The sequence below is a fragment of the Nelumbo lutea genome, chromosome 1 (assembly GCF_056320005.1).
Source record: "Nelumbo lutea isolate HS-2025 chromosome 1, American lotus-T2T, whole genome shotgun sequence".
Lineage (NCBI taxonomy): Eukaryota > Viridiplantae > Streptophyta > Magnoliopsida > Proteales > Nelumbonaceae > Nelumbo > Nelumbo lutea.
The window spans coordinates 89569609-89713787 of NC_142684.1; the positions used below are offsets into that span (position 1 = coordinate 89569609).

The window sequence follows — 144179 nt, forward strand, 5'->3', positions numbered from 1 at the left end:
AAAGAACTTGACCCTTCGCAAGAATCAACAGGATGACCTATGAATATAGCTCCAATCAATCTTTTCCCCAAAAGGCTGGTATCAAGATCAAATCTTGATTACTCCTGTAGAGAGTAGGAGGTTGAACTACTGGAGGTGGCGGCTGCAGGAAGGAGGCAGCAAGAGAGTATTCGTAGAATGCAGAATTCTCTCTTATTGTGATTTCAGCTCTGAAGACAAGAGTTTTGGGTTGCGTGTCTAAAGGTCGCCGCCCCCTCCTCCTTTTATAACCTTAAATGGATCAACTCCAAATCCCATTAGGAGTTGGTGATCCAAATCATATTTGGATTAGAAGTCCCTTTAAGTGATAAGGGATAACCCTTATCTTATCTGCAGATCAGATCAGCCATCTCCAAATCTAATTAGGAGGCTTCCATATCTAAATCTCATTTAAATCTTGGACTCTCTAAGTGGATAGGGTCTAGGCCCAATCCTATCAGCTCATCCATCTCAGAATCCGCCCCCTTTTAATTGACTGATCAAATCAGCCCTGTTCGAAATGGGCTTAAGGCCCATTTAAGGTTATGTACTCACTTAGCCTTCCAAACTGCTGCCCAGTTGGGCTTCCTTATATGGCATGGGACCCAAACATTGATCTACACATCAGCCACATGGATTCAGCCTAATCTTTGTTACATGGCCTGGCCAAATACACTGTTATGGACAGTGCATCCCCGAAACCCATCTTATGGGCTCTATGGGCCCAACACTTACCCTAAGTGGACCTTGAGTCAAGCCACCTTGTAACACCCAGGGACTGTGGGTAGATGCAAGATTAGCCCCCATCAGGTATTATCCTCAATGGTCTTACACTTAACCTCTCAGCCCATAATGATCACACACTACCCGACAAGAGAGGACCTCTCCCTCGGCTACAAGGAACAGTGTCGCACTCTCTGCTTATATGGATCTCGGGAATTAAAACGTTTTACAAATCATTTCGAAACCATACTATATATACTTTTATATCTCATATAAAATATATTTTGCAAAACAAATCTCAATGATTGAAATCAGTTGTCGGTAGTCTTGGTTTCCATCAATGAGAGTGCATCCCCGATCATTACCTTTGTCCGACAAAGGGGCTGGTCTTGTCACTATGATCACCCACTCAGATGAATTCTCAGACTGTCCCAACATACCCAGGTTTTGACCCCTGCTAAGGATCCCAGTGATTAGTATATCAAAGACAACCCAATCCGACACCTAGTGCAGTATCATAATCGAGTCTAGGGGTCGACTGTAACTTTCCAGTTTTGCCCATCAATCTCCAAGGTACAGGGAGATACTGGAAATCTGGTCCAATTCAAATATTCAATTAATCCTACACTGTATGTGCCTAGGGTCTCACCCTGGCAGCTGAGACAGGCCACCCCAACCAACTTGGTAGCACCACAGTGTCAGCCTTGTTAGGATAGGTCTCCCCAGACCAACCCACTGGTTGTGAACATTCTAAACTAACACGAGTCTCATTAAGTGTCCAGTTTAAGGGTATTAAATAGAAACATACCAAGGGAACATGAATCAAATATGCACTTTTATTTATTTACAATAAACTCATAAAGTACATCATCTTGATTGAAGCTAAGGGCATACAAAACTGTCTAACAGCTCCCACTTGCACTTAGGTCCAATCAGGTACAAGCCAGAGTTTCATGCTTTCCACGTGTTTCTCAAACACTTTTTGTGATAGTGGCTTCGTCAATGGGTCTGCTACATTTTCCGCTGACGCTGCCTTCTAAATCAGAATGTCCCCTCTACCAACAATCTCCTGGAGTACATGGTACTTCCTCTCGGTGTGCTTCGACTTCGAATGGGTTCATGGCTCCTTAGCCTGAGCAATGGCTCTATTGTTGTTACACAATAATGAGATGGGTGATGTGTTGGATGGAACTACTCCCACCTCGTGAACAAGCTTTTTATTCCACACGGCTTCTTTGGCAGCGTCACTTTTGTCCTTCGAAGGTACTTAAGTATGTTTTTCATAGTAATCCAGTGCTCCTGCCCTGGGTTGGCCTGAAATCTGCTTACTACACTTACTGCCTGAGCAATGTCATGATTAATGCACAGCATGGCGTACATGATGCTTCCTACGGTAGAGGCATAGGGAACATCTTTCATGCCATTAATCTCCTTAGAAGTCTTGGGAGACATTTTCTTGGAGAGAGTGACTCTGTGCCTGAAAGGAACATTTCCTTTCTTAGAGTTTTCTATGTTGTATCTTTTGATTATTTTGTCAATGTAGGCAGATTGGGATAATCCTATTATCCACTTCGGTCTATCTCTATAGAGTCGAAGACCCAGTATATAGGAGGCTTCTCCAAGATCTTTCATGGAGAATTGTTGTGAAAGCCATACTTTCACCGTAGTTAACATTCTTACATCATTCCCAATGAGTAGAATGTCATCTACATACAGAATCAAAGAGGTAACCTTATCTCCACTGTACTTCCTGTAGACACAGGGTTCATCCGGATTCTGCTCGAAGTCAAACGATTTGACAGCAGAGTCAAAATGAATATTCCATCTTCTAAAATTTTGCTTTAGTCCATAAATGGATCTATTAAGTTTACATACCATGTTTTCCTGACCTGCAGCAATGAAGCCTTGCGGCTGTTGCATATAGATATCTTCAGTAAGATCTCCATTCAGGAATGCAGTTTTGACATCCATCTGCCAAATTTCATAATCATGGTGTGCTGCTACAACTAGCAGGATCCTAATGGATTTAGGCATGGCCACAGGCGAAAAGGTTTCTTCATAATCGATGCCCTCTTTCTGAGTGTACCATTTCGCCACTAGACGAGCTTTAAAGGTCTCAACCCTACCATCGGGGCCCTTCTTACTCTTGTAAATCCATTTACAACCGATTGCTTTTACTCCGGAGGGTAGATCTACTAGAGTCCAGACTCCATTGGTCTCCATTGAGTCCATCTCTGCTCTCATGGCCTCCACTCACTTCTGGGAATCTATGTCCAACATAGCTTATGCGTAAGTCACAAGATCCTCCTCACTAGTCAAGGTTTCCACCAGGTAACTATCCTGGTCATAACCATAACGGATTTGTGGCTTGGATTCCCGAGTGGATCTTCTAGGTTGGTCACTACCTGGAACTTGCGGGACATCTCCCACTGCTCCTGAGCTCTTCTCATCAAGAACAACTTTCTGACGATGGGTGTCCAAGATGAAATCGGTTTCTAAGAATTGTGCATTTCGACTGCAGAACACTTTCTGCTCACTTGGGTCATAGAATAGGTAACCTACAGTGCCTTTTGGGTAGCTTACAAATAGACAATGGCTACTCTTGGATTCCAACTTGTTTGCACTCGTTCTTTTAACATGTGCTGGGCAACCCCAAATCTTCAAGTGTCTGACACTTGGTTTCTTTCCGGTCCAAAGTTCATATAGAGTATTCAGAACCGATTTGGTTGGAACCCGATTCAGCACGTAAATCGCAATCTCTAATGCGTAACCCCAAAAGGATGTGGGTAACTCTGAGCGATCGGACCATATCCAATAAGATCCTATTCCTCATCTCTAAAACACCGTTAAATTGTGGTGTAGCAGGAGGAGCTAATTGTGATACTATCCCATTGTCCTTTAAGTAGTCCCTGAATTTGTCAGAGAGATACTCGCCATCTCGATTTGATCAAAGGGCTTTAATTTCTCTCCTTAACTGTTTCTCGACTTTTTGTCTAAACTCTTTGAACTTTTCAATGGATTCAGACTTGTGTCTCATTAGGTACACGTAACCATATCGTGAAAAATCATCTGTGAAGGTGATGAAATACACGTGTTGTTTCCGTGTCCTAACACTCAAGGGACCACATACATCAATATGTATTAGGTCAAGTGTGCCTGTACATCTTTCAGGCTTACCGTTAAATGACTGTTTCGTCATCTTGCCTTGTAGGCAAGGCTTACAGGTGGAAAGATTTTCTATAGTTAAAAAATCTAAATGACCATCATTTACCAACATTGTGATTCGGTCAACACCAATGTAGCCAAATCGGTAATGCCACAGACACGTGGGATTAACTGTATACAGGCTCTCTTCTTGGAGATTTTAGCCGATATAGTTTCGGTTATGTTAGTTTCTAGAGAATGATGCAGAACATAGAGACCGTTCTCCAGTTCCCCGTATGCGATGAATATGTTATTTCTTTTAATAGTAATCATATTACTAAAGAAGACAGAATAACCATCTGCATACAGTTTTGAGATAGAAATCAAAATTCTCCTTAAATTTTGTACATAAAGACAATCTTTCAGTACAACTGTTCATTCTCTAAACAGTAATTCCACGGTTCCTATGGTCGTGGCTGCAACAGTTGTAGTAGTCCCCAAATAGAGTGTGACTTCTCCTTCACTTAGCCTTCTGCTTACCTTGAACCCTTGCAGTGAGTTACACACATGAGTTGAAGCCTCGGAGTCAATACACCAAAACGTAGAGCTACCAACAGATTGGTTTCTATAACACAAGTTTCGAAATTACCTTTCTTGGATTCTAGGCAGGCAGGCAGGACAGTTCATTTTCCAGTGGCTGGTCTTCTTGCAGAAGTGACAGGCATCCAATGCTTTGTCTTTCTTCTACTTCTTACCCTTAGTAGCTTTCTTCTGAGGCTTCTTTGCCTTCATGTTTCTCTTGCCTGTCTTGCTAGTTTCAACAAGCATAGCTACAGGCTCATCCTTTCTAATCAGTTCTTCGGCTCTTTGCAACATATTGCTGAGTTTGCAAGTTGACATTCAGCTTGTTTATATTATAGTTCATAATGAACGAATTAAAGGAATGAGGCAAAGAATTAAGGATAGGATTTATCTGGGTTGCAAGGTCCAGCCCGGATCCAAGAGCCTCTAGTTTGTTGATGTATCCCATCATCCAAAGATAATGGTCGTGAACTTGTTGGCCCTTAGTCATTTGTGCGGTCATGAATTGTTTGAAGACCTTTTGTCGAGTAGAACGATTATGCTCTTCATACATTGTCCTGAGACTGTCCAATATGTCACTGGCTAGTTCAATCCGATCGAACTGCCTTTGTATTGGGTTGTCCAAGGAGGCAATGATGTAACACAAGGCAAGGGAGTTTTTCTCCTCCCATTCCTGATAGTCTCTCCTTCGGGCCTCAGAAGCCCTATCGCCTGGATGCTATGGGGCAGGATTCTTTGCCACTTTGTCTAGCTTTTCAGAAGCTAGGATCAGCATAAGGTTCCTGTACCAGTCGGCATAATTTGGGCCCTTAAGCTTGTTGTCGTCAAGAAGCTTTGCAAATGATCTGTTTGTCATTTTCTGATAAAAGAGCAAACATCAGTCCACAACTTAATTTGATTCATGTTCATTACATAGATATGGATTTTAATCAATGATCCATTTCCATTTATTCATCTCTGAGATTTCCCTCCTTTCTCAGTGACGGAGACTATGGGTTGTCTCTGGAAATGTGGAAAATCACATAGGGTGCATGGAGCCAATTGTTTCAGCTGCATAACCCCACCACCTTTCTGTGAAGGATCATATCCCCTCATCATATGAGTTTTCCCTTTGGCATTTGTTAGACAAGGTTCAGAGCCATTTTTAGGTAAACCTTTCTGTCTAGTGAGTGCTTATCCATCATTTTCATGAACGCCAAAGTACCATGAGAGAGTTCCCATTTTATGCTTGAAGCCCCTCCCACTTCGGTCTATGATGCCCCTATCATCTTATGAAACACTCAAACAAGCCCAACAGCAAATGCTAGGCTGAGATAGGTCCTCTATGTACACGGTTCTCATGGTGATGTCGCTAGTGCTGGCTAACTTGGACAAGGCGTCGGCCTCAGCGTTCTCCGACCTAGGGATCTGTTTGATGAAGTGTGACTGGAAGTCGAGCAGGGCCTCTCTAACTTTGGTCAAGTAGGCAATCATGGTTGGCTCGCGAGCTTCATACTTGCCGGTGACCTAGTTAACCACGAGCTGGGAGTCACTGCAGATAACATCTATGTGAAGGATCCAGGGCTCCTCATCCCAGCTCGCGGTTAGTCGAGCTAGGAGAGATGCCACACTAGCTACTACCTCACGGGATTCGTACTCGACCGGCCTGGGAGCTTCAGGCTCAACCGAGTTGGGACCCTTGTGCTCTACCGGCCTGGGGACTTCGGAGCGGAATGTGCATTCGGCCATGAAATCTGCTAAGGCTTGGGCCTTAATGGCAGTTTGTGGCTTGTACTAGAGGTCATACTCGCTGAGCTCAATGACCCACTTCTTCAACCGACCAGAGACCTCGAGCTTAAGCAATACTTGCCTCAGAGGTTTGTCGGTGAGGATGATAACAGTATGAGCTTGGAAATAGGGCGAAGCTTCTGAGCTGCGATTATCAGTGCGTGTGCTAGCTTTTCCATCTTTGGGTATCTCGTTTCTACTCCCTGCAATACTTTGCCAACATAATAGATGGGTCATTGGACCCGATCTACTTCTTTTATTAGTATCGAACTGACCAATTCGTTGCTCACTGAGAGGTACAGTTCTAAGACATCGCCCTCCTCGGGCCAGGTTAAGGTCGGCACACAAGTGAGGTATTTCTTGAGCTCATCGAACGTAAGCTGGCAGTCTTGGGTCCATTCGAACCCTTTGCTCTTAATTGTCTTAAAGAACGATAGACAGCGGTCCGCCGATTTAGACATGAAGCAGCTCAGGGCGGCTATGCGGCCATTCAACCTCTGAACCTCCTTCAACTTCCGGGGTGGTCTCATATCTAAAATGGCCTTAATCTTATCCGGGTTGGCTTCGATGCCGCGCCGGTTAATGATGTATCCTAGGAACTTGCCCGAGGTCACACCAAACACACACTTGTTTGGGTTCAGTCTCATATTAAACTTAGGCAGAATTTCAAAAACATAATGCAAATCTTGTATTAATTCATGTGTGAATTGAGTTTTGACAACCATGTCGTCTACATAGCATTCTAATTTTCTACCGATTAATGGCGCAAACAATTTATTCACAAGCATTTGAAAGGTTGCCCCTGCGTTTTTCAACCCGAAGGACATAACCTTGTAATAGTATAGGCCGAATTCCATGATGAAGGCAGTCTTTTCTTCATCCACCGGGTCAATCTTGATTTGGTTATAGCCCGAATAGGCATCCAAGAAATTTAGCAACCCATGCCCTAAGGTCACGTCCACCAAGCGGTCGATTATGGGGAACGGGAAGCAGTCTTTTGGGCAAGCCCGGTTCAGGTCGGTGAAGTCGACGCACATGCGCCACTTGCCGGACGCACATGTGCCACTTGCCGTTGGCCTTCTTTACCAGGACGGGGTTGGTTACCCAACTCGGGTAGTGGACTTCTCTTATGAAGTCAGCCGCGAGGAGCTTTTCGACCTCCTCGTCGACCGCTTTCTACCGCTCCAGGATCTTGAACCGGTTCTCTAGTATCAGGGTTTCAAACTTCTACTGCTAAGGTGATGTAGACCTGGTGAGCTGGGGTCCTCTCGACCTGTCCGCCCGCGGCGAGACCGGGGTAGCCGGTCTCTCTCGTCTACCGCAGAGGGAGGCCTGGTTTTTTGGGAGGTTTTGGGGGGCCTCTCCTTGGCCAGCGGGGCGCTCGTCTTGGCGGCGAGACTTAGCTTGCTGTGAGGCTGGGTGCCGAGGCGGGAATTGCGGCTGAAGTTGAGGTTGAGGCAATTGGGGGAACTGTTGCTGATACTGATACTGAGAGACCTGGTGCAGTACGTGTTGTTGATAGAGCTGAAATTGCTGAAACTAATGCATTTGAGCCTGCATGGCCTGTACGCACTGCATCAAGTCCTCCAGTTGGTTTGGGCTGGCCGCTGGGGGCACAACCAAAGGTTCGGTGAAAGTCGCTCCGACTGTAGCTGGGAGCAAGGCGATGACAGGTGCCACTATGAGAGGCGCATTCAAGCTGGGGATTTCATCCGCTGAGAGGGGGACAGTGAATTGTCCAATATAGACAGTAGGAAGTTGGGGTTGTTCCCTGGAGTTATCCATTTCCGTGCTTCGTCTGACGTTGCTAGAGGAAGCCACGAGTGTTGGATTTTTTCAAGGAATAAAAGAACTGTGAGAGTTTAGAGAGAAAGGCCTTTTGAAGCGTTTCCCACAGATGGCGCCAAATGATGTAGTGCAATCTAGTCACTCCTAGCTGGCACTCATGTGGCTCCTAGAAGACACCTGAGATGGAGAAGAATAAGAAGAATCCTTTGGGGGCTACCTGGCGGGGACACTCCGTTACTTAAGTCAATACTCGGTAGAAGCAAGGAAAAGACGAGAGGCTAAGAGTGTAGATAGCGCGTTACCACTATGTTCAAGAGGTCAGAGATTCAAGAAGAAGTTTATCTTCTGCCCTGAGGGCTTTTATAGGGACACTCACATTAGGTCGGGCATAACCGCCACTGGGCTCCTGCCACAGCCATTACCTGCCAGGGTTGCGCAGGTGGCCGTTGTGGCGTACGCCTCGCCCGGGTGAGTGATACGTTTCCAAAGTGGCAGGCACACCTTTGCCTGCTGGGAGACATGGACGTAGACTGTCAAAAGGACTGGGACTACACCGTTAGTAGAGGATATGGTGAAGTCTGACCGGTACATTCTGTCAGTCGAAAGCTTCCTGAAGAGCGCTAGTGCGGCTCGTTTGTGAGCTATTTTGTGGCGAGCTTGAAACACTCCAGGATTACCCTTAATGGATATGGTCCTTGGAATGACTCGTTTGCTAGGGAGCTCGGGTGAGCTAATAACTTTAGCTCGCGAGCTACAATTGCCTCAAAGTATCTCTTTAAAGATAGCACGGGGAGCCCGGAGTTCATGTCGTGGTGGACTCCTCCCCTTGTGAGCTGTAACGTAGTGGACTACTTCATGGGCCCGTCACTTGGTCGCACTGGGATTCAACGTTGGGTTGTTGCTCATGCTAAGTCAGCATCTACGTGTCACCTTTTCATAGGTTGGGTCAAATCATCCTTCATCAAACACTATCCCTACTATTTTTGACAATTGACTAATACTTCCCTTAGCGCTAGTGTCCATTAACAAAAAAGAAAAAAAAAGAACAGACTATTTTATCTTTTATGATTCTTTAAATTTTTAAAATAAGATAGGGAAAAAAGTAAAAAAAAAAATTCATTCATCAAACCCTGTTAGAGCCTAGAGCATTGAGCGTTGAATCTACTAGAGCCTGGATTGGAGTGGTGGAGGTCTTGCACTCCGGATGCTCCATGCTTTGGTCAATAAGGTTGATGAACTAGAGACAACTTGCATTAAAATAGGTAGTGTTGTGGGGTGACCCACCCTAGCCCATTTGAGGCTAGGAGGCCCAGGCCATGAGTGCTAGATCCAGGAATGAGATCTGCTACAGCAAGGGTTACCCTGCTGCCCTCATACGGATCCAATTGCGGAGCATTCACATGATACTTCCAAGCTTGCTATACATTTCTGTACGGCTCCCATCTTAGACGTTCATCTCCACCTACCTCCAGGTAGCTCAAGTATAAATAGGGGTGCCCCCCTCCACGGAAAGGTATGGAATCAGAGCTAATCTGATACAATCTGCATTTGGATCTGGAACTGATCTCAAAAATTATATTCTGGTTCCCCTCTTCGTACCTCGTGCTAACTTGACCATCGGAGGCTTTATGCCTTTCTTAAAATCTTAATCTATCTTCACCATTCCCCTAATCCTTCAAAAACTTTTGTCTTTCCTCCTTAACTCTCTCTCTCTCTCTCTCTCTCTCTCTCTCTCTCTCTCTCTTTTGCTTTCTCCATTCTTCGGGTGTTTCCCCTTCTAAGCCCTCTTATGGATACCAAGTATGCATTCCTCCTCTTTTCTTTTTTCTTTTTTTTTTTTAATAAATCAATTAGAAAATTATCTGTACTCGTAAAAGGGATTTGATTTTGGATTCTTACCCAATCGGAGATTATTTGGATTCTCCTAACAGTTATCATCATTAGGGCACGTGGCAAGGCAAAATCGTCTTATACATGAAAATGAAAACAATTTCCTTCCCCTTCCATTTTTCACCTACGTGCATGGTTCAAAGTATCATGCATATTGTATCATATCTTTTAAAAATGATACGGTCTAAAATCGCTGTTTATAGGGTTTCGGACCCCACAATTTTTTTAATAATAAAAATCAGTCTATAAGCTTCCCAAAAAACCAAAAATTGAGAAAAAAGTTAAAAAAAAAAGCATTTTTGCGATTTCTAAGTACGGAACGATACAGCCAAAATGAGTATCATATTGATACTTTGAACCTTGCCTACATGAATAGAAAACTTCTCAAAATAAGTTCCTTCCTCTTTTATTCTTCTCTACTTCCATTTTCAAAACGGCCTTCTTCCCTTCCAAATCCCACAAAGAAGGTCTAGACCTCCAATCACCGAGAACATAAGAAAGTGTTCTCCATCTTTGTCTCCAATCTCTATTTTATTGACGATAGTAAAATTTATGGACCTCAACAATTTTGTTTTAAACCTATAGGTATATTGTTTCATTTTCTTTTTTTTTAAGAAATCACAAAGCGGATCACTACAATTCTTCTATATTTAAATCTCACATCTAGTGCATGTAGTTTTTTTGTGTTTTTTTGTGTCCAAGTCGAGTCCAGATCTCCTGCCCACACAAACTTTGTCCACGTCTACCTACATAATATCGCAGCCACACATGGAGAACATCTCAACTTCCTACATAGTATTATGCTGGGGGAGATATTCCCAATTCACGGGGGTAGTGTGTTGTGGGTAGACGTGGACAGAGTTCTCATGGGCAGGTGATCCAGAGTCATTTGAGTCACCATGCATTGACAGCTCTTTGTACTTTAAAGAAACTAGCCAGTTAAGCAAGCTCAGAAGTATAAGCCAGTTACATCTATTTTTTTCCTTACTTATTGAACCATACTCTTGTCCTCAATTTGGAAAGAGAATAAACACACATTGTTCAACCTGTTGTTTACCAAAATTAGGGGCAACAAATGTGTGGATTGGGTGTGGGTTGAGTACCAACCGACTCATATTGACCCTCTAACCCATTTGCCACCCATGTCTGTGGGTCAAAGTGGATTGTCATTAGGGGTGATCATTTCTTCAAAGTGGGTTATGACTAGGGGTGATCATTTCAGCCCAGCCCGGCCTCGGCCCAGGCCCGACCCGACCCGCATATATTTAAACTTACACATTTTACGTACAATGTATACATATGTATATATGTTATTTTACATTATATTATATATTTTATATATAAATATTATAACATGACATGTATAATTTATATTATATGTAATATTTTATATTATATAATGTATAAAATAAGTTTATATGCATGTTATGTCATTTAATATATAGATATGTAATGTTTTATATATGAGTGACATTGGCCCAGAATCAGGCCCAACCCATATAGACTTGGACTAGGACTTATGTTTCAAGCCCAAAACCCCGGGCCGGGCCGGGCCCAGGCCTAAGATATAGTCCTTATCATAAGTACAAAGCCCAGTCCATGATCACCCCTAGTTGTGACCCTAACCCACCCTAGCCGACCCATTTGACCATCTAGTTTAAAGTAGTTTTTTTTTCTCTATTTTAATTGCATAAAAACATAGAATAAACGAATATAAAATGTTTTAATTTTTTTAAATAAAAAATAAAAACATAGAAAATGGTAAATAATATATATTTCATGTAAAACACTAGAAATTACAAAAAAAAATATAGGAAATTATAAAAAAATCAGAAAATATAAAAATTTACAAAAAAATGTAAATACACACATATATATTTCAACAAAAAGTATATGAAAAAGATAAAAAATCAAAAATATTTTCAAACATAAAATACATAAAAACACAGAAAAAATGATAAAGATTAGAAATTGCAAAAAAAAAATACAAGTAAATTGGAAAAGACAAAAACTCAGAAAAATAGAAAATTTGAATAAAAACAAACTGCAGAATACATAAAATGATAGAACATTCAAAAATCTATATATTATAGCAAAAAATAAAAGAAATGCAGAAAAGCAAGAAAATGATAAATTTTTCAAAAAAAAATTGCAAAGATCAGAAACTACAAAAAATTCATATTATAAAAAAGTCAAAAGTTTTTCATGGCATTTTGTCATTGGATAATATTCATATTAGATTGCGCCAATGTAAAAAAAAATCAATTTTTTTCATGTAACATGAATATTTTACATTGTTTCCACTTTGGTAATTGATTTTTTTATCATAATACCCAGAAACAATGACAATATCAGGTTGAAACACAGTGTATTACTCCAAAAGTCGGGCTCCAAGAATCGAATATTCAATTTAGAGGTCTGAGTGAGGAAGAGAGTGTCGGTGTGTTTGCTAATTCAAATCGGAGATTTGAGTGGTAAAGAAAGAGGGCGGTGGTGGTGGTGCGGCGACCAACTTCAACATCTGAGATAGAGAGAGGGGTGGTGCCTGGTGTGGCATCTACCTTTCATAGACCTGAGAAGTCGATGCAGCAGCCATCTTCAAGATCTGAGAGAGTGTGAGGGTGCGATGTCCACCTTCCATAGATCTAAGAAATCAGTGCGGCAATCGACATTAATCGAAGATTTGGGCGAATAGACCTAAGAAATCGGTGCGACAATTGGCTTTAATCAAAGATCTAGGCGAGAGAAGTAGAGAAGGGTGATCGACAACATGTGAGAGAGAGAGAGAGAGAGAGAGAGAGAGAGTGGTAGTCAGCTTCACATAGAGATCTAGGCGAGAGAGAGGTAGGGGCCAAGGAGGGGCGACTGGCGACATGAGAGAGGAAGAGGGGTGACTGGCAACGATGACATGGAAGAGAAAGAGAGGGAGAGGGAGGATTTCAAGATAACAAATCCAACCCAAGAGAGGGCCAATGGGTAACCCTTGACCCAATCGATCCTAACCCTTATGGGTCATTTGACCCATCTTGACCCACTATTCAAATGGGTGGGTTTGGGTGGGTTATCAGGTGGGTGGGTCAAGTGGGTTAGGGTCAAAATTGCCGGTCCTAATCAAAATGGTCAAACCACTCGAACCGTCACATGGCCATGATTCTAGGTCTGGTTTAACTAAAACCTAGGATTACTTAAAAATCATTGACTTGGTAAAAAAATTCAGCCCAAGTGATTGAATCATTGATCCATTCAATCTACTCACTAGGTCAGAGGTTGCACATTCAATTTAGGTGCACACTTTGAGGCCATAACTTTGTGCTCAAATGTCTAATTGAACTGACTTTTTTTTTTATATTTTGGGTGACTTCTCGATATCTATGCACCCCAAGGCGCTCTCATTATTTTTGCCAAAAAACCTTTCATTACCCTCAAATTGCAATTTTTAGCATTTGTTACAAATAAAAATATTAAAAAATATATAAATTAATTCTGAAATCATACATATATTTCATGTAAATTACAATTATACTTCGGCATGGATTTTTAAAACATTGCAAATACATCGAATGGCGTTTTTCAAAAATTAATAAGAAAAAAAAAGGAAGTGCCATAATTTTAATGATTTTTCCAATATTGCACAACATCAATTATATTATTCCATGTATACCAATCAAAACATTCATTTCATGATTATAAAAAAAAAAATGATATAACCGTATAACTCGTATTAACTGCTCAGTCATGGCCTCGTGCATGCATGCTGCTGAGCAAGAACCAAGAAGCAGTTAAAGATTCCTCAAATCACTAAACTATGTTTGGAAATACAGAGGAATTAATGAAAATCATCAATAAAGAAAAAAACATACCATAACATATTTCCATTTATTATTTTTATTCTCTTATAATTTTCATTGCAATCATCATCGTCCCCTCCTCGAAGAACTACCTCTTTTTAGGTGATCGTTCTCCTTGACTTGTTTACAGCCTAGGGACTAGGGTGTTGCTACTGCTGCAACAACTAGTACAACTACATTCTACATTCATCGGTTAAAGTGGCAAGCACAATAAGCTTCATTGACGCTTTGATTTCTCTTTTTCTCTAATTACCTAAACTATGGAGGTCATCTTTTTTTTTTATGTAAATAGTCATCCTTCTTTGATCCTGAGGTGTTCTTCACCCTCGTTCTGTTCTGACAAAAAAAAAAAAAAAGTCAAAACCGTTTAATGGTTCCAACAGTTCAATTGCCTGGGTCAGTGGTTTGCTGACTAAATCAACGTTTTTTTTTGCAAATATTTGGTTTTGGGGAAAAATGGAACCTGTCATCTGATTGGTTCAAGATTTTTCTGCAGTCCGGTCATCTGGTTTGGTTCAATTTTGAAAACCATGTCTAACACGGATATAACTCTCTTATTTTAGGCTTTCAAGCATCAAATTTCTTACTTGAAGGTAGGGCCTATTAGTTTGCTCTGAACTCTGACATCTGAAAGTTCATTTGCTATGAACTCTAAATGCAAAGAATGTTATTCTAAACTCTGAATTAAGAATTCTGAATTCTGAAAATCGTCAAATGCCCATTTTAACCTTATATCTGAGAATTTTTTGTTTTTATGTAATTCAATAAAAAATAATATTAAAAATTAGTATAATGATTAATAACTATTGTTAATTAATACAATTAATTATTAATTAAAATATTAGTTAATAATTAATTAACAAATCATAATTATTATTTGTTAATTAATAAGTCATTAATAAATTTTTGTAATTCATTAATAATTTAGTTATTATTATCTAGTAATAAATTATTATTATTAATTTTAATTTTTATTTTGTTTTATTATTTTCTATTATTTTTATAATGTATATATATATATATATTTATTATTTATATTTATAATATAATATATATAATTTTATATTGCTATAATATATCATATTAATTACCAAATTTTTAATGATTTTTAGTATTTTATTTGTTTTTCTATTATATGTTTTTCTATCATATGTATACATATATAACATATCGTATATATATATATATATATATATATATATATGTATGTATGTATACCACTTTTTTAATAATTTCTAATTATTTGTTTGTATTTTTTGACATACAATCTACATATACCAAATTTTTAACATTTTAATTGTTTAAAATTAATTATTATTTCTTACAATAAAATCTAATTTTATATATATACATGTCTATTACGATTTACACATATAATTTTTTGCTAATCAATAATGTAATAGAATTTGCACAAACTACAATTATTTGAACCAATCAGAATTTATCAACTGTAAACAACAATAAATTCAACCCAATCATAATAATATTAAAAATAATGAAACTAATGTAACTTGAGTGCACAAATAAAACAAAATATATTTTTCAGTTCTAATGTCAATACAACCTTTAATTTAATTATCCATTTGCTTATTTTTTCTATTGTTTGTCATATTACTATTTTTTAATATTTTTTGTTATTATATTTATTTTTTCTCATTATATTTTTACTTGAATATATATTATATTATACTTTATACTAATAATTTTCTATTATTTGATATATACACACTTTATTATTATTTTCTATTTTTAAATATTTTTTATTGTTTTATTTTGTTTTATTATTTTCTGTTATTTTTACAATATATATTTATATAAATATATATTTTTATATTTATATTTATAATATATTATATTACCAATTTTTTCAATGATTTTTAGTTTTTTATCTGTTTTATATTATATGTATTTTATTTATATATTTATATTATAGTATTTTTCATAATAACAATTTTGTATTATTTTTATTTTTTGTATATATATATATATATTTTTTTTATTTATATATTTATAAATACCACTTTTAAATTTTTTTTATTATTTGTTGTTGTCTTTTACAATACAATCTACATATACCAAATTTTTATTATTTTAATTGTTTTTTACTTTTTCTAATTTTCTATTTTTTATTTTCTATATATTTATATATATTATAGTATTTTTAATAATAATTTTGTATTAATTTGTACATTTTTTAATATGTTTTTATTTGCTGTTATTTTTTACAATTTATTATTATGCATATATTTACAATATTTTTCTATAATCTACATATATATACTATTTCAATTGTTTTTTATTATTTTCGTTTTTTACTTTTTTTCTCTTTTTATTATAGTATAATAAATCTCGGTCCAACCTGAGTGGACCAAACAACCATATTGAGAGGTCATCTTCAACCTCTTGACGTGAAAAAACATAGATGAACCTCTCTACAATGAAAAAACAGAGATACAACAACGACAAGTTTCGGTGACCGGACAACCGACAACTCATACACGACACCGATACATAGATCCAGCTATGTTTATTGTCTTGACCGGAAATTACAACTCCGATACTGATCTGGCTGGTTGTTGGAGACAAATAGTGTGAGAAGAGAAAAACTGACGTGCCTCTTCAAAATCACTCCAACAAGTAACCGGATGGTGATTAATGGCCAAGATATCCTTCGGCGGCAGCCTCCAACCTCTCCCCTGATGTAGTAGCAGCGTCTTCGTCTATGGTCAATCAGCACGGACAACACTGAACAAGCTTCCTATAATGGTAAAATCGTCCAACGTTCCTCTACTTTTAACGTTTAAAAAGGGTAAAATCGTCCAACGGTCACTGACCTTCCGGACCGTACCCAATATTTAATGCTCTGTCATATTCAGCAATAAGTGCTACCAAACAGTCAAAAAATCGTTGAACGCATACAATGACCAATAAGAGATCAGCGTTCAACGATATTGAATGTGCCCATAGTATGCTTCTAGGGAATATGGATCTAGACGTTAAGTATGAGACATTAGGTATAGGCTTGACAAAACATTTTGATTTTCCTTTCCTCCTTTTTTTGGTCAAGCTGTGGCTGGATCCACTAATTTGAAATTTTGAAGAATAAGGGTAAAACAAGTTTTTTTTTTTTTTTTTTTGTATAACTTCAATAAAGGGAGGTTTTTGTCGAATTTGGAAAGAGAGGAGAGGTAACTATCTTTCATACCAGAGGTGTAAATCGAGTTGTGTTGGCACACCTGTGGTCCACTTGGGCCATGCTTCCCTCCCTTGTGATAAGTTGGGGGTCGGCCTAAGCTTGTGCGGGCCCGTGTCGTGTTGTGTTAGGCCATGGGCATGGGCTGAGTGGGCTGCAGGTTGTGATAGGTTGGGCTACAAGTCGGGCCTAGGCATAAGCCGAACCAAACCAGATTTTTTTGTTTTTTTTTTGACATTTTGATTTTTTTGTTAAGTAAAACTAAAATACTTAACTTTCCTTTGGGATTAAATTGAAAAAAATAAAAATTTTAACTAAGAAATGAAAAAATACTTAACAAAATACAAAATAGACAATAAATTAAAAAAATAGGAATTTTATTTCATTTAAATTTGAAACTTGAATAATACAATGGTCAAAAAACACTTAACAAAATGGAATAAAATATAAAAATATATAATACAATTATAAATTGAAAATAAAAAATTACATTGTTGAAAAAATAGCAAATAATTTAAATAAAATTAAATAACAAAATTTACAATAATTTTAAAAAATACCACAAAACTATTGAGTATACAAAAAAATGTTGTCTTCATCATTTTTCTTTAAGTTCCACCTCCATACGAACCATCTCCATCTTGATTTTGATCATATGCGTTAGGTGAATCATCAGGTGTAGTGTCATGCCCACCTCTGTCTTGTAATTTATCCTCATCATCCATCCAATCATTGAAGCATATGCACATATCCAAATTTTCATCATTCATGCAACTTCTCTTGTCATTCAGCACCCTAGTGCATTCACTAAAACAAGACTCCAATGGAATTGTAGACACTAGAGAGGTTAGTAGATCACGTGCCATGGCAACAATGACTAGACAATTTTTTCATGTCCACTCCACCATCCTAAAATATCAAAATTATTCATTCATTCCGAGTCGAAAGAATCACTTAAACTATAAATAATTTGCTTATAAATAAAAATTAAGTTTAGTAAATAAACTTGTTGATGAAGTGGCAACAGATTTCTGCCTCCTACTTATTAAAGACCAAACTATATCTTTTCCACTATTGGAACTAGTTGTTCCAAAAGTGGAAGTTGCAAATGTACAAGTTTTAGATTTTTTATGCCCTACCATTTGAAATTCATATAAGCTATACATTTCAAATAATAAATTATTAATTTTTTCTTTTTGATTTCTAACTTCAATATTCATATTTTCACAATATATTTAAAGTAGAACATTTAAACCATCTTTCCTAATCATAAGATCTAATATTATAGCTAAACAATAAAGAGGAGAAATATTTCCCAATATTTTTTAAATTTATTCTCCACTATTTCAAAAATTCTTGTAAATTGTGGATTTTTTTCTATATTTTGCAAAATATTCACTAATCATGAATAATTGATTAACTAAATGACAACTAGTTGGGTAAAAAACACTCAAAAATTCATTAGTTACATCAAAAAATTGTGTAAAAAATCTCTTGTACAAATTGTCATTTCCCAAGCTTCCTCAAATATAATATCTTATGGCATTTTTGAATTATAAAAACCAATAAGAATTTGTATGCAGGGAATACAACTTCCTAACATAAAATAAGGAGAATCACATCTATGTTGAACATCTAACATAAAATGTTTATATTTAAAACCATAATTATGACATAAATATTTAAATTCTTATTTTCTTGCTCCAAAACTTTTAATATATAATACAAGTTCTAATTTTAGAAATATGATGAGAAATAATATTTAAAGCATCTTAAATACATAAATTTAAAATGTGGCATGCACATCTAATATGAAATAATTTATCATTTAAATATGGTTTCAATTGATATTTTAAAATATTTATTGTTGAATCATTATTATTGGCATTATCAAAAGTAATAGAAATAAGTTTATTGTCAATTCCATAAGCATGTAAAGTATTTAAAATACTTGCAGCAATAGCTAGGCCAGTATGTGGCTATTCAAGCCTAGTAAAACTTAAAAATTATTTTTTGTAAAAGCTAATTTTCATCAATAAAATGACCGATAACACAAATAAAACTTATATTAAATTTAGAGGTCCAAATATCAAAAGCAGTTGCAACTCTATAATTAAAATCTGATAAAATATAAATGAAAATTGTTTATATCAATAAAAAATTTTCAAAACATTACTCTAATAGTTTTTTTAGAAATTTTTTAAATTGAGATTTACATAATTATGTAAAAATTTTTAAGTTTACAATCCTCGGCAAATAAAAATGGTTGTTCAGCATGTACAATATACTTTGCTAACTCTTGCCTCATTTTTTCTTGTTAATATTTAAAAGTACCAAAAACCCCCCTCCCAATTTGTGTGTGGGGTTTTTCTTTCCCTTCTTCTTCTTCTTGTTTCTCATGGGTGAGCAAATGTCTAGCCAAACAGCCAATACCACCCTTGCTACAATAGCTAAAGTTACTCCTATAATAGCCAAGTAGCTAGTACCACTCTTAAATAATTTTCAAACCGGGGTAGTTAATTTAGTTCCCTTCTTTTTCCTACCCCCAACAACAGTACTAAGGGTGGGAACTCTAGAAATTTCAATAGCATCCATATCAATGCTAACTTTATCATGTTGCGGCTGAACATTGTCAGCATTGAACATGTTGGAGAATTGGTTTCAAGAGGATCCAATCATTTTTTTAATTCTAAAGAAATAAAAACTGATGTAATTGCATTCACCTGGATTATTGATTTAGAATGTCAACTTAATTTCAACGATCGAAGCTTTCAAGCCTCCCAAATTGCTAACTTGAGATACTTGATAAAGCCTTTTTCTTGTTGAAACTTGACAATCGGAGAGTAAAGAGAAAGAGAGTATTGAGAGTATGAAAGTGTATGAAAGCCTGATAGAGCATAAGAAGAAAATTGTTGAATTAGTGTGATGAGAATGGTGGGGAAAATAGGGTTATTTATAGGAATTGTAAATAATTCAATTGCCCAAAATATCCTAAAAACTAGTCATTTTTTAATTATTGAGTAGTCATTGTAAAGTCATTTATCACTTTACCAAAAAATGCCCCCACTAGATCCTTAGGCGGTTTGCACTCAGCTTGTTGTAGGCCTACGACCCATGTCGCATGTTAGGTCGTGCCAGTACGTGGGCCGCGTAGGGGTGCACATGGATAGGATCATGATCCGATCCTATTTGGTCGAATTCGGATCACCCCCCTTTTGAGTCTTCGGATCATATCGGATTTGGATCACCCCCTATCTTATCCAAGAATATCTGATCTGATGCATATTATATATTTACAAATACATATATATATATATGTTATCTATTTGTTTATAAATATATTTTTATAAATTTGTTCTATATTTATTTTTTTATAAAAACATGTATATATATGAAGAAAATTATTAAAAAATATTTATATATTTTTATTTTTACTATATTTAAATTAGTATATTTTATTTTTTTGTTTTAATATTTTATTAATTTTTCAAGAACAAGTTGGATTGGATCAAATTCAAAGATCCGACTTACCGATAGGATTTGAATTCAAATCAAGTCCTATCAAATCCGATTGAATCTTTGGATCCGATATGAATAGTGTCGGATTGGATTTGAATATACCCTGATGAAGCAATTAGTATATATGGTCAATCAAAACTTACCTCTTGTGCTTTCTTTTTTTAATGCTTTCTCTAAATAATCCAATTCAATAAAAAAACAATTGCATATTATGATAGGGTGGTGTAGGAGTGGCAATTGAGCAAGTTGGGTTGGGTTTGGTTTGGGTTGAGCTTCAACTCAACCCATCTAACCCGCCAACCCATTAATGACCCAATTATATAAATGGGTTGGGTTCAACCCAAACCCGCTTTAACCCAATCCAACCCACCCAAACCCATTAATCTTATATTTATGGATTGAAAAAACAAACTAACTCTCTCTTAACAAATAAGTTGGTCATAGCTTGGTGGTAATTGTAGTTACTATTTACATAAGTGGTGAAGGTTCAAATCACATTACATGCATGTAATTTTTACACAAGCGGCGAAGCAATTTGACTATGTTCTGATTTCGGGTTTGACTGAACCACTTAGGTTCAAACCGATCAAGCCAACTTAAACCACTTACGTTCAAGGGTGGTAGAACCGTTTAGATTTGGATCAATTCGGTTAGATTGGACCAAATTGGTTCAATCAATGGTGGATTGACTTGGACCAGACCATAGCAAGTTTGTGCACAGGTTTGGGACCAGATCAGCTGACTCGAACCGGGTAGAGGTAAGTGAATTGGGACGGTCTGAATTCGGGTTGGATTGTGTGTATATTGGTTGGGTGGGCAGTCTAGATCGAGCAAATCACGCGGAGGCTGAGTCATCCCTCCCGAAACTATTCAGATTCATGTCAACCTGGATCGGATTGTGCCGGGTCAGGTCAAACCGTGCACATATTGGTTGGACCAGACGACCCATAACAGACAGAGCAAACAGCACTGAACCATCCCGGTCGGGTCTATTTCGGATTCGGATCGACCCAAATTAGTATATGCTAAATCAGGTCAAACCGTGTTGAACTGTTCCCAACTCTCAAATTGATTTGGATTTATGTTGGGTGAAGTGTATTGATTCAAGACAAAACTAAAGTTAGTCAATAATTAATAGAAAATTAATGCATTAATTATAAATTATTTAATTAAAATTAAAAAAAAAGGCTAAGGAATTAATAATTATATCTATAATGGTTAACCCAATGGTTATCCACAACCCAACCCAACCCAACCCATTTAAATGGGTGGGTTGGGTGATGGGTTGATCACACAACCCGCCAAGTAAATGGATGAGTCAGGTGGGTTCAGCGAGTTGGGTTAAAAATTGCCAACCCTAGGGTGGTGTATCCAGGATAGAGTCCTTTTTTGGTTGCTGCCCAATTTCACATGTACTTTTCCCAGGAAAGGAATACTAAACCTACTACATAAAGCTATCAATGGGTCGGGCCTGATTTGAGACGGGGTGAAACCAATCCCAATTGATAAGATAACCAGGCACACCTAGTCTTAAACTATAACCTCTCAAATTCTATAAAATCAAACCTATAACCAAAATTGATTATATTTGACATCTATAATTACCTATAGTATAACAATTTGCAGCTTCAATTGTCTTTGGTCCACTGTTACCTGAAATGCTTTGGAGTTGATCAACACAAATAACACATTGGTATGCAATTGCTATTTAAGGACGTTTATAATTTGAATAAATATACCTTAAAAATGCATGTTTAGGAGTCTATTTGTATAAAAACCTTAAATTGGTGTTTCTTAAATCGTTTTTAATATGTGATGTGACCACATGTATCATCAATTTGTATTAATAGTTTCTTTCGCCCCTTATAGTACTTGAGTAGGCCTAGGAGGTACTAGTGACTAATGGGTCACAGATGACTTCAAATCCATAGTCGCTCTAAGTGGGATATATTTTTTTGATGGTGGGAATAATTATCCCATTTTTGTCTTCCTTCAATATCTTTGGTTGAAAGGATGAAGTTGAACAGTGATTTTGGAGTTTGGTTCATCATGTTGTTTTGGGTTTCGGAGCTCATTCAAAGAATGTACATCTGTTGTACCACATTGGTTTTAGCACATATCCAAATTTCTTCCCTTTTATCTTAGGATTTCTAAACATTTGTACTCACTTTATAGGGTCCTTTTCCACGATGACATATTTTGAAACCCTCAATCAAGTGAATGAGTCAATGAACTTGCATCCACTATCCATGCTTAACCAATCATGACATGCAATAAAATCTCTATTAGGGCAATCAATTGATTGATAACATGAATCCTTCCCACATGGGCATGCAAATCCTTTTTGTCCAAAATTTATAATGTTCATTGGTACCCTTCTTCTTCTATCTATTTTCTGTTGTAATCTATATCATTTTGATCATTCCAATCCCCTTTCTTATCTATACTACTTATAAAAGTGTGAATGATGATGTATTGGCTTCTGGATTTTTTCTTTACTGAAATACCCCTATTCTTGAATTTAGTTCATCTCCATTGAAAGGGCAGAAAATGTAATTAAAAGAATACCATTGAATACATTCAATGACCTTTCATTAAGTCTCACATTTAAGTCATTAAATAAATCACATTCTCTCTCATTGAATCCAACATTTATACTTTTGTTTGTCATCATTAAATTCCACTAATAAATCCATACACAATAATTATTAATAGAATGAAATTTTATATTTTTAAAATAAACCTAGAAATGAAATCATATCTTCCATCTAGGTCGTGGGTAAGCACTTCAACCATTTGGGTCAAATGGATAATTTCATGATGTATAAATAAATAATATAAATTTAGAAATATAAGAAATACAAAAAATATAGAAAAAAAGAGAAATTTTGAAAAAAAATTGGACACGTTTCTATTATTATATATTTGTCATATTAAAAATAACTATGATAAAATAGACATAAATTTATTAATGATGGACATCAAAAATACAACTTAAAACCGATAGGAAATTAAACCATCTTCCTATCTATGGGTGGGTAAGTGGTTCAACCTTTCAAGTCAAATAGGTTGACCCATGATGTATAATTAAAAATATTTTTTTTTATCAATGATACAAATGAAATGCAAAATTTAAACCAATTTGAAAATTAAGCCATTTCCATATCTAGATGGTAGGTAGGTCAATGATTTAACATTTTGGGTCAAATGGGTCAATCTATGATGTCATAACTAAGTAACAAATATTAAATACATACATACATACATACATACATACATATATAAACTCAAAGAAAAATATAAGTTTTGTATAAAGCATTTTGATATAATTCTATTGTTATATACTCACCATATTAAACAAAAATTAATGTGAAAATAAGAAATACTTTTATCGATGATGAAAATAAAAATGGAATAATGATCTAATCTATCCACGTCAAATGGATGCTATTATTAAATAATAAAATGCACAAATTTCTAGAAAATGTAGAAATTTGTCTGTAATTTTGGGTACATTCTATAATATTATATATTCATCACATAAAAAAATGTGATTAATGAGAATTATTTTTTAATGATAAAAATGGAATAAAAGTTAGGTAAAAAATAAAGAGCATTAATGTCTAACACATGACCTGACTAACCATGTCAAATGGTTCAATAATTTAATTGGCTAGGTCATCTTAGGCAAGTGGTTTGGTAGGGGTGCAAATAAATCATATCATATTTGAATTAAGGTATATTCAAATCTGATATGATCCAAAGATTCGACCGGATCTCATAAATATTGATTTGAATCCGAATCCGATCAAGATGTTAGATATTAAAATCTGATACGATCTTATTTAATTTTTTTTTTTGAAAAGTAATAAATTATCAAAAGAAATGAAAAGTGTAATAGTTGAAATAAGAAACAAAAAATATAAGTATTTTTCAACTATTTCCATCATATAAAAAGTTTACAAAAGTGCAATATAAATAACATATGTATAAATAAATAATAAATACAATATATTATGTATAAATAATATATATACTATATATATAAATAATTTATTTGACCATAATATTAAAAACCAATGTTCAAACAATATATAGGAATTGCATTTCCTCTTGGTAAATAAGTAATTTTTATTATCTCATAAATTAAATAATAAAAAATAGAAATTTTTATAAATTTTATAAAAAATTTTGAATATACATTAATATTATATATTCTTTATATTAAACAAAAGTATATTTGGAAAAATGAGAATTATTGTTAGTAAAGATAGAAATGGATAAAATACAAAGAAAAAAAATGAATTAATATATTAATCATTGTCCATTTTCCTGGTTAAATTGGTTAATGGTTCAACCAGTAAGGTCCTTTGGTTACTAATTATTATCATCATCATCATTTGGTACTGCCACGTGCAAAAAAAAATGCGGAAATAAGAATTACTTTTATCCAACACATGATGTTATTATTAAATAATAAAATACATAAAATTCTAGAAAATATGGAAATTTGTAGATAATTTTGGGTACATTCTATAATATTATATATTCATCATATAAAAAAGTGTGATTAATGAGAATTAATTTCATTAATGATAAAAATGGGTTAAAATTTTGGATAAAAAATAAAGAGCATTAATATCTAATACATGATCCCACTAACTATGTCAAATGGTTCAATGATTTAATTAGCTAGGTCATTGTAAGCAAGTGATTTGGTAGGGATGCAAATAGATCAGATCAGATTTGAATTAGGGTATATTTGAATTCAATTTGATCGGAAGATCTTATTAGATCTCATAAATATTGATTCAAATTTGAGTTTGATAAATATGTTGGATACCCAAATCTGATATGACCCGATTTAATTTAAAAATAATAATAAATTATTAAAAGGAAAAGAAAATATAATAACTAAAACAAAGAAAAACAAAAAATACAAAGAAAATATATAATTTCTTTCCAATAACTATAATGAACTCCATTAAAGAATGAAGGCCTAGAGATGGTACATCCCGTAGAGTAGGAGACTATGGTTTAGGTGGCCATTTGTTCACCATGTTGTTAGGCTTGTAGATAAGTGGACCTACTCTAATACCACTTGTTGGGATTGATGGCTTTACCCAATAAGGGGGTTAATTGGATAGAGCTTTAAAAACTCTAATTATCTATAAATTCAATTTGAATTCTTATCTCTTAACATCGAGCTCTTGATCCTTCCCCTCAAATTGAATCTAAGCCTTATCATAAATAATATGCAGTGGAAAATTCAAAGATTAGTCAACTACCTTCAATAGTTATTCAAAATAATACACTTAAAATAAACAAGATACTGAACTAAGAAACTTGTAGCTACAAAACAAGTAAACAAAATTGTAGTAAGAGATGTAGGGGTTAGCGGTTAACAATTAAGCATAATAATAATGATAAGACTGCTAACAAAAGGATAACAACAGATAAATGATTTAACTAGTTAAGAACTATAGCCCATTATTATGTTAGTGGTTCTATAGTTAATAAACAGAAAGATCATTAAATGTAAATAACTATATAAAATAAAGTAGTAGTTGAAATGTAAATCAACACAATAGTAAATGGTAGCTACATTTGGTGATATCATGGTGTGTGCCTTTGTAACTAGAAAGAGAGGACCAGTCACAAACAAGTAGCAGAGAAAATGACCAACTATAAGATAGTTGAAATATGGACAATATAGACAAACTATTAGAATAAACAAAACTAACTACAAAAATGTAAATGTTGTTGGGATGTAAATTGACAATATAAGTAAATAGCAATAGCAACTAAAATAAAAGCAATTAGTAATGTTAGAGCAATTAATGAAGTTAGTAAAGCTATATATCAAATTGCACTATCCTTTCTTGTATCTTGTAGATATAAAAAGAAAATAAAGAGTAGATCTACAATATCTTAAAGGTTTAAAGTATTTTAAGTAAGTTAGCACAAATAAAATAAACTGCAAATTTGAAAATAAAATAAATAAAAACATAAGAGGTACATGGACATTTTTATAGAGGTTTAGGTAACCTTGCCTATGTCCTCTATCTTAAAACCACCACTAAGGATTTCCATTAACTAATTAGACTTCCTAGGCACCAACCAAGCTTTTACAACTAGTATAATTTTATGAATTCCTACAATACCTTTCCTAGTTGGATTCACAGGGTGCCAATAAGACCAAACCAACATGGCTTTTGGGTGATTACAAGACCTTGTAATTAGGCTTAATAGGAATGCTAACAAAACCTTAATCTATACGCTAAAAAATCTTCCACTAATAATTAAACACAAGAGCAAGTTTATAATGTACTCTTGATAGGTAAATATAACCAATTACACACAAATTAACTTAGTTGCTAGAGTTTCACAAATGCTCAGCTTAGAGGGAATGATCCTAATATATGCATGAGAACAAGCTCAAAGGCTTCTCAACTTAGATTACCTTTAAACTAGATAATTAACTTAGTTGCTAGAGTTTCACAAATGCTCAGCGTAGAGGGAATGATCCTAATATATGCATGAGAACAATCTCAAAGGCTTCTCAACTTAGTTTACCTTTAAACTAGATTAAACTTAAGGGTCTCCTCCAAAAGACTCTAGATCTAGCTTACTCTCTCTAAAAAACAACTATATACAATATATATAAGATATGCACATAATTAGCTTGATTCAAAAATTGATCTTGCTTTTCTTGTTTTTGAATCAAAATAAGAACCTCAATTTATAGAGGATTTAAGAGCAAGTGACCATTTTTTAGTCATTTGAGGGATTTTATGTCTTTAGGAAATTATTTAAATTTTCTTTAATTTAGTATGAGGCTTTCTAGATTTAATAGGAATTGGAGCCTTCAAATGGTCAAATTTCTTTATGATAGATGGTTATACTATTCTAATTGTCGACTACAACATGATTGTAGGAATCTCTTTTTCTCCTTCAGTTGATTGGTTCCTCCTTATAAATCAATTGGTAAGCTTGTGAGTTCAATCACTCTAAGTAGTTAATACATCTTCTCAAACTAGGTAATTTGCATGCATCAATTGTCATAATTAATTTATACATAAAATAGAGTAGTCGACTACTTCTTACAGTCTTATCTATGCATGCCTCAACTATCACAATTAATTGAAACGTGAAACTGGAGTAGTCGTTTATTTCTCACAATTTTGGCTGTGTATTTCTTAGCTGTTATAATTAGTCAACTACTTCTCACAATCAGTCCTATTAGCTTTACAAACAACCCTAACACTTAGAAACCTTGGCATATTTTTCCTAGAGGTTTGAAAACACTCCAATTGGCTTTCATTTAAGTGTTTTCCAAACTTTTATAACATTTTCAAGCTTAGAAAAGCCAAGGGACCAGCACCAATAGAATTATGGTTTCTAAGGGTGCCTGAGTTTGCTCTTGTTGAGTATCTATGAAGTGCATCATACAATTTATTTACATGAATACTCTATAAAATATAAAAAACAAATACACCTTAATACATATAATCTTGATTCCTTGATGAGTTGTTGTATTAGAATAGTCTTTAGCATCTCCAAAGCCTTTAATTTATTGAACAACCCTAATGCTTGATTCCATAGAGATTTCTTAGATGGTGAGAGTATGTTGATGGTGCAAATTCACATTAAAGCTTAGGTAGATACTCAACAAAACTTCAACTTAATGATTCATAGTATTCTAGTTTTTTATACAAATTAAGCATAGAGAAGCTTATTGAAGATAACACACACTCAAATCCATCATTAATACTTTCAATATATTTGTTATAATCAAAATACATAGGATCAACAAAATATTCATGAATATATGTGGTCATTGGTTTAGAATCCAACAAAAAAATAAAAAAACATAGGGCATTAGACTCAATAGATTACTAACGATATGTGATATGTTTAAGAAGATAATGCACACTCAAATCCATCATTAATACTTTCAATATATTTGTTATAATCAAAATACATAGGGTCAACAAAATATTCATGAATATATGTGGTCACTGGTGTAGAATCCAACAAAAAAAAAAAAAAACATAGGGCATTAGTCCTTAGGCTCACTAGATTATTAACGATATGTGATATGTTTAGTAAGGAATGTCATGTTGGAAAGGCACATAAATTTGTCACTAAGATAAAAAAATAATATATTAAAATAAAAGAAAAGATAATGCATACATGTTATGCCAATACATACATAGTGTTTTTAATAAATATTTTGTCAATACATACATTATATTCTAATACATTCTATACTAAGACATACATTTTTTTCTTTTCTTTTTTAACGAGCAACACTAATACATACACTATACTTCTAATGCATACTATACCAATCATCCTTAGAACTTACAAATTGTGTAAAAAAAATACAAAACTTACATAAAAATTAACCATGCCTATGATATTATATATTTATCATATTAAACAAAAAAAACATTTTTTCCAATAGAAATGTAACTATAAAAAAAAATATGATATTAACTTGCAAAATTTGTAGTAAAATTGTCAAAAAATGTGTAAAAACTTGCACAAAAATACTTACATAACTTACATAAAAATTTAATCTTGCCTATGATATTACATATTGATCATATTAAAGAAAATAATAAATATGGTAAATGAGAATTTTCTTATTAAATAATTAAATAAATTTAATTCCATTAATATAAAAAGTAACTAGCATATATACAAAATTTACATTATGGACATATATTTTATATTCATGATTAATTACATATGGATGATTTGTAGACTATAAAAAATCTTACAAAACTAACATCTATAATATATATATATATATATATATATATATATAACTTGTATAGCTAATTTATTAATCTAATAGTATATATTAAAACAAGGATGACCACGTCAAATGCCTCTCATTGCTCTATTACCCCTAAAGAATCTCCATTATTCCTTTTTTTAGTCTATGAAGTTGCCACCTCATCATTCCTTCTCTTCCTTTTTCCTTTCATTTTTCCTAAAGTCAATCCTTACTCCAATTTGTTCCTATCCCCCACTAGTTTGGATTTCCTAATCACATATTCTTACTCTCCTCTCTACTAACCCAATTAAATGATACCACCTATTCCTACCTATTTGACAATACTTTTAACCTTGCCAACAACCCAACAAATGTTAACATCCGTTATCTATTATATTTTCAAAACAAAATTATTTTTTATGCATAAATCATTTGATAAAAATATATTCCTAACTACTTTTTGATGCCGGACAAAACACGCATTTCCCCTTTATCTCTATTGCCATTAGAATCATGAATTTAAGTAGTAATCTAAACACACATTTTCCCTTGCAGACAAGCTTGGCCTCTTCAATATCAAAGAAAATACAACCCTTTCTTCTTTTCGGTGGACTATAAAGAAATGGGTGTGGAGCATCTTCTGGTTGAAGGGGATTCTAAGACCATGGTGGATTGATTAAATAATCTGGAGGATGTCATGTGGGGTTACAAAAATGAACTAAAAACATTTAAATGATTGACAAGGAATATGTTTGTAATAGTACAATGGGTTAGGAGATCAACTGATGCATTTGTTTATGTATTAGAAAAATAAGGGACAAATAGGAAAACATTGTTTTAGGTGCAACTATAATTTTTTAATACAAAGTTTCTTTAGATAGATATAAATGAAAAGTGGGGGAGAGGATAAATAGGAATTAGAGATAATTTATGAGAGAAACTCTCTACTAAATTATAAATAATTTAAGAGATAAACTCTATACTAAATTTAGGAGATAAATAAGAATTACAAATAATTTAAGAGAAAGTGGGGGACAATGGTGCCACTTCGCTAGATTAGATTAGATTTTGGTATAGAGAGATTTTAGGAATAGTTTTATGAGGGGATATCCAAATGGAAAACATAGAGGAAAGAGGGATGGACCATTGACATGTCGAAATGAGAGAAGGAGATGAAATTGATGAGGTCGCTTATTGAGAGAGCAAAGGCTATAGCAAAGAGGGGTTAAGAGATTTTCATTGGGGTAAGAGAGAAAGAAAGGGCCATCTGACGTGGGCTCAATTACTTTAGTATATATAGATTTCCTTTCTCCCCCCTCTCTCCCCCAACCCCCTCCCTAATGCCAAGCCTTAAGCCTGTTCAATGGTTTAAAGGAATTGATCACTAGATTATTAGCTGAGTTCATTTTATTTATTTAGAAATTCACCTTAAAGTAAGTTGGTATTTTGGGTTGAACATGGAAAACTTTAGAATGTTATAGGGTTCTTTCGACAATTTCATTTAATAAGCCATTTGCATCACATGTACGTAACCCGAAAAAATTAGAATTCAGTTGGACTAAAAGTGGTTCAATCCAATTTGAATGCACTATAACTCCTTTTATATAAAGTTCTTTGAACAAATCTTGTGCATCACACAGGTCCTAACTAGTTTATATAAAAAGTTAATCATGCCTATGATATTATACACTCATCATATTAAACAAAAAATAAGTATGGCAAATAAAGATTTTTATTGGTGATTGAAATGAAAAATGTATCAAAGTTTTTATCCTCTTCTTTTATTTGACAACGCTCATGTGTTACATAGTGCCCTATTGATATTTTACTAATTATAACTGCAAGATGGTAACCAAAACCACCACAACAGGAGTAATGGAGAGATATACCAATACATTATTATCCCGATGTGGATTGCTAGTAATTTTTTTATGCCAAAAGGTAACTGATCATTGAGAATGCTCAGATTACAAGAAAATAGACACAAAGAACAAAAACCCAAGATTCAAGCCTATAAAAGTGACAAAAACAAACCAATTCCCACTAGACACCACCAGAAAGATATAAAAAACAACCTATAACAACTGAACACTAAGGCTTCTACAATTAGTGTCAATGAAGAAATCACCAGCAAACGAAATGTCATAATCCTTTCACAAGGGCCACAAGGTCACTAAAGACTCCTAAAGCAATGAAGTACAACCAAAACCTGAAACACCTATTAACAACCACAAAGAGAGTAAAAAAGGAAAATAAAATTAATCACACCAAAGACCCTTGTCAAAAAAAAAAATCAGATGGTGGGCTTGAGCCCACATCATGTTCACTATAGGAAAGGCCAATATTAGAGACTAATCCAGCCCTATCACCAACATAGTTATGAGAATTATGAAATTTGGTATGGACTTGCCACTTGATGTTCAAATTGCTTGGCACATGGAGATTGTCATTACATGGATCAATATGGGTTTTTTTGTGGGCCCAATGTCAAACGATATGCATGTCCTCTTTTTTTTTAAGTGATGCATAATATTAAACCAGATAAATATTTACAAAGTTCTCTACTCGGGGTATCCTATCTGGGTAAGAAGGATAAACAAAAAAGTCAAGATCATGAGTTTTAGCAAGATGGGATACTTTATGGGCAGGAACATTAAAGTTACAAGATACAAAATAGAATTTGACAAGAGGTTTTTAAATCAAAAGCTCCCTAATCCTATTCAAAATCCAAAGGCAAGTCCGGGGAACTTCTGATTGTTGCTGAAGAGCATCTACTACTTATTTGGCATCTGATATAACATAAACTTTGTTACAGCTACAAGAAAAAAGGTTTTCCAGAACCTACAAAATGACAAACATTTTAGCTTGTATTACAAAAGAAACATTTGTGTTCAGCCACCTATAATGTTTACACAAGTTAAATTGGGTGACAAAACTATGCAACCAAATATGTAAGAGGTATTATCTATTTTCCCTGCATCAGTGAAAACAATAAGTTCTGTGTCCTGTGCCATGATAAGAGTGTATTTCTTAGAAGCTAATAACATGGCCTTGCACTTGGGGGGGGGGGGGGGAATTATAGATTTGGTTTATGTGTTGCAAGAGATATAAAGGTTGTATAAGCTTTCCTCTAAAACATTTCTCATTCCTAGCTAACCAAATAAAGTACAAAGCAATTGCCACCCAAGTTAAAATTTTCTTTGCTTAGGGAATGTCCTGAACATGTTGAAATAGATTGTATATACTTGTTACCCAATAATTTTGAAATCTATTTACAAAATTGATATTCCATGGATTGCCAAAAAGAACTACTTAGGTGTAGGAGCAGTTCAGGAAAGAAGTGTGTAGTTGATTCCTGGTGAGATTCACAAAAAACACAGTTCTTTTAATTGTCCTAAAGATTGAGATTTTCTTTGATTGGAATATACCCATTGACAATTCTCCATAAGAAAAGCTTGAATCTTGAAGCAGTATCTAATATCCAAATGTGTTTAAGACTGAATTGAAATTCTGGAGAGATTGGGTTGAAGCAAAGAGATTTTGACCTGATAATCTCTTTTTGCTGTAAATTGACCTGAAGAGTGAGGGAGCCAAATCTAAGAAACTGGGTTTGAATATGTGAAAATAAGGGTTGCTTGAATATAGTGAGCTTCTCTAGGAGGGAACAAAGAGTTTATGAGGGTAGAGTTCCAGTGACCTTGTTGAAGAAGGTGGGAAATATTAATGTGCTTGATATTAGGGGCTAAGGGGAGAGGAATCCAGGAGAAGGATTTGTTATTCTAAATGTAGGGTCGATGGGAGAGCGGAAAAACTGAATTGGAGTTAACCAGGGCCCCACATTTAGAGGCTAATTCTCTGATTTCTGGGCTAATGGATTTCCAGTAGATGGAACCTCTAGTGGGGATAGAAGAAGGAAAAAGGCTTTTGTTCCTAAGATATTTAGATTCCCATATTTGAGCCCAAAGTTTATGTTGTTCATTGATATATTTTCAGGCTACTTTCTTTAGCAAATTTTTGTTGAATACAGTTAGGTTTTTAAAGCCTAACCCTCGTACATTTTTTGGGAGAGTTAGTTTATGCCAAGCACACCAACGATAAGGGTGGGAATTATGATCAGAAGCATTCCACCAAAACTAACGAATTTTTTTTTCGATAAGATCTATAGTCTTTTTAGCAAATTTGATAAGTGGCATGGCATGGATGGGAATGGCCTGAAGGACTAATTGGATTAGGACTTGTTTGCCAGCTTGGCTTATTGCTGATGCTCTCCATCTATTTAGCTTTGCTCCAATATTTTCCAGAATAAAAGTTAGATTCGCATGTTTGTTCCTGGACCAGAAAAGAGGGAGTCCCAGATGTTTGGTATTGTCTGATAAAGGCTTCATGTTAAGTTGACGTCTGGTCATTCTTTGAAGCCAGGGGTGAATGCTTTTAATGCAGTAAATCCCAGACTTCTCAAAATTAATTAGTTGGCCCGAGACATTTTGGAAAGTAATGAGGATTTGGTCGAGATTATTAATTTCCTACCTATGGGCTCTGATGAAGGGCATGATGTCATTAGCAAAAAAACAATGAGAGATCTTCGATGCATGGGATGTAGGGGATAGGCCTTGGGTTTTGTTTTCCTCAATTTATACAGTAATCTAGAGAGGTTCTCCATAGCTAAGATGAAAAGGTAGGGAGAAAGAGATATGAATAGGAAGGACTAGTAACGTGTTGACCGATTTCTAATCCAAAATTTTTATAGTAACTAATGAGTAATTTCACACTTTCTACATTCACTGAAATTTCGATTACCAACTATGGTGGGAGTGAGGTTTGCAAATTACAAAGTTTCCCTTCTATCATATCTCTATTGGCGGAGGTTCATGTTCCTTCTCTGGAGAAGAGCTTTTCTGATGGACAAAGTATTTTGGCGAGGAGGCTTTGTGGAGTCCAAAAAAATGTAGTTGACAGTCAAGCAAATAAGCAAAAATAATTGTTCCTCCATTAACCGCCCCAATATATGAAGCATAATGAAACAATAAGATGCCAAAGATAGTAACAACACTCAATTTTTCGGCCAAAAAAGTTAGCCCTCTAAATAGATTCAATGCCAGTCATGCTATTAGTAGCACTCTCAAACCTGAAACCTTTGAAAAAATGTTCAGCACCATTTAATACATACGATAGAAAAATGAGTTCACATCTGCGTCCCACAAGGGGGCGCCCCACAACTTCCCACAACACATCCCCGTTGTGTATTGGGAACATCTCCCGATGATGACATCATCGATTATGGTCTATCATCTGGAGATGTTCCCAATACATGGCGGGGATGTGCTGTGGGACATTGTGGGGTGCTCTCTTGTGAGGCGTAGATGTGAACACTAGAAAAATATTCATGTCACCTTTGATCACCGATCGTCGTAGTAACTGAATTGAGGTGTTGCATTTGTTAATTAGAATGATGATCATCTTCGATGTAATTCACATAACCATTGGTGTTAAAGACAAATCCAATAGAAATTGCTCCACGACTGCCTTCAGGTCAAATATCCCATTGGAAATTCATTTGCAAGCCGCACAATGAAGTGTCTTCAATGATCAACCATGGTTTGCAAAGAAGTATATATCATAACAAACATTGGTAGATGCAATGGGAATAAAGAGAGTATCTACACTAAAAGCAAGAAAAGTTGTTTCTCTTCCATATCTCCACTATTCATAATCTTCCATTGCTTGTACAATATAACATGAGAAGAAACTAGACTAGTGATATCACTTATCAGTAAAGCAGGGCTATAAACATCCTAAACCTTTATAGATACATTCCGACTAGGCAACAATACCATGAAAGGAAAGAAGAAATAACTTACAAGCCAAAGCTAAGCTGTAAGGCAAAGACTCGCATGTGAGAATGCAAGAGGGAAAACCATAAAAGATGGAGGAAAACTTATAGGGAATCCTGTGGGAGGGAAAACTCAAAGGAATCCTGTGAGAGGGAAAACGTTAATAACTATTTTGTTGATGGGTTGCTAATCAAGTTTTCTTTTTTTTATTAATAATTAAGATTTGTGGATGAAGTAATGCTATAATTGTTGTTAGGGGTGCTCACATTTCGGTTAACCGAACCATGGGGCATTTTTTGGAACAAAACTAGTACTATTGGTTATTGGAAAATCGGTAACTGGAACCGAACCAAACCAAAGCCGATCAATTAACCGTTAGTTCGGTTCATTAGTTTTTTGGTTTTTTTTTAAAATTTTTTATAATATATATTATAAAAATATATAAATATATAATAAAAAATAAAAATATATATGAAATATTATATTTTAAATAATAAATAATATAAAATATTTTATAAATTTATATTTATATATTATGCATATTTATTAATTTATAATATATAAAAATATATAATATATAATATATAATATACATACATACATACATACATATATATATTTTAAAAACTGAATTTTCAGTTCGATTTTGGTATATTTTTTCGATCGGTTCGATTTTTCATTTTTTTTTATTGCTCACCCCTAATTGTTGTTCTTTCCACTTGATTTGGAATTAAAGTTAGCGATAATCTATTAACTAGTGTGAAACCAATGTGCGAGTTTTAAAAGTTTATGGACAACATATCCCAAGTGTGGAAGAAATGACACTCTAAAAGGAGTCTAGATCATATCCTCATAGAGGTGAGAGCGTTGCTCACATTGACTTTATAGAATGTCCCAACCACACATCGGGAACATTTTTCATACTTATATGTTATTATTCATGGGAGATGTTTCCAATAAATACCTGGTGTGTATGGGGAGATGTTTTCAATACATGGTGTGTGAGGCAGGTTTATTCTCAAAATAAGTGTTTATTTTGAGAATACATACTCATTTGAAAAGTCCAAATTTTAAACTTATTTTTAAGTAATTATTTTTTTTTTCCATCTTAGCATATCTTGGCCCGCCATATCATTTTGAAAATATCTATACGACCCCTATTTAAAATAAGTGTTTTTTCACAAAATGCTCGTAATTATTGAATATCAATAAGGACTTTTTCAAATAAGCACTCCCAAGCCCGAGCGAATCGAACCATCCCCAATTCCGAAGGTAGTCGTCAGGTCGTCAATTCCCGCCTTCCAAAGACATCACCACAGCTGCATAGCAGAAGCAGACTTCCACACCGAATCCTCATCCATGGTTTTGCTTCAATCCTCTTCTGGGTCGCCTATCTGTTCCCTTCTTTTGCCTCCTCGTTCTCTTTCTTTTTCCAGAAATTCCATTTTCTACTCTAAACACCGCTTCAAGTTCCCCAGAAAATCTGTGTCCATCTTAGCCTGTTCTGCTCCTAACGCTCTTCCGAAGACCGAGCAGGAATTCATGGAAGCCGTAGCCAAGGCCGATGGCGATGAGGAGAACAGCCTTCCTGCTGTGAGATCCTACGAGAACGACTTGGGTCGGCTTACTTTAATCGGCGGGGTCGCTTTCCAACAAGCTTTAACTGCTGCAGCTGCTGATGGTGGGGGAGCTGCCGACGAGCATATTGCTTCTGGCATGCCTACCATGGTCGTTGAGACTGTATTTCCTGGCCCCTCAGACGAACATAGCACTGTCTCAACCAGACTGGTTAGTTCAATTTCATGGGGTTTCTTCTCCTCAATGGTGCATTCTCTTGTTTGTGCAGTCTTTTTTTTTTTTTTCAAGTTCAACTCTGTCACAGATGCTAATCTCAGTTGGTTTACGTTTTATTATTTGAAACCATAGAATTCTCAAATTTGGATTTACTATGTGGTAATTCAAATCTAGACGGAATGTTAAGCTCATACAAGTTGGTTATGCATCCATTCTCTGATGCTAATCTCTGTCACAGATGCTAATCTCAGCCTTGCACCTGTTTTAAGGATTAGGATTGGCTTTTTGACACTTTATCTAGCCTTTAGGTCTTGATAAGTATTGTAGGCTTTGGCAGTAATATTTGGAACCAGGGAAAAAGAAGACGGTTAATGATCAACATGCACAATGCTCTGAGCGTCAACTAAGCAAGGCTTCATGCTAGTAGAATCATATTGGATAGGACACAAGAGCTCTCGGTGTCATCACAAGAGGATGGTAATGTGAAAACATTTGTTTGTTTCTAATGGTAAAGGCCTCAAATAGGAGCCTAGTGGTTCACCATAGGAACAAATATTCCCTACTTTAGTGTCCCAACTCTGAAGAGTGCTATTGATAACATCAGATTTCAATCACATCATTGATATGCTAAGATGGGTATGTTTACTACCTAAGTTATAATTGCTGAGCACCTGTTCCGTCCAAAAATCTCACAGAAAAATTTTCTCATTATACGAACTGTAGCTTCACCTGGTTTCATCATGGTCTATATGCATGAACCAGTCCATGTGAAATGATGGAGTGGTATGATAATAGGTTCTAGCAAAATGGTTGCGTCTTTCTTGGTTCATCGTGGAATACTTATATCTTAAGGGCAAAATTTAAATTGTAATTAATGGGCTAAGTTTCTATATGCATATAAATGCTGCTCAAGTTATTGAGGAAGATCACTCAGTTGTTGGTTTATTGTTTATTTCATAATCTATTGGTAAAGTGAGCTGTTCTTTTAGTCATGTAGATAGGAGAGTTACACTTGATGACCCCAGAAATCTTCAAAGATGATCGCAGAAATGCCCAATATTATATATAACCTTCCATTCCATAACCTATTGTAGGTCAGTTGGAAATTAGAATTAGTTATATGGTGTATAAATTTAATTTGATCAATTGAAAAGCTATTTTCTTCTTCTATCTTTCAACTGCAGTCTAGGAATCTACATTGAAGTTCTGGTTCTGTAGCAGAACCAAGGTTCAAATTATCGATACAATACACCCCATATCGGGCGTATCGTATTGTATCATGAGAGTTCCGATACACCTTTTTAAAGGTGTTTTCAGGAACCCTTTATTTTATTATTAAATAATATAAAAATATCTATAAAAGTGAAATTTTGAAAAAAAGGCACATGGTTTAAAGTACCAATACACCCCTTCCAATACATTTCGGTGTATCGATACTTTAAACCATGAGCAGAACATAGAAAAGTTTAAAAATTTAAATATATATTGCTTGTTTCTAATTTGCGCAATTTCTGCATGGGTTTAGAAGTATGTTTAGTTCAATCTTCTCTAGGATTTTGTTTCAGTAACACTCTTCTAGGACATTATTCATCAAAAAAAAAAAAAAACACTCTTCTAGGACATTGTTGCATGTCTACTGTCTACAAGAAATTGCTCAGATTTTCATAATGCATCCAGAGTTATTAATCTTATATTAGGTCTTAGTTATGGCAAGTGGAAAGGCTGAATAGAACTTATGTAGCTATTGGGACAAGGTCATGTTAATTTGAGATTGATCACCAAAAAAAAGATCCTGTTAATTTGAATACTACAATTCCAAAATGTTTTTTTTTTTCAAATAACAGAATTTGTATTCATTCATTAAAGGAAGCCTTTCTGCAAATCTATAAATTTAAGATTGCAAATCTAGACATAAAGGGTTTTGTTTCAAATGGAAAGCATGTAAAATGATACTGCTTGTTGTCTTCAACTGTGATGATCGAATGATTTGCTTATACAAATTCCATGTCCATCTGAGCATCCAAGGTGGTTAATCTTTAGTCATATTCACGAGTGGAGCCAGATTTGCTCCTGGGTTGGGGTAGACCTAGTGCTGAACAGACAAGAAAATACAGATACCTGGTTCCAACACAGACCCTATACCCTATAGGGTCTGGGAGTAACAAGTCGATAACCAACCCTGTTGTTAACCAGGTTTATCAGGTCTAGTCTGTTAAGATTGATTGCAACTAACCCACTAAATATAAAATTTAACCACTGGAACTAGGACCCATCCCAGATCCTACACAATAGGTCTCCCCTTTCCTTTTTTCTTACAATTGTGCCCAGAAAATTTGATCTTGTCCCACCCCTTTCTTTGCTAAAGTATCAATCGCATGGTTTTCAAGGCACCAAGGCAAGGCTAGGTGACAGGGGGGTGCCTTGTTGCCTAGGTGACGGATTTTTTTAAGTAAAAAAAACATATATCCTAGGGTAGTTCTCTAGGTTCCATAACCATATTTCCTTAATAATTATCCATAATTTTCATAAGAAAAGTATAATATTTGTGTTAAAGTATAGAAAAACAACATATTTGTGAGAAGAAAAAGAAGAAAGAAAAGAAAATTCAAAAATATAGGGGCTGAACCCCTATTTTTTGTTGTAGAAGAAGAAAAGAAGAAAATATGTTGATTAGACAAATATTTAAGTTCTTCTTTACTTATTGGTTCAGGTTTTGAAGTCTTTGAGGGTTCAATACAACAGTTAGCAATGTCTGTGTTGATTAAACCCTAACAAATAAGAAAATAATAAAAAGAGATTAGTATATAAACACACAAAATGAATATTTTAGTTTAATAATGTCTATTTTATAATTATAATCTCAAAAAGTTAAGAATATAAAAGTATTTTATAACACTATACAAAACTGCTTGGTGAGCCTCCAAGGGTGCCCGCCTAAGCATTGCCTTGACAACTACAATCAGTTGTGCTGTTAGCAGTCCCTTTTACCCATTGAAATTTTACTTTCATGTCTTCAGTCAGCCATCTGAATTCTTTCTCATTCATATATGACCAAAACTCTGCTTCCCTGCTCTGTAACCATCCTCCCACCAGTCTAAAATCTTCTTCAATGATCAACTTTTTTATATTCATATACCTTTTTATATTCATATTCAACTTTCATTAAGGATATCAAATAAACATCTTACACTGTCAATCACTCAGACAAAGAGTATTGACCCCAAAACAGCATCAAGAGTTACAGTACAGCCCAAAAAAAGTTTTCCCTGAATGTCCCCTGTTTTGCCAAGCTATCTGCTACAGAGTTTGCTGATCTCCTATATTCATATACCTTACCCTTTGCATTCCTCCCATGACAACCATAATTTCCACCCTTAATGAGTTTCCTACACCAATCAGCCCCATAAAAATAACAGCAATATGCCCTTCTTCATTCCTGAATCATCTGCCACTCCTGAATTTCCCGGGCCTCCTATACTGCTGCCATCAAAATGAAGTTTAATAAAAAATATTAAAGAAAAAGTAAGTTAAACAACTATGAATAATATCCTTATTGAGGATGTTCCTGCAACTTGCTTCCATTTTCTAATGATGTCGTCAGTTGATATTTTTAATAGTTCCTGACAGATAATATTTGCTCTTTGCAGTTCTTGTCAGCCAGGAAAGTTAAAGAGAAGGCCAGGAAGCTGAGAAGCACTCTGACTGCAGATGTGCTGTCCGGTACTACCTCTCAAAATATACTTACCATGACATTTAGACAAGTAGTTCTGCAACAGCTTTGGAGTTTTGAACTGGTAGTATTTAGTCCTGGAACTGAGAGAAACATGGGAGATCTTGAGAGTCCAAGAGAGGTTATAAGTCCTTATCTCTTATGCTTCTTTATTTCCATATCTACCACACCCTGTCATAATATCATATAAATCTCTGCCTTGCAGGTACCACATGGTACTGATAGGTTCAATTCTCTTATGCCTTTCCTACCAGCAGGTTCCCGTGTTTTTCACTCTGAGCTCATCAGATGGACAGGTGCTTTCCATGCTTGCAGAAGCCATTTGCAAGTTTTCTCTTGAGTGCACTGAAAGTGATTTCCTTGGGAACTCATTGGGCAAAACGTCAAACAATATTTTTCAATGGTTTCACAAGTCCAAAAGGATAGATTGGAATGGCTCTTCAGTTTCCATTTATGAAACATTTGAAGATGAGATAATAAAAAATGCAAAGGATTTGTTAGAAAAGTTTAATGCAATGAAGGCAGATTATAGGCCTAAAAAAATTAAGAACCACTGGTGGATGTCATCGACATATTCCAAAATGGAAAAAGTTGGTGGTCCTGAGTTCGGTAGTTGGATAAGTGAGTACATCCCTGCTTACAGGTTGCAGATTGATGCTGCTAAGCTTAAAAATGTAAAGTTCGAAGGCTGGAGAAGGTCTGGTGATAATAGGTGGGAAGTTCTTTTGACCCACTCCCAAATGGTATTTTTTCTTCCTTCACATCCCTAGATTTTTATGTTTAGGAAACTTTTATTTTGTTATTGAACATGAGGGAAGTCGTGGGGCATCTTTTGTATGTACTTATACTTCTTTGCTGGGTCATATACATGTTTGATAATATAATATTGTTGCTTCATACTTGTGTTGTTTAAATACTAATTAACACATCTAACCATTGTAAGGGTATTTGTGCCCCATTCTATCATGTATTTTATGTGTATGTGTGTTTCCTGTTCTTCATCATAATTCCTCAATCAGCATCAGTACTCCACTGTTGAAGTGTTGATCATCATCTGGTGCCATTCTTGTAATAGTAAGCTGAAAATTATATTTTTAGTTTCTTTTCTTTTTCCTTTTCCTTTTCCTTTTACTTGTACTTTTTTTAATTATTCCCATGCAATTATTATATTTCATTTCCTAGTCATAGGCTGATGGTGAGAACTTTATGAGCTTCAAATCTTTTTCCACCTTTCATTCTGAACTTTGACCTTCCCCTCCATTTTTTTTGCGTTTCCATGTAAAAGTTGAACTCATGAACTACTTACTACTTACCCCCTAGTTGTTTGAGGGTTCCAAATGTTGCTCAACTTATCCTAGTTAAGATCATCACAAGTCCACAAACTTCTTTCTATCTTCCTCTATCGTTTGATTTCTTAAATCTTTTTCTCCTCATTCTTCCTCTTTAGTGCTTCTAAGAGATTGTTTTGATGCTTTGAAATGGTTGTCTGCCTACTAGCAATAATGATAGTGTGGAATGGATAACAACCTGATATTCTCTGTACCAAAGCGGGTGATGTTTTAATTAAAGGGATGGGAGATCCATACCTAGATTCACCCCCTATTTAATTAATCATATTAAGCCCAATTCGAATTGGGCTTTAGGCTCATTAAGCTTTCAGGCTCACTTCCTTTAATGTTGGTTAACTTGACTCTCTCTGTATGGCGTGGGACCCTATCATTGATCTCCACATAAGCCACATGGGTTCAACCTACCCTTTGTTACAAGACCTGGCCGAATTCACTGCTGAATACAGTGAATCCCTGAATCCATCAATATGGGCCCTTAATGGGCCCAACATTTACACTAAATGGTCATTGAATCCAACCATTTTATGAAGGCCCAAGAACTATAGGCAGATGTGAGATTAGCCGATCAGGTTTATTATCCCTAAATGGTCTTACACCAACTTCTTAGCCCTTAATGATCATACATTGCCTGACAAGAGATGACCTTTCCCTCGATTGCAAGGTTTAGTGTTGCACTCTCTACTCACATGGATCCCGGGAATTAAAACCTTTTTGCAAACATTTTGTGAAACCATAATATATATGTATATCTCTATATAAATATATTTTGTAAAAACAAATCACAACAATTTGAATTCAACTGCCAACAATTTAGGTTTCTATCAGAGAGAGTGCATTCCCTGATCATTCACTTTGTCCAACAAAGGAGCCGATCCTGTCACTATGATCACCCACTCAGGTGAATTCTCAAACTGTCTCTACATACTCAGGTTTTGACCCCATCTAAGGATCTCACTGATTAGTATATCACAGACAGTCCAATACAACACCTAGTGCAGTACCATAATCGAGTCTAGGGGTCAGGTGTAACATTTCAGTTTTGCCCATCTATCTGCAAGGTCTAGGGCAATGTTGGAATTTGGTCTGGTTTAGGGTTTCAAGAAAACCCACACTGCATGTACCTCAGGTCTCACCTTGACAGCTGAGACAAGCCACCTCAACCCACTTGGCGGCACATCAGCGTCAGCCTTGGCAGGATAAATCTCCCCAAATCTATTCAACGACTGAAGATTCTAAACTAACACGAGTCTTATAAGTGTCTAGTTTAAGGGTATTATACAGAAACACACCAATATAACATGAATCAAATATGTACTTTATTCATTTATAATAAATGTCATAATGTACATCAAACTGATTAGAGTTAAGGGCATACACTGTCTAACTTTAATACCTAGATGTGCATGGATAAACAATCTTGAATAGAGATTGACTTTTCCACCTTCATAAAGGTTTTTAGTCCATAGGATTTATTTGGAACATACATATTCTCTTTTGGATTCAGTATACCAGTCTTAGATGGTCTTGGTTCATGACCATATTATTACATGTTTGGTAATCATGAGCAAGAATGGAACTTCATATATACAATTGGAGATTGCAATTTATTCAGGGTCTGAAATTAATTCATTCACTAGCTTGATCTAATCAGATGGTTGAAAGGGATTGCAAGGTACTCTTCTGTTGGGTGGAGAATAGGAGGATTCTTGGATGTTCCAACAGCTGATCAGAGAAGCCATTCATTGGCAGCCAATCTGAACTGTTCGTTCAGATGGACACCTTGCTCATCTAATCCAATAACGGATGCTCTTGCTAGGGCAGGAGCAACGGAACAGCTTTGTTGGGGGATCCAGGGCTAGGCAATAATGTAAATCCAACCTAGTTGAATTTGAAACTTATGGGTCTGTCATGTAATGCTGTTTGTACTACCTTCTGTGTCTCTTTTTGAAGACAGAAATGTTCTTTTTCACAATTAATACAATTTACTGTTACTGATCAAAAGAAAAAAGGCACCTAAGCGTTCTTCCAATCATACCTAGAGATGGATTGACTTCAAAGCTATGTTATACCCCCAGAAACCCATAGAGAAATAGATCTTTCTTTTTAATAATTAGCCTATTACAAATTTAACATGAATTTGTTCAAAGGAAATAATTGCTACAGTCAATACTGACTAAAATAAATCCTAAAATAGCAGAAATTTAACTTAAAAATTATAAAAACTCCAAATAGAAAATCCCATCAATAAATAATGTGTTATTTGTAATTAGCCATAATGGTTAAATCCATGCCCGAATTGCACAATCTTGGGCTAGTTGGAAGATGTTTCTTATTAGCAAAATGATTCAGGAGGTTCTATTAATTATAAGAAAAAACAGCCCTGCTAGTAAAAGCTAATAGCAAGGAATAGTTGGATAAGCAATAATATAACCCATCTCAGCTCAACTCAGCAACGCCTGATTCCAATTATATGAGATTGGCTGCATGAGTGTTCCATTCTATCAAGGACTATATCCTTGCCATGTGCTTGAAAGTTGAAAATAAATTATTTAGGCTTGGGATTGAAAATGAAAGGCGAGCTCAATATTAGTAGAATGGATTTAGTAAATTATCATGCTACATCAAAGTCATGCTAATTGTCAAGCTTAGATTCCTTATATTTAGGCCATAAGTTGAATGAAAATTGAAAGTTTTGGTTCAGGTCCAGATTATTTGGAAATAAACTTTGAATATCATACCTATTAACAACCGAATAGAGGAGAAGAGAGGAAGAAGAAGAGAAGAGAGAGAGGAGAGAAGAGAGAATAGAAGAGAGTGTTTTGGAGTCAACATCTATTGTTGGTGGCGCCGGTTTATATTAATATATATAGGGTGACCATAATTAAAAAGGAAAGGACCCTTATGCCCCTACTTAAGTTACAATATAAAAAACAAAGAAAAAAACTACATTAACTAGTCCAAACGGACCCTAACTCAGCATAATACAAACATAAGAAATAAAATTAACAATTCCAACACTCCTCAAGTTGGGACATGGATGTCAATCATGTCCAACTTCTCACACAAATTATTATGCCACACATGATGAAGGCCCAAGGTAAAGATGTTTGCAAGTTGTTCATTTGAATTGACATATGGAGTGCACATTTCTCCGCTCACAAGTTTTTCTCTAATAAAATGCTTGTCCACTTCAATATGTTTTGTTCTATCATAGAGGACTAGGTTAGCAGCAATATTGATAGCAACTTTGTTGTCACAGTAGAATGACATAGGTTTGTTAACTGCAAAACCTAGCTCTCCTAACAAGTTTTTTATCCACATGATTTTAGCAACTCCATGAGATATGGCTCTGTATTCTGCTTCAGCATTGGATCTAGCCACCACACTTTGCTTCTTACTTCTCCAGGTGACCAGGTTTCCCTCCACAAAGGTACAATACCCATCGGTAGATTTTCTGTCATCAATTGCCCCTGCCTAATCAGCATCTGTATACACCTCCACTTTCAAATGCCCTTGTTTCTAGAATTGCAAACCAGCTCCTGGTAACTTCTTGAGGTATCTAAGGATTCTTTTTGCAGCTTCAAAGTGAGTTGTCTTAGAGTTATGCATGAACTGACTAAGGATACCCACTGCATAGGCAATATCAGGTTTGGTCATAGACAATATAAGAGCCTCCCTACAAGTCTCTAAAACTTCTTCACATCTTTCAAACACTCCCCTTGATTGTCTCCTAGTTGATGGTTGGGTTCAATGGGTGAATCAATTGGTTTCACTCCCAACTTGCCTGTATCCTCTAATAGATCTAGTACGTATTTCCTTTGGGAAATAAAGATGCCATTTTTAGAGCGGGTAACTTCAATTCCAAGGAAATAACGTAAGGGGCCTAGATCTTTCACCTCAAATTGAGAGGTTAGGAATCTCTTCAGCTTTTGTATTTCAGTCTTTCAATCTCCGGTGATTACCATATCATCAACATACACAATTAAAGCTGCAATTCTCCCTTCACCTTTCTCACAGAGTATGATCTGACTGGCATTGTTTGAATCCCTTCTATTGTACAGCTAAATGAAACCTACTAAACCAGGCCCGAGGTGATTGCTTCAACCCATATAATGATTTTTTTTAACTTTCACACCTTCTGTTCACTACCTTTGGCATGAAAACCTAGAGGTTGAGTCATGTAAACCTCATCCTCTAGGTCACCATTCAAGAATGCAATTTTGATATCCAACTAGTGAAGTCTCATCAAGGTTAGCTGCCAACGAAAGGAGGATTCTGATCGAATTCATGTTGGTTACTGGAGCAAAGGTCTCTGCATAGTCTGTTTCATACACTTGTGTAAACCCTTTGGCCACCAATCTAGCTTTGTACCTTTTTACCGAACCATTAGCTCTATGCTTTATTGTGAATACCCACTTGCAACTCACTAGTTCCTTTCCTTCAGGAAGATCCACCAATTCCCAGGTGCCATTTTTGTGTAAGGCATTAATTTCTTTCTTCATTGCATCTGTCCATTCAGGTTTGGATAAAGCTTTTGCCAAATTCTAGGAACAGAGACACTATCAATAGAGGAAAGGAATGCACGATATGAAGATGAAATATATCATAGGACACAAAGTGAGTGAGAGATAGGATGATTAGTAGTACAAGATCCAACACCCTTTCTCTTACCAATAGGAACATCAAGATCATTAATAACAAGGGGATCAATATTGAGAGGTTCAGGCATATTAATGGGAACAAGTGTACCTGGCTGATGAGGAGGATCTACCTCTGGAGAGTTTGATGATATTGGTTACATAGTTTCAGGTTCTACGGCTCTTGAACTTTACTGGATCTTATGGCCGCAAAGAAAGACATGAAATGGAGAAGAATAAGGAAGAAGGGGTAGTTGAACCTGAATGCGTTTCTCCTCAACCCTACTCTCCCTCTAAGGAGAAACTGAGAAAAAAGGTTGACTCTCAAAGAAGGATACATCCATTGAGATATAGTACTTGCGTGAAGCAGGGTCGTAGCAACAGTAACCCTTTTGAGATAACAGGTAACCAAGAAAAACACAAGGAGTGGCATGGGGATCAAGTTTATCGCAAGTAGGAGACAAGTCATGAACGAAACAACACCACCCAAAGACACACATTGAAATGGGGGACAATAGAGTTGTAGGAAACAAAAGTTGATGTGGGGCCTTATACTCTAGTAATTGAGATGGCATACGGTTGATGATATATGCAACACACATAACAACATCCATCTAAAAGCATTTTAGAACATTCTTATGAAGTAATAAACCATGAGCTACTTCAAGAAGATGACGATTTTTTCTTTCAAAAACACCGTTTTGTTGAAGTGTCTTGGCACAAGAGCTTCAATGAAGGGATCTACACAAAGCAAAGAACTCCGTGAGATCACTATAGAAGTACTCTTTTGCATTGTTTAACTGGAAAATGTGAATTTTAGTTTGAAATTGAGTGAAAACCATTCGTTGAAAGTCTTTCACAATCTTTGGTACTTCATCTCTAGATCGCATAGGATAAACCCAAGTATATCTAGAGTAGTCATCAATCAATGTAATGAAATATTTATATCCAGTCTTAGTAGGTAAAGAAATAGGCCCCCAAACATCAGAATAGACAATATGAAAAGGAAATTTAGATTTTATTTCTTAAAGGAAAAGAATTTCTACAATGTTTGCTCAATTGACACGTCTGACACCGCAATTTACTAATTGGCAAAGACTTAAATAACTCAGGAAGCATAAGTTTTAAAGACACAAACGAAAGGTGACCAAGACGATTATGCCACAAATAGGCCTGGCTCTCACAAGATGAACTTAAAGACTCTATAGCCGCAAGACCGGCTTTATTCTCCAACACGTAGAGGCCATTCACCATGCTTCCTCTACCAATCGTCTCCCCCGAGGTCAAATGCTGAAACATGCACGGAGAAAGAAATGTCACTGGACAATTCAAGGAATGAGTATAGGAACATGCAACACATTAGAGAGGGTAAGACCAAGAGGAAGGGAGATGGTTTTTTGACCGGTTATGGTAGAAAAAGACCCATAAGCCAGTCTCACCTTATCTCTCCTAGAGAGGAGGTTATACGCCTGAAATAAATTTGACTTACCTGTCATGTGGTTTGAGGCTCCAGAGTCAATTATCAAAATGGAATTAGATGTACGAGATAACACATGGAAAGCAGTGGCAGTGCTACCTGATGTAGACGCAAAGGAGGTTGTAGAGAAGATGGGTCAAATGGCCCATAGGCTGTTTATCTTTTATGTTCTTTGTTGTAATGGGCTTTAATCTGGGCCTATCCTTTCTTATGTTAATGTCTTTTTAATTTTCTGCTCAACTAAGGGCTTCTCTGTAAATTACCAAAGTTTAACTTAATAAAATAGAATTAAGGGTGTAAGAGAAGAGATTATGTTCGAATATTTCTCTCTGAACCCTAGTTGCTTCCATCTTCTTCTTCATCCTTCTCCCTTCTAGAATTCTGATTTCTGCTATTTTCTTTTGACTTTTTGCATCTTTCTAAACAATCATTTTCTCTCAAAGGCTGTTTTTCTTCTTGGTATCAGAGCTAGCTCGTTTTTTCTTTCTTTTTCACCTTTTTTTTCCCATACACAGTGAGTATGGAGAACTGAATCGTATGAATAGTTAAAGACACATTTTTCAGCCCAATTATTAGTGGTTTCTGGAGAGAAGAGGACTAACTTTGTTGCTCCCTTGACAGATTTAGGAGTGTTGCCCAAAACCCTAATTTTTTGGATAAATCTGATTGCGGGCCCCACAGGGAGTTTGACCTGGGCGCTTAGTGACTGAAGGCTTTCTTATTCTCCTTCTTGAAGATCGAATCAAGTGGTTTGGTGTTCTATGAAGTCTACAAGGAGCGGCTGAATTTTCTTTGTTTCTCCCAGCTTCCGGGTGTGACACAGATTTCTGGTACGGCTGCATAGAGGTTGGCTCACAACACAGTTTTTGTTCTGTCTTCATTTGGTGTTTTTCGAAGTTACTTGAAATCTATTTTTAGGTGTTTAAGAAGATGAACCCATCAGACATTGAAAACAAACATGTTGCTGAATCCAAACGGGTTCCAAGAGCCTCTATATACTTTCTACTGGTTGTGACCACAGTCTAGCTGGATGGAACTAATTATTTGGCTTGGTTACAATCAGTAAAGATTCATATTTGTAGTAGAGGCAAGTGGGGTTTTATCTCTGGGAGCAAAAAGGTTCTTTCGGAAGATGACCCATCATATGAAAAGTGGGTGCAAGAAAATTATACTATTATTGGGTGGCTTGTAAACTCAATGCAGCCACAGATTAGTCAACACTGTTTATGGATGAATTCAACAAAGAAAATTTGGGATAGTATTGTTGAAACCTATTCCCAAAAATTAAATGTGGCCAGAGCTTACAAGTTGAGAAGTGATGTGAAGAATTTAAAACAGGGGGAGAAACCATTAGCTGTATACTTCTCAACACTGAAGTCTTTATGGAAAGAAATAGATTTAATAGAGGTTGTAACCTGGGACACCACTAATGATGCTGAGACTTACAGAAAACTGGTTGAGAGAAATAGGGTGTTTGAGTTCTTGGCAGGACTAAATCCAGAGTATGATATTACAAAACAAAATATTTTATCCAAGTATAATGTCTCAATGTCTCAAGCATATGCCTTGGTAAGTAGTGAAGAAAGCAGGAGACTTGTTCAGGTCCAAGGGGCTGGTCTTAATGATCACTTTGCTAATATTGGAGTGAAACCAAAGGGGGTTGCAAGAACTCCAAGTAGCTCAGGGAAGAAAGAGATTGTCTGTGAATACTGTAAAAAGCCAAAACACACTAAAGACAAGTTCTGGAAATTGCATCATGAGCTACTACCACTTCGGTTCCAGAAGAAGCCTGATAATAAAAGGGTAGGGAGTGCTAATGTTGCTGCTGGTTCAGATAGTGATAGGTACCAAACTGAAGAGATGTCGGCTAGTGTGCAGTTAGCTGCTATGAAGGTTGAATATGAGAAGTTTGGGAGGATGATTAGTCACCTAGAGGGTGTGACCTCTTCTTCCAACCCTTTAGAGAACTCAACCTCTTCTGCATTTGCTCATTCAGGTATACGGGTTTCTGCCAATCACGCAACCATTTCAGGTAATCGTAGGATCCCTTGGATTATTGATTCTGGTGCTTCTGATCATATGACCAGCCTTTTTACTTTGTTTGTTTCATACGATTTACTTCCTAGACGTGGCAAAATCACCATCGCCGATGGCTCTCTTGCCCCTATCTCCGGCAAGGGAACCATCAAGGCTACGGACTCCTTGGTTATTCCTTCTGCTCTTCATGTACCTAGACTAAATACAAACCTATTATCTGTAAGTAGCCTAACTAAGTCATTAAACTGTTGTGTAACCTTCTTCCATTCCTATTGTGTTTTTCAGGATCTGGAGTCTCAGAAGGTGATTGGGAGTGGCCACGAGGCAAATGGAACATACCTGCTAGATACTCCTGGACAGCGCCATGAATAACCTGGAAAAGCTGATTTTGGGTCTACATCTACAGAGTCTATCAGTCGAGTCATGTTATGTCATTTTCGTTTGGGTCATCTTTCTTTTTCTGCATTGAGTCATTTATTTCCATAATTGTTTAAGGGAATTAGTTTGTCCAGTCTTCATTGTGAGTCTTTTGAACTGTCAAAACATTGTAGAAACAATTATCCTTTGAATAATAAAAGATCTTCTTCTCCTTTTAATATTGTGCACTTTGATGTGTAGGGGCCTTACTATTTACCCTCTATGGATGGATACAAATATTCTTGTTCATTGATGACTTTTCCCAGTTCACTTGGATATTTTTGATGAAATCCCGTGATGAAGTTCCTAGACTTGTGAGATAATTCCATGAATTTGTCATAACCTAGTTTGATACCAGGATTAAAATTTTTAGATCCGACAATGCCAAAGAATATTTTGAGAAAAACTTGTCCTGCTATCTCACTGATTTAGGGGTTATTCATCAAAGCTTCTATGTTAGTACCCTAGAACAGAATGGAGTTGTCGAAAGGAAAAATAAACATATTGTTGAAGTTGCAAGGAGTATTCTATTTGCCTCACATGTCCCTACAAAGTTTTGGGGTGATGCTGTTCTCACTGCTACCTACCTTATAAATCGTATGCCATCCAGGGTTTTAGGTTTTAAGTTTTAAGTCTCCCTTCAACCTCTTTCATTTGGACAATGATATTTTCCCTATTCCTCTTCGTGTTTTTGGCTACACCTATTATGTACATATTCCAAGTGTCCAAAGACATAAATTTGAACCAAAAGCCCACAAGTGTATCTTCCTTGGTTATTCCCCCACACAGAAGGGTTACTGTTGTTTTGATCCGGAAACTGACACTTGGTATGTCTTAATGGATGTTACCTTTGATGAGCTTTCTTCCTTTTATGGTTCCTTTATGGAGAGACATTGTCCAAAAGGAGAGGATTTGTCACAGGTGTTTGCTCTTCCTCTTCCTTTTCCAGTTGAGTCTTTTGATGAATCTATTCCTCATTCAAATGAATCAAGGGAGGATCAGTCACTTCACTCTGATTCTAGTGTTCCTATTCCTCTCCCTTTACCTCCTTGCCCTCTTTTTTAATCCCAGGATGTATCAAAGGCAAAGAACAAAAAATGAGTAGGTTGTTTCTCTACCATACATGAGCCTCATGCACTTCCAGTCACAGATGAGATAACATGTACTGTTACATCTCCTTTGGTGCCATCCTTTCCAGACCTTGATATCCCCATTACTATTAGGAAAGGAAAAAGGAAGTGTACTGCACATTGCATTTCCAAACACCTTTCTTATAGTTTGCTCTCTCCTTTATATTTTGCCTACCTTTCTTTTGTTGCCTCTAACCCAATTCCCAGGTCTGTGTCAGAAGCTCTTAATATTCCAAATGGAGGGATGCTATGAGAATAGAAATTGATGCCCTACACAGAATGGCACTTGGGAAGTTGTTGATTTGCCTAAAGGGAAGGATCCAGTAGGATGTAAGTCGGTCTTTACTATAAAATATCATACTGATGGCACCATTGAAAGGTACAAGGCTAGGCTGGTTGCAAAAGGCTATACACAGACATATGGGATTGATTATCTGGAGACCTTTGCCTCTGTTGCCAAGATGACTTCTGTGAGAGTTCTTCTATCTTTGGCTGCACACTCAAACATGCCACTTTATCAACTGGATGTAAAGAATGCTTTTCTGAATGGAGAATTACATGAGGAGGTTTATATGTCTCTTCCTCCAGGGATGTATGAAACAAATATGAAAGGAAATGTCTGCAGGCTGAAGAGATCTCTTTATGGACTAAAACAGTCCCCTAGAGCATGGTTTGAAAGGTTTAGGGCTGCCCTTGTTAGTTTTGGCTATGTACAGACACAATCTAATCATACACTCTTTGTGAAGAGGAGAGGATTCTTGGCTGTTTACCTGATTGTGTATGTTGATGATATTGTTGTGACTGGTAATGATGTTTCTGGAATTAATGATCTCAAATCTTTCCTTCATTTAGAGTTTGAGATCAAAGATCTAGGGGAATTGAGATACTTTCTTGGCATAGAAGTTGCTAGATCCAAGGATGAGATTCTTATCTCTTAGAGGAAGTATGTTCTTTATTTGTTCACTGAAACAGTGAAGATGGGTGTTAGACCAGTTGCTACTACTATTGATATGAGCCATAAACTCTTTGTTTCAGATGGAATATTGTTAGAGGACAAGGGAGTCTTCCAGAGACTATTTGGAAAACTTCTTTATCTATGCATGACTCGGCCAGACATTGCATATGTTGTCAGTTGCACCGGTTAGTTCATGCATGCCCCTAGGGATACTCATATGGCAGCAGCGGAGCGGATTCTGTGTTATTTGAAGGGCTCCCCTGGAAAGGGAATTCTATTTGCCAAGCATGGCCATATGAAACTTGAAGCCTACACAGATGCTGACTGGGCCGGAAACATTGATGACAGAAGATCTACCTCTGGATACTGTAGCTTGGTGGCTGGTAACATTGTCTCTTGGAGAAGCAAGAAACAATCGGTTGTTGCTCGATCTTTAGCCGAAGCTGAATACCGAGCCATGGCACATGGAGTTTCTGAACTATTGTGACTTAAATCATTGATGGAGGAACTGGGTATTGAGCATGATAAGCCAATGATATTATACTGTGACAATTAGGCCGCCATCAACATTGCTCATAACCCAATGCAACATGACAGAACTAAGCATATTGAAGTTGACAGACACTTCATCCGAGAAAGAGTGGCTTCTGGTGAAGTGTGTCTACCTTTCATCTCCTCTAAAGGGCAGTTAGCAGATTTCCTCACCAAGGGCATTCCCAAGGCTAAACTTCAGCATGATACTGACAAGCTTGGCATGATTGACATCTATGCTCAGCTTGAGGGGGAGTGTAGAGAAGATGGGCTGAATGGCCCATAGGTTGTTTATCTTTTATGTTCTTTGCTGTAATGGGTCTTAATCTGGGCCTATCCTTTCTTATGTTATGTCTTTTTAATTTTTTGCCCAACTAAGGGCTTCTCTGTAAATTACAAGTTTAACTTAATAAAATAGAATTAAGGGTGTAAGAGAAGAGATTATGTTCGAATATCTCTCTCTGAACCCTAGTTGCCGCCATCTTCTTCTTCATATTCTCCCTTCTAGAATTTTGATTTCTGCTATTTTTCTTTTGACTTTTTGCATTTTTCTAAACAATCATTTTCTCTCAAAGGCTGTTTTTTCTTCTGAGGTAGAAGGAGTAGGGCCAGAATCCATCTAGCGAAGTGTCTTACCATATAATTCCAAGTGGTCATGAAAGGAGTTGATGATCTCTTCCTTGGGGTCCAAACCAGAGTGTCGCTCCTGGGGTACCATGGAACTAGTCTCTTGAGATGCCACGTTTGCTGAGTTATATTTCTTTTGACTTTGTTGGGTTGGCTTCTTACTCGGATCAGACTTCCTACTCAATTCCTGAGCCCATTTAGGCTTGTCATGAAGATCCCAACATGTGTCTCTAGTGTGCCTAGACTTTTGACAGTGAGTGCACCAAAGTTTGTCTTTGTCATCCACTCTCTTCTGTGAATCACCCTTTTTAAAAGAACCTCCGACATTTGAACTTGTACCCCCTCGGACACCTAGTGCAATCGGTTCCCCTTCTGTACAATTCATCACACTTCTACTCTCTTCAAACTAAACTAAGGCATAAACTTCTTGAACTGAAGGTAAGTTCTTACTTCTAAAGATTTATACCCTCATGGATTCATATGTAGGATTCAACTCCAAAAGAAAAGCAAATACCTGTTGTTGGGAAACAAGTGATTTGTAGGCCTTTGCGTCCTCATCACACTTCCAATTCACATTTTGATAATGATCGAATTCCTTTCAAATTGATGTCATATCTTAGTACACTGAGAGACTCCTCTCCCGTTGCTTGCAAGTGGAGGATTCAACTTGTAATTGATATATCTTTGCATAGCGCCTCTGTTCTGAATAAGTAGATTTTGCTTGTTCCCATATTTCACAAGTTGTTTCTGTTAGACAGTTTTGTATGCCCTTAGCTTCAATCAAAATTGATGTACTTTATGAGTTTATTGTAAATGAATAAAAGTGCATATTTGATTCATGTTCCCTTGGTATGTTTCTGTGTAATACCCTTAAACTGGACACTTATTGAGACTCGTGTTAGTTTAGAAAGTTCACAGCTAGTGGGTCGGTCTAGGGAGACCTATCCTGACAAGGCTGACACTGTGGTGCCATCAAGTCGGTTGAGGTGGCTTGTCTAAGCTATCGGGGTGAGACCCCAGGCACATACAGTGTGGGATTAATGAATCTTTGAACTGGACCAGATTTCCAGTATTGCCCTGGACCTTGGAGATTGATGGGCAAAACTGGAAAGTTACACCCGACCCCTAGACTCGATTATGATACTACACTAGGTGTCAGATCGGGGTGTCTTTGATGTACCAATCAGTGAGATCCTTAGCGGGGGTCAAAACCTGGGTATGTTGGGACAATCCGAGAATTCATCTGAGTGGGTGATCATAGTGACAGGATCAGCCCCTTTGTCGGACAAAGGTAATGATCGGGGATGCGCTCTCACTGTTGGAAACCAAGACTGCCGGCAGCCGATTTCAATCGTTGAGATTTGTTTTGCAAAGTATATTTTATATGAGATATAAAAATATATATATTATGGTTTCTAAAATGTTTGCAAAAGGTTTTAATTCCCGGGATCCATATAAGTGGAGAGTGCAACACTGTTCCTTGCAGCCGATGGAGATGTCCTCTCTTATCAGGCAGTGTATGATCATTAAGGGCTGAGAGGTTAAGTGTAAGACCATTGAGGATAATACCTGATGGGCTAATCTTGCATCTGCCCACAGTCCCTGGGTATTACAAGGTGGCTTGGCCCAGGGACCACTTAGGGTAAGTGTTGGGCCCATAGAGCCCATTTGATGGGTTTCAGGGGGTTCACTGTCTTTAACAGTGTATTCGAACAGGCCTTGTAACAAAGGCTGGGCCGAACCCATGTGGCTGATGTGTAGATCAATGCTTGGGTCCCACGCCATACAAGGAAGCCCAACTGGGCAGCACTTAGGAAGGTTGAGTGAGCACATAAGCTTGATGGGCCTGAAGCCCATTTCGAACTGGGCTATTTATTTAGTTAATTAAAGGGGCGATTCTGAGATGGATTAGCAGATAGGATAGGGTCTTAATCCTATCCACTCAGAGAGTCCAGATCTGAATGTGATTCAGATCTAGAAACCTCCTAATGGGATTAGGATAAAGCTGATCTAATCTGCAGATAAGATAAGGGTTTATCCTTATCACTAGAAGAGAAGGCTGATCCAAATATGATTTGGATAAGCACCTCCTAATGGGATTAGGAGCTGATCTTTTAAGTTAACAAAAGGATGGGGCGGCAGCCTTGAGAAAGACCAATAAGAAACACATCAGATCCTCTTTAGTGTTGAAATCAAGAAGAGAGAATTCTGCAGCCTGCGAATACTCTCTTGCCGCCTCCCTGCTCTTGTCGCCCTGTTTGCCAGTTCGATCTCCAGTTGTGGGAGAAGTCAAGATTGGATCTTGACATCAGTTCTTTGAGAAATGATTGAAAAGGAAGCTGTGCTCACGTACCATTCTACTGATTCTTGCGAAGGACAGAGTTCTTGGGGAAGAACACTGCTGATTCTGCTCCATCCTGCACTGCGCCATCTTCAGTGGGAGCAGTCTTTGGATCCTTCCTTGGGCGTGAACACCTTTGTTGGGAGATATTACTTCTTCGTATCAGGTATTATTCTCTCCCATTCCTTTTGGTTCAGATCTGGTTCAGTTTAAGGTTCAAGATTGATCCTTGAAAATATGATTTTCTAAATAGGGAATGTGATTCCTAGTTGAAGGGAGAGAATTTTTTTTTGAAATTCGCCCCTTATTCCACAATCTTTGGGCGTCCATGTGATGGATCTCTCATCCCTTCAGTTTCAGCCCACATAAAAGTCTTCCTTACTTGTGGCAGCATGGAAATCAAGAGCCACGACATCACCATACAATTTTCTTGATCCCATCTGTCATGTTCAGCATTTCTAGTCTTTAGTTCCTTCACTTTACCATTAATATACCCAATTTTTCCTCTAGCAGTAATATAAAGTTCAATTCCCTAGACCATTCAAGATAGTCCAGTCCATCAAAGGGGATTACAGTCATGGGGAAACTCATATCCATCCTATTCCATTTTGACCTCTTGAAATTCCAGAAGTTGCAGAATTCTCAGAGGACATGATTCAAACACTTTTTAGATCTTACCCATGCCTTATGATCCCTCCTATCACCAAAAAACAGTCTTAGAAACACACCAAGGATGAAGCCCACATGCACACACTGCAATTTGGACACAATTTGACAACAAACCAGCTTAGATTGTCCAAAAAAGGCAAGATTTTAGGTTGATCTCAGTGCTGAACTGTCCTAAGAGTCACACTTCGCCAATTTCCAGACCATCCAAACACATCAACTGTTAGGAGGGGTGATAAACCAGTACGGTCACACCACAAGGGTTAAAAAATCAGGTCATCCACGATCTACAGATCTTATTTTCAGATATGGGATCACACGATCCATAAAAAAAGAGGTTTGAACCTCAACAACTTTTCAGAAGGCATTCAACAGTTTGGATTCATACGGTTTTTCTTGGTACACGACCAAGATCAAAGAAAAAAATATTAAAAGAATCTGTACCAGTTGTAGGTTTGCCCTTTTGATCACAGTTGAAGAAGATAACAAGTTGAGGAAGTGGAAACTTGTTCGATTTGCTCACAGGCCTATTAGAACCGCTCTGATACCATATTAATAGCCGAATAGAGGAGAAGAGAGGAAGAAGAGAAGAGAAAGAGAGGAGAGAAGAGAGAAGAGAGGAGAGTGTTTTGGAGTCAACGTCTATTGCTGGCGGTGCCAGTTTATATTAATATATATATATATATATAGGGCGACCATAATTAAAAGGAAAAAATCCTTATGCCCCTACTTAAGTTACAGTACAAAAAACAAAGAAAAAACTACTTTAACTAGTCCAAACGGTCCCTAACTCAGTAGAATACAAACATAAGAAATAAAATTAACATTCCAACAATACCATTTCTGCCCCTCATCATTCTGTTGATAACATTTGATTAAAAAATAATAGTAATTTTTAGTCATCAAGAACCACATGATTCTGGCACGATGTTAATATTTATCTATTACACTAAAAAAAGCATTGATGCTCAAGCAAATTTGAAATTAACTGTTAAAGATGGTTAAAGGGGATAAATGCCAGCTCCTACTTCTCTTAGATAGGTTAAAGCTTTTTATTTCATTTTTTTTTGGGAAAAGCAACAGTAAATTACTCACTTTTTTTTTTTTTGATAAATAAAGAACTCTTGCTTTTTTGTCAATGGAAATAAATGACTTAGGATGAGGATGCTCTGGTGGCTGAGTATTTCAAAATGCAAGATGGCAAGGTAAGCGTGGTACCCACAATATTAATGACTGGGAAATTGATGCCTTGGTTGAGATGCTTCATACATTTCAGTAGAAGATCAAGACTGTAATCAGTCTTGAATCCTCATAGGTTTTAGGTTTGCAAAACAAAAGAAAAAGAGGGAGAAAGGAGAGAGAATAGAAGAGAAACAAGAGAACACAAGTTGTTGAAAGGAGGAACAGATTCTTACAGATTTGTCGCCGCCACTCTCTTAATATTTATATGTTATGTTTAGTACATAATGGAAAGGACACATCTGCCCTTGGTACTTACATAATAAATAAAGTAAATAAAAGCTGAAATAAATAACAACTGAATTAACAATCTGACACTACTATAACTGAAACAAATAACTACACTGCTGTCCTACGAACACTGTGGGGACCACTGCAGTGGGGCCCACATCAGTGTTCTCTACACTCCCCCTCAAGTTGGGAGTAGATATCTATCATGCCCAACTTGGATAGGTCCGTCTCTAACTTCTTCCTTGGTACAGCCTTGGTGAGGATATCCGCGAGCTGCATATTAGATGTGATGTACAGAAGACATACTTCTTGTGATGTGACCCTTTCTCGCACAAAATGTCGATCAACTTCGATATGTTTAGTTTTGTCATGCTGCACTGGGTTGTGGGCTATATTAATAGCTGCCTGATTATCACAATACAACATTAAGGGCTTTTCATAGTCAATACCCAACTCTTCAAGTAGTGACCTCAGCCATAAGATTTCAGCCACTCCATTAGCCATTGACCTGTATTCAGCTTCAGCACTGGAGCGGGAAACAACACTCTGCTTCTTACTCCTCTAAGAGACAATGTTACCTCCCACCAGGGCACAATATCCAGAGGTAGACCTTCTGTCATCAACACTTCCAGCCCAATCGACATCTGTATAGACTTCCACCTTCATGTGATTGTTGTTCTTGAGCAATATGCCTCTACCCAGGCATCTCTTCAAGTATGCTAATATTCTCTCTGCCGCAAGAAGATGAGAAGTTCTAGGGGAGTGCATGTACTAGCTAACAACACTAACTGCATAGCTGATATCTGGCCGAGTGAGGCAGAGATATAGAAGCTTTCCAACCAACCGTTGGAACATAACTTTGTCTTCAAGAGGCTCCCCACCCTCTGCACTAATCTTGTGATTTTGTTCAATGGGTGTATCAATCGGCTTAACACCCAACTTTCCAGTTTCCGCCAACAGATCTAGAACATATTTTCTCTAAGAGATAAAAATCCCCTGTTTGGATCTAGCAACCTCAATGCCCAAAAAGTACCGTAGTGCACCAAGATCTTTCACCTCAAACTCTTGATGAAGGAGCTGTTTGAGGGACTCAATCTCATGAATGTCATTTCTTGCCACAACAATATCATCAACATATACTGTTAGTAGTGTCAGAGAGGACTCCACCCTCTTGATGAATAGTGTATGATCTGACTGGGCCTGTACTACCCAAACCTTCCAAGGGCTAATTTAAACCTATCAAACCAGGCTCTAGGTGACCGCTTCAAACCATACAATGCCTTGTTCAGTCAGCAAACCTTCTTACCTGTCTCTGTATCATAGAATCCAGGAGGCAACTGCATGTAAACCTCTTCTTGTAAGTCTCAATTCAGAAAAGGCATTTTTAACATCCATCTTAAACAGGGGCCAAGAATGATTTGCTGCAAGGGATAACAAAACTCGAATGGTGGTCATCTTGGCTACTGGGGCAAAGGTCTCCAAGTAGTCTATACCATAAGTCTGAGTGAACCCCTTTGCAACCAGCCGGGCTTTGTACCTTTCAGTAGAGCCATCAGCATTATGCTTCACAGTGAACACCCATCTGCATCCCACCGGTTTCTTTCCTTTTGGTGGGTCAACCAGTGTCCAAGTATTATTCTTCAACAAGGCATCCATTTTGACTTGCATTGCATATTTCCATTCTGGAACTGATAAGGCTTCTTGCACTGTTCTTGGAATAGGGACATCGGCAATGGAAGTGAGATAGGACCGGTAAGATGGTGATAGACGATCATAGGATAAGAACTATGAGATGCTGTGAGCTGTAGAAGTGGTGCAATGTCGTTTTCCTTTGTGAACGGCAATAGGGAGATCAAGGTCATCCACAGGACGGGAAGTGGCAACAGTGAGAGGTATCTCAGTAGGCTCTGGATCTGGAGCCGCAGAAGGAACTGGAGCCGGACGGGATTGCCGAAGACTAGGATCAACCTGCTTGCATCGCCTATGATAGACTCTCAACTCCGGCTTCCTCTGACCACCCTTACCACTACAACCTTCATTATCCAATGGAATAGGTAAAGGAACAACCCCACCTTTACCAGCCCCACTTCCACTCTCACTACTCTCCCCCTGAGGAAAGAAACTCAAAACAGCCCTACTCTCACTGCTCTCCCCCTGAGGAGAAACCCTAGGATAATAGGGTGTCTCCTCAAAGAAGGTGACATCCATGGAGACAAACCGTTTCCCTGAAACCGGATCATAGCAGCAATAACCCTTTTGAGTTTGTGCATAACCAAGGAAAATGCATTTGGAGGCCTTAGGTTCAAACTTGGAATGATGAGGCCCGAGAAGCTGAACGAAGCAGGTACAACCAAAGGTTTTAAGGTGAACAATAAACAACTCCTCGTCTGGATATAGAAGGGAAAAGGGGGTTCTCATATCAAGGACCCGGGAAGGAACTCGATTAATGAGATAAACTGCCGTAGGATAGCATCACCCCATAAGCGAATAAGTACATTGGAGGTAAACATAATGCTTCTAGCCACCTCCAAGATATGCCTATTCTTACTTTCGACAACGCCGTTCTGTTGTGGTGTATAAGGGCAAGTGCTCTGGTGAATAACTCCATGGCTAAGAAGGTAGGAGGTCAATGGCTGAGCAAAGTATTCCTTTGCATTATTAGATCTAAGGACTTTGATTTTGGTCCCAAACTGAGTGAGAACCATCTGATGGAAGTTTTGGATCAGAGCAGGAACCTCATTCCGAGAACGCATAAGATAGACCCAAGAAAACCGGGTATGGTCATCAACGAACAGTAGAAAATATCTGTACCCACCCATAGAAGAGATATGATATGGCCCCCAAACATCAGTATGCACAATATCAAAAGAGGAATTACTCCTTTTATTACTTAAAGAATAAGAGGTTCTACAATGTTTGGCAAACTCACAACTCTCACACCTCAACTTTGATAACTCAACAGACTCAAATAAAGTAGGAAACAAACTCTTCAAAGACTTAAAAGACTTAAAAGACAAATGACCTAATCGGTTATGCCAAAGCATAACCGAACTCACAAACTGGGAAATAAAAGACTTCTTATCCACTGACTCCTCCCGACAAGAACTTTTTTCAAGCAGATAGATCCCGTTCGTCTCATGGCCAGTCCCAATCACCTTCCTCGTCTCCAAATCCTGAAAAACACATCGGTCAGGGAAAAAGGTTACTGAACAGTTCATGTGTTTGGTAATACTACTAACTAAAAGTAGGTTAGTATCAAGCTTAGGAACATGCAAGATAGAAGATAAAAAGATAGTATCCGATAGCTTGATGTCCCCCTTGCCCAAAATGGGAACAAGAGAGCCATCAGCAATGGATACTCTATCTCGGCCAGAGGACAAGTGATAAGAAGTGAACAAAGATGGCAAGCTAGTCATATGGTCAGATGCACCTGAATCTATTACCTAGCAGTGATTAGTATTACCTGGAGCTGAAGCATGGTAAGCTGAGGCTCGAGTACCTGAATGTGCAAATGCAGATGTGGCAGGAACTGATGGTGATTGAGATGGCTGAGCTGAACTCCCAACTTCCTTTTCCAACTGTATGAGGGCAGCCCGAACAGCAGCTAAAGTCTCTAGGGATGTGCCTGATGAGGATGTTGAATCAGTGTTCATTGCCATATGAGCATTACCCTTTTTATTTCATAGTTTTGCTGGGACCAAGTGAGGATGTAGCTTCCAACAAGTATCTTTTGTGTGCTTGGGTTTCTTGCAATGTTCACATACCAGATCCCGTTTATCTTCCTTCTTCTGGTCCCTTTCTGAGTCACCCTCTGGCTTGGGTTTAATAGCTGTCAAGGCTGGGAAAGAGGGTTGAGGTTGCATCATGACTTTCCTCCTGATCTCTTCACTATGCACCAGGGAGTATGCTTGAGAGAGGGTCACACTATCTCTTGTCAATATCTGTTGTCGCACAATGTCATATTCTAAATTCAAACCAGCCAGAAACTCAAATGCCCTATTCGTCTCGACTTGCTTTCTGTGAGTCTGTGCATCTTTGGGACTCTCCCACTCAAGGATCTCTAGATGGTCAATCTCATGCCACAAGGATTTCTAGGTAGAGAAGTAGACAGAAACTGGCTTCTCTCCTTGTTTAAGGCTGTTCACCTCACACTTCAGTTCATAGGCTCTGGCAACATTAAGGGGTTGGGAATAGGTTTGTTTCACAACATCCCATATTTCTTTGTCTGTCTTTGCCCACAAATAATTTCGGCTGATATGTGGCTGCATAGAATTACACAGCCATGCCATAACCAAATAGTTCTCTTGAACCCACTTGGTGTATGTTGGGTCCTCCTTGGAAGGTTCTTTCACATCTCCCAAGAGGTAACCCAGTTTTCCCCTTCCTCCAATAGCCATCATGGCTGATTGTGCCCACCCCAAATAATTTGACCCATCAAATCTCATAGTTGTAATCTGAAACCCGGTTTCAGATACACTACCATAACTGTGGTTTCCAAAACTACTTTCTCCCTAACCCTTAAACTCCATCTTTGATCAAGATTCAGTGGCTACAAACTGTTAGAGCAACTATACCAGAAAACAGAGTCAAACAAGCAAGTCTGAAATCTGATCCAAAACCAACACAAATCTGATCTTATCTGAAATCTGATTTGATCCGATTTGAAACCAACCCAAATCTGATCTGAAATCAATCGCCTATCACAGTATATGCAAGAAATCAACTCAAATCTGATCTGAAATCAATCGGCATGCACAGTACCAGGCAGCCTATCAATCTGAGATGCTATTTTCTGAAATCACTACTGTGGGGCCCACTGTTGCGAGAGCAAAATTAGGGTTTCAACTGTAGGTCTGAAGTGCTCAGCTACACTCTACAAGCAGTCCGCACAAGTGGGACTTGTCGTAGGGCAATATGAAACCCTAAAAACTAATCACCTTTGAAGAGGGGGGTTCGACCTAACAGTCAAACCCTAGAAACAAACTTAAACACAGTTCAGACCCTCTTTCTAGATAGGTCCAACCTATCTCGACTGATTGCAGTCTCTGAAACTCATTAAAAAAAAACCTTACTTATGTACTTCGGTTTACTGTCTTCTAGGGTTACCTGAACCCTAACCTTCGCTGCCTCTTCCTGATTACCAACTCTCTGCAAGCCGTGACAAGTCTTCAACTGCTGCGAACCTCTCCTGGTAATCTCCAAGATTCAGCCACCGAAAAACTTCTTCAAAGCTTCTAGCCCTAGCTAGTCCTCATGTGGTCGGCTGGACTAGACACACATGAGAAGCCCTATATAGGCTCTGATACCAAGTAGAAGATCAAGACTGTAATCAGTCTTGAATCCTAATAGGTTTTAGGTTTGCAAAACAGAAGAAAAAGAGGGAGAAAGGAGAGAGAATAGAAGAGAAACAAGAGAACACAAGTTGTTGAAAGGAGGAACAGATTCTTACAGATCTGCCGCTGCCACTCTCTTAATATTTATAGGTTATGTGTAGTACATAATGGAAAGGACACATCTGCCCTTGGTACTTACATAATAAATAAAGTAAATAAAAGCTGAAATAAATAACAACTGAATTAACAAACTGACTCAAACTGACACTACTATAACTGAAACAAATAACTACACTGCTGTCCTACGAACACAGTGGGGACCACTGCAGTGGGGCCCACATCAGTGTTCTCTACAATTTCAAAGGGTAACATCTCACACTACTGAGGAAGACAGGAGGTGTGGGCATGGGACAAGTCAGAGGCATTGACTGTTTGGTCTTTTTTCAATAAGCTGGATGCAGTGGGGGATGGTGTATTCCCAAGTTCTAAAATTTGGTGCCAAAGGGTTCCCGGTTCCATTGGAGGTATTTTTTTTAGCTTGGGTGGCTGCTTTTAAGAAGTGTCTAACAAGGGACAACTTCAGTGGAACAGAATGGTGCTAGACCAAAATTCATGTATGATGCACTCCTCATTCACTGAGTCAGTGAATGCTTTGTTTCTACATTGTTATTGGACTAGTAAGGTGTGGGCATGCTTCGTAGGTGTTTATTGGGGTTAAGAGATGCTTTCCAGGCACTGTAGAAGAATCCTTTAACAGCCGATTAAAGGGCTTGAGTAAAAAAGGAAAAGTGGTATGAGAATGGGATATGGTGCCACTAGCAGATTTTTGGGCAATTTGGGGTGAAAGAAATGCACATATTTTTTAACAGAAAATAATCCCCAATGGTCATAGTGAATGGGATCAAATATGCTTTTGGTTATCAATTAATGAGGAGTTTAGGGTATGGGGTACTATTCCTTTTTTGATACAGAAATGTTGTTTTGGGTCTGTCAGAATTGCGGATAGAGTTGGTGTCCTGTATATTCCCTGTATACAGCATCTTGATTTACATGGGTGTTGATATTATTTTCTTGTTACATTTACACAGAAGTGGTGGTGGTGGTGGCTATAGTGGGATGGGGGACAATAGTCAAAAAATAAACAGCAGCAAAAGAAATACTGATTTAATCCAATTGATAAAAAAAAAACACTGATTTAATCCAGCAGCCACACTAACCTATTTGCACCACATTCAGCAAGCCAGCCAGCTATAATGTCTGTCACCCAACTTTGTCAGCAAAGAGAAGAAATCTTCAACCTGGAGATTTGCACTCAATTTTTAATGAATCTCAGATGGCATCTCCTGGGCTAGATCAAAAGCTCAATTACTGATGATGGTGATAATATACCCTTGAACAGATTTCTTCAAACCGTAATTCAAGAATGCTTGAGCCCATCATGAAAGAGGGTGCATTTTAATGAAGTCAGTAGAAGATTTGCTTCGGTACCTTTTTCTTTGGCTCATGCAGGGAAATACTTTTATCTACTTTTTACAAATCTTGTAAGCATCTTGAGATTTTAGCTTGTTGAATGCACACTTGTTAGCAATGTAACAATTTTTTGATTGGTAACTGATCTGAGAACTTGATCAAGTAGAATGAGATAGATGTAATAATCATGTCATAATGAATTAGTGTCCCATTCCTTGTCCAGCTAATTATTGTGAATATCCCTTCACCTCTAGCTTTTGTTAGCATTTCTTTTTGTTGGTTTCTTTTTCATATTTAAGTTGTGCTAAGGATGCAGATGGTTTTTTCAATTATTTGAAGCATTTTCTTTTTGGATGGCTCTAATTGAAGACTTTTGCAGGTTGGTCTGGCTAATATTATAGATATGTACTATGAAGACTTGTACACACTCCCAAATAAACAGCTGTGTTCAGGTGTTGTTGCAGATTTGACCAACCTATCAAAAAATAAGGTATTCATTTTTTTTTTCTGTTTTTAGTTCCTCTTGATAATTGTTGGTAGAGTTGAAGCTGGAATCATGGTTTAGAAGTTTGACTCACTAATGATTGAAGCCTCTAATGAGTGAAAAGAAAAATAATAAAATCTAATACAGGAAATCACTTGGTTGTTTAACCAAGCAGTTACTGGTTTGTTTCAGATTCTGTAAATGGTTTAAATAACATCCTTTGGGCATCCCATGCAATGCCCTTTTTTTTTTGTAACTGTAGCATATAAACTTAACCTGAGCTATCTGCTATCCTAACTTGAATAACTAGTAGAAAGTGCCCAGTGCTTCTTACTTCAAGCCCATAAACCAAGTATGAGGCAGAAGTCTATAAAAGTTTATGCTGAAATATGTTATGAATAAACAATGAAAATAATTAAAAGGGGGATAGCAAATCCCAATTTGATGCCTTTGTAACAAATCTAAAGGTCCAGCAGACATTAAGGATCTGTGTATGTGTGTGTTTGTGTGTGTGGTAGTGCTATTATATGGCAACTTATTTAGCAGGGGCATATTGTACAAACAAATGTACAAGCCCCTCTTGAATCCTCTTTATTCTTTGAAGAGATCATCCTCAAGTTCAAACCTGAATGTTTAGCATCTTCTTGTCTCCTTTGTACTTGTTGAATTTTCTAGACTTAAACATGGAAAAACGTTCATTCCTCTAGTATCTCTCTTGTAAGTAATGCCATTAATCTTCTTTATGAAAAAAGCAGAATCCCACCTTTTTTATATTCATTTTCTTTTAATTGCCAGCTGGAAATTCTCCCCTTGTGCAAATGGATCATGAACAACTTGTCATGCTGCATAACTTGTATTGCTAATTGGTGTCTACAATTTCCATATTCTTTCAGTTATCCTCTCCAAGTTTATGGACACACTAATGAATATTCCTTGTATTAAATGATTTCTTCTGCATTTTTGTGCACTTTATTTATTTCCGCAATCCCAAACATTATTTATGTTTTCTTGGTAGAGTGTGTTAGAAAGTCAGGGGAGAGAAGAGAGAAGAGAGGAGAACTGATTGGGAGTCAAAAAGGTATGCTGGCTGTGCTAGCTTTTCTATTTATATTAGGGCGACACAACCTAACGATAAAAAGACCAAAGTGCCCCTACAACAGACCAACACATATTACATAATTATTAATAGATTTAACACTCCCTTTCAAGTTGGGACATAGATGTCAATAATGCCCAATTTGTCACACAAATCTTTGTGCTGCAAGTGATGAAAGCTCTTTGTGAGGATGTCTGCAAGTTGTTCTTTGGAGATAACATGGGGAGTGCACACTCCTCCACTTACAAGTTTCTCCCTGATAAAATGCTTGTCCACTTCAATGTGTTTTATTTTATCATGGAGGATTGGGTTGGTTGCAATATTGATGGCAGCCTTGTTGTCCAATAGAGTGACATGGGATTGTTGACCCCAAACCCCAATTCACTTAACAAGCTCTTTATCCACATAATCTTAACAACTCCATGGGACATAGCTCTGTACTCTGGTTTTGCATTGGACTTAAGACACCACACTCTGTTTTTTACTTCTCCATGTGACTAAGTTTCCACCCACAAGTTTAATATCCATTGGTAGTTTTCCTGTCATCTACTGCCCTTGCCCAATTAACATTTGCATACACTTCAACTTTAAAATGCCCATGCTTTTGAAACAACAAACTAGCACCGAAAAAGTTCTTGAGGTACCAAAGAATCATCTCGACAACCTCAAAATGTGTGGCCTTAGGGTTATGCTTGATAGTGGAATTTTTTTAGTATATTTCTCACAACATAATTTACCCAATTAAACTAATAATTGGATTCTTTTGTTATTTGGGTAAGCCCCATTCGGGAAATCACATAGATATTCCCTTAATTACATCTCTGCTAGGGGTAGAGAAAATCTTTTGATTCTGATTCAGAAGTACCAATGAATAGAGACTAAACTAAGTATCATTTTTCTACAGAAATTTCCTTTGAAAATTCTGGTATATATTCCCTCCTTGTTTGAGAGAAAACCAGCAAATAAATAAACAAATTTTTTATACATAACAAGTAAATAGGTTTCATAAAAAGTCATGTTTCATCAATAAGGTTACACATGGCCTTTAAATTGCGGTTATATGCATTATCATGCTATAAGGAACCATAATCAGCCAAGTTTCATGAACAAGGCCGTAGATAGTTGTCTCCCTCACATAAAGTAATGATTTTCAGGGTTAAAATGAAGGAACCATAATTAGCCAAGTTTCATAGTGTTATGGGCTCGTGAATAGGATCTCGTCACGGGTCGGTCCACGAGGAAAACCTCCTGTTTTCCCTTGTTCCTCCCCTTTCTTGCAGAACCTATCTTGGCGTCCTAAGGGTGATTTGTCCAAGAGATCACCTAACTCTCCTTTTACTCTCTTTCTTGACTGAAATTCGATGCCTTTATTCAATAATCTCAGCTCCTTAAATAGGAGATTACAAGGGATGAGAGTCCTCTTTGTAGGAAGACTCCCTGTTAAACTATACTGCTTACAAATAAGACAGATAAGACTCCTAGATAAGACTCCCTACTTAAGAAAGATAAGACTCCCTAAAATAGATAAGACTCTCTACTAATCCTTACTAGAACAGATAAGATAAGATAAGGTGAACTGTGACTAGCTAGATAATCCGATGAGGACACCACATCACTGCCGCTGCCGGCGGCGGTACTTCTTCCCAATAAATACGTCCACAATATTACTCCCCTTCTGGACTACGAGCTTGTCCTCAAGCTCGAAATCTGGGTATGTGTCTCGGAGTTCAATCAAGGGAATCCAGGTGGCCTCGACTGATGGTAAACTATCCCATCCACCAGGACTTCGAGAACACCCCGATTGATTCTGGATCGAACAAGAGCCCGAGGTTGGGGGATGAGTCTGCCATCTTTCAAGGGTGGTAGGGGGGGTACTTGGTTAGGAGGAGTACCCTAAATGGCTTGAGCCAGAAAATGTGGAAAATATCATGAATTTTGCTATGCTTTGGTAGTTCTAGCTGATATGCAACTGTGTCGATCCGCCGTAAAACCTTGAAGGGTCCATAAAATTTAGGAGCTAATTTAGGGGCAGCTTTGTGTCTCAAGGAGCGTTGCCGATAGGGCTGAAGCTTCAACCACAAAACTGTCCTGGTTCAAGTGTTAATTCCCGATGATGCTGGTCATAGGCGTGCTTCATGCGTAATTGCGCTTGGTGCAAGCGGAGAGAAACTTCAGCTAGGAGGGCATCGCACTCTTGTAGGGAACGATCAATTTCATCCAATCGAGTCGAATCGGGCTCATAGGATAACAAGCGAGGAGGGTCTCGGCCATAGACGATCCGGAAGGGTGTCATGCCAAGGGAAGAATGATAGGCTATGTTATAACAATATTCGGCCCAAGGAAGCCAATCAACCCACCGACGCGGTTGGTCGGCAACAAAACAACGAAGATACATCTCGATCATACGGTTCACTACCTCCGTACCATGCAATCGAAACAGTTCCTTCCAGAAGGCACTAGTAAAAACTGGGTCCCTATCACTGATGATGGATTCCGGTAACCCATGTAAACGGAAAACATGCGTAAAGAAAACGTGGGCAACTGAAACAGCACTGTACGAATGTGACAGAGGGATGAAATGGGCATACTTAGAAAATCGATCCACCACCACGAATAGAACAGATTTCTCGCCAACCTTGGGTAGGCCCTCAATGAAATCCATGGAGATATCAGCCCAGATTTGTGTTGGAATTGAGAGGGGCTGAAGAAGGCCAACCGGGTGTAGGTTTTCCCATTTGTGTTGTTGGCACGTGGAGCAATTATGGATGAAGTCCCTAATAGAAGTTTTCATACCTGGCCAATGGAAATCAGCTCGGACGCGATGCAGTGTCTTTTGAATGCCTTCATGGGTGGAGTTATGTATACTGGAGATGACGGAGGGAATTAAAAAAGAATCAGCTGGGAGGTATATTCATCCTTTGTATAGAACCAGCCCGTCGTGAATGGACCAATTTGAGTCGGTTGTCCCGAACTGTATTTTCTGAACAAGGTTCGTCCACTCTGGTGATTGTGGCAGTGCGTTCCTAATGTCTTCTAACAGGGTGACTCGGGGATGTGAAATCGCACAAAGGAGCATTGTATCTTCATCTCGTCTAGACAAGGCATCTGCGGCACAATTTAAGGATCCCGCCTTGTAGCCTACCCGGAAATCAAAACCAAGCAGTTTGCTAACCCAATGTTGTTGAGGCGAAGTGGTAAGCCGTTGCTCTAACAAATACTTGAGGCTGTAGTGATCAGTCTTGACGACGAAGGACCTTCCCCACAAGTATGGTCTCTAGTGTTGTACTGCTCTAGCTAACCCAATCAGTTCGCATTCGTAGGCGGGTAATTTTAGATGTCGGTCAGCCAGTTTGCGGCTAAAGAAGGCAATCGGGTGTCCTTGTTGTTGCAATACGGCTCCAACACCTATACCTGATGCATCGCATTTGACTGTAAATTCGAGGCCAAATTTTGGCAATTGTAGAACTAGTGTGGAGGAGAGGGCATCCCTTAAATCCGCAAAGGCTGCATCAGCTGCGTCGTCCCAATGAAAGGCATTTTTCTTTAGCATATTGGTTAATGGGGCAGCCAATAGTCCATAATTTTGTACAAACTTGCGGTAGTATCCTGTCAAACCTAGGAACCCGTAGAGAGCCTTGGCGGATTGAGGTTTGGGCCATTCCTTGTGTTAGACAATTTTGTATGCCCTTAGCTTCAATAAAAAATGATGTACTTTATGAGTTTATTGTAAATGAATAAAAGTGCATATTTGATTCATGTTCCCTTGGTATGTTTCTGTGTAATACCCTTAAACTGGACACTTATTGAGACTCGTGTTAGTTTAGAATATTCACAGCCAGTGGATCGGTCTGGGGAGACCTATCCTGACAAGGCTGACACTGTGGTGCCACCAAGTCGGTTGGGGTGGCTTGTCTCAGCTACCGGGGTGAGACCCTAGGCACATACAGTGTGGGATTAATTGAATCTTTGAATTGGACCAGATTTCCAATATTGCCTTGGACCTTGGAGATTGATGGGCAAAACTGGAAAGTTACACCCGACCCCTAGACTCGATTATGATACTGCACTATGTGTCGGATCGGACTGTCTTTGATGTACCAATCAGTGAGATCCTTAGCGGGGGTCAAAACCTGGGTATGTTGGGACAATCCGAGAATTCATCTGAGTGGGTGATCATAGTGACAGGATCAGCCCCTTTGTCGGACAAAGGTAATGATTGGGGATGCGCTCTCACTATTGGAAACCAAGACTGCCGGCAGCCGATTTCAATCGTTGAGATTTGTTTTGCAAAGTATATTTTATATGAGATATAAAAGTATATATATTATGGTTTCTAAAATGTTTGCAAAAGGTTTTAATTCCCGGGATCCATATAAGTGGAGAGTGCAACACTGTTCCTTGCAGCCGAGGGAGATGTCCTCTCTTGTCGGGCAGTGTATGATCATTATGGGCTGAGAGGTTAAGTGTAAGACCATTGAGGATAATACCTGATGGGCTAATCTTGCATCTGCCCACAGTCCCTGGGTATTACAAGGTGGCTTGGCCCAGGGACCACTTAGGGTAAGTGTTGGGCCCATAGAGCCCATTCGATGGGTTTCAGGGGGTTTACTGTCTTTAACAGTGTATTCGAACAGGCCTTGTAACAAAGGCTGGGCCGAACCCATGTGGCTGATGTGTAGATCAATGCTTGGGTCCCACGCCATACAAGGAAGCCCAACTGGGCAGCAATTAGGAAGGTTAAGTGAGCACATAAGCTTGATGGGCCTGAAGCCCATTTCGAACTGGGCTATTTATTTAGTTAATTAAAGGGGCGATTCTGAGATGGATTAGCAGATAGGATAGGGTCTTAATCCTATCCACTCAGAGAGTCCAGATCTGAATGTGATTCAGATCTAGAAACCTCATAATGGGGATTAGGATAAAAGCTAATCTAATCTACAGATAAGATAAGGGTTTATCCTTATCACTAGAAGAGAAGGCTGATCCAAATATGATTTTGATAAGCACCTCCTAATGGGATTAGGAGCTGATCTTTTAAATTAACAAAAACAAGGAGGGGGCGGCAGCCTTGAGAGAGAGAATAGGAAACACATCAGATCCTCTTTAGTGCTGAAATCAAGAAGAGAGAATTCTGCAGCCTGCGAATACTCTCTTGCCGCCTCCCTGCTCTTGTCGCCCTGTTTGCCAGTTCGATCTCCAGCTGTGGGAGAAGTCAAGATTGGATCTTGACATCAGTTCTTTGAGAAAGAATTGAAAAGGAAGCTGTGCTCACGTACCATTCTACTGATTCTTGCGAAGGACAGAGTTCTTGGGGAAGAACACTGCTGATTCTGCTCCATCCTGCACTGCGCCATCTTCAGTGGGAGCAGTCTTTGGATCCTTCCTTGGGCGTGAACACCTTCGTTGGGAGATATTACTTCTCCGTATCAGGTATTATTCTCTCCCATTCCTTTTGGTTCAGATCTGGTTCAGTTTAAGGTTCAAGATTGATCCTTGAAATTATGATTTTCTAAATTGGGAATGTGATTCCCAGTTGAAGGGAGAGAAAAATTTTTGAAATTCGCCCCTTATTCCGCAATCTTTGGGCGTCCATGTGATGGATCTCTCATCCTTTCACCTTGATTGCTTGAATTTTGGAACCATCCATCGTGACACCTTGCCCACTGATTATATGTCCTAAGTAAAGAACCTGGCGCTCCCCAAAAGAGCATTTGGACCGCTTAAGGAAGAGCTTGTGTTGGCGCAGGAGTTCAAAAACAGTCCGTAGATGATGCACGTGTTCTATCCATGATTTACTGTAAACTAGGATGTCGTCAAAGAACACTAAGACAAATCTGCGAAGCTGGGACTGAAATACCTCGTTCATCAGAGACTGGAATGTGGATGGGGCGTTGGTGAGACCGAACGACATAACTAGAAATTCAAAGTGACCATGATGCGTTATGAATGCAGTTTTCTCTAATCCTTGGGAGCCATCCAGACCTAAAAATATCCCGATCTGAGGTCTAATTTTGAGAAGTACTGGGCTCCATGGAGTTCATCCAACAGCTCGTCCACAATGGGGATAGGGAATTTATCCTTGACGGTCCGGTTATTGAGCTCTCTGTAGTCCACACAAAATCTCCAAGTACCGTCTCGCTTTGGCACCAATAGAACCGGCGAGGAGAAGGGAGAGCGGCTAAGATCGTTGATTCTCTGTTTCATCATGTCCATACACTACTCTATCTTGTGCTTCTGCAGATGTGGGTAGCGATAAGGCCGGACGACGACTGGTTTTGAACCCGTCACCAGAGGGATCCGATGATCGCAAGCTCGGTGAGGAGTCTTTCCATATCTGTTGTGTGTAATGTTTCGCCCTGAAGTTCATGCACCTGCGGTATTTTTGCCTTTACTCTGGTTCCCTGCCAAGTTACTTGTTTTCCATTCAAGCGGAATGTCATTGTTAGGGAGCTGAAATCCCATAGGATTGGGCTTAGGGTGATCAACCATTTAACTCCAAGAACTATATCAAATTCATCCAAGGATAGCACAAATAAATCAGCAGAGAAGGATTCGGATTCGACCTGTATTTGGATGTACAAATTCCGGGATTGTGAACCCTCTCTCTATTTGCTACAGCTACCTGCAGTTGTGGTCTGATTTCCATAGGTAATTCCAACTGGAGGGCAGCTTGCTCACTTACAAAATTGTGCGTGCTTCCCGAATCAACGAGGATACGTACTGGTTTCCCTGCCACCTGCGCCTGCAATTGCATAGTTTGAGAGGTCTTTATCCCAGTGATCGCGTGGAGGGAGATCTCGGGTTCTAACGCTGCGGGTTCATCCTCGTCTTCCTCTTGTTCGCCCACCAGAAGGCAGAATAGCCTCTTGCATCTATGCCCCTTCGAATATAGATCATCGCAGTTGAAGCACTGTCCCCTTGCCCGGTGATCTGCCATCTTGGCTCTGGAGAAACGTTTAATGGGTGGTGCCTCCATGCTTCTTCCCATGCTTGATGTCAACCTGGGAACGTTACCTGTATGAAGTTTTTGTTCCCTACTAGTTGCTGAAGAAGGGGCCACCCCGGTTGACTTCAGGGGTGTCCATGATGTCGGTGGTCGACCCATACTGAAGGTCCCGCGGCTGAGTTGTAGCTTACGTTCGAAGGTGCGAGCGAGGTTCATGGCTGTGACCAGGTTTGGAGAGTGTTTCATCTCCACATCCACCCTCAAGGGTTCTGCTAATCCTGCGGTGAACATGTCTACCTGCTGATCCGGTCGTACCGAGGCTGCTCTGGCAAGGAGGGTCTGAAATTGGCGCTGGTACTCAGCCACGGTTCCTGTCTGTTTGAGGTTGATCAATTCACCTAGTGTGTTGCTCGTCAATGGGGGCCCAAACCTGAGGAGGCAGTAGGATTTGAATTGGCCCCAACTGAGCCCGGGTTCCTCCTGCTCCAATCGGTAGAACCAGAGCTGTGCCTCCTCCGTTAGATGGAATGCGGCCAGGCTGACCTTATCTCTGTCTTCCGTACACTGATTGTGAAAGAACTGTTCACAACGGTATAGCCAACCCAACGGATCTCTGGTGCCATTGTAAGAAGGGAACTCCAGTATGCTGTACTTGGGAACAATCGCGGCTGCCGGGGCGACGATCTGCTGTTCGCCGGATGACTCTGTCAAATCTGGTCGGCGGCTGTTGGTGGTTGCAGTCCCTTCGGAACTCTTCTCCATGAGTTGCTCATAAAGTTCTCACCATCGTCCTTGACTTCACATACCTCCACGTTGTTCTCCACGAGCCTGTGCTCCAGTTCGTGGACCCTGGACGGCAACTGCTCCAGATCGCCCATGACGTTTGGCTCTGATACCAAATTGTTATGGGCCCGGGAATAGGATCTCGTCACGGGTCGGTCCACGGGGAAAACCTCCTGTTTTCCCTTGTTCCTCCCCTTTCTTGCAGAACCTATCTTGGCGTCCTAAGGGTGATTTTTCCAAGAGATCACCTAACTCCTTTACTCTCTTTCTTGACTGAAATTCGATGCCTTTATTTAATAATCTCAGCTCCTTAAATAGGAGATTACAAGGGGTGAGAGTCCTCTTTGTAGGAAGACTCCCTGTTAAACTATACTGCTTACAGATAAGATAGATAAGACTCCCTACTTAAGAAAGATAAGACTCTCTACTAATCCTTACTAGAATAGATAAGATAAGAAAACAGATAAGATAAGGTGAACTGTGACTAGCTAGATAATCCGATGAGGACACCACATCACTGCTGCTGCCGGCGGCGATACTTCTTCCCAATTAATGCGTCCACAACACATAGACAAGGCTATAGATGGTTATCTCCTTACATGTATTTCAATATGAAACAAGGAAGAAAAGAAAAATAAAAGGAAGAAAGAAAGGAGTGAGAGGAAGAGATAGAATATGGTCTTCCATCTCATGTGGGAAGCACAAGGAGTATCATATTGAAGGGGGTGTAGGAAGAAAACAAGATTCCCTACTTTCTTCTCCATTTTTTTTATGCTCTCACACCAATCTTCTTATCTTTTCTCTTCCTACTTTTTTCTTAGTGCAAGAAATCCTGCAGATAAATTAGTATTAGCCAACAAAAAGGCATTAGCCCCTTCTCCTTGTAGGAGAGGGGTTTATATAGAGGAGGGAGGTGGTTAAGTAACTCCCCACTCCTCTCTTCTTAGAGTGCCAAGTGTCACCCCACTTAAAATGGGTTAAGGAGAGAAAAGAAAACTCTTTCTTCCTAAGGTGACAAGTGTCCCCCCACTTAAAGTGGGTTAAGGAGGGAGAAGAAAACTCTCTCCCCTAGGATGACATGTGTCTCCCCACTTAAAGTGGTTAGAGGAGGGAAAATAACTCTCTCCCCTAGTGTGACATGTGTCCCCCCACTTCAAGTGGTTAAAGGAGGGAAAATAAATCCTTCTTCCTAGGGTGACATGTGTCCCCCCACTTAAAGTGGTTAGAGGAGGGAAAATAACTCTCTCCCCTAGGGTTACATGTGTCCCCCCACTTAAAGTGGTTAGAGGAGGGAAAATAACTCTCTTGTTAGAATAGGACAAGTGGCATCCCCTTATAAATAAGTGGGACACCTCACAAGAAATTAATTAGTATGGATTTATTCTTTTAGGGCCTGTTGTTCCATTAAATGAGCTCTGCAGGCCCATTAAATGCTTATTGCATTACAAACAAGCCCAATTAACTTGGGGCCTGTTGTTCACTAAACTAGATTGCAGGCCCCTTTCTTTACTAAAATGTTTCAGCCCACCAGTAGGACTGACTGGGCTTATAAGAAAGACCTTATTCTTCTTTATTATTATTTTTTAAAGCTGTGTCTGGGAGTATCTTAATAACCTGCTCCCAGTCCAGCAAACTTAAGGACTTAACATGCATAAACTGACTGAGGACACCCATGGCATAAGCAATGCCAGGTCTGGTCATGGATAGATATAGAAGTCTCCCTATGAGCCTTTGGAATTGCTTTACATCTTTTATAGGTTCCCCTTGATTGTCACCCAAGCTGTGATTTGGATCAATGGGTGAATTAGTTGGCTTCACTCCTAACTTGACTGTCACCCAAGCTCTGCGAAATGAAGATTCCTTTTGTGGGTGGGCAACTTCAATTCCAAGGAAATAACATAAGGGGCCCAAATCTCTCACCTTGAACTGAGTGGCCAAGAACACCTTTAGCTTTTATATTTCAATTGTCTAGGGCTGCAATTTTTCCTTCACCCCTCATTACAAATAATGCATAGTCTGATTGACACTGTTTAAACCCCATCTGCTGTATGGCCAAATGGAACCTATTGAATTAGTTTCGTGGTGAACGTTTCAACCCATACAAGTATTTCTTCAACCTGCATATCTCTACTCGCTACCTTTGGCACAAAAGCTAGGAGGCTGAACCATGTACACCTCATCTTCTAAATCACCATTCAAGAAAGCATTCTTGATATCCAACTAGTGAAGATCCTAGTCATAACTAGCTGCCAATAAAAGGACTCCTCTAATAGAGTTCATCTTGGCTACAGGGACGAAAGTCTGCACATAGTCCACTCCATACATTTTGTGTAAACCCTTTTGCCAGCAATTTGGTTATGTACCTTTCTACCATACCATCAGCCCTATGCTTTACTATGAACGTCCACTTACATCTAACTAGTTTTTTTTATTTTTTCCTTCAAGAAGATCCACCAACTCTTAAGTGCCATTATTGTATAAGGCATTAATTTCTTCCTTCATTGCATTTTTCCATTCAGGAAAGGATCACATCCTTAGGAATGAGAACACTGCTAAGTAAGCAAAGTGGGAGATAGGGTGTTTAGTAGTATAAGATCTGACACCCTTTTTATTAGCAATAGGAAAGTCTAGATCATCAATAGTTGAAGTATCTATATCAATGGAGTTAGGCATATCAATAGGAACGAGAGTACCTAGCTAGGAAGGATTTGTCTTTAGAGAGTGTAATAGTATTGGTAGCATAGCTTCGGGTTGTTCCATGACTCTTGAACTCTGTTGGCCCTTGTGACAGTGAAGGAAAACACAAAATGGAGGAGGATCAGGAAGAGGGAAGGTGAATCCATACATGTTTCTCCTTAACCCTACTCTCTCCTCGAGGAGAAATAGGGAAGAAAGGATCACTCTCAAAAAATTATTGATAAAAAAATCACTCTCAAAAAAGGACACATCCATAAAGGCATAATACTTGTAAGATACATGATCAAAGCACTAATATCCCTTTTTGAAAAGAACGATAACCCAAGAAGACACAAGGAATGAGAATGACATAAGGGTTAAGCTTACCACGAGTAAGAGACAAGTCACTAACCAAGCAACGACAACCAAACACATGCATAGGAATAGAGAATAAAGGAGCCTTTGGAAACAAAAGTTGATTTGGGGCTTTGTACTCTGACCACTGATTTAGGAACATGCATATGCAACAACAATCTGTAGAGAGAATGGGCTTAATGGCCCATAGGCTGCTCTTATTTCTTTATGGTTCTATTCCTTTTTGTTAATGGGCCTTTACTAATGGACCTTTATGTTTCTTTATGTTTTATGTTTAATTAAGTTAATTGCCCAATTAAGGTTTTCCTTGTAAATACAGAAACTTTATAAATTATTTTTAATGAAAAGATTAGGGAAGGGAGTAAGGTTCGAACAACTCTTCTCCCAAAAAACCCTATTGCAGTCGACTTCTTCTTCTTCTCTCTTTGCTGCTGATATCTAACCCTTTTCACACCTTTTAAAATCAGTCCTCTCATTCTTTTGGACTGTTTTTCTTCTTGGTATCAGAGCGGGCTCCTTTCTTCTTCCTTCTTTCCCATACACAGTGTGTACGGAGAGCTGAATCAAATGAGTGATTGAAGAAAGTATTCAGCGCAGTTGTTAATGGTTTTTTTTTTGGAGAAAAGGATGCTGTCTTGGTCATTATTCTGATGGTTGTTAGAGTTTTTTGCCCAAAACGCTAATCAACTGGAGAGTTCTGATTGTGGGCCCCATAGGGAGCTTCACCTTGGTACTCATTGACTGAAGGGGTTCTTTTTCTTTATCTTGAAGACTGATCCAACTAAGGCCAAGTACAGGTAATATTGTTTCTTGGAGAAGCAAGAAACAATCTGTTGTTGCTAGATCTTCAACTAAGGCCAAGTACAGGGTTATGGCTCATGGTCTCCGAGTTACTTTGGCTTCGATCCCTGATGGAGGAACTAGGTGTTGAGTATGATAAGCCATTGATGCTACATTGTGATAATCAGGCCGCCATCAACATTGCCTACATTCTGGTGCAACATGATAGGACTAAACATATTGAAGTTGACTGGCATTTTATCAGAGAAAGAGTGGCTTCTGGAGAAGTTTGTCTACCATTCATTACATCTGAAGAAGAGTTAGCTGACATTCTTAGCAAGGGAATCTCCAAGGCCAAACTACAACATGGCACTGGCAAGTTGGGCATGATGATTGACATCTATGCTCAGCTTGAGGGGGAGTGTAGAGAGAATGGGCCGAATGGCCCATAGGCTGCTCTTATTTCTTTATGGTTCTATTCCTTTTTGTTAATGAGCCTTTATGTTTTTTTATGTTTTATGTTTAATTAAGTTAATTGCCCAATTGAGGGCCTCCTTGTAAATACAAAAACTTTGTAAATTATTTTTAATGAAAAGATTAGGGAAGGGAGTAAGATTCGAACAACTCTTCTCTCAAAAAACCATATTGCAGCTGACTTCTTCATCTTCTCTCTTTGTTGCTGATATCTAACCTTTTTTACACCTTTTAAAATCAGTCCTCATTCTTTTGGACTGCTTTTCTTCTCAATCCATGGACAACCTCAAGAAGATAGTGATTCTTTATTTCTGCAACGCGATTTTGTTGAGGTGTTTTAGCATGTGAACTTCAATAAATAGACTACACAAATCAAAGAAATCCGTGAGATCGTTATGAAAATATTCTATTGTGTGTCTAATTGAAAATTGTGAATCTCAGTCTAGAATTGGGTAAATACCATGCATTGAAAATCTTTTACAAACTTCGATACCTCCTCTCTAGATCGCATTGGATAAACCCGGGTATATCTAGAATAGTCATCAATCAATGTAATAAAGTACTTATAACTAGTTTTAGAAGGTGAGTAACAGGTCCCTAAACGTTAGAGTAGATGATATGAAAATGAAAATTAGATATTTTATTTCTTAAAGGAAAAGAACTTTTACCATGTTTGCTCAACTAACATGTTTGACAGTTGCCACTACAATTCATTTACTGGTGAAGACTTAAATAATTTCAGAAACATAATTTTTAATGACTCAAAAGACAAATGACCAAGACGACTATGCCATAAATATTAGGGATGCAAATGGATTGGTTTTGAATCAAGGTATATTCAAATCCGATCGGATCTTACAAACATCGATTTGAATTTGAATCCATTCATAACGACAGATATCTGAATATGATCCGATCTGATTTGCTTTCTAAACAATTAAAAAATATACAAAGTCTATGAGTCAGTCTAGAAAGAGTCAAGCCTAATTATTAGGGGTGCAAATTGATCAGATTATGATTTGATCCAATTTTGTTTTAAGATATACTCCTATCAGATTTTTGGGTCGAATCAGATCGGGTAATAGGATACGATTGAAAAATTGGATCAAATTCAAATTACCTCCTATCTTATTCGAAAAGATCTGATTTGATCTGATCTGATTTCTATTGCATTTTTGTAATTTTTATATTATTTATTTTTAAAAACACATGTATATATATGATGAAAATAGTTAAAGAAAATACTTGTATTTTTGTTTTTCTTTAATATAGCTTTATTCTCCAACATGTAGAGACCACCCACCATACTACCCATCTACCAATCATCCTCCCAAAGGTCAAATCCTGGAACACACAAGAAGGAAAATTGGTTATTGAACAATTTAAGGTATGAGAAATGTTGCTAATGGAAATTAAATTAATAGGCAATTTAATAACATGCAACACATTAGAAAGGGTAAGACCAAAAGGAACAGAGATGGTTCATTGACCAACTATGGTAGAGAATGACCCATCAACCAGTCTTACCTTATCTCTTCTGGAGAAGAGGTTATATTCTTGAAACAAATTGGACTTACTAATCCTGTGATTTGAGGTCCTAAAGTCAATTATCCAAGGAGATTTAGATGTTTGAGATGACACATGGAAAGTAGTGGCAAAGTTACCTAATATAGACACAAAAGTAGCAGAGGGAGTAGGGCCAGAATCCATATGACGAAGTGTCCTACCATACAACTTCAAATGGTCACAAAAAGAGTTGATGATCTCTTCCTTGGGATCGAAGTTAGAAAGACATTCCTGAGATACAATGGGGCTAGTAGTCTCCTGAGAGGCCATATTTGCTAAATTATACTTCTTTTGGCTTTGCTGGACTGGCTTCTTATTCTGATCAAATGCTAGTTTTTTATTCAACTATTGAGCCTACATCTTCTCATGAAAATCCCAAAACATCTCTAGTGTGCCTAGGCTGTTGACAATGAGTGCACCAAAGTTTATCCTTGTCCTTTATCCTCTTCTAAAGATCACCCTTCTTAAAAGAATTTCCACCATTTGTATCTGCACCTCCTCTAGCTACCAAAGCAACTAGCTCCCCCTCAGAATTATTTATCACATTTCTTTTACTCTCTTTAGACTGCACTAAGGCATACACTTCCTGCACTGATGGGAGATCTTTACTTCCTAATATCTGAACCCTAATAGATTCAAACATAGGATTCAGCCCCAAAAGGAAAGCAAAGACCCATGTTGGGAAACTAGAGACTTGTAGGCTTTAGAATCCACATCACATTTCTAATTCATATTCTAATAATGATCCAACTCCTTCGAGATTGAGGTCAAATCTGATTAGTATATGAAGAGACTCCTCTCCCCCTACTTACAAGTTGAGGATCCAGATAGATTTTTGCATAGTGTCAATTGTTCAGAATAGGTAGGTTTAGCTTATCCCCAAATCTCATAAGTAGTATCTGCCCACATGAAGGTCTTCCTCACCTGTGGCAGCATGAACAGTAACAGCCACAACCCACAACATCACCATACTGTTTTTTTATCCCATTTATCATTGTTTGCACTTCTAGACTTCTCTTCTTTAGCCTTACCATTAGTGTAACCTGTCTTCCCCTTGCAATTTTGTAGACTTTAATTCCCTTTGACCATTCTAGGTAATTGAGTCCATCAAAGGGAATTACAGTCATAGGAAAATTCCTATCAAACCCCCCATTCTCTCCACCTTGACTAGAAGGCAGACTAGAGACAACTGAATCCTCAGAAGACATGGTAGAGAAGCCTGATTTCACTATTCAGCCACAAAAAAAGAAAAAGAGTAGAACAGGGAGAAACTATCACAAGAATACTCAATCTCAATCAAATCAACATTATAAGATCATTTCCTTCTGTTCATACAAAGAGTTCACATGCTACCACACTGCTGAAACAGTTCCAGGTCTGGACAGCCCCTATGAGTACCACTTTACCCTACTCTAGGCTACACGGTCACAACAATCACCAAAAATAACATAACTAGCTGCTGTTACAGCTGATACAGATCATCCAGGCCTACACAACCCACCTACATGGGTACAAGAGGATCATGCAATCCACATAGAAGTAGGAAAAAACTGCAAAAATCTTCACAGCACCCAATCACCTCACGGGTGATTTCTTGGCAAACGACCAAGAAAAAAAACAGAAAAAAAACTGCACAGGAACTCCTCTCGTATCAGCCGATGTACTTGTCCTCTATGTTTAATCTAAAAAAGGAAATCAAGAAAGAAACTTTGATCGAACTGTCCTCAAGCTCAATACCAATGCTCTGATACCATGTCTTCTTGGTAGAATGTGTTAGAAAGTCAGACTAGAGAAGAGAGGAGAATTGATTGGGAGTCAAAAAGGTATGCTGGTGGCGCTAGCTTTTCTATTTGTATTAGGGTGACACAACATAACAATAAAAAGGATATAAAAAGACCAAAGTGCCCCTGCGGCACATATCACATAGTTATTAACAGATTTAACAATTTACATCAAGCAATCTTGAACAGGAATCTCCGAGATAATGATACTTTTAGCTGCTTCATGCACACCATGCTTGAAGGCAAGCCTTCTCTTACTTTATTTCATCAATGCAAAACTGCATAGAAGATTTTCTTGAGCTTGATATACTATTATTATTGGTTTTCTCTTCTCAAAATGGGTTTATAGTCATCATGACCCATTTGTTTCTATTAAGTACTCTGGTATTTTCTAATTTTCTTTATTTAGAATTTTCAGTTATTTATTTTGATATAGGATGCATTTGTCATCTCTTTTCACCACAGCTCAGAGATCTGTATCATCCTCCCTTTTTGTTTACTAGAAAATGTGCTTAGATAATCACCAGCTGCATCTTTTGGGGAACTTTGTACTTTGTTGAGTCTGCAGAAAACCTCATTCTCCCAAATTGTTTTGGTAACGGTGCAGAAGCTAGTCTCTTGAGTTTGTCCCTTTGCCATTTGACAAATTATGCATTTGTTAACATGCCAGACAATGCTGTCACAAGTCAGTTTTTTTAAGATAGTTGTTCAGAGAGTAATGACCATAACCAAAAGGATTGGGCATCTCTTGCAACTTCAATCTCTTCTGTGTATTAATATGAGGTTGGCCACTCACCTATACCATCATATTTTCACCCCTCCCCCCCTGAAAAAAAAAGAGCTTAAACCTTGTGAATTGTAATTGTTATCCAGCACCTCTTTTTATTCATACAATTTCTTGATCCCCATTATGGTGATCTTTCCAAGTAGCTTTTCTTGATCTGGTGCTTTAGTCTCTGGCATGTTAACAAATTATGCATTTGTTAACATGCCAGACAATGCTGTCACAAGTCAGTTTTTTTAAGATAGTTGTTCAGAGAGTAATGACCATAACCAAAAGGATTGGGCATCTCTTGCAACTTCAATCTCTTCTGTGTATTAATATGAGGTTGGCCACTCACCTATACCATCATATTTTCACCCCTCCCCCCCTGAAAAAAAAAAGAGCTTAAACCTTGTGAATTGTAATTGTTATCCAGCACCTCTTTTTATTCATACAATTTCTTGATCCCCATTATGGTGATCTTGCCAAGTAGCTTTTCTTGATCTGGTGCTTTAGTCTTGATATTGAAAACCATTTTCTGCTTGTTCTATGGGGTTTTACTCCACCTCCTATTGGCTCATCATGAAGCTTGGGAAAATATTATTGAAGTCCTTGTCTTACAAATCAGCTGGTTCATAATCCTTGATCCTAGAAACTTCTTGATGTTCATTGGACTCCCCCGCCCCGTGGCTGGTTTAAACTGAACTTTGATGGGAGCAGTGTGGGAAACTCAGGCCCTGCAGGCATTGGAGGAGCTATCAGGGACGAGGCAATATTTGTGCCTTATTCTCAGGTCCATCTGGGCATTCTAATGTGGCTTCTACAGAATTTTTAGCTGCTGTTTTTGGGCTTGAGAAGGCTAAGGAACTGAGTATGGAAAGGCTAATTATTGAAGGTGACTCCAAACAGTTATGGACTGGTTAAAAAAGGGGGAAGGAGTCTCTTGGCACCTAAGGAACGACCTTAGGAAATTCAAAAGGCTCTCCAGGTATATACTGGTTCAAATTAATTGGGTTAGAAGATCAGCCAACAGTTTGGCAGACAGCTTGGCTAAACAAGGGGTTCAAAGAGAGTCAATGTTCTGGGCCTTTGTGTAATTTTTGGGGGGGTTTGGACACCTTTGTCCTCTTTGTTTCCTTCACAACTTCTGGTTGTACTGTTTCTCTAATGTTAATGAAAAAATTTTCCCGAGTTATTGATCCAAATAAAAACTTCTTGATGTTCAGGTTCTAATCTATAGAATGGTTCACTGAGTTTCAAATGCCTGTAAATGGAACTAAAAATGTCTTCCTAAAGCCCATTAGATTCTCTTATCTCTATCCCATAATTCCCTACTTTAAGTCTCAGCCTCTCATTACTTTCATTCATAACCATGCAAGTTTACGTGAATCCAAATGACAAAATAAAAAAGTTTAACTGAAACAGAGTATCAATATTTAATACAATAATCCCTAGGCCTTAGACCTCCAACCTACACTTTCTTACCTAAGGTTGTGTTTGTTTGTGGTCTAAACTCTGGACCAATGTAAGCTAGCACTTCAGTCCAGTTTTGTCTGCGTTTGGTAGTGGTGTTTTTATACATCGTAAATTGATGTATAACTTCATTCAAGAAAGTTTTTGCATTGATAATTGGTGTAATGTTAACACTGATTTTTTTGATGTAAAACTTTCCTCTATTCTCTTCTCTAACAATCCAGCCCGCATTTTACACTCTCAGTAAACCATTGTCACCCTACTCCACCGGTGTAAAAGTGTATTTACACCACAACCATACGCAGACTAAAGCTCAAATAAATTAATTACAGATAGAATAGTCTGTAGAAACTTATTTTAAAAACAATTCTTAAGACTTTGATTTTGTTCACCATTTATAAACACCATGCAGAGAGTCCTAGAAACACAAAGGATCTCAAAAGGCCTCAATTTGAGGACCATTCAAATGATTTTATGTCTGATAGTCTTCTTTCTCCATCAAGATTTATGGTCTCAAAGTAGGCATTCTGATTAGATCAGAACATAATATACTATCAGTTTGACCTCAGTACAATTGGTTTGCAGAGAACTTCTTTGTCAAAGCTGCTATCAGTCGTTTTTGCTGGTGGATTGATTCTGGTTTCGGTTAGTGTTCTAACTCAACTTTGTTGGCCTTGGATCAACAAGGGTAGGAAATATCCTGTAACACATTTTCCAGTTCTGTTGTCTGAAGATGACTGCTACCATCATAAGTTCCCTGAAGAAAATGAGGTACATGCACAATGGAATATATACTTTACCCTTATTTACAGTTAATTTACAAATATTTATTGTCCATTTTGTCTGTGATATACTGCAAGAACTAGCGGTTGATAGGTGAAGGGTTAGTTAACTTGATTTAATGTATCATAAATGTGAACTACATGCAATGGTATGGGGATGTTTTATTCGTAGTAATTCATGGTTATGTAAAAGATATGCAAATGTGGTCTTCCTGTGGCTTGAACTTTTATGGAAAAATGTGAAGCCATGGCCTTAGTTCCATCCAGATACCCATTTGCATATCTTTTACAAGGGAGTTCTGAATATGATTCAGAAACATTTGTGCATTGTACACCATCAATAAGGTCTGACTATGCCTACAAAAAAGGGAAAAAAATGTATTGACTATGAAGTCCCATACAACAAGGAATTTCCAGTGATAAAATGATGATTACATGAGCAGTTACAAAAACTTGGATGACTATCTTACTTTTTTTCCTTCCCAACAGAAAGAGACCATTAAGGAAGAGACTCCTCACCTGTTATCTAGATCTAATTTTCAGTGAGGGATGAACATCCCACTGATCTAGTTGTTTTATAACATAGTCCTGAAACCAGTTTCACAAAGTATAAATTGAGGCAGTTGTTCTAAAAGCTTCACATGATTCCCTGCACCCCAATCTACCCCTTTCTTTTTCCTTTTTCTTATCTAATATCCAGATTTTCTGATGGATAGTTGGAAACCCTGTGTGCATCAATCATCAAAAAGATCAAGGAAGCTTTTGGTTGGCCAGGGGATATACTAATGGACAGAGATTCTGGTGTCTGGATCGGAGAACTCCCAAACTACTTGAGGAGGAATGGTAGTATGGATCCAGTTAAAGAGATTGATTCCAACAGTGGAGAAGATATTTCTATCTGCTCTATTGCGTCAAACAAAAGTGAAGGTGATGCCAGCATATCAGCTCAGGATATTGCTAGTTATCAGGTGACCCCAGTGAACTGTTTTTAGTTCTTTTTCTTGTTTTCCTACCTTCTAAATAAGAATAGGAATTCCTAAAATCTGGTTAAATTAGGGATTTCCATATTTGAGAATAATTATTTAATGAAATAGATATATTGATTTGGATGATACGTCTAATGGAAATAGGAATTCATTTCATTTGAAATAAGGAACCCAGGAAAAAGGTACATCTTGGTTGGTCCTGTATAATTGCTCCATGGAATAGTGGATGTGCTTGACCCCCCAATGGTATGATGTGAAACAAGCTGTGATTTCTCTTGTATTCTTTTTTTAATAGTAAAGTAAATTTTCATTAAAAGAAAAAATGAGTTGCAATCAAGTGAAGATGCTTCACCATCAAGATGCATATTTACAAAGAACAGCAGAATACAACCAAAACCCGCCTTTAATAATTATCCCCCAAAATATCCAAAGCACAGCAGAAATCAGACTCAAGTGCCCTCTATGGACATCTTCAAATTTGGGTTGGACTAACAACCATTCCATAATCAACAAACAAATATCAGCTACCAGTATTGTATTAGATTACTGCTTTTCTTCAAATTTATGCCTATTCCTTCTTTCAAATGCTCAAACAGATTTCAACATCCTTGCGTTTCTTCTGAATTCCCATGCATTGTTTTTTTCTTATTGTCTCGCAATTAGTAAGAAGTTTTCAATTTTCATTTGATACTTATATCTATATGTACAGTGAATCGATAAACATCTTAATCTTTTTTTTTTTTTTATGAGAGGTGGTTTTTAATATAAGATTCAGGACCTACCTATCCATGTAGTGAAACCTGAAGCAAGAGCCAGACTTCCTAGGCATTGCCTTTCGTGTTTTATTCCATCTGAATAAAATTCCATATGGTTCAAGTGATGCTAACAAAGAAAAGAAAAGCAGTCAGAACAAACAATGGTATCAGGATATTTTCTGCCCCACTTGGGCATGGCCACTCTATTCATGCTGAGATTGTGGCTTCCTAAACGGCTCAAATGATGCTAACAAAGAAAAGAAAAGTAGCCAGAATAATCATGATATATTCTGCCCTAATCGGGCATGGTCACTCTTCATGCTGAGATTCTGGCTTTCTAAATGGCTCAATTTTTTTCCTTTTTGGGTGTGAAGGGAGTGGAGATTGAGGGAGACTCTCCTAAGGTGATTATTGGTGGCCCTGTTCATCCCTGGTTGTGGTGTTATCATACTGAAGAGGTTAAGGATTCTTCCCATATGAAGAGCTTGTTCAGATTAATTCCAAAGCTAGCCAATTCATTGGTGGATAGTCAGGAGACGGTATACTCTATTGCTTTTGTTATTGAACTTAAGGCCATCTTCTTCATGAGTAGGTTGAGGCCTCTCCCCTTGTTTTCATTTGATTCTTATTTGGGTGAATGGGCATATGTCTTGGCAGTCATGGATCTCATGCCTACTCTTGTATCTGTGATAGGATTTGTAATTTCATATGGCCATCTTCTTCATGAGTAGGTTGAGGTCTCTCCCCTTGTTTTCATTTGATTCTTATTTGGGTGAATGGTCATATGTCTTAACAGTTGTGGATCTCAGGCCTCTTGTATCTGTGATAGGATTTGTAATTTCATTTTGGTTTTTGCCTTATTTTGGACTCTTTGACACTTTTCTTTGTATTTACACTTGGGCTGAGTTTGGGAAGAGTGTAAATATAAATATGCTCGGTGCAAAACCTTGTATACGGTATTTCTAGACCTTGTATTTGCACCATACATATTTGTATTTGCACTCTTGCCAAACTGTGCCTTATTGAACCTTGTTCACCCCTTGATGAAATGCAAGTGGTTCTGTATAGCCGTTATATGGATATATTTTATACGTTTATGCACAACTTTTTTGGGCTGTCCTGCATTTAGTGGAAGTGAACTCTTAAGCCTGTTCAGATGGAATTGCATTATTATCATTGCTCTTACTTTTCTAGACCTTGTATTTGCACCATACATATTTGTATTTGCACTCTTGCCAAACTGTGCCTTATTGAACCTTATTCACCCCTTGATGAAATGCAAGTGGTTCTGTATAGCCCTTATATGGATATATTTTATATGTTTATGCACAACTTTTTTGGGCTGTCCTGCATTTAGTGGAAGTGAACTCTTAAGCCTGTTCAGATGGAATTGCATTATTATCATTGCTCTTACTTTTCTAGACCTTGTATTTGCACCATACATATTTGTATTTGCACTCTTGCCAAACTGTGCCTTGTTGAACCTTATTCACCCCTTGATGAAATGCAAGTGGTTCTGTATAGCCGTTATATGGATATATTTTATATGTTTATGCACAACTTTTTTGGGCTGTCCTGCATTTAGTGGAAGTGAACTCTTAAGCCTGTTCAGATGGAATTGCATTATTATCATTGCTCTTACTTTTCTAGACCTTGTATTTGCACCATACATATTTGTATTTGCACTCTTGCCAAATTGTGCCTTATTGAACCTTATTCACCCCTTGATGAAATGCAAGTGGTTCTGTATAGCCGTTATATGGATATATTTTATATGTTTATGCACAACTTTTTTGGGTTGTCCTGCATTTAGTGGAAGTGAACTCTTAAGCCTGTTCAGATGGAATTGCATTATTATCATTGCTCTTACTTTTCTAGACCTTGTATTTGCCCCATACATATTTGTATTTGCACTCTTGCCAAACTGTGCCTTATTGAACCTTATTCACCCCTTGATGAAATGCAAGTGGTTCTGTATAGCCGTTATATGGATATATTTTATATGTTTATGCACAACTTTTTTGGGCTGTCCTGCATTTAGTGGAAGTGAACTCTTAAGCCTGTTCAGATGGAATTGCATTATTATCATTGCTCTTACTTCTGTGGCCAAAATCTGTTGTTGCTTCCTGTTACTGATTTTCATGATTGTACAACCTTTTTCTGTTGAGTTGTTTGACGTGGTTTCCTTGGGCATATAGGTGGTGCTATCAAAAGATGGGAAGATAATTGGGTTTCAGCCTACAAGCCGTTTGGCTGTTAATCATTGGGGAGGCAATCCCTTGGCGCAGGAACTATACGGTGGGCGAAAGTTATCCCCTGGTGAGCACCACTTTCCTGCCATAGTAGTAATATTTAAAATTGTAGACGTGGATGAATGAACTAGTTCTTGATTGGTGGCTTCTTCCAAACAGGTCTTATAGAACCTGGTCTCAATATCCCCCGACCAGATGAAATTGTTCTAATTGAGCTGTTGATGTCGGTCAACCCCGAATCCCGATTTGCATTGGCGAGGGCAATTAAATGATCATGTAAGAGAAAGAAAGCTACATGGTTTTTGTTTTTCTTTTCCCCATTTAGGTTGCTCAATTATTCTTTTTTTTAATGGGTGGGTTTGGCATGCCTCCATTGTAAATGAAGGTTTTTTGGTTTGGTTGTCATCATTTGAGTCCACATTGACAGCAAATATGCATTTGAGCTGAAAATTTGTCGTCATTGTCGAGTTAGCAGAGAAGTTTATTGTCATTGTGGATAATGGGAAATGAAATTAAAAGGAAAGAAACTAGTTTTCATGGTGGGTATGGCTGGCCTTCTATTTTTCTAACAGGGAGAGGTTGGAACTTTGTTAACTGTTGTCATAGATCATGGTAGCACTTATCTGGGTGTTTTTCAACTAGGAATTATGTTTGAGGCCAAATGGCCATTTCTACTGACTACGGGTCTCATGCCCACAAGAACTTTATCCACGTTTACCTACAACACACTACTTCTGTGCATTGGGAACATCTCCCTGTGCGTAATACTATGTAGGGAGGATGAGATGTTCTCCCTGTGTACCTGCAATGTTAGATGGGTAGATGTGGGCAGGAGATCCGGACTCAATTCTACACGGCTACAGCCTACACTACAGTCACAACGGAAGCAGTCAGGCAATGCGTTGTTGGGTGCAATGCACAGCTGTAGGTTGTGTAACCTTGTAGCCTTTTTTTTATGGCTAAATTAACAAACATAAACATTATTACTATCCTGATACAAAACTGCCGTAAACCAACAAGTCTTGCTTATTTTTATTATTATTATTATTATTATTATTATTATTATTATTATTATTGTTAAACTACACTGGGCAATGAGGATGCTTACGACATTACGATACACCTTACCTTGTAAGCTGTAGGTTGTAGCCTTTTATTTTTATTCTCGTCGTCATCAAAATTAAGTGCTCAGGGCTTGCATCCACATTTTCCCGAGAGAGATGGACTATCAGCCTCTTCTTGAATCTCGCTCAACGTTTTGCATCTCAGTGGAAGTAAAACTGCCAGGCTGAGGCCTATTCAGTCAAATCTATATATTGCGAAGCAGAATAGAGCAGCTCTAGCATTGCAATATGATCCAGAAAGAAAAGAAACGCTCCAATCTGACAAGATTTTGATTTGGATTTGTTTCATTCACAACCCCAGAATTTGACCCTCGTGAAAGGTGGTTGGGACATTATGATGAAAATTTGACAGTCCTAGTGTTGCCTAGCGCTAGGGGTGTCAATTGGACTGGATTTGGTCCAATCCGATCCAGTCCAATGTGAGTCCATTATAAGTGGATCAGGTCCAATTCAATCCAAAGAATGTTTTAGACCAATTTGGACCGATCCAATTCAATGTTTGGACAATCCAATCTGTTCAAATTCATTTTGATTTAGATTGGTTTCAACTCAAACCCGGTCCATTGACACATTCTTATCTTATATCAATATACCAGATATTATCTTAATCCAACCCAATCCAATATAAATTTGTTACGAACGGACCAGGCCCAATCCAATCTAATAAATATTTTGGACCGGATTGGTGCAATCCAATGTCTTGTTGGTCTATCCAATTCATCCAAATTGATTTTGGGCTGAACGGGGTCCAATCTAAAACTGGTCCATTGACACCCTTACCTAGCACCCTAACGGGATGCCAAGATTTTTGTATAGCATTAAAAAAACAAAAAAAAAAAAAAAAACATGCTAGTTGGCATCTAAGATGGCAATGGATCCATTTATATTTGAAACTTTTTTTATTTGGGATTTTTAGCCTGCACTCCACCTCAGAATTCAGATTTGAACTATAGACCTACAACAATTCAAATTCATGAACAGCTCCACCTATAACACCTATACCCACCTGTGAATTGGCATCAATTCCAAGCTAGCACCCACCCCCAACTGTAGGATTTCAAAGGTGGACTGAACAGTAAAAACCCCTTTTTCTTTTGGGGTAGAACAGTGAAACCAGGCTAAAGATCAATTGAACCTTACATTGGATAAATAGGAGAAAAGGAAAATAAGTAGGTTTGGGTATTCTTGCTTTGGAAGAGTCATCAACTAAGAATTTCTGGCATAAATCCTGTAAAATGATGAAGCTTCTTATCAGGTGCTGGGATATTTTCTTTTTGCTTGTTTGTGGGTCTTATCACCTCTCTTATACTCTTTATCTTTTTTTTTTAATTATTTGGCGAGTATCAAAGGGAAAAACGTATTATCAAGTTATCAGGTCGGTTAAAGCCTTAAAGGATAAACCCACCTTCGTTACTTTACTCAAACTTATTGAAGCAATTTCTAAAACAGAATGAAAGAATAAGTCACTCAGAATCAGAAGTTCAGAACCTATGAGAACAGAAATAGGCCTATGAACGCTTCATTCGATAATTTATGATGAATATTATCCAATGAAAATGTACAACATATTAAGCATTAGACCCTTGCGGCACCCTTGGCAATGACAACGACAAATAGCATACCATGTTGAAGTGATGGTGGCAAGCTGGCAGCCAGGTATCTTGTCTTTTCCTCAGGACCAAATCAATGGACATTTCTTTAGTCACAAGGTTTAGTCAACTCTAGAAATTGTAGAGCCATTAACGGGACTCCTGCTTGCAACTTGCAAGTTCATGCTCTAGGATACAGACATGCTGTTGTTGAGATCTGCACCATCTCCCTGCTTCTGTTTCTTCTTTTGCTTACGGTTCTTCTGTTTCTTCTTTAGTCTTAAGTGGTCTTTAATACTCTTCTCCCACTCCTTTTTGTTTTTCTGATAAAGTAGCATTGCAGCCCGGGCATCTTCTATCTGAAACAAGCAGCCTCAGTAAGTCAAGGGTTCTCAGGTAGTTCTAAGTTTCAACAGTGCTTTGGCTGACAACAGAATATTCATCTACTCTTCCATCTTCTTTTTGGCAAGTAAAATAACTTTTATTAATCAATAATTAGACAGTAATAGGCACAAGGTCCTACTCTCCCAACAAAGGGAAAAATTACATATTACGTTGGAGCCCAATACAAATGATTTCTATTCGCCCCATAGTTGTCAAGGCAACTAGGCGATTTTTAGAAGTCGCCTCGCCCAATGCCAAGTGTTTTTCGTATTAGGCGCTCACGCATATACACATTGTATCATTTTTTGAATGCCTTTCTATACATTGTATCATTTTATTGATTGGTTTTATTTTATTAGAATACATTCTGTTGTATGTCTACTCCTTTTTTTATAAAGATAAATCTTTTTTACTAAAGCTACGAAAGTTTCTTTGGGTTTGAGTTTTGAACCAAGACTGAGAAGAGAAACCGAGGATTCAGTCCAAGTCATCCAAGACCTCCCAGTAAGTTTCTTCTTCTTCTTCTTCTTCTTCTTCTTCTTCTTCTTATTAAACAGTCCAATTGTTCTGTGGTCCTTTTTTTTCCTATGTTTTTGGGATGAAACAGGGGCTCCGCCTCTTCAACCTCCTCCCTCCTCTTTTCTCAAATCAACCTGGTACTCCAGTATTTTATTTTCTAATTAAAAAAAAAAAAAAAAAACTTTTGGAAACGAAACAGGGGTTCCGCCCCCTTTTCTAATCAACAGGCGCTGGGCCCCAACTTTCTAAAACTTTCCTGTATTTTTCTGCACTATTTTTTAATAATGCTTTTTTGGGGACGAAACAGGGGCTCTGTCCCTTTCTGTCCCTTTATTTTTCTCTCCTTTATTTTATACTTTCAAATTCCATCGCCTAGGCACCACCTAGGTGACTGGGCGCCCTGTGGTCGCCTAGGCTCACCTAGGCGCCATGATAACCCTTGCTTAGCTAAAGTATCCACCATCCCATTTGCCAATTTCCTCTTCCAATTCCCAGGATGAAAAAAATAATAATTTTATGCTTAGTGCAGCAAAATGGAGAGTGGAGTTTATGGGACAAGGTGCCACTTATTCATTAATGACGTTTTCATTTATTGATCATTTGATCAAAATAAATACTAATCATGGTGACATATAGGGATATGTTTTGAAAAAAGTAACAGAATAAGTAAGGGACATATAGGGATATTTTTTAGAAAACACATGGAAATGGTGGGAAAAAAATAAGATACGCATGGATATGTTGGGAAAGCTCATATAAATCCAAAAATTACATCAACAACATTAAACCTAAGGCTGAAATGACTATAAATAGGGCATAAACATATAAGGGACATTTCAATAGCTTATGGGAAGTGTGAAAGAATTAAAATATGCATATATAACTCAAGAAATTAATAAATGTCATTACTATTTAGAAATACTTATTTTAATTTTTAGAAAAGGTGGATTAGATGTTAAAACATTAAAATGCATTTTACAAGTAGTCATGCTATGGTGAATGGTTTGATAGTGTGAGTCCTTTTCTTTCATGTGAGCAACTTAAGTTCAAGTCCAATTAACAGTACGTAGTTTTTATGTATGGGAATGAGTTTAAATGAAAACCTATAATGGAGTTGAAGTTAATTTACAGACTTTCCAAATTCAAATGGGCAGACTTTTTTTGGTAATAAAATAAAACTTATTAAAAGAAAAAAAGAGTCGAGAGGGGGGGGGGGGAAGAAGAACAGAACTTAAAAACTCAAACACAAGCACTCCAAACCAGCCTAGCCTCAAAAAACCAGAAGAGACCAGAACTCACATAAACACCACAAGCAATCCCAAAAACAGCCTAAAGATAAAAATTCAAACCTCAAGATAACAAAGACAACAACCACATCAAGACCCCACAGACATACATCTAATCTCGAATAAAAACCAAAAACCACAACCATCTCGCTAAAATTCAAAACGGGCAGACTGTTATAGAATTTTTTTTTTTTGGATAAATGGCAGACTGTTATAGAGTTAATGGTTTTTTTTTTTGATAAGTAATAGAGTTAATGGTCATTGATACCAAATACACAACACATTAGCAGTACACTCAGCTTATTTGCTGATACATTACCAAAACCATGGGTGTATTGGCCGATAAATATGGATACAAGTGGAATGGCACCAAAATCATGCCACCTTCTAGTAAGTCAAAAGTCTAATATGTAGCAGACCATATTGGTTATTATGTATTGATACTTTAACCTTGGATCCTCAACCATCTCGCTAAAATTCAAAACAAGCAGACTGTTATAGATTTTTTTTTTTTAGGATAAATGGCAGACTGTTATAGAGTTAATGGCTATTGATACCAAATACACAACACATTAGCAGTACACTCAGCTTATTTGATGATACATTACCAAAACCATGGGCGTATTGGCCGACAAATGTGGATAAGAGTGGGAACCTTAAGATCATTGTGTAAGGCATGGCCTACAAGGATCCTTCCTTTGATCAACTCTGCTACTTTCTTCTGAACAGCTTGGAAGTCCTTTGCTGCAGCAGAAGGTTAGATCATAAGCATGCATTCTTTTGCTTTTTTCCCAATTTGCTGCTTATCATCATTTCAGCCAAATAATATGAGAGCTGTAAACATGAGAATTCAGAAAGAAAAAGGAAAAAGTCTCAACCTTTCCTCAAGTCATGGGGTCGAATCCCACTTATTTTAGTACGGAAGTCAACAACACGCTCTACTGGGCGAACATACTCATCATAAATGGCATTCCCCCACATATTCACCTGCAATGAACTAATCGCCACTCAATATCAATGAACATATAAATATTTTTTTTTATTAATAACACTTTCATTAAATCATCAGTAAATCATCAATAAAGAATTTACAAGAGGAAGACAAACACACTTATCTTCCAAGAGCCACAAAGAGCTTCATGAAAAGAAAAAAGAAAAAAAGAAAAGATGACACTAAAGTTACAGCTTAGCCCAAAGCAGTGAATCCCTTTCTGCTCCTTGTTTAGCTAAACCGTCAGCTAGAGAATTAGCCGATCTTTTAACCCAACATGTCTTAACTTCCATCTCCCGCACCAGCCACTTGAATTTCCTCCTCTCATTATTGTACTTCCATAAACCATTTTGATCTTTAGTCAGCCACCCTATCACCACCTCTGAATCCCCTTCAATTATGAGTTTCTTGATGTTCAACTCCTTAGCTTTCCGGACTCCTTCCATAACTGCAAAGATCTCAGCTCTAAGGGAGTCACCCACTCCAATTGGGCCTGAGAACATGGCAGAGATTACCCCATTTTCGTCCCTAAAAATACCCCAATCCCCGATTGTCCCAGATTTCCCCTACTACACCCATCAAAGTTTAATTTCAAGAATCCACCACGTGGGGGAGTCCAAACCACATTCATTTCTGACTTGGTTTGTGTGCAATTTGCAATTTCACCCCACTTCCTCAACATGTCATCCACAGTGTAATCTGTGAATAGTTCCAAAGATTTCAGCCACTGTACCGCCCTAATATGTATGCTAGCCCTCAAATCTACTGCTCCTCTCTGGGTTTCTGAGAATATCCTAGAGTTTCTTTCTTCCCACAGTGTCCAACATACTGCAGCCCTTAGTCCTCTCCACATTATCCTTCCCCTTTTTATCCGCCACCTGAAGAAGGAAGGGGAGAAAAGGCCTTGTAAATCTGATGGGAGATTCCAACTGCATCCAAATAAGGAGTAAGCCCAATCCCAAATTGACCTCGCAAAGTGGCAAGACACCAGTAGATGAAAACCAGTCTCCCCATCCGCTTTGCACAGAACACATCACTGAGGTGACAAGCAAGTATTAGGTCTCTTATTTTGGAGTAGATCACCAGTGTTGATTCTTTCCAGATAGGCTTCCCAACAAAAACTACCATCTCTAGGAAGTATTGCTCTGCACCAAACCTCACCAACAGGGAAAGGGGGAAAGGTAGGACTGGTGGACTGACTTAAGACTTTGAAGAACGAAGCACAAGAGAAGATGCCACTGGGGGTAAGTGTCCAAATTCTAGAATCCGCCCTAGTGGGATCTAAGACAACGTTATCAAGAAGAACAATAAGGCTTGAAATATTGTCGAGGTCTGAGTCCCTCAAATCCCTTCTTAGCCCCAAGTTCCACCCAATCCTAGAAGTGGAAGAGGACAGGGTGGTGAAGGACGAGATCGGCTCATTTTTCAAATCAGAAAGAGCAAACAAAGAAGGAAACTGATCATTTAAAGGGACACTCCCCACCCAGGTTTGTTTCCAAAATTTTATGGAGTTACCGGAATTCAAGTCATATTTGATATTAGGGGAGAAAACTGGTAGCAGGTCATGAATGGCTTTCTAAGGAGAATTGCTTGTGGTCCTAGCTCTGGTTCCAGCGTCCCATCCATTGTGCTCCAACCCATGTATACTTGCCACTATTCTAGCCCATAGCCTCTCCTTCTCCATAGGGAACCTCCACAACCACTTCCCCAACAAAGTCATATTCCTTCTCATAATACTCCCAAGCCCCAAGCCACCACAAAACTTACTCCTACATACTATCTCCCAGCTAACTCTATGATCCCTCTTCTCCTCTCCTAGCTCCCACAGGAAATCTCTCATTAGCTTCTCTAATCTGTTAGCAACCTTCACTGGGATTTTAAACACTGACAGGAAAAAGATGGGTAAGTTAGCAAGCGTGGCCTTAATTAGTGTAATTCTCTCACCGAGAGAGAGGTAGTTCTTTTTCCAGGATACCAGTCTTTTTTCAAACCTTTCCACCACCGGGTTCCAAAAGCTCTCTCTCATGGGATTATCACCTAATGGCAACCCTAAGTAATTCAAAGGCCACCCCGAAACTTCACACCCCAGCACTTCAGCACTCTCCCTGATCTCTCCCTCCTCCAAATTCACCCCCACTACACAGCTTTTCCCAAGGTTAATCTTCAAGGTAGACATTTGCTCAAACAGTTGTATCACCAACTTCAAGTTTTTGATAAAGCTCACATTACCGCCTTCACAAAACAGAATCATGTCATCAGCAAACTGTAGGTGAGTGAGGGGGGTTTCCACCCTAGCCTCTAATGAGCCCCCTAGAATCTGCTTTGTGAATCAGTTTCCCCAAAACCTCCGCAATTAGAATGAACAAGAAAGGAGACAGGGGGTCTCCTTGTCTTATACCCCTCATACCTGATATTAGGGGGCTTTTTGACCCTACAACCTTCAGGTGGCCTAAGAGAAGAGGGAGGGTATTATGGAGATGTGTTAGGGCTGCTTTAGTAACAGTATGGGAGGAAAGAAATAACAGGATATTCAATGATTAAGAAAGAGACGAGGCTACTGTTTGGGATTGTCTGCTGATTAGGGCTATTAATTGGGCTAAAGTATTGGATCCGTTTTCACATTTCTTCTTTGTTGACATGTGAAGAAACTAGGAATTAGTTGTGAAATCTTCTTCAGTTAAGGACAAACCTGTTGTAGCCCGGAAGCCCCCTGAAGAAGGCATCATTAAGCTAAACATTGGTGGTAGTAGCCTTGGTAATCCTGGGCCTTCTGGTATTGGAGTTTTAGGAATGCAGAGGGTCAGATTGTTGCCTTATTCTCTGGTCCAATCGGAGTGGGGGATGTGGTTAGTGCAGAGGTCCAAGCAGTTTAATAGGGAGCACATATTGCTAAAGAGTTGAACTTTGGGAGTTTGGTCATTGAAGGAGACTCTAAATTGGTAATAGGGTGGCTGAAAGAACCGAAGACTGTAGCTTGGCCTTTCAGGGGGACAATGAGAAGATTCAAGTGGCTAACATCCAATTTAAAAGCTAGATTTCAGTGGGAGAGGAGATCAGCTAATGGGCTGGCAGGCCTACTCGCTAAACAAGGGGTGCACAGGGATCATTTATTTTAGGCTCAATTGTAATTTTTCTTTGTTTTAGAGGCAGCATCTCGTGCCTCTTTGGGGAACTCTTTGTTGTATCTGTTGTTAGTTAGTCTTGATTAATTTTAATGAAATGCTTTGTTACTTATAAAAAATATATATTAACTGGAAATTTACACCATTGGAGATAGGATTATTCTGGTATTTAATTAGAAATGACCAATTTTTTATAAATGGGGGCATAAATACAGTACGATCCTTTTGAGTAATTAATTAACAATTTAGTTCTACAAGTCATCCTTCATATTTTAAATCTTCCATAAGAATAATTATCCGTAAACCGACCCTTACTTTAATTCTTCAGAATAATGAAAGCTATAATTTCTTGCCATGATGAGCCTTTTCAATGTATGTTATTACCTCTAAAATGATCCTTTCTTATCTTGTTTGGGATCAATCTTATAAAAGATAAAATGAACATGGTTTATAATGACATAAAAATTGGCATAAATGCTTTAAGTCTGCTTCTAGACATTTCTCTATCATTCTTCACAAAATGATAGTTTTTTTATAAAACAAAAATAATGCTCTAAGTTGCTTCTGTGACAGAAAGAGAAAGTATACTATTATACAGATACAAAAAGGATAAAACATGGACAAAGTGCTGGATAACAAATTTATACCGAAAACTGAAGTTTTTTCCCGATTGGAGAAAACTGAAGTATCCTACACAACATGAGACCCATTTTGAAATGTCAGACTGTTAATGCCACATGTTTAGCCTAATTCCAGAAGGTTCTAGATATTGTAAGGCAAGATAATTGTCTATAAATTTGTTAGTTTTGTTTTGTTCATATTTTGTTGTTCGTTTTTTCTTCTATTTGTCTACATTCTTTGTTTGTTTTACACCCCCCAAAGCAAGCATGCATGTAGAAACACTTCAAATTTGGAATTTTGTGGTACTGTTATGACCAACCACTCCCTTTCATGTCTTATAACGCATGAGGGAGGGGAAGACAAAACTGCAGAAAGAAATGCATACAATATTTTGCAAAACAAAGTGCATGGAAGACCATATGGCATCAATAAGAAAAAGTGATATGCTACAAGCCTACAAATTCAAGGATCTAGAAGAGGTAAGGCAGACCCAAAAAACATGAGCTGAATGAGGGCCAACATATACCAATTGACCAGTATAGTTAGGACAAGGGTTTTTTTCAGTTGATATAAGTTTTTTTCTTAACAAAATAGTCACAATATTGCTACTGCAACCACTGGAGAATAAAAGAAGTAATTGTTACCAAGGAAACCCGACCAAGGGCACTTTTGTTTCCTTCAGAACTGACACCAACCATTTCACAGTCCATGGCTATGGCATTTGTCAAGCTGTTAAACAAATGAAGATTTTAATAAGCGCAAATTCTGAAACTTTTGCAAAAGAAGATTGAGAAAAAATCTTTGCACATTCAGAAACTTTTGACATCCTAGATAAAATAATTGTTACATACAGCTGCTTGATACAATATGCTGCAAGAATACTGATGGAAACATAAAATTAATAAGCACAGAAATTTTAGGATGTACAAAACCAAAATGCAATGTCAATAGAATGCATTACAAATTCAGATAAAGATAAAAAAAAAAAAATAAAAAAAAAAAAAAAAAAAAAAACTGTTTTTCATTACTTACTAAGGGATAGTTGTGGACCAGGCACTATGAACAATAAAGACTAAATAATGGTATTGTTAAAACATTCATCTTGCACCATCCAGTCCATGATGAAAAATACTTTGTAATAACAATTTTGCATGTTAAAAAGCTAGTTGAGTGCCATATTCATCGTTAAATTATGGGCGCGAATTGGATTGTCAAATCAATTTCTAGTCACTCATGTCAATCTTACGAGTAGTCAAGGCATAGGCAACATTAGCAACTATCACATAAATTGGAGATTTGGAGTCTTGGTGCTCTTGAACATAACTACATAAGTAGTCAGAACTTGACAAATATGTCAGTAATTTAAGGAACGGAAAAATATAAGCCATTTTCACATTTCACAACAAGGCAGTTTAGCAGTGATTCAAATAAACAGCTAGTGGATTTAATAACCTAATAAGATGTTACCTTCAGCTCATAAACATGGGAAAAATAAAACGGTAACAAAAAATATAAAGAAAACACAAGCATAAGTACGGGGAAGAAGAACCTGCAATCAGAATTAGTTGGGGTGATTACAGACAGGTTCGGAGAATCATGCTCCGCATTCGATCTCTCTTTACGTTTTCCTGTAAAGAAAGCCACAACAGAACCCAAGAAGTCAGGGTAACCAAAAACATGAAAAACAGAGCTACTTCTGACACAGACGTTATCATAAATCACGCTCTTTACCTAATACACTGTTTAGGGTTTCTCTCCCGGAACTAACTGAAGGTTTAGATGGATTAGGGCCCTGGCTTTTCAGTTTCTGCAAGAGAATGAAACGATATAACACGTTAGGGTGGGAACGAGCGAAAGAGAGAAAAACAGAGAAAGAGGGAGTGGATGGGGTGTACCTGTTGCAGTAGAGCCCAGTTGGGATTGAGAGACTTGATGGATTCTCCTCCCATCTCAACTCTCCAGTCTTTTTCTCTTTCTCTCCCGCTTCTTCGAGTGCACCAATTTTCTGGTTTTTACGGGTCCCTTTGGCAGTTTGGCGGCTTGGACCTTCTTGAGGGCTGACTGCAACTGCAAAGTGCAAACTTTGCCCGTTGAGGGCTGAGTTGTTCAGGTCAGCTGCTTTGAGTCGCTCAGGATAAGCTCCCTAAAGAGGCTGAAGCGGACAGACCAACAATACCGACTTTCGGCTGCTTTCAGCATTTTTCTTAGTGATGAAAAAAGGAAAATTTGTAGAAATTGCAAAATACATAAAATACATAGAAATACGGAAGTTACAGAAAATATAAAAAATTATAGAAATTGCAAACAAAATAAAAATTATTTTTAAATTATAGAAATTATAAAAATTAAAAAAAAAATCAGAAAATAAAAATTATAAAAAAACACAAAAATTGCAAATAAATAACAAAAAATCTATATCTATACTACTTTAAAAATTAGAATAGCCTCAAGAATATTTACCTAGCATATTTAAATTTATTGATAAAAAAATGAGGGCAAATAGGGTAATTGGTTATTGATATTAAATGAGTTGAATATAGATAATTTTAAGATTTTCAATGCATTCAATTCTCTCACGTTAAGTCCAACATTTAAGGTATTAATTTGCATTCACCTTCATTGAATCATATATTTAAGATTTTTTTGTTTTTTCTCTTCATTAAATTCTATAATTAAGTCCATACATAATAAATTAATAATTTCAATAACATGAAAACTTATACTTTTAATATCTAGCTGTAAAAAAAAATTGTGTTTTCATTTAGGTGGTGATAAAAAATTAAACCATTTGGGTCAAATGGGCCAATCCATATTGCCACAATTAAATAATAAAATTTGACATATTAAACAATAATAAGTATGATTGATAATATTTTAGAAATTGACCCACAGGTCAACACACTTTTGCCTTTGGGTCATAAGTCACAGATCAATTCAACTATCAAGGTCAAATGAGTCAAATAGTATAATTATGGTTTACATATATTATAGTTATGTTTTACATATATTACATATAATATATGTATCATGTAAAATTTATTTATGTTTTTAATTCGGATTTTAATTTTGTTATTTATAAAAACATTGCAATTTGGGGCCAACAACAAGGTTTTTTCTCAAAAATAGCAAGACAAGGCACATAAGGCCCTTGGGATGTATAAATTTTGAAAACTTACTAAAAAAAAAAGATAACCCCAATTAGACATCAGAGTGCAAAGTTATGACTTCCAAAAATTTGCACATAATTAAGTGCACGACATGCAACTTGGTTATTGGGTCGAACATGACAATGATTGAATCGTGTGGGTTAGATGGTTTTTAATTGAAAGAGAGAGTTTCAACAAAACCAAACCTAGAATCAAGGCTGAGTGACGGTTCAAACAGTTTAATCGACCAAGTCAACAACATGTTGAAAACATTGATGATAAATAAGAAATATTTTTTATTAATGATGGGAATGGAATGTAAAATTTAAAACCAATTGGAAGTAAAACTATTTTCTTATTATCTCTCATTAAATCATATATCTAAGGTATATTCTCTTATTAAATCCTATATTTAAGATACAATTTTTCTCATTATTAAATTCTACTAATTAAATCCACAACAATAATTTTAATAATATAAAAATAAATATTTTGAAAATTAATTTAAAAACAAAATCATTTTCTTCCCTCTCGATGGTGGGTAAGCAATCAACCGTTTGGGGTCAAATGCGTTAATAAATAATGCTATAATTAGATAATAAAAAATAAAATATATATTACAAAAAAAAATAAAAAGAATTGGGCATGTCACTAATATTGTATATTCATTATACTTAACAAAAATAAATATGGAATGTATGAAGTATTTTTTATATATGATGAAAATGGAATGCCAAAATTAAAATCAACCTAGAAGTGAAATGATGTCGTAGTCAAATGATAAAAAATTTAAAAACAGAAAATACAAAGAATCACAAAAATAAATTTTGTACATAAGATATAATGCTATGTATTTATAAAAAATAAAATATTGGGTACATCTATAATATTATATATTTATTGTATTGAACAAAAAAATGTTATACATAAGATATAATTTTATAAATAATGGAAATGTAATACAAAATTTAATGTCAACCTATAAATCAAACTTTTTTTTGGGTCATGGGTTAGTGGTTTAGGTCAAATAGATTAATTAACGATATGATAGTTAAATAATAAATATTTAAAAGTAATAAAAAGTACAAGTAATCAAACGAATATATAAAAAATTATACATTAATTATGTCAAACAAAAATTAAGTGTGATAAGTAAAAATTATTTAAATAATGTAGATGAAATATATAATTTAAAACTGATCCGAAAGCAAAGCTATTTTCTTATCTAAATGATGGGTCATTGATCCAACTTTTCAAAGAGATTCATAATGTCATAATTGAATAATAAATATTTAAAAAAAAGACTGAACACAAAAAGTAAAAAAGTATATAGTGTTGTCAAAGACATTTTAGAGCATTTCTAATGTTATATAATCATTATATTAAATAAAAATTATTTTTATTTAAGACAGAAATGGAACACAAAATTTAGTAGTGTAGTAATAATAATAATAATAATAATAATCGTAATCGTAATCATAATCATAATCATAATCATAATTATGATTATTGTGATTTAAAATTTCTGCATGTGCACATTTAGTACATGTATTTAAGTTTATTTTTAGTCATATTGTTACTTTTATTAATTTTCAATTTATATCTTAACTATGGTATATCTAAAATTCAAATAATCTATATCTACTATATACTTAAAGCATTTGGGGGGTGTACGATCGCCCCCAAATGCTCGATATGTGTATCAGTCTGCATGTAATATCTGGTAGGCAGGGCCAAACCAATCTATGTGTAATGACTCCTGTGTTGCTCCTTGTATCTAAACATGTTCATGGTCCGGGTAGCCCGATGTCCCGACCCGCACCCCGGTCGGGCTTGGTCATGTAATTAGGCCCACGGGCTTAACCTCAGGCCTAACACAGTAAGCCCAATTGTGTTTTGGGCCGGGCTCGGGATTTATCAAAAAAGCCTGACTTGGCCTGACTCAGCATTATATATTTTATAAAATACATAATATGTATTTTATATATTAGAAAAAATATATAAATAATATAATATTTATTAAAATATATATTTATAATTTAATATATACATTTGTTATTATTTTCTTTATAATTTCTCTCTCTCTCTCTCTCTCTCTCTCTCTCTCTCTCTCTCTCTCTCTCTCTCTCTCTCTCTCTCTCTCTCTCTCTCTCTCTTCAGCCGCTTCAGCAATAGTAACAATATGGGTTAAACTTTGGGCTCAGGCTTTTTATGAGGGCTTGGCTCGGGCTTGGGCCTTAGAAAAATCTATTAATACAGAGTGAAAGCCCAGCCCGGGCCAACCCATGAATAGGACTACCTGTGTCTAGTAGTGTAAGGCATTTGACTCCTGTGTTGCTCCCTGTGTCTGCGTGTAAATGCTCGACACGTGTATCAATCTGCGTGTAATATCTATCAAGCAAGGCTGACCAGCCTGCGTGTAAAGACTCCTATGCCGCTCCCTGTGTTTGCATGTAATGTCTCGCACTCTCTCTCTACCTTCCCCCTTTCTCCTCCCAGTCTGCATAACTTCTTTTCTGGCAGTCTGGCAAGCAATGCCACTCTCTCTGTTTTCCCCCTTTCTCCTCCCAATCTGCGTAACTTATTTTTTGGCAATCTGGCAGGCAGCACTGAAGATCTCTCTCTTACAAACCTCTCTCGCATTGTCTACCCCTTTACCTCCTTTCTCCCTTTTCTTACAAGTTACGACAAATAGACACATTGTTGTTCCTTCTTTCCCCCGCAAGCCCCGATTTGGCGCTATGTCTACAGTCACAAGAGACGTGAGTCTCTTAGTCTCTTCCTTCTTTCCCATTCTCTCAATTTCTTATAGTATCGACTCTCCTCCTCTCTCTTGCAAACCTCTTAGTCTCTTCCAACCCCAATTTCATCAACCACCTAGATTCTCTCTCTCGCACTCTCTCTCCCCCCTTTCTCACCATTTTCATTTTCTCCTTCCGGCGCTTTCTCTTCCCCCTTTCCATTTTCTCTATCCTCCCTCCTTCTTTCTATTTGTTTCAGTGGTTGTGTATCCTACACTATTTGATGGCATCCGACCTACACTATCGCAAGTAACATCTTGGCTATTAAATGCCACTAAGTAACATCTCTCAATTTTTTCACCTTCTTCCTTAATCTTTTTCTATTTTAGGTTTTCTTTAAGCTATTTCCTACTAATGTTTAACATGTTTCTATTTAGGATAAACAATGTTTGCGTTTTGAGGATGTTTAATGGTTACGATGGAAGTAAAGGCTATTATAATAATATCTTTCTTCACAATGCACTAGATTCATTTAATGAAGTTTGTCTTTATATGCTATTTACCTCTATTTATATCTCCTTCGATGCTCTTCTTCAGCTCTCCTCTCTGATCCTTCTCCTTCTACTTCCAATTTTCTTCTCCGTTGCAAGTATTTCCTGATAGCATTTACTCTTGGTTTTTGGTATATACAAATTTTCCCTTGGTGTTTTTGTTATTCTTACAATAGCCTTTACTTCCATGTTTAATGTCTAAACTCTGACTTCTGGAAGTTGTTAATGCATTTATTTCTTGGTCTTATTTGTAGTGTTAATACTTTGTAGAATTATTGTTTTTGGGTATACAGAGGTTTCCCCTTATTGTTGTTATTACTCTTATAGTAGCCTTTACTTCCATGTGTTTAATGTCTTTTATATAATGATGGTAGTTGTTAATGCAATTATTTCTTTTAGTTGTTCTTGTTTTTTCATTGTCCTTTATTTTATTTTATTTGTAGTTGTGTTTTATTTTATTTTTATTACATGGGAGCAATGATGAAAACTTTTTTTTCCTTTTGAATTCTAAGTGTATTTTTCTAACTTGTGTTACATGTTACAAAATGTTTTTTTTTTCTTTTACTTAAACTACCTTCTACTAATTCTTCTTTCATAATCTTTCTGCACTTTTCCTTCATGTAATTATATTTTCATTTCTTTGTTTCAGTTCACTTTTTTTTCCATTTCTTCTTAAGGTTTTTTGCATATCTTCTCATGGTTTGGGAACAATGATTCATTTTTTTTTTTAATTTTAGGGAGAACATTTTCATCTGATTTCCTTTTTAAGTTTTTTATGATTTTTTGGGGTCTTACTTTCCCCACTTTACTCTTGTCTGCATTTGTTTCTTTTCCCCTCTACTCTGCATTTATTTTCATTTTTTGGATATTTGTTGAATATTGTCCTTTTGTATTTGGCCCGAACTTCCATACTTCTATTTATTAGGACTATAAGTTAGAACTTAGACTTTTTTATCCTCTATATTTTTTAAATCCACTTGCTATTTCAGATTTATTGGACTAATGTAAATTCGGCCATTGGTTGAACTGTGTATTCTTTCAACTATTTAAGATTTAAAAGCATGTCTGAATTTGATCTGAGCTATGTATTCTAAATGATTATTTATCTTGTAAAAAGAGAGAATAGAAGTCTCAAGAGAAGTCTTAGAGACTAAACTATTTTTGGTGAAGCTCAAACACTGTTACTTCATTTTGATCCCATAACAGCATCCTATCATGATGAAATGCAAAAGTGATCACATGCCTGATGCCTAATAAGCATGCTTAAAGGAGAATGAGTGTGAAAACCCCAGTTTATTGTCTTATTTTATATAAGAGCTATCATCCATACTGAACAACTACCTTAAGGTTTATAAGAAAGTTCAGAAACCTTGTGCACAAGGATGCAAATGTTTATATGGTGATTTTAATACTTGCTTGCAAGAAGACTGTTTCTAGTTAATCAGGAAATAAATGCTTGTTTCTGCCAGAATTATTTGCGAGCCTCTTTCTCAAATTTGTTGGTAGAGTTTTGTAGTGTTGCATTGTGATATTTGGAAATATGTTGTTCCAGAAATTTCAGCCTGAAACCCAAGTTTTATTCTTGCATTTACCTAGAGAAAGAACATGTTCCAGAAATTTCAGCCCAGGCCCAAGATTAAATTGTTGGTCTTTCTCTAGGTTATGTTTTCTGTATTTACCTCTTGTAATGCTAATAGTATGTACTTGGGGACATGGTTTGCAATATTGATGAGGTTTGGCGAAATTTCCCCATTTTGACAATATTTCAGATAATATCCATATGTCAGTGCATTTTTACTTTAGGATCCAGGTAAAGTGTCCCAAAATTATGGTCTACCAAGTGCCCTTCCCATGATATTAAATGTTTAGAGTATATCTCAACTCTATTTAGTCTGGCTCCATATATCATCTTTGTGAACCAACATCTAAACTCAATTATCATGATGAAGGATGATAGGAAAACCTTGAAAGAAGGTCTAAGAAATTAATAACTAACAGTTTTGAGGATATATCCTGTGTAATAGATTATCAAAAACTTGTCTATAAATGAATATATTTCTAGATATAGTAGAAGTTATAAACTGTATAAGTAAGAAGTTAGCTGTTTACATTAACAAAAAGCCATGAAAATGTTTATATATATATATATATATTGATTAACTGTGGAAATATTTTTACCTACTATAAGATGACTTTGACTAGATCCTTACCCCTACCAAAAAAAAAGAATAAAAAAGAAAATGTAGAAGTAGCTAATAGCCAAAGGATTTGCCTTTATCGTATAGGTTGGGCCTATTCAAAATTTCTCTCAAGCACAGGGAACAATGATTTGCATATGTTATGGGATTCTGCTAAGGATTTCATAGTAAAACCAGAGGCTTCCAAAGTGAACCACATGCTTTCTTGGATATAAGGGTTAATCTGGGACTGCTGCAGCATCAAATATGGTGATGTTGAGATGTAATCTAGAAGGTTAGGGATGGTAGGGAGGTTGTATTCTTGACAAATAGATGGTTATAGTTATTCTCATCATTGAAGTTGAGATGTAATATGGTGTCATAGTTATTGTCATCATTGAAGCTGTAACTTTGTACTATGGTTATGCCCTTCCTATTCTGATAATACATTTTGACCATATAAGATGGTTATAGTTATTTATTTTGACTATTAAATTTAAGTTGTGGGCATTCAGGTAGTTGTTTGTTCCAAAGAAATAATTGAGGATCTGTCAACCTTGGTAAGTTGATTATCATTTTTATTTTCTTTGTTACAAGTGGTTGAAACTAGAGGAAAAGTTCTTGCTTCTTAAATCATGCCTAGACAGTTTCCATTAGTACCATTTTTTATGTACTTTTTTCCCCACTTCTAAGTATGCATACATGTTCTTGCAATGAGGATGGAGAAGCGGACTTCTTCTATTCTATGAGGATTGTTGCATATATCCCATTTGATCTGGTTTGGTATACATTTGGTATACACCTTGTGTGCTTACTTGATCTGTAATCAAAGATATGTGTGAATGCCATTTAGATGTGAAGAAAAGACTATATTTGTTCTTTGAATAACCACTGCTAAACAACAAAATTTTAAGTAGGAATGGAAATGGTCAAAGAACTCATTTGATATATGTAAGCCCAAGGCCCAACACACAATCTTTTACCCTAAGTTGTGGTACCATCCGAAGATTTGGTTTTCCCATAAGTGCAACATGCAACTTACTAGTTGGAATTTTGAAACACACACAGTTAAAAGCTAGCATCCAAATCATAGTAGTAGAAAAGGAAAGTTTCTTTCCTTTCTTTTACTTTATTTGTGACCAAACATAGTGCTTTTTTTTTTGTTAGTAGTCAGTCATTTTTGCCCTTCGGACTTTGGAGAGATAAAAAAGCTTTTATCTCCGAGTTCATTCTTTTCTTACAATTGTACCAAGAAATTTTGATCTTTCCCCACCTCTTATTATGCTAAAGTATCAACCATAATGGGTGATAAGTGAGACCTTAGCTACTCTGATGGATTGGATGGAGGATAGACTAATGTCTTTAGAGGGGTGGGTCATTATAATATTGATGCAACATACTGAGAAATACAGTTGTAGCAAAATCTGTCTACAAATTTTAGAAGCTCGAACATATCAGATTGATGACCTTGAAAAGATATTTTTAGAACTCATATCCTATATAACGAATGTTGTTTTCAGTATGATAATCCCGGACCACACCATCGGTTAACTAGTAAGTGAACTAAAAAAGACACACTTCCTGTGATATGAGGAAGAACAAATAGAAATTATAGAATAAATAAGTCAAAGTATTATAGAGTTTATATTAATGGGTCTAATTTTCATAGAGCTTAGGACACCCCACTCGTGCAAATGAATAAAAAATGCAGAATAGATCAATTAAAACCAACCTTAATGGGGAGATATATTAGATGTACTATATTCAACTTTAAATCTCATTACCTCTTTCCTTTTTTTATATAATTAAATGATTAATCAATATGATGAATTGGGTTGTTTTATAAAAACATATATGCATGAATGTGAGTTGACATTACAAAGTAAAGATAAAGAATGAACGAAATCTAAAGTGAACATTAAATGAGAAAATGACAACTTCCACATCCTCGTGTGGTTATGCATGCATGACATCTCGACATACACGGCCATGAGAAGAAAACCACTAATAATAAACTAGCCTAGAACATAGATTGTCTTTGGAGCATTTTGTGTTGGTTATGGTATATTTTATGCTTATTTTACCTTTTACCACTTTACCTTTTCCACTTATTAGAAACCTTAATGAATGGTGTCATTAAGGTTTGACCTACTAAAAAAATTGGTTTTTAACTCTATAGGCATGGAACTGCTTAATAAGCCATCATACTCAATTAATTTCAGAAAGTTGTTAGAACATTTAATTTCCAAGATGCATCTGGCAACACCATAATGGATATTTTACAAGGACAATAGAGGCGTATGTGCTAAGGTTTCCTTTGATCAGTATGGTGAGGATTGGGTATTTGTGGGTGTATTGGGTCATTTTGAGCAAAAGGCAAGAGAAAGGGCTGCAAGAAAGGCAATATACAAAATTAGAGATTCCTTTGACATATACATAGATGATGATAATTTTGTTGAATACCAGTACTACTTATGGAAATCTAAATCCCTTGACATACAAATCGATCAATTAGAAAAATGAGTCGCAGAACTAGAGGATGATCTAGCTAAACGTCCAAATGAAAAATATGTCCACAACTTAGAGGACCAGCTGAAAGATCTTAAGGAGCAGTTTCTTGTTGCTCCATCCGATGCTAAATCTAAGATAATATAATATTTGTATTGGAACTGAGATCCGGATATTTTGTTTTTTGATGTGTCACTATTGGATCTTTTTTTATGTTACCAACGCTAATATATCATGGCAGTTATTATTTTTTTTTCTAGATTGACACCTTTTGTTGGTTGGTGTGTGTGGTGTTGCATGAAGGAGTGCTTCTTATGTCATAGATGATTTTTGTATGAATAGATCTTTGAAGGTCTGAAATGTTTTTTTGAGGTGGGATGTTATGTCTGAAATGTTTCTTTGAGGTGGGATGTTATGTATGGATTGAACGACTATTTTTTGAAGGTCTGAAATGTTCTATCCATTGCTTGTTTTAATGAACATTATTCTTTTTTATTTTTTCTTCTCTTACTAATAGAATAAAAAAATCAAACATTCAATCTTTGTAAGCAACACTTAAGCATAGTAGCTCCATCAAGTACATTTTATATTGATTCTTTACAAAATTCTAGGTTTATAAAATAACCAAAATTCTTATTTCTTTCCAAGTTTAATTGGGAGGATGTTGATATTACCATTAGTTACACTATAATTTAGTAAATTGTGTAGGATATCAAAAACAATAATTCTACAAAGGGTAAATTTCTTAAACTACCCTTATGGTTTAGCTAATTGACTAAGTGTACCCTTACTGTTTGAAAACTGACTAACACTACCCCTATTGTTTATGACAATTGACTAATACCTCTCTTACCATTAACACCCATTAACATAACAATGAAAAAGACTATTTTACCCTTTATTCTTCTTCAAAATTTCAAAATAAAACAAAGAAACATGAAATCAAAACCCTAACCACATTTACGGGGACACATTTGGAGCTGGGCAAATATAGGTGACCCAGTGTAGAGTTGTTAACTGGGTGTAGAGGGGTTGTTGAGTAAAGCCATCGCCGTTTAACCCAACCGGTGAATTCAAGGCCGGCTGGTGCTGCCAAGCTTAATCTGCCCACCACCAGCACCACCATAGTCCTCCTCTTTGCTAGTCCTACCACCTTTACTACCATAACTCCACGGGATTGTGAGTGATCACCAAGAGTAGGCATCGCCACCCCACATATCATCTGGAAGCTTTAATTTATTTGTTAAGCAGCAAGCACCTCTGCCCCCATGCCCTCTACCAGCCCCATCAATACCCTGTGGAGTGCCATTTGTCTGAGTAGGGGGAGCGCCAGCCAAAGCTGTAGTGTTGATTGGGAAACCGCTAAGTATATGAGGGAGGATTGAATCTGAGCTCAGCAAGATCTGCGATGGCATCCTATGTCTAGTTGAGTCACACCTCATCCCTTCATCATCAGCTACGGAATTGAAGGTGTTCTACCTTAGGATGAAAGGTGATTACCACAGGTAATTGGCTGAATTTAAGACTGGTGCTGAGAGGAAGGAAGCTGCTGAGAGCACATTGTTGGCTTACAAGTCTGCTCAGGACATTGTTCTCACCGAATTAGCTCCCACTCACCTAATAAGGCTTGGGCTTGCACCCAACTTCTCAGTGTTCTATTATGAAATCCTGAACTCACCAGATCGTACTTGCAGTCTTGCAAAGCAGGCTTTTGATGAGGCCTAGAAAGTCACCTGCATTGGCCAGGTTCGTGTCAAGATGTAGAACAGTGGAAGAAGATGAGAACGATGTCAGAACGAGAGTTCAACCACATCAAAATTGTCTGCAGCACAGGAAACAGAGATGGATTCATTTGCCTGTAACGATTTGCAAAGCTCCGAGAGCCTTTGAGGTTGAGTTTAACCATTTCCTTCCTTTCCGGTCTTTGTGTACTTCAATGAATGAGAGACAAAAGGCGGTAAAGGTGAGGACTTCACGAGAGTTTAACTGTTCTTCGTGACGAAGAACAAAGTGACGAGAGCAGAGGATTCTAGTGGTCCGTTGTCTTTCTCCTTGTAGATTCGATAGCTGGGTGTTTCCATCACAATATACACATTCTCGCTGAAACTAAAATCTCCCCTAATGTTGATGGTAATTGAACATCTAGCAACCAGGCAACTGAAGGATGAACAGAGAACTACCGCAAATGCATCTTTGTCTTGATGATGAACAGAGAAATGTCGCTGCAACTTCTAGCAGTGACAGCTCAAATGCATCTCTCTTCTCTCGTTCTTCCTCTCCCTCTCTCTCATTCTTCCTCTCCACCTCCAGCCTCTTTCTCTCCCCTTCTTCTCTCTTGTTACAGTTGTCTACTGCTGCTGCAACGAAAATGGGCGCAGCGGCGGTGAACCGACATTGAGGGGTTCGTCAGTTTAGAGAGAGGGTTTAAATGCAGTTGCTACTTCCGACAGTTCAGATGCAGTTGTTACTTCTAGTAGTTCAACTTGCAGCTCAAGGATGATGTGTACAAAGAAGGGAATGGCAGTTTAAAAATCCTTCCCACCACAATTGCATCTCTCTTTGAATTTGCTTATTAGAGGAGTTTCAATGGACAAATGATTTGGAAGTGGACTCTGGGGTTTCTTACTAGGCATCTGAGGTTCCAACGACGAAGGTTGGTAGGGGTAGTTCTAGCGGTGAAGATTCCGGCGGTTCCATTTCTTTTATTTTTTCCCTTCTCTTTTCCCTCTTTTATTCCCATTGTCGTTGCCATTGCAACTTCCGATACCAGCACCAGTTTTCCCTCTTTTATTCTCGTTGTCTTTGCCACTGCCGCTTTTGATACCAGCACCGGTCTTGGTGGAAATGAATCTCTGTCGGAATTCCGGCCACTCAAAGAAGGGGAGAGAGAGAGGCAAAGGGTAAAATTGAGTTTTAAAAAATATATTAACAGATTTTGACGGAATATTAATGGACTTTAATGATAAGGGTAGAGTTAGTCAATTATCAGAAACAATAGGGATAGTGTTAATCAAATTTCAAACAGTAAGGGTACACTTAGTCAATTAACTAAAACATAAGGATAGTTTAAGAAATTTACCCTCCTACAAATAATATATATATATATATATAAGACATTGGAAACATAATACTAGAAATATAGACTTTTTTATTTGTCTAGAAATAGAGAACTCTTGCTAAGGTAGAAACCATCAAAATTTAATCCAAGTGTCTCTTCAATGATGAGAAAAAGGATGAGAGAATGCCATTTGGCTTGCCTTCTTCTGGAAAGGATGAAAGAAAGCCACTCCTTGCCTTCTTCTTGAAGGTGAATAGTACTGTAGTGGCATGTAGAGGATTAGGGTCTGACACATGAAGGATAGAATAGAACAAAGATGGGAGAGGGTCATCATCCTCATGATAGGCCACCAATTTAACCATTAAACTCACCCAATTAATCAGTAACCGTGAGACCCATCCTTAGAGTCTAAGCTTTGATGCAACCAACTTTCTTTGAAATCAAGAACTTTGTGGATTTGGCTAAGTTGATCGATAGGAACTCTAACTTCTTGTAGCAGAGACCTGGCCTAATTAAAGTTTGCTACCTTTAGGGTTGAGGGATGGACTAACCCACATTGCAATGAAAAAATCAAGAAAATACAACTAAACCCATAAATTTTCAAGTATTTTTTGTATTTACAAGGTGTATCATGTATGGCATTACCCGATTAATTTATCAATGTCTTCTTGTTTTCTATTTGTATCCATTGCTTACTTTATACTTTAATGCTCACTAATCATTTTTTCTACTCTTACTCATAGAATAAAAAAAAATCAACCATTCAATCTCTATAAGCGACACTCAAGCACGATAGCTCCATCAAGTTCTTCTATCATGAGTCTTTACAAAATTCTAAGTTTATAGAATAACTAGAAATCTTATTTCTTATTTATATATGTTATTCTTCACACTAATAGCCTCTAATGATTGATAGACTCTCCTAATATATAGACTATTTTTGTGGATGGTCTTATCCTGGATAACTCTTTTCCAAAGTCTTATATGGAGGAACATGGATTCCCTTTTTTGTCTTCTACTCCATCAACACCTCAAGAAATGCAAAGTTGTCAACTTAGGGAGTCAACAAATACCTCCACACCACACGTAATCATTCCGAGTGATAACCCTTATAATAGCTTATTTAGTAAGTATGAGTGTCAAAAAGAATTTTATTCTTTCATTATTATCCCTCCATACCTATCACCTATAAATAGCTTCTTTGTTGGATTTATTCTAAGTATAGAGATTATGAATAGGACAACTAAGGATTCAGCATTTGCAACACCTTGCAATAGAAGCTAGATATCACATATTACAACATAGACATTTGTATGTTGCTGATACACAATCATCATTTGAAATCCCACATGGTAAGATACTTATCTACCAACTTTTTTCATTTAACAAAGATCTCTTGTATAGTAAATTTCTTCTTATTAGTTGCTGCGATGGTATTACCAAATTCTACAAGGTAGAGTCGGTGCCTTAGGGTTGCCATCTTACGAGAAAGAATGTCATGTTTGCATCAAACTAAGTCTAGTTCCTCTATTAGTGAATGTGCCCATGATAATGGTGTAATTACTAGCACCACGCAAACACCATGCAGTCCACATCTTTGGATAAGCTTCTACTTTACTATCTTATACACTATCTATTCTACTTTGGATAGAACATCACTAAATTTGATGAAAATTGTCACAGATTTTAGAAGACTCAATCCTCTTCTTCAGTATGCTAATTTGGCAAGTCGGAGATTAGAGCTCCAAGATAGAAGTTCTAATAACACCATTAGACAACCTAGCTCAAATAATGCTCCATCACCTACTATACAAACTCTGGACCCCATGGACAATAAACCTTTGAAATTTTTGTCCTCAATCTTTTCCATATGATTGCCTATGAAATCATTTACTTTTTCAATTGTTATACATAATTATATGAATTTATAAGAAATCTACTTTTTACGTAGTGTTCCTCGTCACTCTCAAAAATCAAGAGTTACCTTCACTGAAAGATGGGACTTTGGTGGCCCTACAACAATTTGTCCAAAATGTTATACTAAGATGTGGATTTAGGAGCATTCACCGACCACATCTGTTTTACATCTAGAGTTTTATGTGTTGTCAAAATGGCAAAATAAAGTTGCCATTACTTCCAAAAACACATGTTTTGTTGCAATAATTGTTTGAGGGTAAATATGATACACAACATTCACGATTTTCTAATCAAATTCATATCTATAACTCAATGTTCTCTTTTCCTTTAATAGGTGGGAACATAGGCTATAGTATAATGGATGGAAGAGCACCATATGGATTTAAAATTAGTGGTGCTAACTATCATCGGATTGGATCACTATTTCCTCAAGAGGGACAAAGGCCAAGATATGCACAGTTATACATATATGATACTCAGAATGAGGTTGAAAATATAATGAATATTATTCGTAGAGATCATCTTAGCAGTGGCATAAATCCTGCAATATTGCAACAAATGCAAGTGATGTCAAATGAACTTAATCTATCTGTTAAAATATTTCGAATTGTTCGTGATATTTATGAATTAGAACCACAACTTGATTTGAGAATTCAGATCTTGAAAAAAAGAGGGTCAAATAGGAGGCAATATGACAAACTGACATTTGATGAAGTCACAACTCCAATTGTTGGTGATGGTTATGAACATACAAACCATTGAGATGTTATAGTTTCAACAATTGATCATCGCTTGAAAATGATTGATGAGACTCATCCAAGTTATATGGCACTACAATACCCTTTGTTATTTCCTTATGGTGAAAATGGATGGGGACTTGACATGGAAGTTGAGGGAAGTTCATTGTTTCAGTGCCGAACAAAAATATCAATTTGAGAATTTTATTCATATAGAATACAAACTTGTCAATTAGAAAGGAAAACCTTTTTACTAGGTAGTAGAGCCTTCTAACAATATCTTGTTGATGCATATGCCGTAATTAAACAAGATCGGCTTCACTACTTTCGGCAAAATAAAAAATAATTACGTAGTGAGCTATTTCAAGTATTATAAGATGCAGTTGATGCAGGAGATATGGATGCTTTTAGGGTAAGACAACATTTTATCTTACCTTCAACCTTTACTAGTGGGCCCTGTTACATGATTCAACATTACTGAGATGCAATGGCAATTTGTTGAGCATTTGGGCTTCCAAATTTATTTATAACTTTCGCTTCAAATCCAAATTAGCTTGAAATCACTATAACAATTGCCGATATGCCATGGTTAAAGTTAAATGATAGGCCAAATATTGTGGTACGTGTATTTCGAATCAAATTGAAGCAATTGTTACATGACATAAAAAAGAAGCAACTATTCAGAGTAGTTATAACATGTTAGTCCAATAATATGCCAACTTATTCATACTCAATTTTTTCTCCTTTCCCCTCTTTTCAATAATTTTAACTCCAATCATGTTTTTTTTTTCTTGTAATAGATCTTCATGTCATAGAATTTCAAAAGAGGGGATTGCCTCATGCCCATATTTTAACTACACTTGCTCCAGAGTCAAATCCTATGACGAACTCTGATGCAGATAAAATTGTGTGCCGAAATTCCTAATGAAGTTAAAGACCCTCTATTATATGAGACTATTGTTAAGTTCATGATAAATGGGCCATGTGGTCGAGTTAATCCAAATTCACCATGTACAACTGACTTCAATTGTTCTAAGCATTACCCAATAGATTTTTGTGATGAAATATAAGTCAATGAAGATGGTTATCCTATTTATAGAAAAATGAATGATGGCAGAAATGTTAAAATTGGGATATATGAAGTTCATAACCGTAAAGTTGTTCCATATAATAAAGAGTTATTGAGAAAATATAACGCACACATCAATGTTGAGATTGTTGCTCACTTTTATATTGTGAAATACCTTTACAAATATATTCACAAAGGTTTCGATAAGACTTCTATAGTCATTTATAACCAACAAGATAATGTCCAATCTGAAATTGTTGATGAGATACAACAATATTTGGATTGTAGGTATACCTCATACTCTGAAACATGTTGGAGAATTTTTTTAATTCCCTTTTACAAAAAAGAAATCCACCAATTAAAAGGTTACAATATCATTTAGAAAACCAACAAGTGGTTGTATTTGATGATAGAGATAGCATTCCTAATATTATATTAAGAGTTGTAGAGCATAGAACAATGTTAACTACATGGTTTGAAGCAAAATGCTATATACCCTAAAGTGTGGAGTTTAACATATGTTGAATTTCTTACACAATGGGTTTGGAATGATAATAGGAAAATATGGACTAGGCAAAAGAAGGGAAAATCGATTGGGAGATTATATTATGTTCATCAAACATCTGGAGAACGTTATTACCTTCGCATGTTGCCTCATGTTGTCCGTCGTCCTAGGAGTTTTGTTGAATTACATACTATTGATGGGATCCCACATGATACAAATAAAGCAACATGTATGGCTCTTGGACTTCTTGATGATAATAATAAATGGGATTATACATTGGAAGAAGCTTCTACGTGGGTATCACTAAGTCAATTGTGCCAATTATTTACTTCAATATTACTCTTTAATGAAGTGCCAAGCCCTAATCAATTATGGGCTAAACATTGGAAGCATTTACCTGATGATTTGCACCCAATAATTGTGAGAGAATTACCTGATCCAAGTGCTCATATCCCTGAAATAAAGTTTCAAGGTTGGGCTTTATCTGAAATGGAGCTTATTTTGAATAAAAATGACAAGTCTCTTAAAGATTATCCTGGAATGCTAATTCCACCTACAGCACCCTATGGTGCATTAACAAATTGATTTCTTTGGGAGGAGTTGAATTATGACCTTAATGCTATGACCTCTCAATTTCACATTTTGTATCTTTAATTAAATATTGAGTAGAGGATAATATATGAGAAAATTATGCAAATATTCAACTCTAATTTAGGTGGATTATACTTTGTATATGATAGTGGAGGAATAGACAAAACAATTTATTTGGGACACAATAATGTCAAGGCTTAGAGCAAATCGAAAAATTGTTCCTGCATTTGCAACATGTGAAATTGCAGTCTTATTATTACTAGGAGGTCAAACAACACACTCAATGTTTAAACTTCTAATTGACTTAAATGAAACATCAACATGTGCAATTAGCCAAAAGTCTTAACTAGTTGAATTGTTTCAAAGAACTAATTTGATAATTTGGAATGAAGCACCATTGGCACATCGATATGCTTTAGAGGCATTAGATCAAATTTTACAAGATTTAATAAAAAGTATAGGTGCATATCTTGACAATCAACCATTTGGAGGTGAAACGGTATTTCCTGGAGGAGATTTCCGTTAAATTTTACCAATTATTCCAAAAGGGCGCCATCGAGACATTATTTCTACAACAATACAAAGATCAGTACTATAGTCTTATTGCCAAGTTTTAAGACAGTAAACACAGGGCTCATCTGAGTGGGTGATCATAGTGACAGGATGAGCCCCTTTATCGGACAAAGGTAATGATCAGGGATGCAATATCTCTGATGAAAATTAAGACTGCCGGTAGTCGATTTCAATCGTTGAGATTTGTTTTGCAAAATATATTTTATATGAGATATAAAAGTATGTATATATATATATATATTACGGTTTCTAAACATTTGCAAAAGGTTTTAATTCCCGGGATTTAGGTGAGTAGAGAGTGCAACATTGTTCCTTACAGTTGAGGGAGAGGTCATCTTTTGTCGGGCAGTGTTTGATCATTATGGGCTGAGAGGTTAAGTGTAAGGCCATTGAGGGTAATACCTGATGGGATAATCTTGCATCTGCCCACAGTCCCTAGGTGTTACAAGGTGGCTTGGCCCAGGGACCACTTAGGGTAAGTGTTGGGCCCATAGAGCCCATGTGATTTGTTTCAGAGGGTGCACTATCAATAACATTGTATTCGGCCAGGCCTTGTAACAAAGGTTGGGCTGAACCCATGTGGCTGATGTATAGATCAATGTTTGGGTCCCACACCATACAAGGAAGCCCAACTGGGCAGTAGTTTGGAAGGCTAAGTGAGCACATGACCTTATTGGGCCTAAAGTACATTTCGAACTGGGCTAATTTGATCAGTTAAATAAGGGGTGAATTCTGAGATTAGATTAGCAGATAGGATTGGGTCTTAACCCTGTCCACTCAGAAAGTCTAGATTTGAATGTGGTCCAGATCTGCAAATCTCCTGATAGGATTAGGAAGGGGTTGATCTAATCTGTAGATAAGATAAGGGTTTACCCCTATCACTTAAGGGGATTTCTGATCCAAATATGATTTGGATTAGCAACTCCTAATGGGATTAGGAGCTGATCCCTTTAAGTTTATAAAGGAGGGGGAAACGACCTTTAGATGACATTCATATTCACATCCTCTTCATAATTGAAATCACAGAACAGAGATTTCTACATCATTGCGCTAAATTCTTTCTTGCTGCCTCCTTTTTGCCACCGCCATATCTGCCAGTTCGGTCTCCTATTCTCAGCGGGAGTTATAAAGACCGGATCTTGATATCAGTCCTTTGTGAAAGGGCTGATTGAAAGTAGTGCTCACGTGCCATCCAGTTGATTTTTGCGAAGGATCTAGTTCTTTTGAAGAACGTTGTTGATTCTGCTCCATCCTGCACTGCGCCATCTTTAGTGGGAGCAGCCTTTGGTTCCTTCTTTGGGCGTGAACACCTCCATTGGGAGATACTATTTCTCTATATCAGGTATATTCCTCTCCTACTGCTTTTGTTCAGATCTGGTTCGGTTCTTGGTTCAAGATTGATCTTTGAAAAATATGATTTTTCTAAAATAGGGAATACAATTCCCAATAGGATGGAGAGAAATTTTTTGAAATTTGCTCATTCTATTCCGCAAGATTCGGGTGTCCATACGATGGATATCTCATCCTTTCAATTAGGCTCAAAATTTTAGCAATAAACAAAGAGCCATAGTTGCGAGGTTATACCAAGAATGTTGTTTACAAAGTGGTTTTAAATAAACTATTCCCAAGGCAATCATAATAACATAAAAGTTGATTCATTGCTTTTCCCTTTAACTATTGTTCTTATTTTGTTTTTTCTTATGTAACAACATACTAATCTTGTTTATTTTTGGTGTAATAGGATGTCATTCAAGCCAATTCCAGTGCGATACCTTTATTCTCAGGCCTTACTGGGACTTTAGAGGCAAGTTTATCAAAAATCTTGGGATACATACATTCTAAAGACCAAACAAAATAAAACAAAAAATTGTAGGATGATCTTTGTTGATTGCAATGTATGTTTTATAATGTCTTAGGATTTGCTTTTTGAACATTGCATTATTTTTTTATACTAATTAGACCTTTTAATTTTATTATAATTTTCATGTTCATATGAACATTTTTGTAGGGAGATGATATAGAGATCAAAATGTATGCCGAAGAATTAGAGGAAATTTTCAGAGAAAATTATTGAAGGCAATGTTTATTCAATCACTAATTTGCTTGTGAAGCCATCAAATTCCAAATATACATTAATTAGGGGTGACTTCCATATGTAATTTATTGGCACATCATCTATAGTGGAAGTATCAAAATATGCACATGAGATATCTCTTTACAAGTACAATTTCATTCCTTTTTAAAATATGTATAGCTATGAGTGTAAGAAAATTTTCATCAGTATGATTCTAAAGTTCCCTCTCTTTAGGTTTTATTTACATTTGTATTCAAATGCACGTATGATACATTAATTTGTGTTTTCATTTTTTATTACAAGATGTCATTAGATTAGTCATTCATACAAGCACATTAGCAACCATTTCCCCAAATTTGGTAAAAAAAACATTATTCTACTCGACAAGTTGTACGTCTCCGTCTCTCTAAAATTATTAATATATAATTCTAAACACTAATGTGCTAATTGTTTTTTAATATATAATATAGCATGTTGCCAATTATAGTCACACATTGCGACTTTTATGCACAAATTGAAGAAAATCAACTACAACAAATTGATGAGGGTTTGGTTGTACTTGTTGCATCATCTATAAAAGTAATATCATTCCATGGTAAATAAGATAACTGCAATGCATCTATAATATCTATAATATAAGGTCTATCAATGTCAACAACGAAATATACCAAATTTATATTTGGACTAGAAATAACTAAGGCTAAGTATCTTTTAAAATGGTAAGACACACAATGACCATACAAGAATTCCACTTATTGTTAGTTTTTATCTTTTGTTAGTGATTCTCCAATGAAAACTGTGACTATTTCTTTTATAGGGTTACGGATGATGATAATGCCTAGATGATGGTTAGATATTATCGAAACATTGGTACATTCTCTCATCAAGTTGATTTTCCACAACCAATAAAGTTATTTTAATTCAACTCTCTCTCTCTTACGATCAAGTGACAGGTACCAATCCTCTTGAAGTACCATAAAAACACTAATAACATATTTGTACACATTACAAATTTATACATGATTATATTTATAATTAAACACTTTATTATTTAGAATCATGGCATTAGATATCGGATACCCACATATATTGCCAACATTGACATAGAACAAGGCTTCTGGTACGAATCATGCATTACTTGCAAGCGAAAAGTTATCCTAATTAATGAAATTTATAATTGCCATAATTACAACATATCCCGTGCAAGTACTTTGCCAAAGTAATTGCAATCACATTAACCTACTAAATTTTTTGATATAATGTCATGTAAAAGTACAAGTAATTTGCAAGTACAAGTTATGCATTTATATACAAGACTATAGTAGCAAGAGGCCATTTATTGTCTTTGACAAGCAAGCTGGGTTTATATTTGGGAAACCCATTTCACATGTTAAAGAATTGCTTTCTCAAGTTAGGGAAATTATTAATTTTTTGTTTTTTCTTTAAGGTAATTTCTTACGATAAATAATTTATTCTATTAATATCATTTTTTCACAAGAAAACCCAGTTCAAGCCTTAAATCAATCAACACATGAATGCCTATGGAAACCCTACACTTTCATTGTTGAACCACCAAGGCAAAGCTCTTCTGTGATTAGTTTTATAACTGATGTTGATTGGGCCGAAGAAAGTTTACAACTTTTGCAAGAAATTAACAAGATGCAAACTCCTCCAAGTAAGCATACACAACAAGGTGGAACATTTAAATATTTTTAAGTGCATGATTATACTTATTTCCTATTTGTTATGCTTAAAGGTCTTATTGCTTCATCAAGTTCTACACTTCAAGTGTCTATCTACATTACGGGTGGCAACGAGCCGAGCTTTTCACGAGTTGCTCAAGCTCGACTCATGAAAGGCTTGGCTTGGCTCGATTTTAGCCGAGCTCGAGCCCAATTCAGTGGCTCGATTATTAAACAAGCCGAGCTCAAGCCTATTAGAGCTCAGCTCGTGAGCCTCACGAGCTAGCTCAAATATATGATATATATATATAAAAATATATATATATATATATATAATATTTGATATTTAATATATATAACAAAATTTTAGAAAATAATATATATAACAAAAATATTATAATTCTTAATTATTTAAACATAAAATAAAAAATATATATATAATTTTTTATTTTTATAAAATATTTTTTCTAAATATTTTATAATAAAATATTTATAAAATATAAAACGAGCCGAACTGAGTCGAGCTCGAGCCTAATACTATTCGGCTCGGCTCGGCTCGAATCCATCCCTAATCTACATTAGAGAGCCAAGTATCATTTCTTTCTTCCTATTCTCTCCTCATTTTACTTTGCTTCTTGCTTTTTTTTTTACAAATCAAATATTTATTAATATTTTTTATTATCTATCAGTTTCAACTGCACTTACCATTATGGAGCCAATTCCTGCAATTGAAACAGACACACAAAAATCACAAGTTAGTCATTCAACATTCAATCACCCTTTCAAAAAACATTATCATTGCAACATAAATGCAATTTCTCATTAATTATTTCTCATATTTCATGTGAAAAAAAAAACAATTATTGGAGAGTGTAGTTGCTCTCAAAAGCGGAATCAATGATGATTTCCACTACAATGACCTTTATTTCTTTCAATTCCAATGATACTTTTTTTTAGGAACAATGATACTCTCTTTAACTTTCTATACTACTTATGACAAAGACATAACAATCATTTTTGTAATGTTTTTTCTATGTGGTTGAGGCAGAATACTCTTATAAATTTGTTTTCTTAGCTTATTTCAATACTCTTTGTTGTCTTGTGCTGAGCATCGAACTTTCACCTATATGAAGAAGGTACTGCCCATGATTCTTTTTCAGTTTTCTCTTTATCTTCTTTGCTCGTGCTTAACATGGGCTTTTCTGCTAGTAAATATATTAAGCTGAAATGTGTACGTAAGAAGGCCTAAGGACAAGGGAAATGGAATCTAACAGTATTTTTTTGCCCTTTTTCATGTAAATTACAAGAATGCCACTCTCTCCTACCAACTCTCTCTCTCTCTCTTACTTTTTTTTCTTTCAAATTATAAGAATACCACTCTCTCTCCTACCAACTATATTTTTTCTCTTTTTCTTACAAATTACATGAATGCCACTCTCTCTCTCTCTCTCTCTCTCTCTCTCTCTCTCTCTCTCTCTCGTTATAAATTACAAGAATGTCACTCTCTCTTCAATTGAGAGAGACCTCAGCTCGACATCTTCGCTACTAGGGGGCTTGCAATCAAAGGTAGTCAAGTTTGAGCTGAGTCGAGCTTGAACTTCTAAACTCAAGCTCAAGTCTCTAATTCGAATCGAACTCAAGCTAGATGACACCTCGACCATTGAGGGAGACCTTAGCTTGGCACCTTGGTTACTGAAGGAGATCTCGACTTAGCACCTCAACAACTGAGGGAGACCTTAGCTAGGCACCTTGTCAACTAAGGGAGACCTTAGCTCAACACCTCGTCCGCTAGGGAAACCTCATCTCGATACTTTAGTAGCTGAGAGAGACCTCGATTTGGCACCTTGGCAATTGAGGGAGACCTCGGCTCGGAACCTCGACTACTTGAGAGACTTGCAATCAATAGTAGTCGAGCTCATACTTCTGAGCTTTTGACTCGAGCCAAGCTCGAGCTCGAGCTCAAGTCTCTAATTCGAATCAAGCTCGAGCCTACTGGTTTATGAGCAAGCCCTTACAACACAGGGCCCCCCTCTACTAGTATAGGAAAATGTATAGATTGTAGAAAATAGAAAAAATGAAAAAAAAATAGAAATTATAAAAAAACATAGGAAATTATAGCAAAACACTAAAATGCAAAAACCAAAGAACATTGAAAAAGACAAAAAAAAACTTGAAAAATAAAAGATTGGATAAAGACAGAAATTGCAAAAATACATAAAATGATAAAATTTCAAAAATTACATATTATAGAAAAAAGTTAAAAATTGTAGAAACACAAGAAAGTGATAAAATTTTCAAAAAATAGAATAATTAAAACTTATACAAAAATACATAAAATGATAAAATTTTAAATATATATATTTTATAAAAAATCAAAAATTGAGACAAACTAATAAAATGATAAAATTTTACAAAAAAGAAAATAGACATTGCATCCAACGAATACTGCAACAAAGTTTCAAAAAAAATATTCAATCAAATAATATTTTACAAAAGCATTTGTTCAATAAATTTGTAGAGCCCTCGATGGGGATTTACATTTAAAATTCAAAAGAATACATTGCAAATGTTTCAAAATATCGAAAATCTTTGAAATATTTGTTCATCTTTGTTCTTTCAAATCTTCAAACCAATAGATCTTCAAACGGTATATTTGTGCGGTGGCAACCTTCAAACGGCAAATCTAAGCGACAAAGTTAGAGAGAGAGAGAGAGAAATGGGGGGAGAGGGAGGGTGGTGGTGGTGTGGTGACAAGATCAAAGCTAGAGAGGGGTGGTGTGACGACAAGATATGAGTGAGAGAGATGGTTGTATGACGGCAAGATCAAAGAGAGAGAGAGGGTGGTGCAATGACTATCGACAATATTTGAGCGAGTGAGAGGGTGGTGCAGTGGCAGTGCTATGGCCGGAAGATTTGACAAGATAGGTAGAGAGGGGTGATTGGAAAAATGAGAATGATTGAGTGAGATAAAGAGAAAGAATTTTAGGAGAATAAATCTAACCCTAAATGACCCTTTTGCCCTAACTTGCCATTCAAGGGCAATTTGGTAATGAAAATTGTATTTATGCTAATGTGGACAACTTTTGTTAATAAACATTAATGGTGCTCTAATGGAAGGTGAGTTTTGGAAAACAAAAACCCATTGACATGGGGTTCCCAGGACGTTTTGAAAAGTTATGATGAGTTTAAGAGAAATGTCGAAAACTCATGGTGAGTTTTAGACAAATTCCCTTTCATCAAACATGGCCAAGGCTGTTCATGTGAAGCCCACCTCAAAAAGCTGGAAGCCGCTGCAACTTGGGCCATGTTAGCTCGAACCCAACCTGTTGGGTTGAAGTTGAGGTTGGGGCTGCAACTATGTCGTTTTGTCCATAATAATGCTATAACTAAATTAGTCTCCAACGTCAAATCTTTAATCTTTAAATCCAAAAAATAGAAACATTTGGTTAAAATAATAGAGAAATTAAACCAACCTGAAGCCAACCCAAAAATCTTTGAGTTGGGTTAGGGTTAGGATTGGGGTTCAGTAGCTCATATTGGACTAGGATTGACTTCTACTTGACCTAATCTAGTCTAACTTTCACCCCAATCAACCTTGCACGCACCCTACTCTATCCCTAGCCTTTAATCCCCTTCTAATGTGTGGGAAAAATTGTCAATAAGATGAATTAGAAGAGACCTGTAAAACACCATGCATGGGCTAGTACAAAAAAAAAAAAAGCTTAAGAATGAATCTAACTTTTAAAGAGTCTATTAATTATTGACAAAATACATAAAATGTTTGAAAATTAATTTATTCACATAAATAATTATTGAACAATCAAATTTTAATATTTAGATATTGATTTATTATTATTTGAAATTAATTATATATTAGTATTATCTGAGATTGATAATTATTACATGAAAGTTTCAGTAATTTAAAGACAATTATTTATTTTTAAAATTTCAAAAAATTAAATTTTAGCACTTTTCAGGTAATTTCAGAAGATTATTGATTTTGAAATAAAATTTTGGTAATAAAAATTATTTATTGATACTTTCAGATACATTGTTTTTTTTGACAATTGTTAAATATTAAATTGGAAATTTATTTGGAATTTTTAACAATATTTATTATTTCCATAACTAGTTAGAAAATTTAATATTTTTTGATAATTATTAAATTGGAAACTTTTAATAATGTAAATAATTAATTATTAGTAATTTACATTAGTTACGTTAGTAATTGTTAAATTGAAAAAATAGTTGGGAATTTTAATATTGAAAATTTATATTTGGTAATTAGTAATAATTTATATAATTATCGTATTCTACATTGGTTTTTGGTATTTATTGGGAATTTTTAATTTAGTGATTTCCATAAACTAATTATCATGGTTTTGGTAATTTAATTTATTGAAAGTTAATTTAAAAATTAAAATAACAGATTTTTTATATTTTTTAGTAATTAATCATTCATAAATTCATTTTTTTAAATTAACTTATTCATATCGATAAATTTTGAAAAATTTATTCATATCAATTCAGAAATTTATTCATAAATTTTTGAAAAGTAGTTTATTTATATCAATATTTGTACTAAGTATTTTTAAGATATTCAAAATTTTCTTTCTATTTTTTATTTCCTACTGTGCAAACAACAATAAATTATAAATAGATATTTTTATTAATTTAGTCTTAACATCCAATGCCAATGTGTTAATTGTTTGGTTGATAAAGTCTCTTGTAGGTTGTAGCACAGACTTAGTATCAAGTCTAGCTTGCATTAGGGTTGGAAGGCGGTAGGGGTTTGGGGATCATCCCCTGATTGTGTATCCCCATGGAGAAACAACTTTTAAGCCTTCCCTATATTTTAACCTCTACCAAAATAGAAAAATCCCTGATATCTTTCAAATTATCTGATTTTCCCATGCATCGCACATGGCCCGACTAGTGTATATATATGTGTGTGTTTAATTTTATATTATACATATAAATATTACATAAACACACATATATTATGCATAATATTTTAAACTTATATAAATTATTTTATATATTTTATGCCTATATTTATATCATATAAAATATTATATTATTAAATGTAATACAAAATTAAGGGAATATAATTTGATTTCTCTCGCAAGTATTTATAGATATTTTGAATGTATTATTATTCCAAACCTCTGCCCATAATACATCACCTCTTGAGTCACTCTTCCTAATTTTACAAATCTATCAAAATTTAATTAGGCCCAAGGTCCAGACGGGACTATATCCCTTGTCATAAGTGCCAAGCGCCCGGCCCATGATTATTCCTGCGAGTGGTTAATGGTATCGGATCGAATAGGAAGAGTTGACCCAAATTTCGATGGGTTTTCTTTGTAAGATCCAAACCCGAACCAACAACCGTATAATTCACAGCCGCTAATCTAGATGTACGGTCAAAGATTCTCAAATTGTAAAGTTGTTGAATGAGTATCAACTTGATCAGATTCGCTGCAAAGGGTGCGCACTGAGCATCGCAGCTGCCTTTGTTAGAGACTTGGTAAGGATGTGAACTTGTGGGCTCCACTACTTATTCCAATCAGACGATTATTTTACACTTTGAAGCGAGGATCACATCATGAACGAAGACAAAGAATAAGAAATACCGTGTCACTTATGTACGTTAACATTCCCGTTGTAGCCTTGCTTTGTCAGAGACCCACTCGCCCCCTAGTAGGGTTTCCGAATCAGAGGGAGAGACAGAGAGGGAAAGCGAAAGCAGTGATAGATACAAAAAAAAGAAGAGAGTGGCAAGGCCCAGGGGGAATTAGAAAAAGAGCTCAGGAGAAAAGATAGCTTATTCCTCTTCTTCTTCTTCTTCTCGATCAGCTTCAAGCCGGAACTCGAATCCTCTGTTTGTCGACGATGGGAAGGGGAAAATTCAAGGGCAAGCCTACGGGTCGAAGGCACTTCTCAACTCCTGAAGAGATGCGTAAGAAGCTATCTTTCCATCTCTGTAGCGTTTATTCTATCTCTTCTGTTTGTTTAACTTCTTCATTCGGTGAAGGGATTAGGGTTCTTGTATTTGATTCACTGTCAGATCGAGAGTGAATTCTTCACCGTGTTATGGAAACCTTAGAACAAATAGACGCCTCTACAGAAATTTGCTTTTATTCAAATTTATTGATAATTAGTCACCCGAAGCATGCGCCTATGAACTTTCTGAGATGTGAATTGGACTGCTTTTTGAACGGTTGAAGGAAGAGACAAGATTGGCTGACTAAGTTATAAAGTCATTGGACTACTTACTGTGGTTGTCGCGATTATTTTATTTTATTTTAGAAAGATGGTTCGGTGTACTAAGTGAATTTTACTGTACTTTCTTACGTAGAACTTGCCATAAAAGTTGAACTTTCTCATTATGTATGATGATTGGATTTGATATTTAGTTTATAAAAACAAATTATTGGTCATAAAAATTGTAAAAAAAACATGTTATGACTTTGTTATAAATTCTTCTGATTTGGTTGATCAATGACTAGTTTGTAAGTTCTTTTGTAGGAAATTTGACTTTTAAAGATCTAAAACCATTAGGAAATAGGAACTAGTGTAGGCTCTAGGCTGTGAAAGAATTTAACAATAGAAAAGCTGTAAACTAGAAGAACCCAGATGCTATGGATACCAAAACCAAAACTAGAATTCATAAAAAAAGGATACCAAACCTAAAGAATAAAGATTACTTTAAAAGTTTCTATGGAGAAGCTGCTTCCCTAATCGAGCAATGTCAATTCGCCTACAATCCTCAAAAAATTTCTTTTTTTTTTGTTTTTGGATCTATTATTACACACCAAATAGCAGAGTGAAAAAACTTTTCATAAATTATCTTCCAGAACACTCTTTATGATGTCCAGACTGAGAGAGATAAACTGCATAATTATGGTTTGCCCTTTCTGGAATTTTCAGTTTCTACTATTAAAACAATACTTAATAAGGGATTAGAGGCTCCATTAGGAAGGTTATACCCTAAGGCTATATTACATGGGTTTGAGTGCTGGTATGTGTCTAGGAGTTGTATCCATTTGACCTCAAAATCTTGGGATACAGGTTGTTGTCTAAAATTAGTCCATCAATCAATAATAATATATGGATGCATCATAACTTGATTATAATCTTTTATTTTCCAGTCATGCAAGTAAGGAATGTTTTTGTTGGAGTCAATCTATTGTTAATATCCAAAGGGAAGTAGCAACAACTGAAAAAGCAAATAAATCATCTTGTAACATAACAATTAAAGGTTTGCTCAAAAAACAAAAATATGATAACTGAAGGCCCAAAGCATATTGTATTTGTATATAGAAAATACACTTTTATAAGTGTTTTAATGGTTCGTCTGATTGAAAACTTGTGTTACAAAGAAAAGAAAGAGGAGAAAGAAAAAGAGGAGGAGAAGAGAAACAATTGTATAAACTGGAGAAAATGATCTCTTACACTATCTGACCTCAACTATATATAGATTAGCCAAGATTACAAAGGCTATTATGCCCCTACTTAAGTATGGGAGATGTGACTTAAAATAAAACAAAATGGGCAAAACACAATTCAATAAATAAGATGAAAAAGACTAACACTCCCCCTTAAGTCGGAGAGTATATGCCATTATAGACTTTATAGTCCCAACTTGTTACATACATTATCCACTCTTCCCAAACCTTTTGTAAACAAGATTGCTCACTGATTTCCTAAGCTCACAAGCTTTGTGCTTATCACTCCAACAAGAACTTTCTCTCTTACAAAAATGGCAGTCAACCTCTCTGTGCTTTGTCCTCTCTTTTTTTTTGATCAACGTGTGCTTTGTCCACTCATGAAAAACTGGGTTGCCTGGAGGGGCTTGGTACAAAGGTGGCTTATAGAATCAGGAATGCGAAATGTTTTACATCACATTAGCCATTTGAAGTAATGCAATTGAAGAAAAAAAAGAGATTGTGGGTTTTACATGCTTGAAAATGTTTTATATATTTGATTTTATTTTTAAATTTTAGTTTGAATACACTTTACATGTTATGTTTATGTATTTTAATTTTAGATAATAGGTTTTTTAAAACATTTATTTTAAAATTTTAGTTTACATTTTTTTATTAATATTGTGTTTAATATTTTTATTTTTTTTCAAAAGTTGGCATTTTTTTTTGTATTTTTCCGCCTTGCTTAAAAAAGACGTGTGCCTCGCCTTGCGCCTCAAGTGCAAATTGCCCCTTGCACTCATTTTGCGCCTTGCGCTTTTAAAACACTGATCCCGACCTCCACTAACTCACTATCACAACTAAACATAGGGCCACCACAGCTTCCTCGAACTCCACAACCTCCACCTTTGTTCCCAAGAACCTGGTCACATCAAGTTGTTCCCTCTGTTGTTGTTGAATTTTGAAATATGAGGTTAAGGGATGATAGACATTGAGTTCACTTGTGAGATTTTTCTTACTAGCATAGTACTCTTCAAGACTTTAATTTCCTTACTGCAAATTGAAATACTCTTGTTAGAGTTGGTATATCCTTGTGGTGTTGTCTTAGCCAGAGTAAAGTTTCTTAGCATGACGCCATATTTCCTTGGTTGTGTCTAAGAACATAAAGTTTACACTTATTTTGGGTTCCACACTATTCTATAACCATGCCATAATTTGAGCATCTTCTTGCTCCCAATCACTAATCACTAGAGATTCAGCTGATGGTTTTTCATCCTTCACATGTTTCACCTTCTTGGCTCTAAGGAAAACCTCCATCGATTTGGTCCATGGCACAAAATTCTCACCATTGAGTTTTCTCCTGTTGAGTTTAATTGATATCATCTGCACATCACTTGGACAAGAAGGATTGCAAATGGGATGGTTGACACATTAGCTAAATAGGGGCTCTATAGGCAGCAGTTGTTTTAGGCTATATTGTAATCTTTTGGGATAAGCTTATCAATTCTCTTTTTCTTGGGTGAAAGGTCATCCTCTACAATGTACCTTAATCTGTCTTTTTAATAAAATCAATTTCTTTTTATCAGCAACATAGAATTGATTCATTAGATTAAAAAAAGAGGTACAACAAAGATTCGTGGGCACAAAAACAAAGCCCACCCAGAAACTATTCCTTATTTACAGAATTGCCCAGAACATAGAGTGTCTTTGAGTTTCTTGCTTTGCCAGACCATCAGTCAAATTGTGTGCAGACCTCCTAATCCATCTTATTTGGATCATCATATCTTTAGAAATCTGCTTGAATCTCCTGAATTCTTTCTTCAACTCATGTACATGGGGTAAATAAAGAGCCTAGGTATCATATGCCCAAGGGCTGTTTCAGGCACTTCTTAAGACTACATGTCTGTACTCTGTAGATCAATTTGGAGTTAAAGTCCCATTATTTAAGTGAAAATTTTGGTTTCTTTCTGTAACAGCTGTTATAAGGTATCTGCTAACTTTTGACTCTTTTTTTCCATGATTTAAAATGTTGCAGTGGCAGGTACATCAGCTCGCCCTCGGACTTTTAAACAGGTACTTCTTTATGTTTATCTGAACAAGTAATGTCTAAAATTCTGTTTTTTTTTTTTTAATGAGTAATGTCTAAAATTCTTTGAACTATTATCTTTTTGAGAATTTTCTCTTTGATCAAGTATACACATATTATGTATAATTCAATTCTAATAGCATATTACAAGCTTCTTGCTTCTGGTCTCAACTACTAGATGATGCCTTTTTAGGTTATATTGCAACTATGTCTGTGTTCATGAAGCTGTAGTGTCACTTTTGTTTTCTCACTTGATAGCAACATTTTTTCCCAGGGTAATATTTTCAATTTTAATCAAATAAATTGTCCGAATACAAATATTTTCATTGATCTGTCATATATTTATGGACACTAAGACTTGGCTTTCTTACCTTTAGAATAACTCTTAACCATGAAAGGAAATCCTAATTAAAAAAAAAAACTCCTTAAGAGTCAACCTGTCAGCAACTGCTAAATTATCAGTAAAAATGGTCCTTACTTTCTCAAATCAAACCAGATTTGCAAGATTTTAGTCTTGTTGGAGAGGTGATTAAAAACATATCTAATAAACCCAAAATTAAGCTAAATTAGCAAATTCTGACACTTGAATCTTTTTCTGCAAGGAAAGAGATAGACCTACAACTTCAACTTCCCTACTGATAAAAAATACCCCTTCGACCTCCTAAAATTTAGCAAATCTCCAGCAACACTCTTGAACCAAGTGAGAATGAACTCTGGTGAGTAAGGGGTTATTCTTATCTTGTTCGGATTTTAATGAAATAATTTACTTAATTAGCTTACAGTTTTTTTTTTTTTTTAAAAAAAAAGAGTAAGAAGTTATTTGTAAACAACACAAGTGGTTGAATTGAATTGCCTATCATTTTGTCTTTAAGTGAATAAGCAATTAATAATGGGATGGGCTTCTTTATTTCTGAACAGCATGTTCAGTTACTACTTTACCCTGATGTATTTCATTATATGACCATTTTTTTCCAACAAAAGATAGACTGATGAGCAATTCATTTTAGTTGATTCAGCAGTTGTCAAATTGCTGATAAGACTACCATCTAACAACGAAAAAAGATAATATTATTTCCGAGTGAGCTCCACATAACATGGTATGGCTAGCCCTATAATACCAATCATTAGCAGCAAAGAAAAACTGTATGGGAAATTTTAAATTGAGTCTGCTTTGGTCCATGGGATCTTGGAATGGAATGCACTCAATTCCCCATTTATCCAAAAGCAGAAAAAATGCACTCAATTCCCCTGCATGATGCATCTATATTAGTAAATGATCTAAGGCTTGATACGATTTAGAAAATTGCAGAGCTACTTCCTTAGCATGCTTGAAAGGCTATTTTCATTTCTGGCTAATATTGTTATGATAACTTTGTATTCATTGGTGTACTGGTAGTGTTGATGCCTCTGTTTGATGTTAACTGTTCAAAAGGTAGTCCCAGGAGTCATTCTAATGGAAAAAAATTGTCCCATATTTCTAGTCTTTGTTTTTCTTGTTAATTTCCGTCTTTTTCTTGGTTTTCTTCTCTCTGCTTGTGTATAAAGAGATAAACCCTTTTGACATGCTCAGGAAGAAGCTGTTGAAGAGGAGGAAGAAGAATCTGAGGAGGAATCTGAAGAAGAATCTGAGGTCAGTACAATATTGCTCATCGTACCTTCCAGTTCTAGGAGACACTTTCCTCATGATTATCTTCTTTTATTGGCATGCATTACCTGCTTGTATTTAAATCGTTTCTCATTTTGGTACTCAATATTGGCAGAAGCGGAAAGGTACCCAGGGTCTTATTCAGATCGAGAACCCTAATTTGGCAAAACCAAAGACTTTAAAAGCTAGGGATGTTGATGTAAGTTTGGCAAAATTTCCTTTCATATTTTTTCTGTAGCCTACGACCTTAGTGAAAGATTTAATTGTGCTAAACATGGTATTCTAATTTTGCAGATTGAGAAAACAACTGAACTCTCAAGGCGTGAAAGGTTTGTTTAAGCTCATATGTTCTTATGGATTTAATTCATGAACCTCTTTCTGCCTTTGGTTATTTGTGAAATGCGATTCCTGATTATTCTTGTTCCTTGCATCTTAGGAGTTAGGAGATGTGGAGTATATTGCCTTTTTCAAAAAAAAAAAAAATCTTTTCATATTCAAATTTTGATATCCTTCTAGTCTTCAATTTGTTAATAACTTTGAAGTTTGTACAAAGAGCTTTAACCTTTATAGATTCAGAAAATTCTACCAAATCTACTAATGTATTGGGAGGAGTTTCATGGCACCTCTTTATCTTAACATAGTCTATTTCATGAAAAGGCATGCAGCCTTATAGCTGTTGCATTGTGACAAGTTGTTTTTAATTCCACATAATTTGCAATTCTTCAAGTGCATATACTGATGTGCAAATCATATGTATGCATACATCAAAGGAGGGTGAGAATTCATGATTGTTTGAATTTATAAAAATGAATGTAATTTGCAGAGCTGTTGGATTTTGTTGGTCTACAACACAGTATAACCCAGGCCCTTGTTTTTGGATTTTCAATTCTTTGTTGGGTTATCGAGTCATTTTGCTCTAAAGGAGGAAGAAAAGAAAATAAATAACCAAGGATTAAAATTGGTAAGAACCGATACAAGATACACTACGACTGGTCAATATCGGTGCGTATTTGCACTGTATCGACCGGTACATGCTGATACACATTGATATGTGCGCATCTCTTATTTAAAAAACGCTTTTGCAAAGATTTGAACTCAAGTCGTCATGCCTACACCACTGTGTGCCTAGCGTCTTGAGCCACTATGCCATCATGCAACTTGCAATATCAAGAAAAATAAAGTAAGATTTATTAACTTCATTGTTAACATGCAACCTAAACAAATAATATATGTTTATGTTAAAAAAAATAATATTAAAAATTAGTATTTTATAAACATTAATAAGTAAGCAATCTATCAAATTTACATTTATATCAAAAATTGTTTTTTACTTTCAATAAATTTATACAAATAAAAATATTAATAATAGAATAATTATTTTAGTACGTAAAATTCATAGATTTGTACATATATCTTCAAATTTTAATATATTTTTATAAATTATTCATTGATATTTTAATTTAGAATAAAAATAACATATTTATTATTTACAAAAATAAAAAAAATTGTTTACAAAATATTCAAGAATATAATATTAAATTGAATTTATCAAATCCACTAATTTAAATATATATAAAAAATGATGTGTTATTTCAGAAAATTTATAGAAATAAAAATGTTAATAATGGAAGCATTACTTTAGTAATTAAAAATTATGAATTTCATATGATATGTATCTTAGAAGTTTTAATAATTTTGATATATTTTCAGTTAAGATTAAAAGTAAAAATATGATAATAATATATGTATCTTAGAAAAACTATGAATTTCATATGATAATAATTTTGATATTATCAAACATTTCAAAATTTAATATTTAATTGACTTTTTTTTGTTAATGTTGAAAAGTAAAAATAGAAAATAATTTCTATAGTAATTAAAATATAATAATTACATATGTTTTGTGTCTTGGACTTACAAAATTTAACATAATAATGGTTTTGTGCATGTTTTATTTTGTAAAAACTATGTGATGAGTCTTGGACTCTTGATTGATAGATTATCAACAAAATTGTATGATATTTATGTCTCTTTTTATATTAATAATATATTTCTTTATCATTAAAATATACATTTTTATGTATTTGTACTTTATTTGTGGCAATTTTGACTTTTAAAGTTAGTGTAATTGATGTGTTTATGAAATTTGTATTATTTTCTTAGCGTGTCCATGTGTTTTCATATCTTTAGTCCGTATCCATGCGTTTCCAAGGCATATCTGTATCCGTATCCGTATCCAAATAGTCCAATACGATACGTCGATACCCGATACCAATACTTTGATCCTTGGAAGCAACATCTACCTTCACTTTTGTGAAAAGTAAAAGAACAAAAATGGGAAGAAAAGGAAAGAGAAGAGTGGAAACATCGAATGTACATGCTTTCCTATTGAACAACTTTCCTTCTTCAAGGACTTGTAATCTTCTATTATTCGAATTTTGAGAAATTTTTGTGGAAGGACCAAAGGAGATTCCAAGGTTTTGGGTGGACCGGTGGATATTTGGTATTTGTAGTGGTCTTTGGTTTTTACATGGACTATTAGAGAGGTCAGAGGTCAGATCAGCTAGGATGAACATATTACAAATAGGTGTCTGGCGTGACTAATCATTTTGCTAATTATCCGTTGGGAAGTTTATCAGAAATGCATCATCACATGTGATCTGTTGTTTACATTCACCATAGGCCAAGAGTTGTTTTTTTGATGAATGATAATAAATTTATTAATTCAGAAGCAAATTTAGAGTGAGTTCATACAACATCCCAGCAAGAGGCGTGAGCTGCAGCCCTTGAATCTTACAAGTAAACTAGGAAAGAAAAGCAAGAATCACAACTGAGCCCAAAATAATTCTTCCCTATTTACCCCTTGCTTAGCTAACACACCTGACAAAGTATTTGCTGATCTCCCCACCCATTGTACAGTGACCAACATATTCCTTGTCAACCAACTAAGTTTCTTCATTTCATTCTTGTAACGCCACATAGCCTCTTCAGGATTTTTCAACCAACCCACCACCACTTTGGAATTCCCCTTGATTATTAGGTGTTGTACCCCTAGCTGGTTTGCAAATTGCACCCCTTGTACAACAGTTAAAAGTTCTGCCTTGATGGAGTCCCCAATTCCCAAGGGACCTGAGTAGAGCAACAAAATCTCTCCCTTCTCATTTCTCAAAGCACCCCCCCCATTCCGGATAATCCTGGATTACCCATGCTACTTCAATCAAAGTTCAACTTTAGTGAGCCTTTGGATGGAGGAGACCAGCTTGTAATTGATTTGCCCTTTAAAGATGAACACCTTGCTACTGCTGACCAATTTCTCCAAAGGTCATTAAAGGAGAATTGATGAAAGATTTCCAAGATCTTCAGCCAAGGTATTGCCCTATTTAACACACAGTCTTCAAATCTTGACTGCTTCTTTCCTTTTCTTAAAAAATAATAATATTCCTTTTTTTCCAAAGAGTCCAAATCAAGGCAGCACGAGCACATCTCCACATAATTCTCCCTATTGTTGTAGGCCAATAAAAGGTAGAATGGTTGAAGAGCATGTGAACTTCTACTGGTAGACTCCAACTACCCCCAAACAACGAAAGTAGCCAAGCCCAAATGTCTGTAGAAAAGGGACAAGATATTAATAGGTGGTAACAATCCTCACCATGAGCTCTCTAGAGGATACACCAATTAGGGGAAATGCAGAGGAAAGGTCTTCTCTTTTGTAGGTTATCTAGAGTGTTTACTTTCCCATGGAATACTTCCCAACAAAATGCCTTAATTTTTTGGGGAATTGGCCTGCACCAAACTTCTTTTGACGGAAAGGGTTGGTGAGTAGAAAGTTGAGAGATGGACTTGAAGAAAGAAGCACCAGTGAAGGTTCCATTGGGTCTAGGAGTCCAAACCCTCTTATTTGGCTTGGAGGGATCCAAACAAACCTGATTAAGACAACCAAGCAAAATAGAAAGAGAATCAATTTCATCACCCCTAAGTCCTCTACGGAACCCAAAATCCCAAGTAGGATTTGAGGGTGTTCCCAAAGGTGAGACAAATTTTGAGACCACCTCTTTTTTGTACAAAGAAACAAAAAATAGCGAAGGGAACAAATCCTTTAAAGGTGTGTCTCCTACCCAAATATCCTCCCAAGAATGAACAGAGTTGCCAGAACAAACTTCATACCTGATAAAATTGAGAAATTGAGGAAGGGTGTTGTGAATAGCCTTCCAAGGTTCTGCTAGGTTAGCTTGCCTTGATACACTAGCATCCCATCCATTTCTGACCTCCCATGAATGCTTCCCACCACCTCATGCCACAATCTCTTTCTTTCCAATGACCATCGCCACAACCATTTCCCTAACAGAGCTTGATTTTTTCTAGTTACCCTCCCAAGTCCCAACCCCCCCTCTTCTTTACTTTTGCACACAATTTCCCAATTAACCAAGTGATCATTTTTTTCTTGTCCCGGCTCCCATAAGAAATCTCTCATCAACTTCTCCAGTTTCCTAGCTTCCCTAATTGGTATTCTAAAAACAGACAAAAAATAGGTAGGTAAGTTAGCCAAGGTAGCTCTTATTAGGGTAATTCTCCCTCCTAAAGAGATATAATTCCTCTTCCATGAGGCTAATCTCTTCTCAAACTTTTCTATTATTGGGGTCCAAAATCTACTCTCCCTAGGATTTGCCCCTAAAGGAAGCCCTAAATATGACATAAGCCAAGCATAGGTGGAACACTCAAGACACTCCGCAATAGCCTCAACCTCCCCTACCTCCAAATTTATACCCGCTGTGCAGCTTTTTTCCAAATTTATTCTCAAATTAGAAGGTGGGTGACGGGGACTTGGTGTCTCCCTATTCTCCAACCCCTAATGGCATCTTCACTGTTAGCCTTAGTAATGATCCTACTAATCACATCAGCTACTAAGGTAAAAAGGAAGGGTGAGAGTGGATCCCTTTGCCTGACACCCCTGCAAGCTGGAAAAAGTCCCTCACCATACCATTTACCAGAATAGAGTAGTGACAAATATTGATACACCAAAAAGTCCAACTACACCACTTGTCCCCAAATCCACAGTTTTGCATAACCTCTAATAGAAACTTCCAGTCCACCAAATCATAGGCCTTTTCAAGATCCAATTTACAAATGAAACCTCTCTTACTAGACCTTTTCATTTCCTCCACACACTAATTCGCAATTAAGATCTGATCTGTTATTTGTTGCCCTTGAATGAAAGCCCCCTGGGTTTCACTAATGATAGAAGGGAGGATTATTTTGATCCTCAACGAGAGCACTTTAGCCAGAACTTTATAGATGCTTGTCACCAGACTAATAGGCCTAAAATCTTTTCGGTGGTTGGCATTGTTCTTCTTAGGTATCAAGGCCAAAAAGGTGGCATTAATTCTAGGGCTTATAGTGTGATTGTTTGCAAATTCCTTAAAGACTTCAACTAAATCCTCTTTCAACACCTCCCAACAGACTTGATAAAAACCCATTGTAAAGCCATCTGGACCTGGAGCCTTGGATCTATCCATTAGAAAGACAACTTTCTTAATCTCTTCTTCCTCGAAATCCCTTTCCAGCCTCCTTGCCACTTCGTCATCAATTCTTGGCCAATCCACCCCTTCCACGACTGCTCTCTCACTCAAAGGTCTTCTATAAATCGATTTGAAATGGTCCACAAATTTTCTGGCTATGTCATCTTGGTTGGTAATCACCTCCTTTCCTATCTCCAGCTTGGTCACAAGATTCTTTCTTCGTCTCCCATTTTCCAAATCATGGAAGAATTTAGTGTTCCCATCGCCTTCCTTAACCCACTTGTGTCTAGATTTTTGTTTCCAACTGATTTCTTCCCTCAGTAACACCTCTTCCAAATCCTCTTTCAATTGTTTCCTTAACACTCTGTCCTCCTCGGTCAGCCCATTTTGAGATTCCCTTACATCCAAGTTCTCCATTCGAGAGATTAAGCACAATTTTTGCTCCTCAATTCTACCAAAATGATCTCTATTCCACTCTTTTATTTTGGCTCTCAACCTTTTTAATTTCTTATGAAACTTGATCCCCTTCCATTTTACCCCCCTCTCCTCCTTACCCCACCATTCCTTCACTTTTTTCACAAAATCTGGTTGGGTAAGCCACATATTTTCGAATCTAAAAGGTTTGGGTCCTATAGGAAAAAACTCAGTACCTATCTGGATAGGACAGTGATCGGAGGTGACCTTGGGTAACGCTTTAGCAACCAAGTTTTCCAAATTATCCTCCCAGGCAAGGTTAAATAAGAACCTGTCCAACTTTGAACACAAAGGGGTTTCTTGAAGGTTGGACCAAGTGTAACTGGCTTGCAGCAGTGGTATTTCCTTCAGTTCACATTCTTCAATAAAACCATTAAATTTCCTCATACTTCTTGTAATTATCTGTTGGGGATTAATGGTTTCATCAGAGAATCTATTGACATTAAAATCCCTGCCCAGGCACCAAGGGCCATCCCATAGCCCCTTGATTGCATATAGTTCCTCCCACATCTCATTCCTCTCTCTATAGGAATTAGGGCCATAAACATTGGTAAGACCCATACACACTCATTCTCTACATTCTTACACTTAATGGAAACTGAGAATCTGCCTATCAATTCTTCCACTACTTCCACCACATCCTCCCTCCACAGTGTTACGATCCCCCCCAAGGCTCTCCAAGAAGGAGACGAGCTCCAACCTAAACCTCTAGACCTCCAAAAACTCCTCACCCATCTCCCATCTAATTCCATCATTTTGGATTCTTGTGACAACACAATATCGGGTTTTTCCCTTCGGAGTAGGTCTTTGATCACCATTCTCTTTCTTGCACTCCCTAACCCTCTTACATTCCAGCTAATAATTTTCATTGAGACAAAATAGCAAAAATCCCATGAAAAGGCCATAACCTCCTCATTTTAGGCCCTTCCTCCTATCCCCTCTACCACTGAATTCTAAATCCTCCTCAATGTCTAAAATTAGCCTTTCCACTTCAGATCTTTTTTTCTTCTTTGTTCCTCCCCCCTCCCCCCCCTTTCCTAATACAACAATCACCCTTTTTCTTTTCTCCATCATTTCCAGCCAATGTCTGACGAAGAATTTTACCCTGCTCACACTTATTTTGGCTACATCTTTCTAAGAATCCTTCCTTTTTTTTTAGTTCCTCCATCATTGTACAAATCAACTCCCAAATTCTGTCCGCCTCCCCCTTACTACTTCCTTCCAACACCCACTTTCCTCCTTCCACTATCATCCTCTCTCTTGCATCAGAACCTCCTCGATGGGAAGCTGGAATATCTGTTACAAGCATAGTAGACAAGTCAGTACCTAAAAAAGAATTGACACCCATACCTGGTAGGACGGGGGTAGGACTAGAATCACTGGAATTGAATTGCTGACAGGTGACAAATGGTTTTAAGGCCTTTCCCCTTTTTGGACAAGTTGTGAAGTAGACATAGTGAAAGAATCACTTCCTGGTTCTTTGATCATGGTTCTTTGGAGATGGAGAATGAAACCCTATTAGCTTAGTTGTTTGGTTCTTTGTGAAGGGGTTTAATTACTAGAAATATATTAATGGATACTAAGCTCATTGGCTCATAAAATTAATGTTTTAAAAAACCTATTATCTAAAATTAAAATACATGAACATAACATGTAAAGCATATTCAAATGAAAATTTAAAAATAAAATCAAACATATAAAACATTTTCAAGCATGTAAAGTCCATAATCTCTCTCTCTTTTTTTTTTGATCAATAACACTTTCATTAATTCATCAAAGAAGATTTACAATAGGAAGACAAACACGCTTATCTTCCAAGAGCAACAAAGAATCTCAAGAAAAGGAAAAAAGAAAGAGAAAAGAAAGAAAACACACTAAAGTTACAGCTTGGCCCAAAAAAGTGAATCCCTTTTTGCCCCTTGTTTAGCTAAACCGTCAGCTAGGGAATTAGCCGATCTTTTAACCCAACGTATCTTAACCTCCATCTCCCGCACCAGCCACTTGAATTTCCTCCTCTCATTATTGTACTTCCATAAGCCATTGTGATCTTTAAGCAGCCACCCTATCACCACCTCTGAATCCCCTTCAATTAAGAGTTTGCTGATGTTCAACTCCTTAGCTTTTTGGACTCCTTCCATAACTGCAAAGATCTCAGTTCTAAGGGAGTCACCCACTCCAATTGGGCCTGAGAGCATGGCAGAAATGACCCCATTTTCATCCCTAAAAACACCTCCAATCCCCGATTGTCCCGGATTTCCCCTGCTACATCCATCAAAGTTTAATTTCACGAATCCACTAGGTGGAGGGGTCCAAGCCACACTCATTACTGACTTAGTTTGTGTGCAACTTGCAATTTCACCCCACTTCCTCAACATGTCATCCATAGTGTAATCTGTGAAAAGTTCCAAAGATTTCAGCCACTGTACCGCCCTAATATGAATAATAGCCCTCAGATCTGCTGCTCCTCTTTGAGCTTCTGAGAATATCCTCGAATTTCTTTCTTCCCAAAGTGTCCAACATACCGCAGCCCTTAGTCCTCTCCACATTGTCCTTCCCCTTTTTATCCGCCACCTGAAAAAAGAAGGGGAAAAAAGGCATTGCAAGTCTGATGGGGGGTTCCAACAACAACCAAATAGGGACAAAGCCCATTCCCAAATTGACCTCGCAAAAAGGCAAGACACCCATAATCTCTTTTTTTCCTCAATTGCATTACTTCAAGTAGCTAATGTGATGTAAAACATATTACATTCTTGATTCTATGATTTGCCTTTGTATCATGCCCCTTGAGACAATCCCAAACAAGTCCATGTTAGGGTCTTAAATTCTTAATTCTCACACAAAAATAACGATTTTATAATTTTAATTGCCTATTAAGAAGATATTTTATTGAGATGAATGAATAAACAACATTAGCAAATAGGGGGAAAGGTAAGGTAACCTGAATTTCATATTGACAAGCATGACAGCATGGGTTTGAGTCAAAGAGTGTTCACTTTGTTCAAACAAATACGAAATGTTTGGTCTGTATCCAGTTCATTTTTTTTCCAATTAAATGCCAAATGTTAGGTCTGTATCCAGTTCATCCCTCCCAAGACCTATATATCCTGAACCAACATTGGGTAATGGTCCTTAGATTTTACTATTGAGATTTTAAAATCTTCTAAAAACCAAGGTAGCACTAATAAGGCAAAATGTTTAACCCAGGGTATCACTAGACACTAGTACTTTGAGATTAACTGGCAGAGCTTTTCATGTTGATAGCCTAATTTGTTACATTGGTTGTACTGCAGTTGTTTAGAGTAAGAATTTCAATGCTGTATTTTTGTCCTATCTTGATGTTTTTTCTCATGTCATTTGCAGGGAGGAGATAGAGAAACAAAAAGCTCATGAGCGATACATGAGGCTGCAGGAGCAAGGGAAAACAGAACAAGCAAGAAAAGATTTAGGTAAACTCTGAAAAGTAATGGTTATTTTTTCTCTTCTTTGTTTTAGTTCCATATATCTAATTGCTAAATGGTTAATACCGACTCATGAACCTTTTTTGTTTTGAAAACTCCTCATGAACTTATTTTGCTACATGAAAAAGTGCATAGTAGGTAATTCTGGAAGTTGCCTTGCCTAATGATGCAGGTAACTTAGTTAATATTTTCTAGGATGGCATACCTGGACGTCGTGTAGTATAGAGCCCATCTGGTTCTTAATGTTCTTAAAATAGTATGGGAATTACCCTCCCAGACATATATTTATAGGGTTGGTATGCTTATGGTGTTATCAAAGCAGAGCAAAGCAATGTTTTAAAAAACGACCACAAAACCGCTTTTCCCTTTGGGTGGTGGGTCAGCGGTTCAACCCTCTGGGTCAAACGAGTCAACCTGTGATGTCATAAATCAAATAATAGAAACAAAAATTGGTAGTAGTCTAGGTAACCCAGGCCGTCCGGAATTGGGCGAGTTTTCAGAAATGCCAAGGACCAGATTGTAGCTTTATTTTCTGGTCCTATTGGCGTGGGAGACTCAGTTAATGCAGAAGTCCAAGCTGTGCTACAAGGAGCAGAGAGTGTGAAGGAATTGGCTATGGAACATTTGATAATTGAAGGCGACTCTAAACTGGTTATTGAGTGGCTGCTGGAGACTGTAGTCTGGTCCTTGTAGCTTTATTTTCTGGTCTTATTGGCGTGGGAGACTCAGTTAGTGCAGAAGTCCAAGCTGTGCTACGAGGAGAAGAGATTGTGAAGGAATTGGCTGTGGAGCATTTGATAGTTGAAGGCGACTCTAAACTGGTTATTGTGTGGTTGAATGAGCTGGAGACTGTAGCCTGGTCCTATAGGGGGGGCTTTGAGAAGATTCAAATGGTTAACTACAAATATAACAGTTAGAGTTCAATGGGAAAGAAGATCGGCAAATGGGTTGGCAGATTTTTTAGCCAAACAAGGGGTCCATAGGAATAAGCATTTTTGGGCTCAATTGTAAGCTTTGTGGTATAGTTTAGAGGCTGGACTTCACGCCTCATTGTGGGGAATTTATTCTATGTATCCTTTGATTTTAATTAATAAAATTGGTATTACTTATAAAAATCAATAACAAAAATATAGGAAGACCGAAAACCGAATTAAGGCAAGACTGGAATAACCAAACTAAATTTCTTATTTATTTATTTTGGTTAAAACAGGATTTCAATATATTGAATGTATTAATATATTATATGCATAATATTATGGGAAAATCTATGATGCGGGAAAGACATGGTATGGGAAGAGTTTTGACCAATCAAAATCCACCCATGAATTTTGATAAATAACACTTGATTGGCTACCACGTTTATGATTCCAGTTGGCTGGTCAGAAGTTTTTCAGATATCGTATCTTTTCCATATTATAGTCAGACCCATAATATTATATATAACATGTATTAATTCAGATTTCCGGTTAACTGAATTTTCAAATCTGAAAACTGAAACAAAAAACTGAAATACCGTGAAACTGAATTAACCCGAAATTCCCTAAAACCAAAATAACCGAATAAAAAAACAAAACTGAA

General features: G+C 36.7%; 4 protein-coding genes across 12 annotated transcripts in view; 3 read left to right on the plus strand and 1 right to left on the minus strand.

Moving 5' to 3' along the window:
- Window positions 1–36282: 36282 nt before the first annotated feature.
- Window positions 36283–89573, plus strand: LOC148876033 (deneddylase). Of its 7 annotated transcripts, none has more exons than XM_088965947.1 (9): window positions 36306–36879; window positions 40533–40736; window positions 40870–41358; window positions 65435–65545; window positions 84838–85023; window positions 85751–86002; window positions 87150–87314; window positions 88974–89094; window positions 89187–89573. In XM_088965947.1, exons 1-9 carry the CDS (start codon window positions 36451–36453, stop codon window positions 89297–89299), a joined length of 2070 nt encoding a protein of 689 aa, XP_088822073.1. In that variant the 5' UTR covers window positions 36306–36450; the 3' UTR covers window positions 89300–89573. The 7 variants fall into 7 exon arrangements, with proteins under 7 accessions (XP_088822069.1, XP_088822071.1, XP_088822070.1 ...); XM_088965941.1 differs by having other exon boundaries at window positions 36308–36879; window positions 40873–41358; XM_088965942.1 differs by having other exon boundaries at window positions 36316–36879; window positions 84838–84897.
- On the plus strand, window positions 48785–50711 carry LOC148876034 (uncharacterized). Of its 2 annotated transcripts, none has more exons than XR_016105464.1 (2): window positions 48785–48924; window positions 50401–50533. XR_016105464.1 is itself a non-coding variant. In XM_088965948.1 (2 exons), exons 1-2 carry the CDS (start codon window positions 49276–49278, stop codon window positions 50481–50483), a joined length of 918 nt encoding a protein of 305 aa, XP_088822074.1. In that variant the 5' UTR covers window positions 49174–49275; the 3' UTR covers window positions 50484–50711. The 2 variants fall into 2 exon arrangements, 1 of the variants encoding a protein (XP_088822074.1); XM_088965948.1 differs by lacking the exon at window positions 48785–48924 and adding an exon at window positions 49174–50110 and having other exon boundaries at window positions 50401–50711.
- Window positions 89574–91644: 2071 nt separating the features above from the next.
- LOC148876035 (Polynucleotidyl transferase, ribonuclease H-like superfamily protein) lies at window positions 91645–100865 on the minus strand. Of its 2 annotated transcripts, XM_088966914.1 has the most exons (7): window positions 100559–100865; window positions 100395–100470; window positions 100213–100291; window positions 99308–99392; window positions 94808–94916; window positions 94538–94673; window positions 92010–92099 (listed from the first exon to the last, which is right to left on the minus strand). In XM_088966914.1, coding segments are annotated over exons 1-7 (540 nt in total). In that variant the 5' UTR covers window positions 100613–100865; the 3' UTR covers window positions 92010–92098. The 2 variants fall into 2 exon arrangements, with proteins under 2 accessions (XP_088823041.1, XP_088823040.1); XM_088966915.1 differs by lacking the exons at window positions 94538–94673; window positions 94808–94916 and having other exon boundaries at window positions 91645–92099.
- A 26777-nt stretch (window positions 100866–127642) lies between these two features.
- Window positions 127643–144179, plus strand: part of LOC148876036 (uncharacterized) — a 17949-nt gene continuing 1412 nt past the window's right edge. The window contains exons 1-6 of the mRNA XM_088965949.1: window positions 127643–127954; window positions 131458–131495; window positions 133079–133138; window positions 133269–133352; window positions 133448–133482; window positions 142504–142589. Of these exons, the coding sequence (XP_088822075.1) occupies window positions 127888–127954; window positions 131458–131495; window positions 133079–133138; window positions 133269–133352; window positions 133448–133482; window positions 142504–142589 (370 nt within the window). The 5' untranslated portion in view covers window positions 127643–127887. The remainder of the gene's footprint in view (window positions 127955–131457; window positions 131496–133078; window positions 133139–133268; window positions 133353–133447; window positions 133483–142503; window positions 142590–144179) is intronic.

Coding starts and splice junctions, on each gene's coding strand:
- LOC148876033 (XM_088965947.1), top strand. CDS start 36,451: ATGGTTTTGCTTCAATCCTCTTCTGGGTCGCCTATCTGTTCCCTTCTT. Junction 65,546..84,837: donor CCAACCTATCAAAAAATAAG/GTATTCATTTTT, acceptor ATTGGTTTGCAG/AGAACTTCTTTGTCAAAGCT. Junction 87,315..88,973: donor TGGTGGATAGTCAGGAGACG/GTATACTCTATT, acceptor TTGGGCATATAG/GTGGTGCTATCAAAAGATGG.
- LOC148876034 (XM_088965948.1), top strand. CDS start 49,276: ATGCAGCCACAGATTAGTCAACACTGTTTATGGATGAATTCAACAAAG. Junction 50,111..50,400: donor CAATCACGCAACCATTTCAG/GTAATCGTAGGA, acceptor TGTGTTTTTCAG/GATCTGGAGTCTCAGAAGGT.
- LOC148876035 (XM_088966914.1), bottom strand. CDS start 100,612: ATGGGAGGAGAATCCATCAAGTCTCTCAATCCCAACTGGGCTCTACTG. Junction 100,292..100,394: donor AACCCTAAACAGTGTATTAG/GTAAAGAGCGTG, acceptor CTTTCTTTACAG/GAAAACGTAAAGAGAGATCG. Junction 99,393..100,212: donor CCAACTAATTCTGATTGCAG/GTTCTTCTTCCC, acceptor TTTGTTTAACAG/CTTGACAAATGCCATAGCCA.